The sequence below is a fragment of the Nothoprocta perdicaria genome, unplaced genomic scaffold (genome assembly GCF_003342845.1).
Source record: "Nothoprocta perdicaria isolate Ctin4 unplaced genomic scaffold, notPer1 scaffold_112, whole genome shotgun sequence".
In the NCBI taxonomy this organism is placed as follows: domain Eukaryota; kingdom Metazoa; phylum Chordata; class Aves; order Tinamiformes; family Tinamidae; genus Nothoprocta; species Nothoprocta perdicaria.
This window is the reverse complement of record NW_020454228.1, coordinates 718,622-842,137: the sequence shown is the minus strand read 5'-3', so window position 1 is coordinate 842,137 and position 123,516 is coordinate 718,622. Positions and strand designations below refer to the sequence as shown.

The window sequence follows — 123,516 nt, the reverse complement described above, 5'->3', positions numbered from 1 at the left end:
GGAACCCCATCCCGTTTCCCTGCCCTCTGCTCGTGCCGGCTCTAATCCCACCAGCAGCCACGGAGAGGGAGCTGAAAGAATCAAGGTATCTACACGTGGAATGCCTGAGCAGGGGGAGGAGAGATGAGACCTGCACCAAAAGGCCAGACGGGCCATCTGCCTCTTCCACCTTCTTCCTGTTTCTCTAGACAGAGTCAGATGCTCAGTGCAGGGTGGGAGGTGAGATGTGACCGAAAACATGAGAAGAAAACCAACATCCTTGGATGTGGGTGTAATTCATCACATTTTATTCATTCATGATGGCAGATGTTTGTCTTCTTTTGCTTCCTTAATTAATGTGGTTCATTTGAATAAGGAGATAAATAATAGCTGTCAGGAAAATGTGCTGTTCTGGCAAATCTGAAAACTTTTGCTCCACTATACCAAAGGCATCAAGTCTACAGAGATGTAGAAAACACTAATCCCCATCTGCTGAAATGATTCCTACCATGCTGCCTTCACTGTCTTGCTTCTCCCCTCCCAAACTGGTGTTGCCTATGCCCAAACGGGTAGGCAGACACATTTGCTACGAAACTGGTGAATCTGGCTGGCTGTCTTTGGAAGCAAACACCTTTCTCCAGGCAATCTCTCCTGAGAGAATCCACCAAACACAAGGTAAGTMCTCCCTGCAGCTGGCCTGTGAGGTCAACACAGGGCAACATCCTCCCCGTCTGCACTGCACAGAGGCCAGGCGGGACCCACGGGCTGTCACCCGCAGCGATAACTGCGCTGTGCTCAGAGCGACCCCACTGACTGCTCAAGCATCTCCAGGCTCTGCACTTAGASAGTTACTCCAGAATGTGAAAGAGCTCATAGGCTAATCCACAGCCTGAAYGGATGGATCACATCCCATCATATACCAAGGCATCATAATAAATGACATACCGTCACAGGGCTGACCCTACAGAGAGGACATAATGAGGCCTTGGAGGAGAAAGATTGCTCAGAAAACAAGGACCTGTGTTGTGGCTCTTCCAGCCTCCCAGTTTCAAGAAGTCACTAAACGTTGCTTCCAGACTGAAATGTATGGCAATACGTAAGATATATGGGTGTGTATATAAGGTATATGGGTGKGTGTGTRTRTATATATATATAAGGAATATGCAGAATTTCACAGCTCGTTCGCTCCTTGCCTCCTYCTGTCCTTTGCAGCTCTCCTCTTCAGCTTGGACACGCAGTGGAGGGACCTGCCCCTGGCTTTTATTTGCCATTTGGCAGCGCTTCTTGCTGGAGCTGCCRTTCTGCTGCGATCCTCGCTGTGCAGCTCGCTTGCTGCTCGACCTCTGGAAATTCACTTAGCTTTTGCCTCTTATCTGGAAGGAGGGGTGCTGAGAGGCTTCATTAATTATGTGCTCATAGGCCGCTTTTACAATTGCTCTAATTTTCCACCTCAACATAAATGCAGCCCACTGAAGTATCCGCGTGGCTGAGGGCATGATGAAAGCACCATAAAATGAGCCAAAATATAATTACAGAGATACAAGGCTTTTGCTCACTAAGTCTAACTTTTCCTTGCATGTCAGTGCTATTCTGATTTCCTGGCACAAATGCCTCCAAGCACAATTAACCAGAGCAGGGGCAGCAACTGAGCCTGCAAGAAAAGATGCAAAACAGCACTGCAAGTGCATCCATCTTCTAGGAGGGACAATTCAGCAGGCACTTCTCKGCAGAGGTAGGGAGACCAACACGGAGCTTTGACACATTGTAAATCACAACAGTTTTGCCATAGGAATCATGACCAAGAGCTGCTTTCAGATTCCTGACATTAATTCCTAGTCTGGAGCGCTCACAAAGTGAAGTGTGGAAAGTGTGCCGGGTAGTCAGGCTTGCCCAATCTAAATTTTGGGATGAGAGGCCGCCTCAAGCGCTCCGCTCCAGCCACAGCGCTAGTGGGGGCCTTTAAGCCCTTTCTCCCAACGGGCACGTACAGGGATTTTCCTCCTATGGTAGCTGGAGGGCAGCTCTGCAGAGCCCCRCTCGGCCTCCCGAGGTCAACAGCACTGCGGGTGACCCGGAGCGGCGCTCTGCGGGGGCCTCCCCAACAAGGGGGCAGCTCCGGCCCCTGCTGCTCCCCGAGGAGCGCAGGAGAGGGCAGTGACTTGGTAAGAGAGTGAGGGAGGTTGTAGGAGTAAAACCCAGGAGAATTAGGCATTTCCAGGAAACAGGCATTTCAAAGCACATTCCCGGCGAGGCGAAATCACCCGGGAGTCCTGAAGTGCTGGGCAGCCTCTCCTGGTGGGCGCTCAAGGGCCTGGCTTGGGCCAGACCCCACGAAGATGTGAGGGGACGTCAGCGAAGGCCCCGGACGTGCTGGGTGCCCGGGAGGAAGGCGAGTAGGGCAAGGCAAGGCGAGGCAAGGAAGGCAAGGCAAGGGAAGGAAGGCAAGGGAAGGGAAGGAAGGCAAGGGAAGGGAAGGAAGGCAAGGGAAGGGAAGGAAGGCAAGGGAAGGCAAGGGAAGGCAAGGCAAGGGAAGGAAGGCAAGGCAAGGCAGTCCCCACTCCTCAGCGTGTTTACCAGTCACCTTGGCGAATGAGACACTGTCATCAGGGACATCTTTTAAAGCTGCACGCACACAAAATGTCATCACTTTCTAGAGCACCCTCCCTCACAAAAGCACCAATGACACCTGAACCTGGAAGGGTCTCATCTTTCGTACAGGAAGGAGGAAATCCCAACATGCCAAAGTTCAATTTGTGGGTCCCTTTCTGCAGCAAAAACATAAGGGCTGGACACATTAACAGTTTCCTGGGTAGAGATAGAGAGTGGAGTGGTGGGCTGCGCGTGTTCAGAGGAGAGGACAGGGAATTTTTGCCCTGAAAGGCAGAAGTGAATAAAAGCAAAGAAACTCCGGCACTGGAGCACAGCAAGGGCAGGCAGCAGAATGCTGCAGAGCTTGCTTGTTCTTGTCTGTGCTGCTGCGGATGGAAACAACCCAGCTTCTCCAACAGGAGTCGGGCCGGCGCCAGCATTAACATGCAGCTCGGAGGCAGTCTGCTGCCGTCCTGAGCCGTCCTGCTCAGCTGATCCCAGCTAGTGCACCAGAAAGAGCTTTGCAGAAAATAACATTAGGAATGTATATTCTGAGGAATAACATTAGCCATGAAAAAAAAAAAAAAAAAAAAGAGACAGTTTTCTAGTGCAAAACCTGCATTTTATTAAAGACATATTTTGGAAGGCCCATTCAAAAATACATTGTGCTCAGTAAAAATGAACCATTTCCATGCTGATAGTTAAGGTTACCACAGGATTTTTTTTTTTCTCTTTTAGAATATTTACAGCAACAATAGAAATTGTACAGAAGTTAAGAATGGAATACATGCCCAAAAAAAAGTTTGGTAAGGTGTATACCAACAACATGATACAAAGGATTGTATACAATCACTTTACAAATGGTTTATTAACTTGCATGAAGTCATCTTTAAATATTCGACACAGTTTAAAATCAATTTGTATTCCAGAATTAAAAAGGTTAACATCACATCACATCCCTTCCACAACAGAAAGTATGGTAGATTCAAAAGTTTGTGCGCTTCAGACTCTCTAACAGCTGTTAACAAAATTGGGGAATCTTAACCATAAATTTAGAAGTTTTGAAAACTACCTCCACAGTCTGTTATTTTTGGAATAGTCTGTACTGACAGATGGTGAAAAAAGATCACATTTTTCTAAACCTAGTTTTTCCTTCCTCTCCCAAATGACATAATTCAGTATTCAATATTTCACAGTGGAGATCTAAGCAGTCCTGAAAGGTTTCTTCAGCAGATTTACCAGATTTTAAAGTGCCTGCATAGAATTTTCAGCAAAATTACGGTTTCATGGAAGATTTTAGCTTATTGTCCATATAAACCAAACATAGAGATGTTACTCCTTTTGTTTAGACTTATCTTTCAGTCATATGAGGCTAAGATGTGCACTAGTTAAAAAATAAAAGGAGCAAAGAAAGGGGGGGGAGGAAGTGTAGACAGTTACCTGAATGTGACCTACGCTTGAAGCTCTGCCTTGTTGCTGAACAGCTAGAAGCTCTGCTGTTGGATTTGCACGTCAAAGGTCTTCTCTCTTGTGCCATGGACATGCTTTCACTTTGCTAACGGAAAGCTCTCTAAAAGCAGTGAGTTGACATCATAGAGTTTCTATGCCCAAACGTTTTGGATGCCACCTCGCAGTTCTCAGAATGGATCCGGAGAATCCCTGCTCCATGAAAACAGAGACCTGGCCGAGCATTGCCCGGGGGGCAATGTGTTTCAGCAGAGGCACCACGAGGCAAGATACCTCCCCCGAAGGAAATGAAAAGAAGATGAAGAAAATCCTGAGCAAGTCTAAGGAGAGCTGTTTGAATAAAACAGCAATCAGGGTGGAGTGGTAGATAAGGCCTCTAACTCCCTGATAATCTGCTGCACTAGAGGAACAACAAAGAACAAGGCAACTGCAATATTTGAGAACCACRGGGGAAGTGCAAGGGAAGACTGCAAAGCAGTGCAAAGGATGGCATTAGGGTTCTAGAAGGACAGCTGAGATGGCTTGAAGGTTTTAGAAATATATCAGATGAAGGCCCATCAGAATTTTATTACTTGGTTGCTAACAGTACCTAAAGGAAGAATCGTCTTCTACGCCTCTTCAAAACCTGGAGTCAGTAATAAACTGTTGAGCACAAACCAACCAAAGCTCGACCACATTCTGTAAGAGAGAGGAGGTAGATCGACTTGCAGAGGTGACAAAAGAGGACTAGAGTCGCATCCCTGACCTCTTAGTCCAAGTCATAAATTCCACATTCAGACCCTTGGGCCGTGTTTCGAATCCCATTTGCCCAGCTGCATATTTGAGTTACATTCTGAAAGAGCTTGAGAGGCAATCTGATTCGGGGTAACAAAAGCATCAAAATATGGAGGGGTGACCCTCTAACACATCTTGCACTTAGTCCGCATGTCAAAAAAGACACCTTTCGTTCCCAGTCTGGCTATACGTAAGGATACCCCGGTAACAAAAGCAGAACTTGGAGCAGGTGAGCTCAAACTTCATCTCCCTGATTGGCATCTGCTGTCTCCCACAACAGCTATAAAAAGCTACCATTGAAGCAAACGATCCTTCACCAAAAGATTTTCCCTTCAGATTCAAAGATCTCCCATAAAATTTTATGTGCTGCTTTGCTCAATTTCCACGAAATTTCTTTCGCAACTGCAGAATGAAAGATCTTGCGGTTTCCTTAATAATGTCTGGGCCAAGTGATGTGATCTGTGCAAGCCTTCATTAGCCTGAAAGGCCTTCAGCAACGGTGCACTATGGCGTTTGATCCTTTGAAGAAGGAGCCAACGTCTGGAAGCTTCCACGCTGTGTTATATTAAAAGGGTTTACTCAAATTGCTCCCTATTTAACAAAGGCTAGAAGTGAAATGGCTTTTCTCCTCGTTCACTACAAACCCCAGTTAATGGATGGTTAATATCATGACACTATTAGGGAGAGCTGTGTGGGGAAAGGCACCTGTTCTTAAATAGTGTCCTGATCGAAGGCTATTTAAAAATGGTTATATAGGGTGCAGTACCTTTCCTAGCATCTGCTGTGGCATTCCTACCTATTTCACCTGGGGCTCTACTTACAGGGGCTAAAAGAGCCCAGCTGTGTGTTTTTTATCGGGCAATTCCATTAACAGATTCACTGTGCATGTCTGGGATGGAAGGAATTAAACATTGATGGCCACCCCACACTTAGTGGTGTRTTTATATGGCTATTCTTTTAATATACTCTGTGTGACTGATTGAGATTCAAATATTTTTTTCCTCTTCTACGCTAACAATATTCAACATATAGAGAATTAATCAGATGAAGGTATTTTTAAAGTACCTAACACTCCCAAATAGTTTCAAGACCACAAACAAATAAAATTTTCTATATAATAMAACTTTTGAGCTCATGGTTCCTCTTCAAAGTGCCTGGGCTTTGTCTTAGATTACAGCAGTGTTTTCAGAGTTATGTAATCGCTATCCCCCTTGTTCTTGGGAAGCTCTAGAGAGCTCAACTGTGCAGAATACACAGTTTTTTTTCTGGGTGAATACAATCTAATCAGCTAATAGCGACAGGGGCTTTTGAAGGACACAAAACGAAGYTGGTCCTGTAGCTGTGTGTGCCACTAGGACTGATCCTCCACCAGAGACCCAACTAGAACAGCAAGGAAAGGCCAAAAGCCAAGTGCCCACCGCATGACTTCACATCTGAGAGTCACCCTATCTTTGCTCTCGGGAGCAAGTCAGGCTGGGAGAGAGAAAGGTGACAAGCCAAAAGATGATCTGAGGGTGCAATATAAGACTCCAAGTTGGAGGCTTGCTTGAACATGATCCAAAAGAGCAAGTATCTGTGGGTATTTGAAATCAAAGTTTGGTAACAGTCCTGAGGCCCATGGGATGGGCAAGAATGGACTGAACTTGGCATTGCTGATTCCCTGCCAAGGGCTCTCTCCTGGTGGGCAGTGTGGTAGTGGAACAAGATTTCAAGTGGCTCTAAGAGACTGTGCTCTGCAGTTGGGGCTATTGAAAACGTTGTTTCAGGCTAACATATGTTCATGAGAGTTTGAAAGGACAAATTAAACACATATGTAATTTAAATTAAGAGGAACTTAAGGTGCGGTTTTTTCAGGTAACAAGAGTTCAATAATAGTAAAAMCATATAGACAAGTTCAGGCAGTTTGTGTTCTGCAAAATGACTATAATCCATTTCAGAAACTGAAGTCTTTTTTTTTCTACTCGCATCAATAGTGGTGCCATGATAAGGCAAGACAGATCACCAAAGAATAAAATACAGTCTAAGATGGTTTATCCTAAGTAACTCTACAGAACACATAGCACAAGACTCACAAACCAGTGAAGAAGAAAGCTCACACTTACAAACTCTTTGCTCTGTAATTTTCTTTTGAGTTAGCAAATCTCAGTCACTGTAACAAACTCCTTCAGAAGCCTCAGCAAAATTACATTAGCAATACTCTAAGTAGTTAGACCAGGTTAAAAACATTCAGTTTAGCTGAGCAGCTGGAAGTTCCAGCAAAAGGAAGCAAATATTACATATGTTCAATACAATCTAGTACTTGACTTTCATCTATTACGTTGATTTTGAGAAGAGAATGCATTACGAAGTAGGAAGAACTTCCTGTAAATATGGGCCACCAAATACTTGAATGCTCCTTGGGTGACCCTTGAAGCACAGCTATCTATTTTAAACAGTTATAAGTACAGTCAGAGATTACTCTAATTGAATGGGTTGGAAGAAAAATCCTTTGGAAGCATTTTTCCCGCCAGAAATCAGAACCACCGTAGACAGACAGTACTATTATCCTAAGCATGAAACTTTTACCAACAAGGTAAAAGTCTAGTAGAGGCTAAAGGAATTGTATCCACAAAATACAAAATAGTCTAGTCTGAATGCTCAGGGGGAGACATTCACATAGCACTGCTTAGAGCCCCACTCTTGAACTAAAGCCAATGTTTTTGCAAKGGATGTCAGCGGAGTCAGCTCAGTTCAGAACCAAGAACAGGACTGACCTAATTGTGATGATGAGCTGGTGAATCCACAAAAAGATTTCTAAAAGGTCAGAAGGAATATTCTGTGATAATAATAGTGAGTAGTAAACATCACAAAGTGTTTCTTGGATGCCCAATGACATTATTAAAAAGGTGGACATCCTGTCACGTCTATTGTATTTATACATGTGACACATGTGCACATTTATACATGTGCCACATGTATTTAYACATGTGGCAAAAGGTGGACATCCTGTCACGTCTATTGTATTTATACATGTGATATATATGATACATAAAATCAGAATATATCATATATATCTGTTAGAAAACCACATTCACATTTCTTGCAGGCAATTCACAAATAAAGAGTTCTTACCTTTTGCCCTGGACAAACCTGAAATGACATACTTTCATATTGTACTTTTTGACAACGTTTTTCTGTAGTAGTGATGCCAAATTGGTTGTGTAACGTTCTTAGAACTTTGGTATGATTCAAGAGGTACTGAACATCATTGTGCCCAGTTTGCATTGTTATCAAAGTAGAAACTTGAGCTCTTATTGTCTGGCTACTTCTCTTAACTCTACCTATGGCTAAATCATTACATTTACATTCAGGTTAATCTCCTCTCGGAAAAGACAACACATCTGCAAGTACATTTACTTTATGAGAACATTGTATATAAAATGAACTATGCTGCAGAGCAATGGGAGAGTTGAACTAATGCATTTAACAAAGGAAAGATTGTATTGTTCTGACACTACAGGCCTCCCTCTCCTCTTATTGCACTAGACTGGCGTAACTTCTTTGACTCCCACTAACTCGCCCGTGACAGATCTCTCTCATTTCTCAGCAAAAGAGAAACCAGGCTGTGTATTTGCTACACTTGGAAGTCACCAGTGCAATGGCAGTTTTAGCAATGTTTTACAGGAACTGGAACCCAAGATCTATCCTTTTGCTGAGACTGGAGACTGAACTGTGCATTGCAATATTCTGAGAGCAAAGTGTAAGGAGAAAGTAAGCTGCATGGCAACCTTTTCCCCTTAATATCCAAATATAAGATTGGTAGCTTTAAATACATCCTGAAATATAATAAAAAGTGCAAGAGTATTTTAAATTTAAATACAGTGTTCATCTTAATAGTTAATAGGCTGTTAAACAAGATGTAAAATACACATATACATAAAAGCTTATACCATGATGTGCAGCGGCATGCTATGCGTAAGTGTCCGAGTTCGGCATTTCACTTGCAGTTCATGCTATGTTTCTTTGGTCTTCACCCCTACTATTAAGTGGAAGAGCACCTGCTTTAGCTCGTAGGCATGGGGCACTTTTTATGTTCGGAGAAAAGAAAATTGGTGCTGGGGCTCTGTGCTCGTGATGCAGATGCAAAACTCCCATTCATTTTAATAGGAAAGCTAAGGATACAGGGGAGAACATAACCACGTTTAGATTACTGTACAGTTCTGCAGTCTCTTACACTTAGCCAACACGTCCAACAAAACAGCCCCTAATAAAGCTTGGAATTGAATGTTGTCTTTTGTTTGTTACCAATAATGCCTATAATACCAGGCTCTAATAGCTGAGCAAGATTCATACTGTTACAGTCACACTTATATCCACATTCAACTTCCTTTTATTAGAAGTATAATACTGCACTTTATATCACAAATGTATAAAAATATGGCAGATAGTGTCATAACAATACCTTTCTTTTAAATGAGTATATTTAAAAAACAGACAGTTATTTTCCATTTATATATATATTTATATATAGAATAAAATACTCCTGATGCAATATATAAATGTTACTGTTAGTTCTTTATAGAAACTACTGTAGCTGTTGCACTGCTTCACAATGTTTCAAACAGCTCAAAATAACTTTACATTATAACATAAAAGATATGATTATAACAGTACGATATTAGGTCATCATAAATAAATATTACAAATCCTATCAAATATGGTAGTTTAAAAAACAAATTTAAGACGTACAATTTAACTTTAAACCCTTAACAGGGATACACTTCTACCACATAAACCCCACTGTTTTAACTAGGCAGCAAAAAATGTAGTAAGGGCATAGGTCTAGACATGAACGTTTTCATCCTTTTAAGTGCCAATACATACCAGAAGTCTCCCAGCTTCCAGACAGAGATGTGCACTAAGCTGGAATGTTAAGTGAGAGAAAACAGGAACACCTTTTTCTCCCTGAAGGGCACACTCTGCCTCGTATCCAGTGACGTTTCTGATGACTGGTAATTCATAATTCAACTTGTTTCACTGCAGAATCCCTGACTCCCACCGCGGTGCCCAACAGMATAGCTCCGCCTGTACCTATTGCACACCTGTAGAAAGCTGAAAATACAGTCTTACCACCACCAGAGGCACCACCGCTCCGGCACGGCGGCCCCCGCGGGACCRGGCCTCCTTGCGGAGCGCCATTACAAGGCCGTCTCCTTCAAATCATTGAGATTCGGCATTCGGGCCCGGTTGGTTCGGTTGTACGCGGGCCCGTTCTGCCCGCTCTTGGCAGGCAGCTGATCGGAGTAGGGCGGCCCGTCGCTGGCGCCCCTGCTCACGGGCGCCACGTGCCAGGCGGGCTCCAGCTGGCCGGGCATCTGCAGYGTGGGCCGGGCCTTGGGCTGCGGCTCCTGCCGCGCGGCRCCGCCGCCGCCGCCGGAGCTTTGGGCCATGGGGTGGATGCGCACGTCGGAGAAGGAGGCTTTGGCCGGCTGGCCCGGCAGCGGCTGGAAGCGAGGCTCGGCCGGGACGGCGTGGTTTGAGGAGGAGAGATGCAACAGCTTCCGCAGAGATTTTAATGGCTGGTTCTGAAAGAGAGGGCGGAAAGCGCTTGACTGCTGCCCTCCTGTTGCTCTAGCGCCATGAGGCTTCCTGGAGCCAAACTGCCACATCTTAAATTGAACCTTCTGAACGCCACAGCATTTCATCACTTCTAATATGCTTTCATTTGGGAGTATTTCAGTTCAAGCTATTTGATTCAAATCTACTCGTACCTGGAAAGAGGATATCTGGCTGTATCAGAGAAACTTTTGTTCCCCCCAATTCATTTAGCCTGATTTCCTATGAGAAAGGAGGCCCTGGCACCTGCATTCGTAGGAGTAACGACAGATGGGCAGCTATTAACTTTAGAACCTCAGTTTTATTTTACAGCCTTATTTTACACATCTTGGAAACATGAAGTTCCTTGAAGTGTGCTGAACATCAGTGTGGCCTAGAAAGAGACCYGAGTAACTCTGGGCACTGAGGTAAAGGCTGGCAGAACTCAACGGCTGGATATTTTGCTGRGCAGCAGCTGGGTAATGAACTGTTCTTGTCCCTCACAGGAGGTCATAGAGAAACAGAAACATGGGGTAAGTGAAATGGGTAAGGAGCTGGGGAGCCCGAGAGCACAAACTGGTGGGTGCTGCTTTCATCCAATTTCGCAGCTCACAGTTTCTTCAAACGCTGCAGCTGTAACAAAACCCTGTTTGGTTTTCAGCACTGCAATGGCAACACTGCATGGCACAGAGGCTCTCTCCCAACCCCAGGGTCCCCAAAAGCTGGTCTTAGAAATGGAGGAAAGAAAGCTGTGTCAGTGCAGTGCTCTGCTCCGGGAATCTAACCTGCTCACACTGCAGTTTGTGCCAGCTRAGGCGGAGCTGCACCGTAATGTGGTTACGATGCCCTGAGGACCCCATCCAGTAATGAATTCCCTGTGGGGTAGCACAGCACCCTCAGGATGCACCATCCCCTGCGGCGCAAACTGGAGGGTCATTATACAGTGCCCCACAAAGAGGTGTGTTCAGATTTTGTGGGTCTCTAATCGAAAAATATAACCAATTTTTCAGAAGACTCAAAGAGTGACAAAGGGACTTACTGTCTCTCTTCTTTTTCCCTGTCATTCATTTCTAGATTATCAAGGAATTATGCAGGATGGAAGGCATATGCCTTTTTACATTCAATGAGCAAGGAATGGGGCGGCTGGGAAATAATGCCARATGCAATTTTCTGTTCACCAGAGAAAAAGCTGTCAAGACACATCGATGATCTCAGAATATAGGGAATTAATAATGGCACTTACATGAGGCTGGATTTCTGTCACCTTCTCGGGATGCCAATCCTTTTGCCTGCTGCTCTGGTGATTAGAAGTGTGAATGGCTTTCTGCAGTGCCAAAAGATCCTGACCATCACTACTAGGCATCTGCAACAAAGTATCAATTAGTGATTTCTTAATATATGCTTAAAAATAGCTGTAAGCTGTCTCCCCCAGTTAATTACATAAAGCAAGTGAATTCCATTATTGCAGCAGAATTGCAATGCGCTTTCAATAATTTTCCCCATAGTAAATAATGAGTGGCTGTGGATGTCATGCAGACTTGCTATACCCTTAGCCCTTCAAGCATTCACATGCTGTTAGTGTTATTTGCTGTAAGAGAGAGCAGTTAAACAAGGCTTCCAAAAAAAAAAAACCAATTAAAAAAAAAAAGAAAAAAGAAAATAGTTGCGCCTCATCTTCACTTAAAAAGCATTCCATATTGCAGTTAAGACCATGGATCAGTTCTATAAATTCGTTCCTGTGTGAAGCAGATCTCTGAATGGAGGCCTGGCTGATTTTGCCATCACAAGAAAAAGAGCCTTTCCTTTTCAAACTTTACTCTTCCCAAGTATTTCAAACTATAGTAAAAATAGAAAACTCCCTGAAAAATGAAAAACAAGCAGCAACTTCAACAAAACTTGTAGCAGAGGGATCGTATGCAAATGTGTATGTAAAGAGTTTTACATTAYTCCATGAATTGTATGCAAAAAAATGGACAACTAGAATTTTAAAGACAGCTTGCATTAAAAAAGATTATTGTGAATAATCAGGAGAAACAAAACTACAGCAGAAGCATGAAGTGAAAACTTTTTTTTTTCCAAGAGAATCTCTTGTTACAGTATTTTTTAAAATTCAATTCCAGTATAAAGAATCATCTTGCATCAAAAAYGCGAATCTCCAACACAGCTGTAAAATAATTTGGTTCGTTTTTACCTGATTGAAACAAAAAGAGATAGTCTAATTTTAAATTCGTGTGAATTTGCAACTATTTTTCTCCTTTTTTTCTCATTCTATCTGGCACTGTGTATTTCAGTATATTAGACTACGACAAACATGTTTTTGAAAAAGACAATCTATTCCAACAGAACTGCTAATCGTACTAGAATTTATCGAATTGGCCCAGGTCCTTAACTGGCATGAAGAGAAAGTGACCCCGTAAAAATAAAATACATGCTGCTGTAGTCAGTAAAACAAGTTTACTGGAGCATTTTACAGTGCTACTGTATTTAAAAATTAATACCATGGGTAGAGTGACTACAGGAAGCTTTTTCAAAGAGGAACTATGCTTTAAATTATTCTTTGAATTAAAAAGAGGAAAGAGGGATTTCTTGATGCTTGGATTCTCCCCGCTGGTTGAGTCTGTCTGTAATATAAGATACAAAAACTAAATGCATAGTATTTCAGTTCAAGAGATCTGTCCTTACTATATTCATAATGTATTTTTTAATACCAAAAATACATGGTATTCATCCTATAATTTGCTATTCCTCTTCTTTTCACGTACAAACAAGCACTAGTGCTGTGTCTAGCATTATTCTGCCTACCAAAAAAACCTTTATAATAACACTCTATATGAATAACCAGAATGGTGGAAGCCCTGTAACTGGAGGGTTTGCAGAGGGCCTTCTCAGCTTCTGGGTTCCACTTAGACTACCCAAACTGCGTAAGGACTGAGTCACTAATTAACACGGCCTCTTTAGCAACSTCATGATCAGAAGACTCTCCCATGTGAGGTTCATTACGCCAGAAAGGAAAGCAAAGCAYGGCTAGGAGGAGTGCTCACCTGTGGCGGGATTTTTCCAAAGGGATTGATTCTTCGGAGCCAGAGCTTGGAATACGTGCTAAAAAAATCTCTGGTGAACAGAAAGAACTTGTGCTCCCTTGTGCATATTGACCCTGCACATAACCTTCCTGCGTATCGAAATGTCTGGTGCCAGGTTACACAACCGTGGCTCTAACAGCCTTCAAAACCTTTTGCTACTTTACAGAAAGACAAAAAGGAAAAGGGGTAAGACTAGGTCTGCCCAAGAAGCATTGCAAGGAACTGCTCTAGCAGGCAGGGTTGTCCCCCAGTGCAGAACTACACCTGGAGAGCGCAGGGGAGAATGCCTAATGGAAACGACTGTGCCAGCTGCACCATCCAGAACTGAGGCCAGCTCCGGACTGCCAGAGACCGAGAGAATGTCACGATTAAGAAGGTACCTTCAATCCAAGGCTCCTTTGGTGAGCACTGGCTAAGGGAGAGTTGCCAAAGGATATTGAAAGTAAATGGGCAGCAGATGTGACACTGTCCCCCTCTTGTACTGTCTGCTGAAGAAAGTCTGTGCTGGAGCGAAGTCGCCATACCAGCATATACCTCTGGGAGGCTGGGAGAACTGGGAGCCTCAGAATAAAAGCTTGGATAGTCACAAGCTATACATGATAGCATTTTTAATGTGAATTCATTAAAAAAAAATCTTGTGGTTGAAAACCTATTGCTATAGGATTGTTTGAAGGTTTTACTATTGAAGGAAAACTTTGTGCTGAACTTCAGGCAAATGCCTTGTCTGTGCTGGAAGATCCTAATGAACACCCCAAAGCTTTCAGGTAGGCTAGCTCAACTAACAGACATTTGGTAAAGTACAAAGCTCAGTGTCTAAACTAGGCACCTGTATTTTACATTGGTGCGTGCAAACCATCCTCAAACACTCTCAAGAGCAGTCCTCAAACGTACATTTGTACATCCTCAAATGTACAAGATTTTATAGCTAATCTATTTGTTCTCAAAACAGAACTGACATACAAACTACCTAGAGAGGCAGAAGAAGGGGAAGACTAGCACTGCGGTGCAAACTCAGCTAAGAGCTGGACCTGAAGATAAGCATARCAGAAAAGGAACTGGGGGCAATTGGGATGAAGATCCCTTACAAGAACTTGCCCCGTGAGCCATGAAAATGTTTGCTGCACCCCGCTGCAGTCCCTTACGAGGTGTATGTCGATGGCAGAGCCAAATAATCTGCTGCACCAATGTTCAGCAGAAAATATTTTCCATGTAACACCATCTGATCCCACACAGTGGTAGAACTTCTTAAAAACCTCCCTCTTTCAGATGTAAAACTTTAAGCCTACAAGGCTTAAAATCTGATCTCCCTTCATTTTGCATCTATTTACATTAATGTGAAATAAGMATAAATTAGGAGAGGTACAGTTCAATGAAAAGGTGTGATTTAACAGGAATTTTGTGTGCTACTGCCCACAGATTCAAATATATATTTATACATCACACACAACCACACAATAGGATAGGGAGGGATTGCAAAAAAACAGTCTGACGTGATTCTGGGGGTAGCAGTCCTTCTGCTCTCAGTTAAAGAGCATATCTACGAAATAAGAAGTGGTACAAGCCTTAACACCTGGACAGGAGGAAGGCAAGGCACATTTGTGTGTGTGTGTGTAGTTAAAACACACATGTACACGTTCCATGCAGTTCAAAGAGAATTTTAAAAGAAAGAAAACTGCTCCTCTCTCTCAATTTTTAACAGGTCAGCACTCTACTGAAAGCCAGTCATGCCACCTCACCTTGTGACAGGATATATTTTAATTTAGTTACTCCCTTTTGCCCTGTGGTACCATTAACAACTGCTGATGCCAGGTCAACTGTAGCAGAGTGAGCAAGTGAGCACAATTTCCTCCATTCTGTACCCTCCATTGAAAACTGTAACTTGAATTTCACTTACAGAAGCATTGCAACATTTTTTTTAATAAAACATTCAGTACTTAAGTGAAACAAACATAGCCCAGAATAACCCACAACATGTGGAATTAAATAAGCTCCTCCTTATTAGTAAGGGGTGCACATGCTACTGTTGGGCATGGTGATTGCTCCATTATTATTCATACACAAAGAATGTCTGACCCCATACCAGTAACAAATAAGAATTATTAACAGGTTAATAACAAAGACACTTTTTAAAGTGAAAAACCTATCTTAAAAATGAAAATAAAATGTCTAGTATATGAAGCCCACTGAAAAGAACAGGTAACATAAAAAGACAAAGATTTCTGACACTATTTTGCACATGAGATTTAGTCACAATTTAGTATACTAGTAAATTTTTTTTTTAAAGTTCTAAAATTCAGCTCCTAATGGCCTGAGAATTGCAAGACCACACTTGTACTATGCATAACTTAAGATAAAATACCCACAGTTTTAAAATGCTGTAAAATATTTGTACAGGCAATGTAACTTTAAACATTTCCACAACTGCCATCCAAGAACAGGATGACAGGAAGCTGAGAGTTCTTCCCTTCTTAGGTGAATTTGCATTTAAAATCTTGTGAAGAGTTAATATACCATTATCCTCTAACAAAAGCAAGCTCCTTCTCCTTCCTGACAAATAGAAGAAAATGTAAAAAATGCACAAAAGAAAGAGGTTTATACTATGTAAGAAAAGCCACAGTTGATACCCTCAACGTGCAAAACATTAAGCATGGKCAGGGTACACGTTCCTTATTCCAGGCACAGTAAATGGCAAGAAGATGGAGCCCTCACCTCTAAGGCACTGCCATGAAAAAGACTGGAAAGAATTCTCACTTCTAACAGTTTTATCTCCTTCTAATTGGGGTCTGAGAAATTATTCAAGCTTTGAGGATGCACAATAATTTATTTGTTATTCTTAGAATGTCATCACCATATACTGTGGAAGAATTTGCTCGGTATGCTTAAAGCTCACATCAAAACTACTTCCCAAAGTGTCTAATTAAAACCAACAAACAAAAAAGAACACAAAACACACACAGAAATATATCTGGTACACAAATTAATATTTGAAAAGGAAGATAAATAAACACTGAATAGAGAAAGAAGTTGATTTTCATATACTGAAAAAATAAATGAAAAGATCAGATAGATATAAGCAGGTATGACCACAAATAATACAAAAGTAGTGTACTGAYCTAGCATATTTACATGATATGATTCAAATCTATTAATTATGTATTTTCTTTTAGAAATACTATATACTTACAGTTTGAGATTTCTTCTTTTTCTTTTTTATTGCCCTGAAAAACCCTTGCTTTTCTTTCTCCTTGAGCTGCTCAGAGTGACTGTTAAGATTTTCAGGACTTTTCCTAAACATGAAATAAGGTATTGTAAGAGAGATTTAATTTACATGTTTTGAAAATTTAAGATGCTATGCCAAAGAACACAAATTATTGATTGGATTAAAATGAAAAGATTCTAATGTTTTAGCATTCGTTGGTCCCAGGGTTACTGCACAAACAAAGGACAAACAGTCTTATTAAATGGGATAGGAAGAACACAGTGTTAGGGCAAAAGGATTAGCTCAAACCACAGTGGATAGTTAGGGAAAAGGTGAGCATGCATGTCTTCTTTTTTAAAACCAGAATTTAATATTAAAATCAAAATATCACACACAAGATACCTTAAGAAATTCAAAACATATCGAGAGAACATACAAACGATGCCGAGGTATAAAAGCACAGATCCAGTTCGTCCACTGCTTGCTGAAGAGCCAGGAGTTACAAAGAAGTCTGCCAGACAGAACTGATTTCAATCAAAACTGCTGACCTTTGCTGACACGGCTCCAAATTTATCACCTGTGAAGCCTGGGATCTACCGGTGTCCACTTGAACTTCACAGCTCGAGTGAGCGCTTGCCGTGCGTGCATGAGGCAGGGCGGTCAGGGACGGCGACCCCAGAGTGCAATAGTTGCAAAGACTAAATTTTGTATTTCCACATTTTAAGTCAGGTGAAACTGAATTATCTGCAGCTGGTAAGTAGAGTGCTACTTCAAAGTAGAAATAGCAAATGATGCAGGTAAAGTACTGACACACGGTAAAAAGCTTGTTGCAGCTCAGTGGTGAGGTCTTAACAGAATGCAGRGCTAGGACCCTCTAGTATATTTGGAGAATGGGCAATGGTGTGGGGAAGTTTCACAGAAATAAATTCAAAGATGCAAAGAATGGCTTGCAGTAACTGAGATTTCAATCTCTCTAGTACATTAAAAAACAAGCAAACAAGCTCCAATATTTAGAGTTTCCTTCACTGCTGTGCATGGATACTTTTCCAAGGAGAAAATACTGGGTATGAGAAGGACCTTTAAAGGGAAAAGACGTAAGAGGAACAAGTAGGTGGACGATGCAGTCAGAGAAATTTGTGTTAGAAATAGATCGCTGACTCAAACAGTGAGGCTGTTAATTGCCCAAACAAACTTCTTGGGGAAAGAGTGGACTTCCCAACTGTGACTTCCCAGAGCAAGCCCGGACACCCTTCTGGGGGATGCACATTAGTGAGATGTGCTACTGTGTTTGTCCCTCGGGGAATGGATGACATTTAATAGCAACTCATTTACAGAAGTCACACTGGGTGATTTGTCTGTTTTGCCTTAAGTTGTATGAAAATAAAAATGAAATTATCCCAGCGGCTGTCTGGAAAACCTAAGGGCCAGCCCCTGTTCTAAGTGCTCTGGATGACAAACAGAGGCAGCTTTCTTTGGAGCAGCAGCAACGCAGCAACTCGTCGCTGTCTCCGACGGCTGTCTTTGGGTCTAATTCTGGCTTCAAGTGCTGTGCTGTCGGCGGGTGAGTCGGCAGCTGCTGCATGCCCAGCTGGCATTTTTTTCCAAGCAAATGTGAAACACATAACTGGGGTAGGAATCGCTACAGTTACATTCCTTATAATCTCTGATATGTGCGTTGATCAGCTGCYGAATAAGAGAATGATTAGACTTGCAGGCCAAGGGGCTGGTGGATTTTTTTTCTGATTTAGATTTTTGGGACATAAAGCCAGATTCAGAAAGCTACGATACAGCTTTTACTATAAATATCACAAAGCTAGACGTAGCTATAGGAGTGGGAAGGATTCCCACTTCCTCCAGGTCCCTGTATTGGGCCCTGTTGTGTAACTGCAATCCGGCAGGCCGGCACGAGGCACTCACAGCCCCACAGTGCGAGCCCAGGAGGGAAGGCTCCCGGCAGCTTTGCCCTTTTCTGCCTCTTCCCAAGGCTGCCTTAAGACAGACAAAGCACCTCCTGAGTGAACGACTATGTGACTTTTGTTTTTAGGAGTCTCATGCTCCTTAGTAATGCAAGGGGGATGTGAAGAGACTCACCCAAGCCTTGCCCTGAGGGGTGGCCGGGTGTCCACAGCCGGCTCTGTGCCGGCCCCAGAATGCAGCCAAAAATCCAGCAGAAGAAACAGGCCCCAAACCCAAACCCAAACCCAAACCACCCTCCCAGGGCCGCTGCCACTCAGGGGGAACCAGTCCCTCAGACCAGACAGTCCCACCGTGCTTCCTCGGCACTGCTCTGGAGAACTCGCCCATCTCCTCCTGTGGCTTCTCTGCTCCAAAGAGCATTGCAAAATGGAGACGCCATCAAATGGGATGAATTTTATCCTCTGCATAAAACTCAGTGGTATTGCGGCCACGCTTTATCTAGATAGAGATTCACTCAAGTGTAATCCTTTCCTTTGGCCCAGTGAACCCAGACGAGGACACGGGAGAGAAGGGAAACATGCACCATAATTTCCTTAATTTCCTACAGTCACCAGAGGAGGAAAACGAGGGCCAGAGGACGCTGCTCATTTCCAGTTGCCACTTTCCCAGGARCCAGTGGTTTTACATGCACCCGTTGATGTCACTAGCTCCTATGACTCATATTGCAGTCGTGGTGTCTGAAAAAGCATTGACCTTGAAAAGCAACGGCTTCCAAACACATGCTCATTACGTGAAGAGAGTGAACATATATAGCATTACAGCAGGAAGCTCAACACAAGAATTTTGCACTGAGTAAAAATAGAGCAGAACATACTCATCACAGATACGAAACACTGGGATATTTTAGGCATTCCTAAAGATTTTCAGACAATGGACAGTATAGGAAAAATAGGATTATCAGAAGAAATGGGATTGTACAGTCCCCCAACACTGCCTATCCTTACAATAACTGCAAGTGTTGTTACTCTGCATAAAGCCTCGGCTCTTGGAGGCAGTTCCTGAGGAATCGCAGTGCCTTTTAGGAGCAGAGAAGCCTCCAMGGCTAAAGATGCAGAGAAGAGTCCCCACCCTGCATGCTCTCCCTCACACAGAAACCAAAGGCAAAACATCCCCTTTCTCATCATTTTATCACTGTCCCATGTGTTTATCACATGGTTAGGACTTACACCATGGCTCACTTGGGTTATTCTGGCCTGCGACCCCTGCGAAACGCCTGTATGCCAACAGCAAGTCTGCAGCTATCGCTGTCCTTGAGGAAGAAGGTGYTCATCCTCATGAAGGTACGAGGAGGAGGAGGAGGTGGCATGAGGGGAACAAATTAATGTGCCTTAATATTGAAAAGTTAAATGGGAAGCATGCTGCATTCGTRCTGCCATGCACAGGCTTCTACAGCACTCTGCTCCTTTCTGGAGGTCCTTCCTCACGCCTGTTGCTGTTACTCCCGCAGCTCCGCTCATCTCATCACGCAGCCCGCTTTATAAATCTTCGTTAACCACCAATTTGCTACTCTCTTTACAGAGCAGCTCACAATTACATGAGTAAGAGCTCGCTCTCAAGGAAGAGCTATTCAGATGCCTGAAATTTTCTTTGCAAGGTAAATGAAGAGTTATTAATTCTCAAGGCTAACTTCTGGCTTTGCTTAAAATAACCCCCTCAGTAGCTAGCATTACCATAAAGGGAGGAAGAAAAAGTCAGCAACTAGTGAAGCTCCTCAAATCTGCAGTTTACTTAACACAAGAATCTCAATCCCAAATGGTAAAGTTTGTAGTAAAATTTCTCAGCCTAAAATCTGGCCATGAAAGTTAGAAGTCTGAGGTCAAACCTGAATTTGCTAAAAACATATTTTGTTGCAGGTGAAAAAAGAAGGATTTATTAACTGCAATAAATCCTGCATATGCCATTCAACATGCTACCCAGCAGCTGCTGTAATCACTACACAACCTGCAAATATAACACCCAAGACTATATACATATACATATATATATATACACACACACATACATGCATTACACAATACTAGTAACCATAACAATTTGGAAGTGGTTGGTTCCCTAAACTTGTATAGAATATACTTCACCAGGTTCAGGTATTTCTCAGGCAGAATATTGATGACTAGAAATCTGGAAAATTTCCTTGCAAATAACGTCGGGTTACATGACCAAATTTTGACTAAAACCCACTGATGACTGGGGAAAGCGCAGGGCGAAAACCCTAGTTCCCAGAAAGGAGGTTGCATTCAGTGACAGGGAAGTTCAGATGCTGCCAAACAGCGAAAAAAGCAAAACGCAAGCACAATGGGTGTTACAGTATACTATTGTCACAGTAGGTGACAATACTATACTAGAGTCTTATGCAGGAAATGTCATCAAGAAAGCTCTACCTTAGGGAGTGACACRTTTCCCAGTGATGCAGAGCAGACTTCTAACACCTCATCCATACTTAACTTTCAAGTTTGCAAGTTACGAATTTTGCAATTCCTTGATTATTTTAGACCAATTTCAGAAATCAGTAAAGGAACTGAAGAGTATTCAAAATGCAGGAACAGGTCACATTGCAGGAACAGCTGAACAAGCTTTAAACTAGCTACTCCTCGGACAGACCCTTGCCATGACTACTCTAATACYGAAATACGTGAGATTAAGGACAGCTGGCTCATGTCCATAACATCCTGTGTTGTTCTGGGCTCTTGGAAACTAAYGGGAAATAGATATCAGCAAGCCTCTGCCATGCCAAAGAGTGTGGGATGGGGTTCTTTTTCATTTTTTCGAGTGACAAATAAAGAAAGTGTAAATGTTAATACAGGTGTGCATATCTGTGTGTGTGTATACATATATGTTTCTATAAAAGTAAAAAGAAACATCAAGATATGGGTTACACATATGAATATATATTCTTTTTGCAGGAAGGGACAGTAAATGCTGGAGAAGTTATGACCAGCTGTTTSTTACAGAATGAATATATCTAACTGGATACAGAAGCTCTAACCCTTAGACAGAAGTTTCCCAACCCCCCAAACATCTTTATGTGATCAATGCAACCACTTTCAATATGATTATGAGATAAAATACTGCAATTTAAGACTTCATTGCAAAGAGATACTTGGAGCTGTAACACTCGTAAGTGTAATTCCAGTTCACATGATGGCACGCCAGCAGAACGAGAAAAAGTATCTTGCCTATTAAAACAAAACTCATACAAGAGAAAGGGAATAAAATACTTATTCTTGCATGTACAGAAGAAAAAAAAWGAAAGAAAAGTTCAAGGTCATTTAGAGGAAATTAAACTGAGGTAAACGAAAGTTTTTCTGGAAATAAAACAATTTGYCTTGGTTCAAATCAAGTTGTCTAAAGCGCAGAGAAGTTCTAGGAATTCAGAAGTAAATCCTGATGACAAAAGTCAAGTTTAGCAGTGTAACATCTTTATTTTATAGAGGCAGGACAGCGGGGACAGAGTGAAGATATGCACACAAAGACAGAGGAGCATCTGTGACAATTCAGCCTAGCAAACATTCACAAAATCTCTGACAGAAGAWAGGCAACACAGAGCAGTAGTATGATAGAAGCAGTATTTTACAGTAGTGGCAGGTCAGGGTGGAATACGTCACTCATAGCTTTAGATGAACTGTCACATACCAGTCATGGATGCCAGCAGAACATTAAATATTCATCTTAAAATTGATGTAAGCAGAAACATATTCCATTAGAGCTTTCAACATTTTCATAGGCATTTACACAACTTCTGTACAGAAAATTAATTAGARAAACAGACTCTACATCACTGAAGAATCTGATTAAGCTGCATATAGAACAATTCTGCAACATTAGACCATTGCCAGGACAACTTGCACAGAGTAACATGTAGAGCTGGGCAGGAAACATTTCAGGATAATAGGGAGCAGGAAAAGCAAAGAGAAAGRAATGCATGCCAAAAAAGCAGGTAGCTTGATGCTAAGGGCACTGCCATTCATTCATTTCACATGAAAAGTGCTTATTCTTCTGTTTTGTTGTTGTTGTCATCGTTTTTTCTCTCAAGAAAGCTGTTCCACTTTGTGGAAATATTTAAGTATATCATCTGGAGCAAAGACTTAAGATAATTGTCTCAAAGTTCATTGAGGGCCCTAACTGCTAGATTAGACTCAGCATTTCTGAGGTCCTTCCATTATTTCAACAAGATGAAACAGCTTCAAGAGAAGATATTGCGGGAAACAGAGAATATGCTTCAGAAGAACCTGCAACTCTGGGTTCAGGACATTACCTGGTTAGGTCTAAGATCTTGGTTCATGTCTCTGGCTTCTATAATAAAGAAGAAAGGCCCTGAACTTGAGCTCTTCATGTTCCCAGAAATAACACTGAACCAGGATACTTGCTATTGCAAGGTGAATACCTCCCTCGTTTTGACCGACAATTCCATCCTGGAGCAGAAGAACCTTCCCAATAAAAGCTTAGTTCATTGTATGAGGCTGTTGCTTTGAAACACTTCAGTTTTGGCAATCTGGAATTCTAAGTGGGATTATACTTGGTCAAAAAATTCCCAACCAGCTCCAATGACAGACGTGCTAGTGCAGCTCTGGGTTAGAGTAACACAGCGTGACCCTGTGCAGCGCCTGCATGCCCGTAACAGAAGAAAGTACATTGCTGAGTTGCAGAGAAAGCAAAGCCACATTGCAGTTGATCCAGGTCCAGGTACGAAGGACAACAAAATACGTGGAAGGGTTCAAAAGTGGAAACAGCACCTTCTTTAGTTACACAAAAGTACGTCACATTCTTAAGCACCATCTTTTTTACATAAATGACCAGCTSCTCAAAGCAACTGCCATAAAAACAGGAGGAGGGACTACCGAAGCACAGAAAGTGAAGTCCTCTGAGCCAGGAGGCAACAGTGCTTTGGAATAAACATCTCTGTTACTCACACAGGTATACAAGGTGGGTACAAGCTGAATTACAGGTTGCTAGGTTTCCCTCCCCACTTCCCCCACGTGCTTTTKTGTTCGTTTGCTTTTTTAAGACAAGTACCTCACAGGTTGTTCATGTGAAAATACATTAACAAACCATTCTTTTGCTAGCATGGGCCTAGCATATTTTCAGGGAGCGGTGTTTCAGGATGCTATGAAGCAGAGTTGTCTCATGAGAACACACAGTCCCTTCCTCCCACCAGTCCTTTCAATTTCCATTTACTTATTTTTATTGAGTGTGCTTTATTGCAATTGAACAAGGCAGAAGGGAAAGGGTATTTTAGAGCTGAATAGTTCTCATAGCAACAAAACTAAGGTATTTCCCTTTAAGTCCTGCAAAGCTATATATATGCTGTCATTCTATTAGCATAATTATAGTTAATTGTTTTACATTATATAATGGAGCCATGTAGTGCTTTTAATCTTTTAAAATCAATATACACCATTAAGATATTTAGTCCATTATCCCACAGAACGCACTCATTTCCTTCTGGGGTGCACGAGCAAAATGAGCGTAGCAGTCCCCACTGTAGGGTGAATATTCTATTCTTCATTTACACAGTCCTATTTTATATATGGAAACATGCAGTTTGACAATTTTTTCCCCATTTTTCTGACACTTGAGGCTTCTGGAATCCACAGATGAAGGTTATGGCCTTGCTATCCACATTATATGCACACAATATTTTCTATTATCTTTAACCAAGGATACATAATGGAAAAAAAAATCAGGAAAGACCAGACCAAAGCATATCATTTTAATGCATTTGTTGTGTTAGTGCACTCAAGTATTTCTTGTCCCTGAAAAGGGGATAGAAATCATGCAATGCTATTTCAGCATAGTCACAGGGAGCAATTAGGCAGGTAAAGACAACCACAAATTTCAAAGGAAGAGTTACGAAATATTCCTTTCAAGACGAACAGCCTAGGGGGATAAACTTRGCTTTTCTTTGTAATTCCTTCCTCTCAACGCTCCCCGTTTTCCTGCTCCCTTCTACGCATCCGTGTAAACAACAACTCACCAGGTATCAAAGGTGGTTTGTCTCTTTGAGTGGTTTGCCACCGTGCTGCTGTCTGCTGGTAACACAGGGGCTCTGTTTGACACATTGTTTTCTAGGTATGTACTCTCTGGACGCGGAGATGGAACTGAACAGAGAAACAGCAATCAATGCATACTGAACCCCATCAAACGTCACGGCTTTCAGCTCCCTGCTCCCTCTTTATTTTTACAGAACAGGGAAGACATTGTTGAGCTTCCTGTACAACGAGAAGCAAGCAATGGACATTTTCATAGGTTGGACACCTAGTTGGCTGTGACRTTGTCAAGCTAAGGTTATTACAGTCCACTGTCTTCAGAACTTGRGTAACACATTCTTGGATTTTGAGACTCTATCTATCTATAGAGAACTGTTGTGCAAAATATATATAAAAATAGGAAGTGGAAAAAGAGGCTGCAATATTGTTATTAAAGACACTAATGACTACAGTTTGCAGTTTATCTTTACTCAGGCCTTTAAAAATACTTGACTTGAAAAAAAGGACTTTAGCGCAACTAGTAGGAGGAAGATATTGCTCAATACAAATAAGGATCAAAATTAGACACTAGATTTTATTTAATAACAGATCTATTATACTCAWCTCAAAATTCCTACTGTATATTTTTGAAAATTGGCTATACATACCTAAAATTAAATTTGTTATCAAAACTATGGGATCCACCCGAAACGTCTGTACTGAATTAAAAACAATTCAGATGCTAGTTGCACTGCTACTGCAGCATCGTGGGGTACTAGCGGTACATGCAGTAATCATCAAAATGGAATATGAAGACAGAAGAGGRGACTGTAACAAGTTTTTAAGTTGTAATACACAAATACATCCTAATATACATTTCTGTATACTTGGAAGTCAATATTTAAGAATTAAGCAAATACGAATTAACTTTTTTCATAGTAATGTTTTCTGCCAATTAGTTTCTTATCAATGTGTTACTTAAATACAGTACTGCGTTTCCACTATAATTAAATCCGCAAAGTAAAATATATTAGTTTCAAAGATAAAATTAAGGAGGAAGGACATTTGTAATAAGGTACTGAAATAAATCACAGACCTGCGGTCCCCTTAGCACATGACCTAGGGAAGTCCTCCTTCCTTGGAATCTCTTGTTTGATTACGTTTATACACATATACAAAAAGATAACCCATGTCCAAATTATAGGACTATTTCAAGGATTAATAAAAGCAATTCAGGGTTGAGGATCCTTGAGGATTCTCTGTTCCATATGCTCCAAACCCTTAGTTACTCCAAAGCACTGCCCACCACAGTACAAGCTTTAACGTATAACAAGTTTTAATATTGCCAGGGATGCTTGCGAGGAGGATTGGTGGATTTTAACATGACAACATCAGGTCATCAGCCAAGTGATGAACCCAAAGAGGATCAGTGGGAGACTGATGACTCTACTTAAGGTTGTTAGGTGACTCATAATCAAATTTTAGCTGATTGGGAGTTCTTAATGATCAGCAGAGTCTCACAAGCCTCCTAAGACTTGCAGAACAGTGATTAGCTTCTTATCATCCTCCTCCTTTTCAAAAGGATTACCCAGGTTTAACCATGAGGCAGCTGCTCCAAAATAACCCTCTTTCGTGTACAAACCACCATCTTTTATTTAACACAGGATAGTGTACGTGTTTGTGGCTGTCTCTCTCTCTCTCTATTTCTTAGAGAACCCATTCCTGTTCTATTATTTATTCTGAACTAGAATTACATAAATGTGTTTTACTCTAATAGAAAACTCTGATTTTTAATACATCTGAACAAAGATATAAATATAGGACTCTACTGATTAAAAGCAAGAACTGCATTTCCATAAACCTATCGTATTAACTCAAATAGATTGATAAGTATGGTAATTTATTATGGGTGCTAAGGTGTTTAGATACCATGATAATAAGAATTTAAGATAGGAATTGATGCTTAGAAACTGCTAAACTGTTTACTTTGGTGCTTTTCATTTATTTTCATTAACCCTCTGATAAAACTACCCTGTSTTTTACAAGGTACTGTACTGGATACACTTTTCAGAGTGAGTTATCATTTGAAAATAAATAATGACACTAATACAATTGCTATATATTATCTAGCAGGCCAACTCAGTCTCTTTTTTTTTTTCCCTATATTTTTTCTTATTTATTTATGTTACTTTGTAGTACTGATTTCTACTGTTTTAGTTATATGTTAAAACTTTTTTTTTTTAATAATTTTGAAAAATGCATCATAAAGTTACCTCTGTAAAAGCTGCCAACTCTTCTTGGAACAGGGTCATTATAGAGAATTCTATTTTCCTTAGTAGATGCTCCATCTTCTGTGTGTGGATCATGATATGTTCCACCCTAGACAGAAGAACAGTCAACTACTTAAAATTAAAGAACATCTGCATTGTTTTTAATGTACATAAACAAGAAATCCCAAACTTAACTRCACACAATTTTCCTACCATGTAATTAGCTGTCATTACCAAGCCATAGATTATGGAATCAATAATTATGTGGTTTTGCCTTTTTTTTTTTCAAAAGGACAAAAAAATGCCATTAACGAAATTTTGCCCCTTATTTGTAATTTTAAAGACTTTAGCATGATTCAGACCTCAGATTTTTGCTGTGACTGAAATACAGTTGTAACATCTCTGGAGGAATCTTTTCCTGGAGGTCTTGTTAAATTCATTTCTGATGGGATCTGGTCACTCTGCTAACAGCAAATTTTAAGAAGTAAAAAGGAAATGCATATAATCTGTGATAAATGCAACAATATAGCACTATCCCTTATCTGCTAGCACCTAGAGGTACCAACAATCAAAAAGTCTACCATACAAATAATGAGGTAGTTTCTGAACTTAAAAATTTGTAAGCTTAACAGTTAACTTGGATGGGATAGAAAAAAAGATACAATCACCTCTATATTACTGAATAAAATACTTTCTGGAAAGTGCTTTAAGCATGTCCTTAGGAACAGATATGAACAGAATTCGCTGCTAAATGTGACAACCCTAATCTTAAATGAACCAGAGGCTACAATTATTTTTGCAATAAGGACCAGATAAAATTAAATGATCTCTCCAAGACCACACAGGAAATTATACCTAAACCCAAGTATAAATCTAGAATGCCCAAATGGACAAAAAGTTAAAAACCAAAAGGACTTTGATTTCAATTCACTGTGCGAGGGATTTGCAAAAACGACATTGCCTTTTATTAATGACTTGGCCTCACTGGCACAGATAAAACAACTCTTGAAATTGTGCCACGATGAGAAATACAACTTAAAAAAAAACTTTAAATTGCAGTTTGGTTCTTCTAAAATTTACAGAAGGCTGAAGCATTTGATTCGTACTTGTAACATAGATCTTATTTATCAGCAGTTAAGTGACAAGTAAGAAACAGTAATAGCAACTTGTACTTGATTTTCTTCTGCTTGACCCCTCTTGTGTACATTAACCTAAAAATTGAAAAGCCCCTAAGTATTTTATGGAGACATAAAAACCTCAAACTAACACTGAACATCTCTCTCTTTTTCTTTCTTTTTCTTGTTTCTTTCTTTAAACTTCATAAAAAGTGGAGGGAGACAGAGCGAGAAGTAGGAGCAACAGGAAAAGCAGGAGAGGGAGAGAAAGYGGGAGAAGAGGGAGGGACGGAAGGAGGGATGGTGGGACAGAAATCAGTAGAACTGGCTAGGGAAAAAATAGGAATAAAGAAACATGGAGAACACTCATGATATTCTTGAAYATGTGAGTTCAGTAATGTTGAGGGAAGTGGAATTTTCTGATTTCTAATGTAGCGCATGTCAAAAAAAAATGACTGGAGAAAATACAAGAATTATTTCTTTGTGAAAATGCCTTTATGAGGCTTAATAAGACTGTTAATTTAATTCTAATTTATTTTTGAAACTTATTAAAACAAAAAATTGCTGAAGAGCACTGCAGAATTGTATATTTCCTTTCAGACTCCAATGAAAATGCACATTTAAAACTAAATTTAAAATAATTTAAAAATAAATAATTTAAATTAAGACTTTAAAAACATTGACCATAAAGATAAGGACACATAAAAATAATTAGAAGTAACTGATTCAAACACACATTCCAAAGCAGGCCAAAATGAATGAAATCATAAGCTGTGGGCAGTATATCATTTTTTTCTAATTAAAATACAAGTCTGTCAACCAGCTGTCAAACAGAAATAATGATTTTATAATAACACTCTGTCCTACATAATAGAAAATTTTAAATTGCTTATCAAATTAACATTCTCTACATATTGCAGAAAAAGATCCTAATAAATTGGAAAGTACAAGGCAGCGTGAGCTTTTGTTATCAAAACTCTGGTGTTACTGCCTTTGGTGACATCTTCAAGAATAAGTAACATCCAGCTAAAGTGAAATAAGAGAGAAAATGACTACACAGAAATAGAAATAAAACCTGGTTTTGAAATGGAGAGGCTATAATTACTTTTAAAAGGTTATTCTCATTTAAATGGACTGTATTTCTGCCTAGTTTTCCTCCTATAAYGAAGATAGATAGATAGATAAAGTGGAGGAGATACGGTAAATATAAAAGTGATTTTTTAATGTGCTTACTGAGAAAAAAAAAAGACATTTTTCCTACTGAAGAGTCACCAACTCATGGAAAACTTTTAATCATATTTCTAGACTGCTATCAAGTGCGCAACAAATATTTCCTAGCTTTCAAATATTTCTTATTTCTAAGTAGACAAAAGTCTTTTGGTCTCTCATTATAAAAACATGTAATTTAAATCTTAAGTAATTATTACAGATCTTTTCTGACTTCCTCCAGTTTGTCAACAAATCTGAACAAGGTGTTCTCTTCTTAAAAGCCATTCTACCACAAATATATGCACCAAAAAATGCTCATTTTCTGTACCTTTCTTTGCATCATTTTGCTGCATGAATACTACAGCAATTTAAAGATGTGGGGTCAAACACAATCCGCCTGAGGAAAACTTCAAATAATTCAGAGGTGCTCTGTGAGGAAGGTAAATCAATGGAAAACTGGCTCTGGCTATAGACTCATGAATAATGATGACATCAAAACGTAACAAGACATTGAGTGACAGTAGTCACTGAATGACTGTTACAGAGGCGGTTAAGCAGTGGCTTCCCCACTATAATATCTCTAGCCTGCTCTTCTATTACACTTTATTACACTCATCAAGAGAAATACTGCAGCACGTTTGATAATCCGCTAGTAAATTATGGCATTTCAGCCATAATCTTCTGCTATAAAYGAGTGAAAAGCTCACTTCCAAAATACTTAAAATTGGCTTTGATAGCAAAAAGACATATAAGAAAAATAAAGGGAGAAAAAAGAAGAAAAAAAAAGAAAGTTAATAAAAAATGGTAAAAAATGACATCAGAGATCATAACCAATGAATAGTAACTACTTACTACATTTTAATTTCACAGACACACTGCCTGCTCTCCCATCTTAGTGCTTTAAGAGCATGGCATTAACTGGTCAAGGATTTTTTAACGGAGCTCTTCCTCTTTTACGGAGCTCTGCATATGTAGCCTGTCCGAAAAAGCTAATAACCCCGGCCTGGAAGCAACGCAAATCACCAAACAACTACGCAAACAAATGACCGGGAAGCGGGACGCTTTCCCTCCACGGCACGGAGAGAGGAAGCAAAGCCTTCCGTAGTAAGAACTAACCCTATTAGCATCTTCCGTACAGTCTTCTCGTGAGGAGCCAACAGACCTTGTGAGTGACTTATGCTGCACCTGTGGAGATAACAGTTGCAGGCTGTTTGCTCTGGCTGCCATCCCTTGCCCTACGTTTAAGCCACCCTCTGAGCCCTTTGACCTCACTCTGTCCCGGCTCACATACATAGAGTGTCTATGAGGGCGCTGCTGTGAAGAAAAAGGGCTGGTATAACCTAGACCATAGGAAAAAGATTCGTGGGGAGCAGAGAGCGAGTGAGAATGGCTTCCGTCCGCGTGCTCGGGCAGTTTGAGCTCCTCCATCGTTTTGGAGTGTCTCGTGGAGGGTCTTCGGGTATCCAGGGTGCCCTCACTGCGGTTGTTCCTCCCAGAGGGACTCAGCAAAGTTCTGTTCTCGCTGTGGCGCGGAGGAGTGGGGCTGGTCGGAGAGTTCAAGTCCATGCAGCTGGATGGGAAATACCTGCTGTTGTTGGGTTCCGCGGCCTGAGCCCTGGCCTCGGAGAGGTTGCCCACGGACTTGGAGTCGGTGAGCACCCCGTGGCTCTTTGACTTGGTCCGATACGAAGGACTCTTCGAAGACTGTGGAATCGTGTCGATATAGCTATGGCGGCTATGCTTCTCAGCGGGCTGCAGCGTCCCGGTCTTGCTTTGAGAAGGCTCCATAAACGAGTGCCGGTTCTGCTGAGATCTGGTGTTTGGCTTCAGGTACTTTGTACCGGGGCCCTCCGAGCTTTTTGAATCCAYATTAAAATCAAATTCTGTTTTTGATTTTGCTTCCTTTGGACTGAGAAGATGGGGCATGTTATTATTGGCTAGATCCTTGTTGCCAGACCCGGGTGGGTTGCTTGATTTTTTTGCGTGCATTGGGCTAGGTGCAGCTCCAGGGAGGTTCCCATTTAAAAAGCTTTCAGTTGCTGGAAGACCTTCTTCTCTTGGCAGGCCAACCCCTAGAGTCTGTATATCCTTGCTGTTTGATCTGTGATGTGACTGCAAGGCAGAACTTTTGCTGGCTTGATTTCTACATCAGAACGCATAAAGAAGGATTAATATACCAGACAAAATAGTCATGTGTTAATAACCTCAACTTTAACAAAAGCACACTCATGTCAAGAAAGAGATGTCCTTAAAATACAAAATTTAACTGTACTGATATCAGATATTACCAGCTAGACAGCAGGAACTCCCCTAGAACAACAGATGTGCATGTGTTAGTACATTGCTGTTTCTTAATGGCTAAATCCTGGCAGACAAACTCAGCTTTGGTTAACATTTTAAAACAAATTCAAAAATTCCAGCTTCTATATTTACATGTTCACATTTACRTGTGAATGATATATCTAATGTAAGCACTGCATTATCTGTATATTAATTGAAAGAATTCTTAAATGCATCCGATRCGCCAAAGTTAAGGCAGAACAATCAAATATGCCAACACTGAGAGTAAAAACTGCACTGTCGATGCTCCATTAGTCAGGTAAGGTAGGTCTGTGCACGTGGGGAGGGGAAAGGTGTGAGTGTGTGCAAAAAAACCCGCCATCAAAAACATTTATAAGGGCAGCTAAATCTTTTTGGTGCCTACCTCACAGTCAGTAAAAACTGTTAAAGCCATAGCCCCAGATCTCAAAATGAGGAATATTTTTTTTTAGATTTCAAAGCAGAAGCTAAAGAAAAAAAAGTTAAAGGTTAGATCTTCTAAAACGTGCAGAACAATCCTAGCCATGTCAAGGATTAAATGCTCCTGTCCTGCACGCTTCGGAGGGTGACCTCCAGGAAGTCTTTTATTAGAGGAACAACATGAGGCTCTCTGCACTGGAGAATTTCTTTGARCAATACAGAACAATATGGTTCAACAAAATGGGAAGATATATATCTATATATATCTAAAAGTGCCTAATATGTTGAAGAACTACATTTTCTTGAGGATGATATTGGATTTAAACACGACAGGGACTTCCTCACTGCCATAACAAAAGACAGGTGCGATGGTCACACGGCTGCATTTACCTGTTAGACAACGTGTTGCTGTCTACATGGTAAGGTTTCCTCTTGGTTGACCGCGAAGGAGAACTTCCACAGCGATCCAAGAGTCTTTGAGTTTGAAATGAAGGGTGGTTCAAACATTGCTCTGTCAAATACCTATCTGCTGGATCTAGCTTTAGTAAGTTCTTTGGAAAACAAACCCCAGAAATTTAAGTGTTAGTATCTGTACTGGCAGCAGCAAAAAATAAAATGAAGCAAAGAACATTACTGGAATAGTCCTCTAATCTCCAGATTTTCTGTGATTTAGACAAAAATGTCAGAATAATTYGATGTTATATTATTAACTTACACATAACACAAGTAAAATAAACTTTCAAAACACTGTATCCTACTTACGACTGGCAGGTCTCAAGCTTATTTACTATGAATAGTACTACTTTTTTAAAAAAACATACTTTTCAGGATATACTTCATCAGAATATTGTTTGCAATTAAAAACATCAAATTTACCTGTAATAAAAATCAATAAAACAGGCTCAATAAACATAAACAGAACAAACACACAAACAGAACATTCTTAACAAAAAATATTCTTTTAAATAGCATATATTTAAAAACAAAGGATTCTGATTTTTACTTCAGTAGGGGTTCAAGTTCATTCATATTTTTAGGGACTCATCTAAACTGTTTAGAATGTGCTCAGATTAACATCTGCTTTACCATTTTGTTAGATCTGGTATGTTTCTGAACAAAGACACTTTCTGACATGCACAGAATGAATGTTAAATGATAGCAATAGCAGCCAAAGGGCTGTTTTTTTAAGAAAAGTTTCTTGTAGAAATTTAAAGAAGTCTTGGAATATTTCAACATGCATGACTGTGAGCAAGGATGAAAGTTTGAAGGATGATTAAATAAGAACAGCAGATATTTTTAAGGGTTATATAAACTGAATAAAAAACAGCTTGATGTCTATGTATGTGTGTGTGCACGTGTGCACGTGCCTCTGTGTGTATGTGTACAGTTACATACACACAGCTGCACAAATGTAGCTAYATATGTGGCAGTATTTAATCACTTAGCCATACACTAGCTTCCCTTCACAGCATTGATCCCTGCCCTTCAAAAATGGAAAATGGTCAAGAAATAAAGCAATTATGTCACAGACATGTAGTCTCTGCATTTTCCCACTGACAAATTGTGCATTGACTTAATTTTTTTCCTAACTTYCTTGTTCTGGTGCTCATTACCACAGTGTTTCAAATGTCCTAAACAMACACGGGAAGGTTACGAGTGTGACCCTCACACCCCTGCTTACATGACAGCATGGTCAGGGGCTAACCTCAAGTTCCTTCATACAACCTTGAAGTGCCTGGATCACAAGCAAGGAGAAATGCAAGTCCATGGCAGGTCACAGGGCTGTGAACATGACCGGGAGCACAAGCAGCTGCTGGGAGAGCACTAGACCATGGTTGCTGCGAGCTAGGGCTGGTTTCGGAAGGATGTGGGATGGGGAGAGGGTACAGAGTGGCACTCCATTGCAATGGGTTCCTGGACTGCATCAGGGATAAAACAGAAAGTGTGTCTGTAGACAGTCTCTGGAGTAGCATTAGATGAGAAAACTACATTTGAGTTGTTACAGAGGGAGGTTGCTACAGACCATGTGTCCAAAAGGATGAAGTGGATGACTTTCTGTAACAACAAGCAGGAACTTCTTAACCACTGGCCCCTGTCCTCACAGTGAATTTCAGTTATCCAGATATCCAGCCTGTGCAGACAAACCATGAGATTTCTAGACTATGTTGCTGAGAGTTTCCTAACGCAGCTCTWGGAGAGGCCAACCAAGCAAGGCGTGAACCACAGCCTACTTGACTCACTCCTCAACAGTAAAGAACTGATGACAAATCTCRTCACGGAAGACACTTGGATGGCAGCCACCCTTGAGGTGGTTAAGGACAGGATTCAAAGGACGGGTGGAAACACAAGAAGCAGGGATAGGACGCTGGATTTAGGGGAGAACACATCAACTTCTTTAGGGGATTGCTAGGCAGAATCCCTGGGAAAGCTGCCATCAGAAGAAAGGTGTCCAAGCAAGGCAGCTGATTTAGAAAGAAAAACTCGGAGAGTTCAGGCATAAACCATCTCATTACATAGAAGACCACAAAACTTGGTAGGTTTGCTTGGCTAAAGAAGGAACTTCTTAATGAACAGAAATGCAAAAAGGGACAATGTAAGAAGGAGAATCAAGGACAGGATACGGAGGAGGAAAACGAAAGCACCGCTTTGGAACAGAAAGGAAGCAATTAAGACCAAAGTCTGGAGTGAAAGCTGGAGCTAAAGGAATCAAGGAACATAACAAGAAGGGATTCTACCACTATTCTAGTAGCAAAAGGAAGTTACGTATTTAGAAAAAATACATATGTATTGCTGAACGGGGGAGATAGTATATTACAGGTGATGGGGAAGAGGTGGAAATATTCAATGTCTTGTTTGCCCAAGTTGTCACATGCAAAGCTTGCTCCTARACTCTCAAGTGCATGGTTGTGTAACAGCATGGTTTGGGAAGGAGAAGGGAGGAAGGGAGCACGGAAAACCATGGAACCAGATGTCCCTGGTCTAGAGGAGTAAAATTCAGGATTACCCAACATGGAGGCCGCTTCATTCCTCTAGACCACAAATGCCCTCCTTAGAGATAGATCAAGATCTCAGAGATTTAGCTGACATAAGTTGAAGCTCAGCTTACTCAGTAATCTAGTAATCAGAGGTTCCTGGGAATGCAGATAATGAGGAACACACCAAGTGTGGGCATATGCCAGACTGCCCGTTTCTGGAGATGAGACAGGCAGAGAGCAAAGTATGTGCAGCAATTTTAGCATGCAACTTAACCACACATCTCTTCTCTTCTTGTAGTGTTTGCTCAATTTTTAGCAACTTTACAACTTCTGAAATAAATAATATGTTAAATACACAAATGTCCCCCATACAGAAGCCCCAACCTTTTCCACAAAAATGCAAAAAAGAATTTCTTGAACAAAAGTGGAATGGAATTATTAGGAAACCGATGTTCCTTAACATTCAAGTTCTTAACTTTGCAATTTTGTAACTTGTAAAACACAGCAAAAGAACCCCAAAGCTCTGAGGTGTAACACAAATGATATATGATAAAACAAAGAAAAATAAGGTAACTCRAGCATGCATAAGAATGGTCTGAAGAATAATCTTCAAACTGTTCTGAATACATGCCCAACTGAAGCTTGAGCTACAGTTATCTGTAATGCCAAGAGAAAGCTCTTTTCTGTGAACTACAAAACTGAGCAGAATGCCCTAGCAAGCAGTTACATACCCGCAAGGAGCCTAACTTTGCAGATTTTGTGAAACCAAGGTATAAACCTGACTCTTTATACTGACGTTGACTCTATACTCTTTATAGTAGGGACATTAAAGGAAGTGACTTGAACTGATTGTTTTAAACGAAACCCAGGAACAACTTTGGTGGTTTTCTACCAATCACATCAATACCTTTAGAGGCAAGTAAAAAGCCAAGTGTATCCCCAAACAGATGCCTTCTGGTTTCCAAGACAACTGGCACAGCTTGGCATGGGATCACACAATTCATTCCAAGTTGATTAGCCCTATCCGCACCCGCTCGTGCTTGTCCCAGCTCGCCTCTAGCTCTTAGGTGGTACCACCGAGACTCTAAAAATGTAATTTCTGTTATTGTGATGTTTCTTCAGCTTAATGGGGCTGAAATAATAGGGGGGTTGTGCTGCAGCTCACCAGAGCAATGTTTTTACAGCACAGTGCTGAGAATGCATTGCACACCCAGGCACAGAGCACCGATGAGCAGCAGGATATTTCACTGCATGGGACCTTTTTGGAAAGAGACAACTCCAGATGACCTGCAAGAAACCATCTCAGAACCATATCCTAGTGTGGCCACAGGGAAGTARCTGCCTTGTTCCAAAACAGGACTGGAGAACATCCCCCAAATGGGCTGTGTAGGGGTAAGCAGCAGACAGCAGATTAAGAGCTCAGACATATAAACAAATTACAMATCAACTTCATCTCTGACAACAGTCCATGGCCTCCTGCTTATATAGCAACAAGTGCACAATTCCTCAGCGTAGCATAATCTTCTTTCGATGTGGATTTATCTAAATTTATCACAGGTTGAGCACTCACTCTGAAGCAATAGTGAAGTAACCTTTGCATGTGAATGGTCATCGGTGYCCACGCACGCCGGTGCAAATTCCGGTAACTCTTATATTTAGAATATACTTTGAACAAATTTGAACAGACTTCCCTTGGCTTTTGCAAAGGATATGTTTCTTCTTGGAAATATCAAGTCACAAACWGTGACGATATCAAAATATCCCAAAAGGAAATGCAAAAATACTTTTAAGATGTATTGTATTAGGAAACAAAGATAAAACACGTATTTCCCTTCACATTATAGGAAGAAAAGAAATACATTTTCCTACCTTCATAAGGTCAAGTAACACACCACTTAAAATTCCCAAGTATCTTCTCTCCAAAGATTGTGGATGATTAACTGCAGGGAACTGTAAAAGTTATTTAGCGTAAGTATGCTGAGAAGGTAAACAAGGTATATATCAATACAGCCTTTCAAAAAACAGAAACTACACAGTGAGTAAAGGCATATAACTTAATGGGAATCATGTAGAAGCTTAGGTGCTAAAAGCCACAGTGCTTTCTGAAACATTACAAAACATGATGGTGAAACATAAATAACTGATGTACCAGAATGCATCTACTCACAGCAAGGAAAGTATTCCTCATTAGTAGGCTAGTCAGCAGAATTTCTCACAAATGAAAAATKATAATCAAGTTAGATTTATAAATATGCTTGTGGCATTATGACTGACAAAGAGTGGGTGGTTTAAAATAGCTCAAGAATTCATGTAAGTAATATTCCTCCCCCAAAGCAGGATTAAAAATAGCCTTGAAATAACTTCATTGTTGTACACTGCACATGTACTTTGATATGTATTAACTACATATCAAAGATTAACCAACAACTCCAAAATGCTTTAGGGGAAAATTTCAGGAAAACCGCACGGCTGCTATGCAGAGATTTCATGCTCGGCGCCAGCTCTCTGGTCAAGCTGCAGTGAGAACTGGCAACACCGCAGGAATTACTATCCACTGCTGCAGGGCATCTCCGGCAGCTACAGTCCYGGCAAAGCCAGACGAAGGCAGTGTTCGAAAGGAGGCCTAACCGGGAAGGCAACAAGCAGGCATGATTTGAAGAAGGAAAAAAAAGGGTTTTTATTTTCTCATTATTGTTTTACGAGGTTATGAAGGCTGGCCGTATCTTTACCAATACATAAAAACATCTGAACATTTCAAGGAGGGATACAACAATAATGTTTTAAAATGATTCAGCAACGTGATTAGCTGAATAATCAGRACAAGCAGAGTTGCAGAAAGCCAAACGAATGCTGTAAAGGACAGTGGATATTCTTGCAGCTGCATCCTTTCCTAAATCTGAAKGACCGCATTCCTTATGTCAATATTAATCCAATCATTCCCAACATGCAGGACACTATAATGTAAACCACTTGGTGCTTTGATAGAGGAAACACAAATATTCAGTACATCTATTGTGCCAATTAGAGATGTTTTTTCTTTTCTTTTTTTTTCTCTTTAATTAGATAGGTAAATGAGGAGAAAATATTTTTTAAAAATTCCCCTGCTAAAGTTAGGTACTCATTCACTGGGTCACAAATCCGTGGTCAACAGCCTCAGATTAAAGACTCTTTAAGTAATAACAGTGGTGAAATAAGCAGTAGAGAGAGAAAGAGTAAAAATATTGGTATACTGAGATGAGAAGTCAGAAAAAAAAAAAACAAAACAAGCAGACTCAGATACACCACCAATTTAGAAGAACTCATCTGAAAAGTTCTCTAAGTCATGAAGAGAAGATAGCACCTCACCCAGCACAGGATGTCAGCATAGGCAGAACATCCCTTTCTATCCATCTGAGCCAGGTTACTACTGAGGTTTGCCACCAAGTGATCTTGCTTGGTGTGTAAACAAGCCCCACAGAGAAATGAAATGGAAAGGGAACCTTTTCTTTTAGTTGAATGAACGAAAATTTGCTCAACATTTCACTGCTATGCCATAACACCAAGTACAGCGAGTTGAAAAGGAACAGACAACAAAGATGGACTCCCAGGGAATGGCGTGTGTTGACCTGACAACAAACAAAAYACGTAAATGGGTTTCAGTGAGAGAATTTGAAGTGTAAAAGCTAAATATACAGATCAGTGTTCAGAATTAGAAACAAAGGGTCGGGATATCAAGAAGGGCATAAAATACCCAATCTTAACTGATGCTGATTGTAGAGAAAATTGAGCATTTCAATAACAGAGCAGCTTTTGAGATGAAAAAAAGAGGGCAAAAAAAAAGGAAAAAAATGGAAAATGAAGAGGAAAAGGAAAAGAAAAATGCAGAAAGAAAAGCAGGCAAAGTAAAGAAAAAAAAAAAGAAAAAAGAGCCTACTGACATTAATCAKTTTATCCAAATTTACACAAGTGAGATTAAGAAGTTTGTAATAACCTCTATAGTAGCACATGACAAATCCTGTTAGCTGTATTTTATCCCTCTAGATATCAGCAAATATTTGGAGATGAATCCACTACAATAAGCTTTTGAGTGTAGTGCACACTTCTTAAAATTATTTTTTGCAAAAGAAATACCCTTTCTTGGGRGGAGTCAAAGAGTAACGCAGCCAGGCACTTTGTTTACAGTTCCCAGAGTTGTGCAGATTTGCATAACAGGCACAAGTGCTTCACTGTGACCTACTTTGATCCCATCAATATTCTAAGTATGTATTTTCTAAAAAATCCTCTTGAGCTAATACATGAAAGCAAAAACACTGACAACAGGGAACATGCAGCATCCTTGTCTTCTGGCGTTCGTATTTACCCCAGTGCATAAAAGCCATCACAGTATGTTCAAATGGGCTTGAGTCATACATAAAATATACCCACATAAAATAGTGAGCTACAGTTAAGACAGCTGAAAATAGAAGAAAAAAAATCAAGTCTGTTATTGCGACAGCAGACAATAGAAAAACGAGGAGCATGAAAACAAGCATTGTAAGTGGAGGTTTGCTTGGACTGAAGAGTCAAGGAGCAGGAAGCAGTGAAGATCTTTACCACAGGACAAGGGGCAATGGATGTAAGTTGAAACMCWGGCAGTTCCATCTCCAKGTGAGGAGGAACTTCCTCACTGTGAGGGTGCCAGAGCCCTGGCACAGGCTGCCCAGGGAGGCTGTGGAGTCTCCGTCTCTGGAGRTCTTCCAAACCCGCCTGGATGCCGCCCTGTGCCCCGTGCTCTGGGTGTCCCTGCTGGAGCAGGGGGCTGGACTAGATGGTCCCTAGAGGTCCCTTCCGACCTCAACCATTCTGTGATTTTGTGATTCTGTTAGTGTTACCTGTTCTCACTCACATCTTCCCAACTTGCCCATCTAAGGAGCTGTTCCCACAGCTAGATGCTTACACGCATCCTTATATATCCATATCACACCCACACCTACCTCACAGCAAATACTCACTTCAGACCTATGTTTTAAAGAGTAACTCAGTACCAAGACCCATTTCCAGAAGACTTTTTTATTGAAGCTGAATGCTTTCCATGTGCACTATTAACACACAGAAAAGAGCTGGCTTCACTCTCATGAATCACTTGCCACTGTTTGCACTGCCATTACCGCTCATAAATTATATGCCGTGGCTTTGAGGGGAAATGCAAGCAGATTAGTTTGAATACGCTTGCTCCCCAACAGTCTCTGTGCTACTTTGCCTTTTCTTTACCTCGCATCCCTTTAAAGTGCTTTAGCAGTGAGTGAGCTGTCCTGCAGGGCCCGGACTGCTGTACTGATCCCCGGCAGCATCCGGAGCGAGACAGGCTTTCCATGCGCCTGCCACTGGTGGCGTGGGGCAAGCAGGTTCTCAGTAGCGGCTGTAGCAAGTGGAATATTCCAAACAAGTGCAAACCATTTAACCCCTTTTATCAAGCTCCTTTTATCCTCCTTGATTTATCCAAGAGGGTAACATTTTTGTCTTCATGCAGAACGACCATTATAAAGAAGATTGTACATTAGAAGTGATAAGGCAAATGGGAAAATGTGCTCAAGTGATAGAAAGCTGTTCTCTGAGACTGCTATCCACTGGGATGGTTTGGAATCAACAGTTTACTTATCCTGTATTTATGCAACAATGTTTACAATTCTACACTTTCAGGTAGACTTTTCATACTGGCATGAGTCTGTTAATACTTTGCAATCCTGTATTATTTTGTCCTTGGGTCTTCAAAATGCATGGATGCTCTCTGCCTCAAAAGGAYACAATGCAGGACCACCCCATACCCATTCATCCTCAGGAGGAGGGAAATACGTGCTTATATACGCATGGAAAAATGAGGAAGAAGGGAAAAGTATGCAAATATTATTCTGGATACACACATATATACCACATATATATATATACATATGTGGTGCCACAGTATTTGAATTAGAAATTTTAAAATCCTGTACCACAATATGCTTGTAATCACAGTAATGTTAAGGCAGGGATTCAAGTAGTCTAGAGGTAAACTTATGGATAAACAATTCAACATTGCAGGCTTGTTTCTACCTGGAGAAAAGTCAATGAGGGATCCAGTCTGTAAATAACATTTGCAGGACCACAGCATATATAGCATGTCTTCTATCTGCTATGCATCAGAACATCTTGCAACATTAAGTACTAAAGTATATTCCGAGTAACTTTTTTAATCCTGTCTTCCGGAAAAAATGATGCCATGAATTAACTAATGAACGCTATTTTGAGACAACATTTTGTAGTATTTTTCACATTTAAGCCATTATTCAGACTTCACTTAAGTATTCTGAATTTACTTTCTATTAGAAAACATGGTCCAACCCACTACTTTAAAACACTATCTAATCTAAACTATTTTTAAAAACCTCCACTGACAGAGGTTCTACAAACATGATCAAAAACTCTTATGGATTACCTAACCTTGTAGCTAAATTAATTATCCTAACACATTAAGCCAACTACTCTTCTTACCATCATCACCTAAACCCCGTTTATGGCAACCTCTAACACATTTTATGACAACTATGTCCCTTTGCTTTTGTCCTTGCTTGTCTTGGTTTTCTCTTTTACAGGGTAAAACCTGTGGAACTTCTTTGAAACCTCTATGTATTTTTTTCAGTATATTCTCTACATCGTGTTTAACACTGGACAACTTCTTCTAAAGCATTGTTATGCTGTACRCATTTAGACAATGATGCAATATAACCCATCTTTTTCAACAATATAGCACTCCTGCCTTATCTACCTGAACCTTTTTTTTTTGTCTATTTTCAGATGTAAACATTTAATTTTCAGATGTAATAGTTATGTATCTCTTTATTGACTTTTACAGTAGTAACTTCAGGCCGTTTATCAAGATCAAAAAGTCATCCTCCTACGCAACGTTAATTGAAAAAACGCCAAGCAAAACTGAATTACAAGAAAACAGAAGCAMAATCATTGACCAGGAGGTTATTAAAAGGCAGCAGAATCATTACTTATAGAGAGCGTTTAGGCTCTACATCTCAGCCTGACCAGCTTCAACACACTGGTGAGTCTCTGCCAATAAAGGATACTGGAAATGCCTGAAAAGGGAGCAAGAGCAGGAGATCTCTGTCCCTGTGGGCAGAGGTTCTTCTCTGCAGCACGCAGCTTACCCAGCTCATGCAGCAACAGAAGCCACGTGGCAGGAAGCTCTCCTGCCATCGGAGCAGCACCCTTGGCCAGACTGCTGGCACAGCAGCCTTAGGGAGCACGCAGGGAGTTTTCACTCTGAGCAGACACAGTCGTGCCACTGCACTTCAGCAGCAGAGCAATGCTAAGCCGGGTATAAATCCGAACCCGCGTGCCAAGAAGCTCACAAAATCAAAGTGAATTTATAATCCACTTTTAACAGTAAAATAAACATATTTACACAGCTAAATACCGGTGCAACCAGCATTGTACTTGAGGTTGTAAGGCATCTGTAATTCTTAACCGCCTGTTTACAAAGCAGCCTTCATGGCAGCAACGGCGAGAGCGCCCGGGCTGTGTCTCTTACCCGCAGGCCGTGGAAGCGAGGGTTGCTGTAGAAGAGCTTCATCTGCTCGGCTGGCAGGGGGCCCAGCACCTTCTGGATGGTGAAGAGCTGGTCAATCTCGCTCTCGCCGGGGAACAGGGGCTGCCCGTCGCTCAGCTCGCCCAGAATGCAGCCCACCGACCACATGTCCACGGCCTTTCCGTAGGGGGCTCTGCAAGGCAAACGCGCAGTGCTGCCCGCCCGCCCACGCCGCCGTTCCCTATTGAGCTGCCCCAGCTTACTGGCTGCGTTTGCTATGGCCTGCTTTCCTGCAGCACGGAAAAATACATCGGAGTATCAAAGSACAGACCTCAAATACGAAGTCCGCATTTTTTTGCTCTGGACTACCCAATGTATTTCTGTCTGGAAAGGCAGGGCTGGAATTCTCAATTACCCCCCAGGGATTTGTGTGCCTCCGGTGCAAAACTACCTGCAAGGATCCCTTTTCTGACTGAGAAGGAATTATCACTAGAGCTAACACAAACTTCTGTTCTCATCAGGGGTCGATGACGGTGTATTTCTGTATTGCCTTTGTCTTTCCATTGTGCTTAACAGGTGGACCAGCTTACTGAATTTGGTGGCGGAGAGAACAAAAATGATCAGCACTTKGTTTCAGCACTCAGCATTCATACAGGGGAATTTTAATTACAGAGACAAGAGAATGCCTCTGAAATCCGTCACGAGTTGAACAGCACAGGTCAAAACACAATTAAAGCATGAAAAATAGATAATTCTGGTGCTGGAGCAAAGCCACGAGGCGGGGCTTTGGGCAGAAGTGTTGATGGGTGCTCTCCGCATACGCAGGCACGGTAGTGGCACTTGGTATTTCAAACTACTGCTGACGAGAGGTGCCAGGGCAGCAGCGAGGAGGTGGAGGGAGCCTTGTTTGGAACGGYGAGAACTAAGCGGTGAGAATGTTAAGCCTGGAAAAGGCTATGCCAGCTTTTCTYGGGAGAGTAGTACGGAGGTACATGCCCTATGGATTGCTACAGTCTGGAGAGATTACAGGCTTGAGGATGGTTTGCAAGGCAGGTAGGGTAGAAACCTGGAATACGGCCAGGGGAAATCCCCATGAAAAGGAGGGGGTGACAGACTACGGCGACGTCCAACCCCGAGACACGACTGCTGAGGAAGCAGAGAACCTCGCTGGGACCATTCCTGATTTTCACTCCAAGGGTCTGTCCCTTGGTGTGTTTTTTTAACAGCACACCTCAGCCACCCAGCCAGCTCATTACATATTCTCAGCTTTTAAGGGCTCCTGCTGTAGATGAAAACAATTCATTGTCCTTATGCCCAAATTCTTGCTTGCTGGATTTTAATTGTTTTGTAAACATTCAACTTATTCCAAGAATCCTTTTAGAATCTTTTTTGCATGTTTAGTTTTTTAGCAGAATTATGGGAGAATTCTTCTAAGRTCAACAGAAAAGCATATAAAAAGAATGAAGCCTGGAATAGAGGGTGAATAGAAAGTATGTGAMATAGAAAGAACAGAAACTTTATTGCTTCTCTCTCTGAAACTTGCACTCGACCTCTATTTTGAGAGCTTTAAAGGTTACAGCTGGTCTGCTTATTTAAGGAATGTGGCAACACCTGGAGTTGCAGGTGACAAGTCTGATCCTAAATATACTCCCCTTGCTTCTTCTCTGTGCTGCTGGTTAAAATATGTGCAGTGGCAGAACACCCTTAGATAGAAAAATGAAGCTGCCTTTTCCTTCTTGGTTCCTTAGGATCAGTTACGGCTCTCCAAAGAGGAGGGCACATGCCCAAGGCACTCTGAAACCCTCGTGATTAGCTGGTTAAGGTGAGAAAGCCAGTGTCCAGCTGGAAAAAAGTCTGAGGAAAATTACAGGCACACTGAAGTGCCTGCTGACAGAGCCAAAGGCAGCTAGGAAAGCCAATGTAGGATGCCAAAATTTCTGCTTGCCTTTCAGCCTCTGCCATGAGACACTGCAATCCTTTCACAAACAGAACAACCACAAAAATCAAAAATTGCCCCACTGGAATAAAGTACTGACAACAAACCAAAACCAGCAAAGCACAGCCTGCCGAAACTCCCCAAGTATTGCAAGAACAATGGCTTTGCAGGCCATTAGTTCCTTTTAGCAATCTGGAACAATGGCTAACCAAGGATTTGCTGAAAGACTAAATGTTCTTGCTTTCTTGCTGTGATTTTGCTAGTTTAATCCATCCATTAGGTCAGGTCTGAGGCCAGAGCCAAGGAAGGCTGGCCCAGTTGCAAGGACTTGCAAGGACAAGCTGGACCAGTTGCAAGGACTTTACAAAACGCAACACTCACACTCCAAAGCCAAGGATCTGTTCCTAAAAAAAATCTATGCCTGAAAGCAAGACAATTTGTGAAAGCACAACTAAGAAACAGTTACTTTTTTAACAAGCCTGAGAAGAATAATCACAGCTTTATTAGCAACCCTTTGAATAGACTGGCTCCTCTACGGCGACATGGGAAGTGGGAAAGAGGCAGACTGCCTTTTTCCTGGGGCCTGGAGACCAAGCCAGGGTTAGAGCTGAAGAACAGGCTGAAAGCCAACCTAGGCGGAGACCTTCTTTGCCTTTYGGAATAAAAGAAGGTGAATGGTAGCTAAAAGAAGTTTCCACTGCATGCTCTGTAGTCAGAAAAGTAGCACTGTCCACTTCCTACAACAACTAAGTGGGAAATACTTTGTCAGGGAAGGCATGTTCCAATCTCCCGTCCGACTGACAGTAAAGATCAGTGTCCTCAGACCACAAAAGGAAAACAATGTAAGAATGTTGTGGTTGGATTAGTGAAATAATAAATTCCTGCATRCTACAAAGACCACAAATCTCAAGTACTATAATCTATGCTTGCCCAAATGTGACTAGTGAATTCGTATGCTTTAAAGTCTGCTGGTATTTAGAAATCCTTAATAAACACAGCAGACAAAAGTACTCCACTAGCTGTCACCTGAGGCTCTCCAATGGGAATTTCTGTGAATACGTGGGTAACTGTTTCTTTTCTCCTATGAAATGCAAGTTTTTGAATGTCTCTATCGCAACACAGAATCTTCTCTGGGACACAATTCAAAGTTCGAAAAAGTCAAGAAGTATTTCGTAAAATACAAATATTTAATAATYCTGGGAAGACTTCCAAATCATAGATGCTTATAAAGATTTGGTAAAATACAGGGAGGGAAAATGAGCAAGAGGAGTTTCTGGAAAATCAAACAGGATTGCCAAGAAACAGATGTTACTTGTGTCAGAAAAACTTGGCATTAAAAAGTACACCAACAACACTGAAGTCATTAAATACATCAACCTCCCCTTTCTCTACCAGCTAAAAGAGATAAATTTAGTCAATTATATGCGTCCATGATTCCTTATATATTTCCTTGTGCTAACAAAAGAGTTTTGAAAGTTTCAAGTGAGATTAATATGGCATATGACAAGTTTTTGTGTATGTCTTTCCTCTTAAAACCTGATCATTAATAAAGACAGATAATAAAATGCTGTATAAATAAAATGGCCACTACTGATGCTTTTTCCAAGTTGTTAAAATAAATATGCACTTTTTGGATATTCAATAATATCTGTTTTCTCCAAATTATGAAAAAGGGCTCTGAGATACTARTGGCAACTTTAATATGCCATTCTGCATGTAATAATGCAAATTCATACCAACTGGATTAACAGAGCTCCATAAGCACTGGGATGACTTTATGGAGAGAGTAATTGTTATCTTTTGCATTACCATTTCAAGAAATGTCTCCTGTTTCTTAGCAGCATGAAGCATTTGGCTTAAAGCTCCTCTTTGATTGAATCTGTGGCTACCAATCCTTTTTTTTTCTAGAATATATATGGGAAAGCTCTCTCTCTCTCTCTCTCTATATATATATATATATGTATGCATATATATATAGATTGATACAGGAATTTTATCAGAGTGCTTTTTTAACTTGAAAGAAAGACTTGAAAGAAGTGCCCAGTAAAGAGAGTGATGGAAAGACCACATGCAGTACAACTTTAGTTTGTTGTCCCTTCCTTTACTCTTATGAGTCCTAATTTACTCACATGATATTTGAAAACCTATTTAGCCTTGCAAGAAAGGAAATGCCACATTTTACAGATGATAAAAGAGCAAAACTAAATCATCTGGCTGAAGCTGCTCATACCACTACTGCTTGCAGAGGTAGCATGACAGCAGCTGTTGAGTGCTTTAATACAGTGATTCACAAAGACTCCTCCCATAAATTCCTTACCACAAAAGCTAGCACCATCTTTTTGTGCTGCTTCAGGAGTGATCGTGATCAACGATTCATATCCACTTACTGGAAATGAACCAAAATACTTCATAAAAATCTTAAAGTTTCTTTAAATCTACCCTTTAAGTTAAATAGAGCTCCGCATTGCTAAATCTCAYGAAAGATACAAAACGTAAAGAATCGTCCAAGATTTTTGTGTCGTGGCTGTTCTACAACCTGCACCTACCCAAGCAGGAGTTCAGGAGAGCGGTACCATCTCGTAGCCACATATTCTGTATAGTTAGCATTGCTGCCCTCGGAGAGATTACGAGCAAAGCCTGTGAAAGTAAACAATAAACATGAAAAATTRCACCTTTTTTCTTTTTCAATAAATATGCATTCCATTACTGATTTTGGCAACAAGCAGTCACACACCTACTTAAACAGAAGCAATTTATATCCCGTAACGCACAGTGATGTCTCCAGGGACTGCAAGTGTTTGCTGAACCAGAGGCTTTATTGATTAACACTGAACATCAGTGCGCTCGCTTTAATGACAAGCTTACTTGTGCACTGCCCTCAGACACTGGCATTCTGCCCTGACTTCTGCTGCTTTGCCCTAATAGAAGAGGACTGACACAAGTTACTTGTCAGTCAGTACGCCACAGAGGCTACTGAAACACAGTCACTAAGTTTCACTGTGAGGTGTTTGCTGCAAAAGACAATTCGTAACAATGAACATTTAACATACGCCTGGGGAGCAGACTCTTCAACCACTGATCCTGACTACTACAGTCACACTGTATTCATCTTTTTTATTTCCAATTGGTTGAGATACTGTGTTATTCTTGTCCAAGGACCTTCCTCTTCTGATTTGTACTTTCAGATGAAACCAGCAGTCCACCTGACTTGGCAATCAACATGATCTTTTCCTCACAACTCCAAAAGACAGGAATGTGAACAAAAAATGTTCTCTATAACTACCTATCATACTGCACTGGTGCAAGCTCCCCATCTGCTTTAGCATCACATTCCAAGCAAGTCTCTCAACAAATCTGCTCCTTCACATCATTTCGTTAAGAACCCACAATTATTTACTTATTTACAACTGTACCAGGACTTGAATTTTGTAACAGCTCAGAACACCGACGCAGAGAAGAGGGCACATACTGGAAAAGGCAGAAGTAGGAATCATTTAGATTATGTTTTCATTCCCTCTGTTATCAATGTACAAAGCTGAGCACCACAGGGATGAGGTTATTAGATTCTTCACTTAGAAGTACTAGAGGGCAGATGCTGTCATTATTTTTAGAAAAGTATCACAGATCTTGCTGTTTTCAAGTGACTAATAATAAGGTGAAACTGAGGTCAGACAGAGCTCAGCAACAAGACCCTGGATGTGTATGTTCCTTCCTGGAGCTCAAACTGAGACAAATTTGGGAGGCTGAACAGCAGAAGCAAAATTTTTAAAATGCGTTTTAGTGGGATGTGGCACTAAAACTTGACCCAAAATTCACTTCAATCAGATCACTGGGAGTCTTTCTATTATTTCTCAAGGAACAAAGAAAAAATAAAAATTCTACAGTCCTGCAGGCATAATTTCATTTTCAGAATCAGTAAATGCTACTTAAATATAACAGTCATTTTTCTTTATTTCTAAGTTCTTAYGCAGAAACTGCCAAGAACATTTTTCCTACACAGCTGGGACTGTAAGGTTACTTTGATTATTTTATTGTGAAAGTGGATCTCATTTTACAGCTTAGTATGAATAAGTCCAGTCACACTGACCCCTGTGGTACAGTAATTTCCTCGATGCTAAAGTTTAGGTTAAGAGATTGTTAATAGACTAGTGACTTGACTGTTAACAGACTAGTGATTTGAGAAAGCAGTTCCTCAAGAGTTCCCTTTCTTCAAGAGTTAGTAATCTACAAGGCATCTACATAAGAGAACATAAGAGATATTTCTTTAACCCTACACAGGAATAATTCTAACCTGTTCCCATAAAGWTCTACTGAATTTCACCAATGCTGATAGAGAAAAGCGTGAAAGGATTTTTTTTTTTTTTAATTACTGAAGACTAATATTAGGATTACAAACAGCACTATAGTTAGAAGTGCTTAGGTACTTCTGCTTCTGTTTCAAATCACATGACCCATCTGATTAATCTTGTCAGTGAAGCAAATCTTTCACTCTGCTCTTTAGAGGAGAGAAGGATGAAAATAACCAGGAGAAAGTGGATAGCCAAAGCAAAGAGTGGGAATCTCCAAACTGAACGAGGAAAGAGCAAAAGACAAGATGTAACAAGAGGGATGTGGAGCTGCTGGAGRGAGTCCAGCGCAGGCCTGCAAAGATGATCAGGGGCCTGGAACATCTGCCCTATGAGCAAAGGCTGAGAGAGCTGGGTCTGTTCAGCCTGGAGAAGAGGAGGCTGAGGGGGGACCTGATCAGTGTCTATAAATASCTCAAGGGAGGCAGTGAGGAGGAGGGGACCAGCCTCTTTTCAGTGGTGGCCGGAAATAGGACTAAAGGAAACGGCCAAAACCTGAAGCACCAGAAGTTCCACAGGAGCTTAAGGAAAAATTTCTTGACAGTGAGGGTGACAGAGCCCTGGCACAAGCTGCCCAGAGAGGTTGTGGAGTCTCCTCTGGAGATCTTCAAAACCCACTTGGACGTAGCCTGTGCTCTGTGCTCTAGGTGACCCTATGTGTGCAAGGGTTGGACTGGATTATCTCTCGAGCTCCTTTCCAACTTCAGGGATTCTATGACCCAAATGAGCACCCCATGGCAGCCCGGCTGCACTGCACCACGTCTGCGCCACGTCATCTGTCCCTGATGTATCAACAAGAGCCAGGATGCATCCTCCCTCCGGCCAGTCCACTGGAACTTGGCCGCAAGCAGGAGCTACGAATCATGCYGGCGATCAGCAGCAGCTACTGCAGCCCAACCAAGGATCAGCCCCCAGCCTTTATCGATCAAGTGCAGCATGGATTTGATACTGCAAGATAGAAAGAACAAAATATTATCATGGGCTTTACTGTGATTATRTACTTTACCGGGTAATATAGAAAATCATTTTCATAGAATCATAGAAGGCTTAAGGTTGGAAGGGACCTCAGAGGTCACCTAGTCCAACCCCCCTGCTCACGCTTTTTACTACTGCTTTGATTCTATGTTGCCACGCTGAAAGATGATGGACAGAATCCATACTTCAAGGAAGTGTGACACCTCTTCTAAGGACACTCTTACTTTTTTACTACAGTAGCAAAACTAGCTGAGAACACTGCTGCTCCTTCCTTCGAGTTGTGCTGAAATGGCAGGAACAATTTTTAGATATGAAAATAAAAGAAGGCAACTAGGGGGAAGACTAGACTGAACCTGAAGCAGCAGGAAGGCACTAGATCTGAAAATGATGAAAGGTGATTTAGCAGACAACAATTACAAAAATGAGTTTTCAGAGTGTATCAGGATGTATGGACAGAGGAACAGCTAAAATTAGGACAAGAGGAAATGGCCTCAAGTTGCACCAGGGGAGGTTCAGGTTAGACATTAGGAAGAATTTCTACACAAGAAGAGTGGTGGGGCACTGGAACAGGCTGCCCAGGSAAGTGGTGGAGTCACTGTCCCTGTTAGAGTTCAAGAAACGTGTGKATGAGGCTCTTAGGGACATGGTTCAGCAGGCAGGGTGGGGATGGCTTTATGGTTGGGCTTGATCTTGAACATCTTTTCCAACCATAACAATTCCATGGTACCATGAAAATAAAACAATAGATTTCAAAAAAAGCACCAGAGGAAATTCCTAACAGGGTAGGAGAGATGTCAAGGAAAAAGGTGGGAGGGGGAAAAAGGAATTGAAAAGATTATTGGTTCCTTATAGAAGGCAAATCCGAGTTAGACAAAGTAAACCACTCTCACATTAATGCCATTTAAGCACTTAACTAGGCACCTAGCAATGCCATGGAACCTCCACTGCTAGATTTTAAAGAATAAACTGAGGAAATATCAGTCAAGAATGACAGAGATGTGCCTAATGCTCCCTTTGAGTAGGTGGAAGAAGGGAAGAATTTTCTGAGGTCTTTTCCAGGCTTGCGTTTCATGATTTCTATGCTTACACATCATACAGAGATTAAGAGATGGTTAGGAGAACAAGTAATTCTGAAGAAGTGGTGTTGACACACGATACATACGACTCAAAATGCGTAACTATTTCCAGTAACAGTCAGATGCATCWGCTGTAGTCGGCATTTTGTACTGTTCTCTTTTTCCAATTCTATTGGCAGAAATTACACCCACGCAACATGTGCCAAAGCAAGCACCACATTCAAACTCATTTTTATCTAGTACAATATGTACAGAACACACCACAAAGGCCATAAAGAACTTGTCTGAGTTCTAACTTTTTCGAGTTTTGTCCACTGTGTTCATTCTGCAATATCTAGTTACCACAGTATTTGCATTTAGATGGACATAAAGACTTCTTTGCCTGTGTTGTCAGCACATGAGAATGTGGTATTGCATGTGACAAGTACCCATGTTCCAAAACATGAAGTAAGTTGGGTAGACAGGCAGCATGTGTTATATATCATTCTGAAAGTCAAATTTCACCACTCTCCACTGTGTATGTGCACGAAATTCTTGTGGTTAATTTCCTTCTGAGAGATACATCTGCAGTAGTAACTTAAGCTATTTACAATAATCTCAATTAGCAGTAAGACTAACAAATTATAATTGATCCCAAGTTACAGAAGAATGCTTGATATTTTAAAATAATTTAAATAATTTAAATAATTTTAAATTAACCAAATCTAAGTTCAAAGTAACCTAGATAAACAATGAGTGCAACACAAGTTCTCACAACTTCATGGACTTCCTTCTCCTGGGTGCTGGGAGGACAGCGGGAATGAATTTCTTCTCCAGAACCAGAAAGAAAACCTGGCTACAGTCTATGAGATGAGCAAGCTCTCAAACTAGACAGAACATCAACACTGTTGATGGAATTCATCATTGTCTAACATTGCTTGAGAAAATCGCTGTCCAAAACATGATCACATCATTTGTTTGGCACATTGCCCCATAAAGCTCCTTTGTGCAAAGGATGGCGTGACAAGTTTGCACACAGAGATTTGTTAGCTGATGGCAACCCCATCAAACAACAAATCAGCTCCAAGGGAGAAAGGCACTTTCGGAGGAGGGAAAAAAATCAAGACTGAAGAGGAAGCTGAGGAGTGAGAGGGGAAAGGGCAGGCTCTGTGCTGGGGCTGCGCGAGGGCCCTGGCTGGCAGGGGCAGCCCCCCTGGCGCCGCGCTGGGGCTGAGGGGAAACCACCGCCCCAGGGCTGCTGCGGAGGGACACGGCTGCYGGGGAAAGAGCTGCAGACACCAGCAAGGGCCCAGGCAACTACCCAAGACCTCTGCAGCCCCCCTGTTGAACTTTATTAGGGCTTTATTACAACTTTAAAGTGTAATTAAAACTTAACGTTTATTTAAACTTTCTTATGGCAGAGCTCAGAGGGTGGTGATCAGTGGTGCTGAGTCCAGTTGGAGGCCTGTAGTTGCAGTGTTCCCCAGAGGTCAGTCCTTGGTCCAGTCCTGTTCAATTTATTCATTAATGACCTGGAGGAAGGGACGCAGCCTCCYCTCAGCAGGTTTGCTGATGACACGAAACTGGGAAGAGGAGCTGGTAGCCCCGAGGGCTGTGCTGCCATCCAGAGGGACCTGGACAGACTGGACAACTTGGGGGTGAGAAACCTCATGAAATTCAACAAGGGCAAGTGCAGGGTCCTGCACTTGGGGAGGAATAACCCTGGACAACAGTACAGGCTGGGGACTGACCTGCTGGAGAGCAGAGAGGGACCTGGGTGTCATGGTGGACAAGTTGACCATGAGGCAGCAGTGTGCCCTGGTGGCCAAGAAGGCCAGTGGGATCCTGGGGTGCATTAAGAAGAGCGTCTCCAGCAGGTCAAGAGAGGTGATCGTTCCCCTATACACAGCCCTGGTGAGGCCACATCTGGAGACTGTGTCCAGTTCTGGGCTCCCCAGTACAAGAGGGATGTGGAGCTGCTGGAGAGAGTCCAGCGCAGGGCYACCAGGATGATCAGGGGCCTGGAACATCTGCCCTATGAGCAAAGGCTGAGAGAGCTGGGTCTGTTCAGCCTGGAGAAGAGGAGGCTGAGGGGGGACCTGATCAGCGTGTATAAATACCTCAAGGGAGGGGGGAGGAGGAGCGGGTGGCCTCTTTTCAGTGGTGGCCACTGATAAAACTAGAGGAAACGGCCACAAGCTGAGGCACCAAAAGTTCCACATGAACTTAAGGAAAGTCACCCTCAACAGTGAGGGTGCCTGGCCCTGGCACAGGCTGCCCAGGGAGGTTGTGGAGTCTCCTTCTCTGGAGATCTTCMAGACCCGCTTGGACGCAGCCCCATGTCACATGCTCTGGGTGACCCCACRTCTGCAGGGGGGTTGAGACTAGATAATCTCTAAAGGTCCCTTCCAACCTCAACCATTCRGTGATTCTGTGATTTGTGGTTCTTAACACCACACAGAAAACAGTTGCTTACTTCAAAGAACACATACGGATTGAAAATGTCAAGGTTTTTCCTAGAAATGTGATTGTTTCTTAATGCTTGGGCCAAAGTCTGTTTAGGATTAAAAGCAGTCCTGCAAACAAACATCGTTTTTTGTGTCACTAAAAGTTGTTGTATTTTTTCTTTTTTTTTTTTTTCAACACTGCCTTATTCCATTCAAAATTGATGAAGTCTGAAATAACAGCTTTCATGAAAACAGCTCTGAGCCAAGTGCCCTGGTGCAGGACTCTGGAAYTGGTTTTTATACAGCATTGCAAACTGTAGGTTTTTTCTGTATTTATGTGGCATTTAGAACAAAATACAGGTTTTTGGTGTATACTTTGCACAGCTGTCTTCTAAGGATTAATCACATGGGTATAGTTTGTCTTGTGATTAGGGGCCAATTCTTCCAAGTCTTAAAGGTGGCATTAAACAGGCATTAGTTAGTCAGGAAATAACGAAGTTCACATTGCATAGACAACTCTGACTTTATTCTCAGTCATTATTTATTCATTCAGTCATTAATCGTAGTATCACACATTATCCTTGATTAACACAATAATACAAGCTGATGTATACAAAGGAGGACAAATGTAAAAAATTGCTTTTATGGACTGTTAAGGATCACACAATAAGGATATTTTTATTACAGATAAACCTACAGTTCTGGTAGCCTTCTAATCAATTTAGYATCTAAGCTTTGTTTAACTAAGTGCCAATAACACTGTTAATAAAACCTTGTAAAATATAGGAAGAAGTAACATGTGAATAGAATGGCTGTATTAACACTGGCATTTCACAAGATATGCGCAGTAGAGCTCAGAGATGTTTCAAATTAGAGCAACAAATCTGAATGAGTAATCAATTCTGAGAACTAAAGTGAATTTAAGTGGTATCCACTGTGTAACATTTTTAAGAATAAAACAGCATCACACTGCAAAGACTGCACTAAGAATTTCTCTTAAAAAAAAAGAAAGAACAAACAAGAAACAAACAAAAACGCAGCTACTGAACTTACCAAAGTCGCACAACTTCAGAACATCATTGTGGCTTATTAAGAGATTCTCTGGTTTGATATCTGGCATATCAAAATAATAGGAAAAAAAAAAAGACAGCTGTTATCTACTCTTTRATTTTAATAGGTTATACTGTTCACCAAGTTTAATATGCTCAAACAATCAGAAACAAGGCATTAAACAGAAACTGCTGAAAGAAATACCATCAGGTTTCAAATGACGATGTTTCTGAACACGCAGAACACCCAGTTCCTACAATGTCTTTTAAGTGGTTTCCCAACAAAATAAAGGWAGATGAAAGAGGTGCTTACAGATGTTCCTGGACATCAAAGCAATACGCAGAATACAGCATTTGGCAATGTAATAAACAGAACCCTATTTAATTATCTGGGTAAGCAGCAAAGCACTAATGTATGCACTCATTASCTTTGGTGTTATGATGACCTTTTTGTTCACTTCTTGTTGTCCCTTTAAAAAGCATACTTCACGAGCCTGTTTATTTTTCTTAAATGGATGCTACAGTATTTTATAAGCTATATTTCTTCAAACTACATTTCACTAAATATTTACAGATTCTTGCCCATGTTTGATTCATTTCAAATACTAACAATACACTGAATGTTTCCAATAGATGAAAACTCATATACAATAGACATGTTACTTTTGCAAAGGCATAAAGCAAAATAAGATTACTACCTCAGGATAATATAAGTGAACATAAAAAATACAACATTAATATAATAAACATAAATAAAAGTAGTAAAACTCACATATCAAGGTACGTATTATAAGTGCTTGAAACTGAAGAGGAAAGAACTGAATCCATTAGAGATTGGAYGAACTGTCTTATACAGAAGGTAAAAGCAGATGACCAAGCTTCAAGTTCTGTGTTACTCTTCTAATATTTTATTACTAGGTTCAATGTGAAATGATTGAGCCATGAAATGTTTAAATAGTCTCTTTTCCTCATGGTGTAGCTTTGCTGCCCTGGACATATGATACAATCTCTGCTTACATGGCAAAGACACCAGTGGGTAACAACCTTTATATATAGATAAACTTCATTTAAAGCAACCTGAAGGTCGCCAGGCTTAACACCCAACCAAATTCAAATCTTTTCTTTTTCCTAACAATAAGTACTTATATTTACATCAGTGCAAATTAATTCAGGCTATAACATATTTCCCTACAGTAAATTCCTACCAGTAAATTCTATATGTAAAACTACAAACTTACCTCTATGAACAATATCATTCTTATGACACCAGTGAATTGCTTTAATTAGCTGGTAGATGTAGCTTTTCACTTTTTCTGGTGGAACTCCATTTGGCATTTCTTCTAGCAATTCAAGCATATTCTAAGTGTTTAAAAGACATATTATTTAAAAAACATATACAGCAGTAGCCAGATTAACATGTCTTTGACATACTAAAGCAACCTACATATGCCAGTGAGCCTTACTATAAAAAACCACAACACTCAAGGAGTATATTTTAATTATACACATGCTACTAGCTGTTTTTGTTCTAAAAAAGCACTTGTGAAGACAATGTTCCTTAAAGGTGAACACAAGCATACTCTAAGACCTTAAAAATCTGTCATCAAACCACTTAGACTAGAACTTCTAAGAATCATTTACTTACTAGAGACTGCTTAAAGAGAAACTCCACTTCAGTGTTGCTGTACAGAAAATATTGCAAAGAACAGCATTTTGTAATTATCCTACTATGCTTTAACATACAATTTTCTTAATTTTTAAGTTAGTTCTGCTGCTTTCATCTAGCAGGGCAAAAGCCCGTCAGTGTGAATGAAATAATAAATATATAAAAATACCTCAAATGGGCATAAATAATATCCTAGGGAGTAACCTGAATCTTTTTATATCAGTTATATTTATCTTCCATATCTTTGTGCTACCTTAATTGCGTCCAAGCTAACTATGATATGGAGAGACATAGGGGAAAGAAATTAACTGTTTACACTGTTAAATCTCCTCTTCAAAGGACMTTTAGATTTCTGTTATGCTAGCAAACATCTCCAATTTTGCATGTTGAGAAGGCGAACGGAGTTTAGCCTACTCTAAATCCTAATCAAATGCATACAGGGTGGCAACAGCCCACCTGAAGACAAAAAAGAGCCTTATATGCTGAATTCAGAGGTAAAAATAAGTATTTGGGTTATATTGTTTTACACAATGCAATTTAGAACTAGAGCATTAAACAGATTTTTTAATCTATTATATGTTTACCTCACCTTTGACAAACATTTAATTCTATATTTCTGATTTTTTCTTCTAAAATATTTTAATGAATGCAATTACGATACAAAACGAACAGATCCTTTGGTAATTTTTCAAAATATAAAAAGCCATGTTTTGCAGTCTGAGAATCTATATTGAAATTTATGTATTTGAGTGCAAGTTTCCTTCTAAATACACTTTCTCTTCACAAATCACATATGACATTGGTTTAAGTTAGAATCTCTACAGTATTGAGGTCTATTGCTTTCAGTAAGTTAGCCAAGAAATTAGCATTATAAATATGAACCGGAATAGCAGAAACAACATAGCAGGGCATAATCCTATGTGAAGACATTAACTAAGGGGATGATGGACAAAGGAGATTAGACTAAATGTAAATTTAAGTAATCTGGATTTGGGTATTGTAGAGCTAAGATTCCTTGAAGGACAAAAGGCACTCATAATCAGTTAAAAAAAAATTAACCTCCTATACCATATTTTATTTAATTCATTTTACTATTCCTTATTCATCAACACAGAAATTATCCAGGTCTTAAAAGGCATCTATAAAGGGCTGTGGAAGCTACTTTACACATCTGAAAATGAGAAATATTCACAGACTGCAAAGTGTAACTGAAACTATTAGTTACCACTGAAACAGAAAAGATWCTGTGCACAGGCTATATGTGATATCTATCGTTAGCATTATATTCTTATATTTTGATGCAAATAATGTTAGGTAAAACAGCCTGCTCTATTTATCCAAAAATATTAACCATTTTTTGAAATACAGCCTTTTCAATCAGTTATTTTTTCTTATTCTGATCTTCCAAAACCACTGCTAGAGTAAGCTCAGGCAAGCCAGTGATAAGACAAGATTAAATCTATCTTCCAGCTTGTATGTGATCAAAGACATTTAACGAGTCTGGATGAACCACAGGAAACACAGGTAGAGTAAGACAAGGTTTGGATATTAGAGCAAAGCAAGATCTACCACACTGGAAGTTCCTGATCTGCTGGTACCTAATTTCCACCAGGCCATGTCATAGCACAGGTAACCTCACATTACGCAATGAAAACACACAATTGATTATAAACTGAGGAGAGGAGACATCCTATTTAAGGTGAGATATCTTTACACATAAGGGAAAACTGACTGAAGAGAAGCAGCACRCTGCAGCCTTTGAGAATCACTTTGAGAACTTCAACCAAGGGAACAATATCTGAGGAAAGCTACATAGACACAAAGTATTTTTTATGCTTGCATATAGTTCTACCTTATGTAACTGAATATCATCAGTTATTTTCATGAGAAAGTGCTAAATGGTTAGAATATAAAAGTAAAGTTTACTGTGGCCAGGAAGGTTGCAAAAATAAYGGAAGACCAATGTGTTCTATGTTGTTTCTCCTTGGAAGCAGACCAGGACACTTGGCAGCAATGGGCCAATCTAAGAAAATTTTGGAATRGATTCAAGTGAGGTCAGGATTGAAAATAATGACAGTGACTTCTGCCAAATCTAAGCAGCTATTGATACTGAACTTGTTACACAGAAATAGCAACAGAAATCTTATTTTTAACAGGGGAGGACAGATAAAGTTGCAACAGATTCCGTGGTCAGAAACGCACGATCTTGTTCTGAAAGACTCTGTCAAGATTAACTGCACGACACAACACAGGTTACTTAACCAACTTCACATTTAAACTGGACTAGAGAGTTCATACAGAATTACTTTTTTCAGATGACACCTGTTCCAGTTTATATAATTTGAATGTGTTTGTGTTCATAAATGACAATTTTTTAAAGCTATTTAGAGATAATAATGATGTCTCGTGATGTAAAGACAATAACAAAGTCGTAGGTGTTTTCTCACAATATAGGTCCAACTTACAATTTGGATTCAGAACACCTTCTGCTAATTCCTCTTTTTATGTTACAGTAGTGCCAGTTTTAGAGCTATTTTAAAAGACTTTTTCAGTAATCTGATGATTTAATTGCGGGAAGGATAGTACAAACTCAACTCACTTTTTCCACATATTCAAAAACTAAATATAATTTTCCTCTTCTTCTGAAGGCTTCTTTCAGCTCCACTATGTTCTCCTGTTTCAAAGTGCGAAGCATTTTAAGCTCTCGTAAAGTGGTTTCTTTGACTTCTTCATTTTCTAGTGTGCAAAGTAAAAATGACAGATTAAAACTTAATAAAAAATAAAAACACAGAGTAATGAATGTTATGAATATTTTATTTGAACTCCTGATTAAAATCTCTATCACCGGATATTACGGGCTCATTTTCCATCATGGTCTCCTCCTGCTGCTTGGATCTTGTCTGCACTGGAAGAGAGGTGCATGATTGTGCTGTCGCTATATAACCTTGACACACTTCCCTTCCCTACCACCCAGGTTTCCAGCAGCAGAAAAGGTGGCAAGAAATAACCCTTTGCATTTCTATTTTTTTTTTTCATTCTGAAGAGTTGTAAGATATGTACAAAGAGTTGTAATATACACGCATAGTTTTTGAGAGCCTGAGTGCAGAGACCCCTCCGCTGCAAGAGGCACACGTAGCACATGGCTGAAGCACTGGGGAGACCAATAGACAGAGCACAGACACTGGAACTGAGAGCTCAGGTTAGTCAGTGCGAAAGTCTACTCGATTGTGTTCTAAAAATAACTTTTACTAAAATTGGATTTTTTATATTTTATAAAATTGGAGAATTAAAATAATCCTCCAATTGCCATCACAGATTTTAAGTCATAAACACAGATTTTGATGCCTTTTAAGTTTTTCACAAAAGRTTCTTAGTATAGATTCAGCAAGCAGACCACTGCAACAGCCATAGTAGGCTGATCCAATTACAGAATCACAGAATATTCAAGGTTGGAAGAGACCTCTRGAGATCATCYAGTCCAACCTTCCTGCTCCAGCAGGGACACCCAGAGCACGGGGCACAGGGCGGCATCCAGGTGGGTTTGAAGATCTCCAGAGAAGGAGACTCCACAGCTTCCCTGGGCAGCCTGTGCCASGGCTCTGGCACCCTCACAGGAAAGAAGTTCCTCCTCACTTGGAGATGGAACTGCCCGTGTTTCAGCTTATRCCCATTTCCCCTTGTCCTGTCACTGGCCACCAMTGAGAAGAGCTTGGCCCCTTCTTCCCTGCATTCTCCCTTCATGAACTTATACATGTTAATCATAAGTTCATGATCCAAAGAATAAGTTCATGATCCAATTGATCCAAAGAAGCCTACAACCCGTGATTCTGAGGAACCACAAGAAATTCGACTAATCTTTTGGCAATTTAGTGGTCTGAAAGCTGTTCAAGCAAAGGAGAGTGCTTTAYTAAAGCCTTGTGAACTTCTTACAACCAAGTGGCCCTGAACCGGGTGAGTTCTAGATGATGCTACCTAAGAAAAGTTAAGTCAACCAGATTAAATTAGCATGCAACGCATTCAGTAAAATGAAATCCATTAACTCAGTGAATTTGCCCATGCAGTCAGTGAGAGAAAATAAAAATAGTGGTTTTTTTTCCAAGCAAGCAAAAGGACAAAACAGATTGGCAGGGGGGAGAGGGAACAAACACATACAACCATAATCAGAAGAACGAGGAAAAAAAAAAAAAAAAGGAAGGAAGGAGGAAAGGAAAAGAAACCTCTAGTACCGACACAAATGTTTTGATTTAAAATATCTATATATATAATTTAGAGCAATCTAAATCATCTGATTTTGAAGCAGAGTGTTTGATGTTGGCTTGAATCAACCTGATTACATATTTTCTTCCACAACTAGACACTTTCTTCCCCAGTGCAGTATCAAACAGCAACAAAGAATCAGTGAAATAGAAGCAGCATTAGAAACAATTATAATATATTCATTTTTTTAATGAACTACCCTGCTAACAAGACAGATGTTAAATGGACTGAATCAAATCTATGAAAAGAACTTCTGTCATATTTTCTGAATCTTGTAAACAACCAGCTACTGCTCCAAAAAGTCATCCATCATGTAAACCAATATGGCTTAATACTGTTAGCAAGCCATATCTAATGGCAATTTTGTTTTTTTTTTTCTTTTTTTGATAGAACAGCTAAAATACTGATTCTGTTAGGGCCCTGATAYTGAGATTCATTGGTTAGAACCTGTCCTCAGCAGCAGATGAAGTCCTGGAAAGCAATTGTGAACTACTCTCATAATCTGTTTGAGAGGGCTGCCACTATTTGGTACTCCCCTAGCTAGGGAGCTAGGGTTTAAGACAGATTTCTAAAGAGCAAAGTGGGAAGATTTAGCAAATACATCCTCCAAGTGCCTGGCAACATCAGCGGCAAAAYGGGGTTTGCACAGCAGAAATAACAGAGGCAAATTTGACCTTCCTGTTCCAGAGAACTCTGAACACGGTGCCTCTGCAGGCCTTGTGGCCAACCATATGACCACGGCCACCAGCAATCCCGTAACAAGACCGGAAGAGAAAAGTTGGCTAAAATAAAATGGGYGCCTTTTCTTTAAACATATCGTTAGAACATTCCTGAGCCTTCAGGAAAGCCCCAGCCCGTGGAAACCACGGCTGCGCTGCCTCGGGCCGGGATTACTCTCTCTGCTCCTTCTCCCTGGGCTGCTCCTTGGGCCTGCGTTAGTCCCTGAGGGASGGGCTGAGCTCTGACAGGCGCAAGGCAGGCGCCAGGCCGCAGGTGCCGGGGCCAGGCCTTGGCTTTGAGCGATGCTGAGCGGGCAGCGCCTGGGTCCTGCCTTCTACCCCCCTCTCCGCCAGCAACAGTCACCTGCTCTGCAACCTCGGTCACACCGGCAGGATACAGAGGCTGCTCCCTGAGGAGCATCCCGTGGGAGAATGAGGCCAGCTGAGGGGAGAGCAGAACTGCTCCTGCTTTACGCTGCTCCCTCGTAGTCCCCCGCACWTCCCTGCAAACTCCTGCAGCAGGATTGCTGCAGAGAGACTCCCAGCGATCTCTCTCAGTCTTCTCCATTTATCCCTTCAAGGGTCTCTCTCCAGCAAATTCATTTCAGTGCTGAACATCTATTCAAAATCACCTCCCACACATAAAAATGTTGATGAAGCTCATTTTTGTTTAAATTAGTAGGATGCCTCAAGTACAAGAGGGTTTTTTGCCACTCTGTGATCACATCTAGCCTCCAAATGACAGCTCCTACTACCATGCACTGGACCAAAATCTCAGCCATGCTAACATGGATGCACCAAGAAAAAAAGCACAGCAATTTTGTTCACTTTGAGTACCTAATGCAAGGGCTAGGTAGGTGTGAAGTATCAGGAGCCCTAAATACTCACAGAATTAATATTATCATTTTAAAATCATAACTTGATACGAGAGGCTTCTTATTCAGCTGGAGAGATACCAGCAGCATAGTTGTTGACACAAAAGAACACGTAGGGGAAAAAAAAGTTACCTTCACTGTCCTTGAATTTCTTGATAGCCACAATTTCATGTGTCTCCTGTAAAACACAAACCAAAGTGAAACAAGCATTTTTTTCTTTCTTTTCTTTCTTTTTTCTTCTTTGTTCTATCTGAGCATCACAGAAAATAAAACATCCAGACAAACTCCACAAAATAAATGTAAATCAACAGAGAATTTGCTAAGTATCTCAGTGCTTAGGCCAAACACAGCACAAAAGCATGTGTGCGTGCACCTGCCCACACACATTATCAGTTGTGGCCAAGGCTTGCAATGAGACTTGTAATTTTGGATTGCAAAAGCTTTTGGGTTCCAAAATTCAATCACCCAAAAGGARTATCATTTTTACGAAGCACAGTTCTTTGTAACTCCTAGAAARAGAGAAGAAAACAAAGGAAAGGAGCAGATCTCTTACGAGTAGCATATCCAGAACAAACAGCCAGGATCACCTACCACATTTGAAGCTGTTAATCTACGCTTACTACGTGGTAACAGGTGGTAGCTTTCTAGCACCTTCTCAGCTTTGTGTTCCTCTAGCATTCTCACCAGTCATCTTTTTCGTTACGTTCAACCAAGACACTTCTCTTGTGCGAGCCAGAACGCATCTACCATATGACCAAAATGTAGCTCACATGGCAAGACTGCTGCTACTAAGATACCTCACTATTAACAGGCACAGAATAACRGCAGCAATAGGAAGGTGAAGCCTCCACAGCATGTCTGAAGACATGTGCCTAATCGATTATTAAACAAACCATAAATGTACTCCATCTTTCTTTTCTAATGGTCAAAACWTTCAAATCTGAAAAGGCATGTGATCATCTTCAAAATAAAAGCACGTAGAAGGTTTACTGTAGATTGTATATAATGCATTTAAAGAGTTTTATATGAAAATCAATGCTGCTACTACTAAAATCAATAAAAAATGGCTTTGTATATTTATCTTAGATTTAATGGYGGGGAAGTATTAAGAGGAAACTTATCCACCATGAAAGACATTCTTGCTATTAGTTCTCAGCACTTAAATTGTTTGTCTGCTACCAAACCCTMTCTCTCATATACATTAGCTTTATTTGGAGGCTGACACATTGCATAAATTTCTGCTAAGATACTACAGCTGTCCAAGATCTACCCTTTGCACAACCGAACCACGGGCAGGAAAGACAAGGATGTCAAAACTGAAAATATTATATTCATTTCAGGTTAGGAGTGATTCTGAAAAGCTTGTTCATTGCTTTCATGTCAAATACAGTATCTGGGTTTTTTTTTTTTTTTTTTGATTTATAAAGCTTTCAAACTGAATTGTCTAAACAGAACTGAAGCCTGGTTTACCAATTACGTTGTTATTTGTGGATTATAACATTAAGCTATTGTTTTTAACCACATGGTAACTACAGTTGCCATGCTAACATTTAATGGCACACTGTTAAGAAGCCAAGTGCATTTAGCTTCTTTGACTTCTACTTTATTTTAGGTGCTTTGCTAATTAAGTCTCTGAAGGGCTATTCAGAAACAGTGCCCTGAAATTGTCCCCTGTAGGCTCTGCTGCCTGTAACACACCTGGATTTAGACAAGAACACACACCCCTCTTCAAATACGAGCCAGATACATGTATTAGCATCCTGTTTCATACAACAGAAAGCAGGAATTTGTAGACGTTTCAGCAAYCACTAAGCAGTCATATTTTTATTCTCCAAGTAATGCCTGAGTACGCTAAAAGAAACGTAGTAGGTGTTGGAATCTGTTGCCTCACACAGAGAGCAGTTCTGCACCATTCAAAAAAATTCAGTGTATGTGTCATCTCTGGCTTCTGTGCCATATGCTGCTGACCCCCTGCTGTACACAGTGACTATTCTGGGAATTAAGTTTAAGAAGTACTTGGGTCACAATCTTGCAAAGACTTATGTAAGACATGCTATGCAAAAGTCCCATAGCATCCTGACTATTCATAATATTTAAAGCACATGCGTGGGTCTATGAAGAACAAGAACATAAAGAGTTTAGCAATACACATATGGAAAAAAAAGTTATCTAAACAGTTCAGAAAACTATGACATTTAAGAAATCTTCATTTGAAAAGCCTTATCACTTACATTATTTTATAAAACTAATTAAAATCATCACAATGAAGTAATCAAGAATTACTTTGGTTACACATAATACACTTATTTGGTTTGGATTGTATGCAAAATGAATATCCTATCTTTTAAAAAACAAACAAGMGTATATTCAACTATCTTGAAAAAATAAGACAGCAACAAAATGAAACTAGACAGCAGATGCTTTGAGGAACTGCATTAGCAACACTCATTTCTCCTTACGAAGAGACTTGCTCGACTCGCAAAGAGCRAGGGCAGTGGCATCAGGAAGGCAGGCTGGCAAACAGGGACCAATCTGAATACAGAGTCACCAAATAGCTGGTGTTGGAAGATGCTTCTGGAGGTCATATTGGTCCAACCACCCTCCTCAAACAGGGTCACCATGTTGCCCAGAACCATCTCCAGAAGGTTTTTGAATATCTCCACAGTTGGGGACTCCACTATCTCTCTGGGCAAATTGTTGTAATCTCAGTCACTCTCCCAGGAATAGGTTTTTTTCCTAAGATCTAGATAGCATGCCCTGTTTTAATTTGTGTGCACCACCTCTTGCCCTGTCACTGGGCACACTGAGACTGGTGTCTTCTTTACAACCTCCCTTTAGATATTTAATCCAACTAATCAGATCCCCGCAAGCCTTTCCTTCTGCAGGCTGAATACCTTGAGCTCCCTCAGTTTCTCCTATGACAGAAGCTCCAGGCCCTTCATCATCTTTGTGGGACTTTGTTCTCTTCGCTCTAGTAGCTCCATATCCCTACCAACAGATTTCCATCTCCACATGAGTTCCATATGAGGAAGAACTTCTTCACTGTGAGGGTGMCAGAGCCCTGGCACAGGCTGCCCAGGGAGGCTGTGGAGTCTCCTTCTCTGGAGATCTTCCAAACCCACCTGGATGTCGCCCTGTGCCCCGTGCTCTGGGTGTCCCTGCTGGAGCAGGGGGTTGGACTGGATGATCTCTAGAGGTCCCTTCCAACCTCAGCCATTCTGTGATTCAGCAGATGTGGACCCAGACCTGGATCCACATCCCAGATGCAGGGCTGAGCAGAGGGAAGGATGCCCTCCCTCAACCTACTGATACATGCAGCACCTGGATTAGGAGATAGATGATACAGCTGTCAGTAATACAGGCAAGTGAATGTCCTGCTTGAGGTTTTCCAAGAGGCACTAGCATGCATTAGGCACAGTGGGAACAGATACCAAACTCCTAAGCCTTCACAAAGCTAATTTGACATTGCAGTTCAGGTTGCTATGGCCTTAGATGCCCTAAAGGCACTTAAAGGTCAAATTTAGACTCAGGCACCTAAATTTCTTAACATCCTCTTGGAGACCTCAGCCTTTCTGTTCTGATTGCAGTTCCGCAGAAAAAGACCAAATTACAATTTTCTAAAGTAAGAATATAATTCTCTAAACCTTTTTTYCCCTTTCAAAAGCTTTTATTCAAGACTGTATACTGAAATGTGAGCAGAAAGTGCAACTAAAAATGTTCAGTCTGGCTGCAGATGCCTTATTTAGGTAATAGCTCAATATCCGAATCCAATCATGAAAATTGCTCGTATTCAGTCAACACACAGGCCAGGTAGATACATGCTCTACTGGTTGAATCAATGTTTCAGACTTAAATCAAGGAAATAAAAAAGTCAACAAATAATCTTAAATATTCTGTGCTCTTTATGGAACAGGCAGTATCCTTTTTGGTCTCTACCACTAGCTTATACAATAAAGTGTGAAACTGGAGTTCAGTTAGCCATAGCTTTGCCTCACTCTGCTACATTTACTATTAAGTACCAAATTACTCCACTCTATTAAAAAATTCTGACAGCCATACTTCACTTTAGATTCAGAGCTAATGAAAAAATAATTGCAAATTTGCAAATGCAGTGCTCAAATATCCCTTAGCATCAGTGATCCCTTTGCTCATTAAGCACATACATGTGTATTACAAATACTCAACATAATAAAACATCTCTACGTATCTAGAATAACTCTAACACAAAGCCCCAGTACACAAAAAGATCCTTAAACACTCAACCCACAGCCATRATTATGCCCTTCAGAAAATTATGTCATTTGGCTACAATTCTATTGCCTCATAAGACAGGCTTTAATATGGCCTGACTTCCTATCAGCTATTTTAATTTATACTATTACAAGTCAAAAGGAAATGGTACCAAAATATGCAACAGGAAAATCTGAAGGAGCTCAGAGTAAAGGATCCTTAGTAGAAGCATTCACAAAGTAAGTTTAAAAGATAAAAATGGTAATAATCTCCTGGAAGTTCTGATCTTCTGCAGGCATGCCTACGGATTCGGCACGCAACTACCTCCACGCAACTACCTTGTCGGCTTAACGGCGCGTATTTGACCCAGGTGGTGCAAAAGCAAGGACCACCCTTGACCATGCACGTGTGAAGAGACAAATCAGTTACTAAAAGAAGGTCATCCATGTCTCTGCTCTGGGTTTTTCCAGCAACATTCACAAAACCAAAGAGTGAAGTAGCAATCCATTTTGTTTTTATCTGAGTTATAAAATAACTCCAGAACAGAGCACATATTAGGAGAGCAAGTAATAAAAATTGACAGATCTTAGTGATCAGTCCTAACTTACTCAAATGTGGATTTCTAAAGCAACTGAAAGCAGGGGGTTTGATTTATAAAATCAAACATGAGTAAAGATAGCAATGGCCAACACTGCACAAGCAGCAGAGCATACTGCTCTGCTAACAAYGATCAGTCTGTTTCTTCTAGGTTTTATACTGATACATCAAGTTACATATAAACCTATGATATCGTGTGGTCTGTGCTTGATTTATGTTTTCCAGTTTGTACAATTATGAGGCTATAAGCTCAAAAAATAAACAAGCACTTCTGCTAGAAACAATCACATTCTCTGCTCATAGGCATATATTTCATAAAAATAACCAATAAATCAGAAAAAAATACGAACTGATCCTTACCCAGTAAGAATTATATATGTAAAATTTCATTTGCCAYATTACAGACAAAAATATCAATAGAATTCAGCCAAGTATATTCTACAGCTAATCCTTCCTGAACTAAGTACAGTTTTCTTTTGAACTGCATAAGCGTGATTATGCTCTTTAAGTGCTTATGATAGATCTTGCAATAATCTTAATTCCAGTAAAACTGATAAAATATTGTAAGTCAGTTAAGAGGCAGTAGAACCCCATGAAACCATTTCAAGATGGTAACACTGATTTATTTCTAAAGATTTGCTTTTAAGGAAACTTAAAAGAAAAASAAAAAAGTTTACAAAATTATTCTCCAAACTAGCAGTAACCTATATTTTAGCATTTTAATAGGTCTTGATCGATGTATCATAAATGAAACATTTTGCATTATGACAAGCTTTAAATTCAAGTCAAGTTTCCTTGTACACTCAAGTTATGAGAGGTAACTGGTGTCATTAACTAGACATAAACTAGGCCTTTAATACATCTGCCAGACTATCTGCATTCTTTTTTAAGGTGAGATTTGGAACGAGAAGTCAGAGAGGTGTATTCTGTACGTCTACAACACCTTGGGAATTTCCCTCAAGAGGCATTTSGCTGCTTGCATTGCACATTTCTCCCTTGAGAAAGTTGTGGTCCTCCCCTTCTTCTCTTCTTCACCCCCTCCTCAAAACAAACCAACCAAACAAAACCCACCTTGGTTTATCTATGATATATGACCTTTAGTGATAGGAGAACCTTTAGGAAATTACCTCCTCCTTATCTAAGGAGTCCCTATTTATTCATTTCAGCAAGAAATATCTCCTCTGGTAAACAATGACAGAGCAATATTTCTGAGTTTCTATAATGCTTTTATTTGCTGCAAAATTGATTATCATTTCTCCAATATATACGTGTTACAGCTTACGTAAAAGCAAGCAATGGATGAATCACCACAATCCATTTTCTATCTCACTGAAGCAAAATATTATTCACTAACCAGCTCAGTGCAGGACGACTCTTCATAGAACAAAGATTTATGCATTTACGTGCCTACTTTAAAGCAGATGGCTGTAATGTCTCCTAAATAGGGAGGAAGGAAACATGGTGTAGAGAAAACTTAAACCAAGAGCCACCTGAAAACTTTGGAGTGGCAGCTGTAAGAGCTGAGCTATCCCACTGAGAGAGGAAGCATGAGCAAAGACTCAGGCCTCTAGCTGCCAGCTTGCCAGGAAAGGACCAGTAAGGAAGCACAATGAAGGACAGAGACTTCCTTTTTTAATGCAAACAGATTAAACATAGTTTGTTTTTTATTTCTTTACCTTTTTGAGAAACACTTGTTGCCTTTTTGGAAGTTACAAAAAAAGAGTTTTCTTAATTTTCCGATTTTATGTGGTTTAAGTCAAGTGCAGCTTAAGGGACTCATGAACACCACGGCATTTCCCACCCAAGGGACGGATGAGCRTGGATGCTGGGAGACCTGATCAAGCGGTGCCGCTGGGGACCAGCGCCCCAAGGCTCACAGGGGGAGCTCCCTCAGGAGGAGGGCGAGCTCCTTCCAGCTCCCCCAAGGCCCAGCAGCGCTGGCAGGGCCAGGGGGACAGAGACAGGCGCTCTCCAGACCACGGCAACTTCACGCGCTCTCAGCGCGTGTTGGGAAGGGCTCTCTGCAGACCTGCCTAGCCCAAGCAGGGCCAGCCAGAGCAGGCTGCGCAAGACTGTGTCCAGGCTTGAACATCTCCATCCTTAGAGATATTTTGAATATCCTTGGGGATGTTCAAAGGCAAAGGGACAAGATGGTGACAGGCCTGAACTAGCTGGACACCGTAGGAGGCATGCCTGAACACTGAGAAGAGCGACCTAATAGAGGAATTATATTCTTCTGCATTGGGGAATCTCCTGGTTTAATCCTTTTTCCTCTACTTTCTTCTCACTTTCTATGAAACTTAATATTGAGTTGAAGTAYCTCAAAGTGACAAAGCTTTTGTTTCGGATTAGGGGAGCTGCAGAGTGTGATTCAGGGTARGGCTCAAGTCAAGGTGCTCTTACTAAGCCACTGCAGGAAGCTGCTTCCCTCTGGACCCCAGAGAAAGCCTAAAGGAGAGGGTTCTCTTCAAAAACAAGCAAGTGAACAAAAAAATCAGCCTTGTGCACATTCCCTTCTATCCTGCTTTACATTATGCCAGAATACTCTAAAGGCCGGGTTTTCATTAACGTGGAGAATGAGTAATTTCTTCAACCCCAGGTTATAATGTTAGGATTTCATTTTAAATAGGCCAAATCCACTGAAGTATTACTCTGGAAACACACTGGCACAAAATGTGCTCATTCAGTATTTTCTGTTAATTACTGCGCTGGTGATAGGGGTTAGCAGAGAAACCAGTGCTCCTCCAAATGTTTTTTCATATTTCCATCTTTCTCCAAGTAGGAAAGTAAATATGCATTCCCCAAAATGTTGTACAATAGCATAATCAAAGGGATCTGGAAGAAAACGCAATTTCTGAATACTATAAATGCAACCATTCTGACTCTTCATGGTAAACTAGTATTACCAAGGCAAATATTTATAATTTGGCCTTCATTTTACTCTATTGTAGCAATACTGTACCACTAATCTCTATCATTTTACAAATTGAGAGTTTTATTTAATCTAAACTACAGAGATGTAAAATGCAACACAAATTCAGTAAATAGCTATTTTTCCTTGATACTGAGAAGTCAGTAGCACTCATTTCAATTTTAGATCCTGATCATCTTCCAGCTCTATTAGGTTTTTTACCTGTTATGTTTGGAAATTGTGAAATAAATCAGGCAATGAAAGTAAAGCTATTTGCATATAGAAAAATATTACTTTGGGAAGGAATCAATATTTATTAATTCCTATAGCATGTTCTGGAAACTTCAAATACAGTGATTGTGAAGTAGAAAAAGGAGGAAGCCAGAACAARCCTCTCAGTGCCTCACTGGATTTGTACATTTGTAACAGCAATTAGCCAGCCTTACTGCTTTGCAAAAATACTGATTTTATTAGTGTGAGGAGGCTTTATTCAATTCTCCAATGGTCTGAAACTTCTAACAGTAATCTCATTTCCATTAACAAAGTATCTATGACATGCAGCACTAGTAAGTACAAGGCAGARTTCAAATTTCAATAATATTTTTTGCCATTCTCCTCAAACCATACTCAAAGGAAGATATATTTGAAGAGAAACTCCAACCTCTGTTTTCTAGCCTCACTTCTTTAGCTGCTTTTCCCAGACAACTGTATTACAGCAAAAAATGARTATCAAAAAAAGAAGCAAACAAAGATTTTGTAGCATTCACCGAAAGACATATTTTGCTGTCCCCTTCCTTGCTTTCCTTATCAGGAGATATTTTTTGTGAGAAAAAAAGAAAAGAAAAATAAAAACACGTTCTTACCACAGCAAAACCCTAGGGCAATGATATAACGGGGGAAGCTCCATAGGTGCAAGCTGGTACTACCTTCTTGTCCCCAATTTTTTAATTGCTTTAGCATTTTAATGCAGCAGGATTACCTTTCTCTGATATTCCAGTGGTAACTCTCTCTCACTTCTGATGCTCTCTGCCAGCCTAGTGGGTGCTCTACATATTCCATCCTAAAATCAATGCTCTTTTCTACTTTCCTTTCAATTCAGCTATTTTTTATGCTTTCTTTCAGTCAATATATTGAAATGTGTTTCAGTGAACATCATCTTTTTAAAACTCCAGCATTCAAGTTTATACAGAAAAAAAGTCTTCTTCTCTAGGCTTAGACGGTCAGCACATTTCTTGGCCAATATGGGAAAAATTCTTCTCTCAAGAAAACTGCCATTTTGCTCTGCCAAACATTTCAAAATACATTCCTTTCAGAGGCTGTCTCTTCTTTACAGAATCGTACTAACATTAAAATCCTACATAAATCTATCACAAAAGAGAACAGTAGGCGAGAGCCATATCTTGAACAAAAAAGCGGTTTTATTGATCACTGTTGCAGCGTTGTTGGAGGCAGGGCTGCCTAAGTAAGGTGTATGCTAACTTAYTAGCTTGAGAGACAGAGATTATATGAAGAAACACACAATAAAAATCTGCACCCAAGGAAGACTAAACTTGTCACAGTGAAGAAGAAACTGCAAGTATCCAGAAGTATTCACAGATCAGCCCTTCTACCTCTGTGCCTCTACCTCCACCTCTGTGAAAATTCAGCTTTTGAACTAAATGAAGAGAGTTTATGGAGATGATGTAGGCAGTTTCTACAACGCTCAAAGACCCAATACTACGTAAGTATTTTTTCTACATGTACCTCACAAAGAAGAGAAGAAAAAAAAAACAAAACATCACACTGGTTCCAGGAAATAATAAACATAATAATAATAAAGGTTATTTAATAAAACTTACCTCTGGAGATAAGACTGCCTAATACATCTCATTTTCACATCACACACGCACTTGAGATAGGAAAAGAGGTAACATGCAGCATTTATGTTCACAGTGAGAGTTTGCCCAAACTTGATAAAAGAATAATTCTTGGAAACGGAGGGAGGAAWGCAGGGCCTTGGTCTCAGCAAGCTCATTGTTTCAAAGACTAGGTGATCCGAATGAAGAGCTGAGGGCCAAGGGAGTTCAGTGACTAAAGGAACTATAAAAAGAAAGCTGAATAATGCAGGCTGAAAACAGACCAGAAGATCAAACCAGGAAAATGAACTAGGTTTTAGAAGCTAGTATCAAAAACAGCAGAACAAGCAAGCAAAAATCTGTGCTTGCTGCTTTCCAAAATCCTACTGGAACCCCATTTTACTGAAAGCAGAGGAATGGTGAGAATTCAGAAATAGCTGCAAGCCTCTCAAAACACATGGGAGTCTCATTCCACGCAGTTCTGGCATGCACAGAAAATGAAGGCAGCAGGTTACGAGATTCACCATCTCAAATACTAGAAGCTGACAGCTGTGTGACAACTGCGTGGGCACCCATATGGTGGTATATGGATGAATTTTATTTTTTGAGAAAGCTATCAGCAAGAAAACGGTAAGTTTATCACAGTGTATAAGAAGGGGAAAAGGTAGCATTCTTTTATTAGAACAATTGATATAGGCTAAAGAAATAGCTCTTCAGGTCTAGAATAGAACCAGCAATCTCCAAAGCTAAATATAAACTGAAAATAAGTACTGTGTGTCTAAAGAGACTACTAACACTTCCAGGACACCTGAAACATTTCCTAACATAAGACAGGGTCCATTTTATCTACCTTCAGCCAACTAGGTGTTAAATACCCACGTCTCTTGTTCACAACTTAAGGTACCTTTTAGGGCTTAAGGTACCTTTTAGGGAATAAAATGATCACCACTTCCAATGCTGGATATACTACCTTCTCTGTATCAGTTTGCCTGAGTAGCACTGTCAAATCCACTAAGGCCACCACAGTCCGTGGGACTGTACCTGCAACACACAAGTCAGGAACAGCGAGGCCGTCTCCCCAGGAGCGCTGGAGAGGCGAGGGCGCGCACGCTCGCGCAGGCCCCAGGGCGCCCGGCCGCGCTGGCGCGAGCGGGCCCCGGGCAGGCCCCCGGGCAGGCCGCACGGGCACCGGCAGCTCCAAGCAGCGGCCCTGCTCACACCTGGCATTGTACGCCTAGCACAGGACAAGAAACTAAAACAACAACACTTCAGCAGTGCTTTTTACAGCTAAGAAAATACACATTCATTTATTGTGCAACAGAGGAAGGTAGTAAATAGTATAGAGAATGTATGTAATTTTATATAGGGGAGTTTCTCTGAGAGAGCCTGTTAAAACTGGCTTGATTCAGTTACGAGGAGTTTACRTGGCTGAAGTAACTGGGACTTGGGCTGCCTTCTCAGACTCTTCACATGAGAGTGTCTAGCACTTGTACTCTCATCCAGCATTACTTTGATTTTTGGGATGCTCTGCATTCCTATTTATGAACTAAATTCTTTTTTGAGGGGAAAAGGGCAGTGCAGAGAAAGTCAGGTAAAGCAAGTCTATTATTGATCTGGCTGSACTTTTATCTTCTGCTCCACTGCTAATGTCATCTTTTGCTCCCTGTGTAGCAGCTTTCCTGCATGCCTCTCTCTGTACATTAACTTACTGATAAGATACCCTTCCAAATCCCTACAAACACTGAAAGTGGAATGTGATTTTTTTATGACCGTGAACCCTGGTTTTGATTGTATCTCATTTATTTTGTACATGTTGCCCTAGGGCCTACACAGACAAAGGAGATACTTCAGTGGCCCCTTTTATATTCTATAGCCAACAAACAAACCAACCATTTAATTTCTTTCCTTAAAGCTGGTTTATCTTCAAGAATTAAGTGCTAATATCTGATCAGGTTCACCAACAAGTGAAACAATCTGCCTTTTGTTTTTCTAGAAGACTAACAAGCTTGCAACAAGGTAAACTAATTGGTCTCCCATGAATTCTCACTGTGGACATCCAGCACCTTGGTATCTGCTGGAAAGACCATGCACCCAGACACAAACAGTCCTGGAGGTTCCTGGAGGGCACTGACGACAGCTTTGTGACACAGTGGCAGAAGAGGCAACAAGGAGTGTGCTGCTGGACCTCCTCGTACTAATGAATAAAGGAGGGCAGGTTGGAGATTGGGRGTTGCCTTGGCTGCAGTGACCCTGAGTTGAAGTTCAGGATCCAGCAAGAGGAAGCAGCACCCTGGACTCCAGGAGGACAAGCTTTGGCTTCTTCAGAAGGAGAGCCATTTGGAGGAATCCCATGTGCCCTAGAAGGGAGGCGCTCCCAAGGGGATGCGTTAGTATTCACGCAGCACTTACTCCAAGCTCAAGATCAGTGCATCCCTATGAGTAACGTCAGGCAGCGGGGACAGGAGAGTTGTGTGGATGAGCAAGGAGCTCCTGCAAAAACCCAGGCAGAAGGATGTGTACAGAATGTAGAAAACAGGYAGGCCCTTGGGAGGAATATAAGAATGTAGCCAGGATATACAAGGATGCAAAGAGGAAGGTTAAGGCACATTTGAAACTTGGCAAGAGATATCAAGAACAAGAAGCACTTCAAATACATCCGTAGCAAAAGAAAGACTAGGGGAAAATGTGAGTTTCCCTGAATGGGGTGCGTGCCCTGATTACAAAAGACACAGAAAAGACAGAGTTACAGAGTACCTTGTTTGCTTCAGTCCTTACTAAAATCAGTCCTCTGGAATCCTAGGCCCTAAAGGCAAGAGAGGATGTCCAGAGAAATGAAGGCTTGTCCTCGGTTGAGGATGATTAGGTTACAGATTAGGTAGGCAAACTTGACACCCAAAAATCCACAGACCCTGATGGGATGCACTTAAGAGTGCTGTGAGAGCTGATGGTTATTACTAGTAAGTCGCTCTCCATCATCTTTGAAAGCTCATGGAGAACAGGGGAGGTGCCTGAGGACTGGGAAAAAAAGGTCCTCTTCAGAATGGGCAAGGAGGAGGACGCGCAGGCAACAACAGGCCAGGCAGTCTCACCTCCATTGCTGTGCAGATCATGGAACAGCTCATCCTAGATGTTGTCTCCAAGCATGTGGAGGACAAGAAGGTGGTCAGTAGTAGTTCAGCATGGATACACGAAGAGGAAATCACGATTAATGATGGCATGACTGGCTGGGTAGATGAGGAGAGAGTGGTGAATGCTGTTCTACCTTGACATCAGCAAGGCTTTTGACTCCGTCTCCCATGGCATCCTCATAGGCAAATTCAAGAAGCATGGATTAGATGAGCTGGGCCAAGAATTGGCTGAATGGCAGAGCTGAAGGGGCTGTGATCACGGGTTGTGATCAGCGGCACAGAGTCTAGCTGGAGGCCTGTAGCTAGCGGTCTCCTGYAGGGAGACCCCAGTATTGGGTCCAGTCCTGTTCAATCTATTCATCAGTGTCTTGGATGAGGGACAGAGTGCACCCTCAGCAAGTTTGATGATGATACCRAACTGGGAGCAGAGGACTGTGCTGCCATTCAGAGGGATCTGAACTTGCTGGAGAGTCAGGTGCAGAGGAACCTCATGAATTTGGGCAAATGCAAGTGAAGGGTCCARCATCTAGGAAGGAATAACCCCAGGCAACAGTACATGCTGGGGACTGACCTGCTGGAGAGCAGCTCTGCAGAGAGAAMCGGGGAATCTTGGTGGATGACARGYTGACCATGAGCCAGCAATGTGATCCTGTGGTCAAGACGACGAATGACAACCTGGGATACATTAACAAGAGTGTCTCCAGCAGGTCAAGGAAGGTGATCCTGCCCCTCTACTCAGCCCTGGTGAGGCCACATCTGGAGTGCTGTGTGCAGTTCTAGGTTCCCCAGGACAAGAGGGACATGGAGTTACTGGAAAACGTCCACTGCAGAGCTACAGAGATGATTAGAAGACTGAAGCATCTCTCCTTCGAAGAGAAGCTTAAAGAGCTGGAAGTGTTCTGTCTAAAGAAGAGAAGACTGAGATCTTATCAATGTGTATAAATACCTCATCAAGAGGATAGGGCCAGACTCTATCCAGTTGCTTCCAGTGATAGGACAAGAGGCAGCTGCCATAACCTGAAGCATAGGAAGTTCTGTCTGAATTTGAGGAAAAACTTCTTGACTGTGAGGATGACAGAGCACTGGACCAGGTTGCCCAGAGAGGTTGTGGGCTCCACTGGAGATCTTCAAAACCCACCTGGATGCCACCCTGTGCAACATGTTCGAGGTATCCCCGCTTGTGCAGAGGGGTTGGCTAGTTCATCTCCAAGGTCTCTTCCAACCTTAATCGTTTTATGATTCTGTCTATGAATTGGTCAGATAATCTCAAAGTCATAATAGACTAGTTTCCAGTATAAGTATTGCTCTTTAACGTGTCAATTATGAAGAYCCTTTTCTTGCTGGCAATGAGCAACAAAACAAAACAAAACAGGGTTACATAATGTCTGCATAACTAACTATAGAAGCTGGCATATTTTTCATTATGCTCCAAGGTGTTATCTCGTAGGAGCGAATGGAGTCTTCAAGTACGTCAAAAAGACTGAAAAAAGACACAGTTTTAGCCAAGGGATTGCGCTTAACTTCTGCAAAGAGACACAGACTAAGAGCCAAGTAGCTAAACACACTCAGGGAATGGGACCACGATTCTCTATCTCAGATAACTCACCTTTTTTGATACCAGTGAGTGACTTAGGTACTGCTCACTAGTCTCTTCTATTCAGTAACTTAGCACAGTTGACTTGGATCTGTTGAAGTCAACCCTARTAACTGCCATGCAGCATTGATTCACTCGGCCAATAAAGGACAAACAGMCCCCAAACTGCTTTTCAGAAGAGCACCCTGATGCTTTCCAAGCATGAGGCTCTGCCTGTTGGGYCCGAATTAGGTAAACAGTTCCACCTAGATTAAATTAAAATGGCACTGTTCTTGAAGCAATAATCTGTAGATAATAAAGTATAACTTCTATCAATAAGTTCTATAAGTCAATAAACAAGTCCTAAAGAATATAGACAGTAGCTGCTGCTGCTTGACAATTTTGCTTCCTTTCACTTGCTGAGATTCAGTCAGTGAATCTCAGCATCTYCATCTACTTTTCTTATACTGTAAAGAAAACGGATAAGCCTGTTTAGCTACACCAGAATGTTAGTTGAATGAATTACATCTTCTCTGGTACTCAGAAAACTATGAATATGAACTCAGAGCTTTCTATTTTCATTTCCTTATACAACTGAAGGTACTAAGATCAATAAAGCTTTTAATAACATACACAAAGAGCTCCCTTAGAAGTAGATAGTTGTCTTATGTTAGGCTTCTAGAAACATATTTGAAGTAAGGGCTTTGCCTAAGAACTCAAAGATTTAATTGAGAGGTTGTCAGAAAATAAGTTTTATGGATTTAAAAAGTAAAAGCATGTTATGCTGATCTCCTAGAGTTATATAATTCTCTGAATTTCAAGGTAGTATAATATTCATCTAAATGCATGTATAAAGAAAAGGCAATGTCTGGGAAAACTTGTGGATTCTTTCTGGAGTAAATCTACTGAGGCTTTGAATCTTTTATTCCATACTAAGCCAATCAATTACTTCTCAGTATTTAAAAACAGCACTGCTAAGCCACATTTGTAGTAAAACAAACATCTAAGAATTCTGAAAAAGCTAAAGCTCGTAATGAGAGCTTGGAGCTTCACTGCATTAACTTGTCTAAACTAAATGTTGATATTAAAGAAAAAGCTCCTTTGGATAAATTTTGCTTTCTGTCCTTGGTAAACTAGTACCTAGTGTTCTGCTGGCAGAAAACAAGTAATTCTAGGAGTAGTTTGTTGATGGGGACTCAAGCATACTCCATCTGAGYAAGTTCACTATACCGCATTCCAGATGCTAAGGACTGAGCTGCTCCGGGGTTTCGTTGTTACCGCCTGTTTGTTTACGACAATATAAACTCTGAGCGTAAGTAATCCAAGAATGTTTACCCAGGAATCCATTGATGACTCGACATCTGACTAAAGCACTGCGCCCCGCTCTGCCAGGTTTGACTGGGGCAGTACATACACGTGCACAGCTCGCAGTGCCGTGTGCTCACGGAGRAAGGGACACGTTAATCGTTAACCCACCCTAGGCCTGGAGCCAGGGTCACCGCAGTCCTTCCACAGGCTGTTTTATATAAGGATAAGCTACATTCACATAACTTGATTTCTAACTAGCAAACACAATTTTAAAGATGAAAAGACTGGTGGCACCTGGGAAAATACAGTTACAAGATTTCACTCACTGCATTCCTGTTTTGGTTAAACATTAGCACATCCTTGCTGAATACTTTGAAAAAACAACAAAAATCACTGTAGTTTGTGCTTCACATCGAGACACAATGTTCACTTTTGCTCATATTCATGAAGGCAGAAAGGATCAGCATAACAGGGTGTGCTCAAAATAACACATTTAAAAGATGTCTCCCTTGATTTTATGCTCTGGTAATGACTTCATCTGGAATGCTTGGTTTGTATTCTCCATTTTATGTGATCCAGAGAAGTGGGATGAAGGTAGAGGGGCTGATGCATCCCACAATTTCTAAATAGAAATGCTTGCAACTCTTTTTTTTTCCTTCTAGCCTATGGGGCAGATTTTGCTTGGCTTCTTTTAAGCCTTGTTAAAAGGCTCACTAGAGGATTTTGCAGAGATTCTCCTAACCAGCACGTGTGAATTCTTTTCTCTCTATGTGGAGAGAAAGCAAGAGGTACTCCCAGCTAGCAATGTACTTCTTAGACATTCGCTATCAAATTTAGACTCCTTTTCACTATGGCAACATTTATAGCAATGGAAGCATGAAAGACTTTCACAATTAGAGCAGATTCAGAACCTAGGCAGCAGCCCCACCACCTATACTATCATGTATACATTTCTYGATGTCATTTTTTGCCAGGATGCCCCAGGACGGGGAAGGAGGGGAGGGCGGCAACACTTGCCTGATTTTTTTCCACACAAACAGTCACAGGGAATTTGATCCTGCAGAAAAAGCAGCTAGTTTCACCCTGCAGATGGCATTGCCTGTAACATATTCCTGCGCATAAACACAGCATTCCTGCAGCTCGGTTTGAAATGTTAATTGATTGCGGGAAGATAGCTCGCCGCCTGGTCACCATGCGTACTGGCAAGCAGAGGCAGGTGTACCCCAGCCAAATGCTCTTCTGATCCTATAGAATTTAAATCTTTCCAAAACTCAGTGTATCGTGTGTCATTACACATATGAGTGACACCGATAACTGCTATATTTTAGCACTTAACATTTTTTTTTTTTTTTAAGGACACAGCCAAAAGGAAAATTGRTTAGGATGGGAAACTTGCCTTACCAAGATCCAATCTAAGGAAAAAAAAAAACACTTTACGCTTCAGTCTATTTTTAGCACACTGGAATGCATGGCAATCTTCTGTTGCTAGAAATATATGTAACAATATTCTGCATAACCACACACAGGAGAAATTTCCTTCACAGCAATTAGACCTAAATGGATATAAATCTGAACACTGAGTAAAATAAATAAAATAAGTACCTTGGTGGGACAGCAGAACTCCTGATGCTGAGGCCAGCGGGCCCCTGCACAGTCCTGTCACAAGGGGACCCTGTGGCCTAAGGACAGGAGGGTGGCAACAAGGCTGCAGTTTACAGCTTCCCAGTGAAAACAGTGGGAGGGTTTCTGTATCCTTAGGAAAATAATGCAGCTATTAATAGCCATACAAAATGGACCGATCAGGAAAAATGACTTTTACCAGGACATTCTCAAGTACTATTTACTATTTAAAAACACACTGATGTTTATCCATGAAAAGGAAGCGTACCAAAAAGAGAGCAGGTACATTATCTGGTTTCTAGGTAACGTTTGTACTGTTTTCACCATGGTACAATTAATAATCTAGTGTAACAATTTTCTGAGAGCCTAGATTTTCCTATGCTATACAGAGCGTCTAGAGATCAAGCATTAACCTAGCACTCTTACAGTTCTCTCATGTCCCGCAGAAGGTTTTTTTAAAAGTCCATGAGAATTCCTCACAGGAAAGTAATCTGCCTGTAATAAAAATAAAATTAAAAAAAAAAAAAAAAAAGAAAAATATATTCTTTGCAGCAATTATGCTATATAGGACTTGGCAATTTGACAAGACTATAGAGTGTAATCCAGTACTCAAGTAATTTCCTATTACTACAGATGTAGTTCTATAATTAGCCATATGTTGTTCCCTTTCCAATATATTAATCTGCATTGCCTACAGCACTACTATCCTARTGATCCAAGGCACTACATGGGGTTTCAAATCTTTTTAGGATTTCAATTGTTTCTAGAACTGCCGCTAAAGAAATAACAACACAGTCTGGGTCTTAACTTTAATTTTCAGGGTATGATTGGAACATTTTTGCAAAAAAAAATACTAGTTTGTACAGACAGTTTCGCTTTGTGTGTTCAACACTCCAATATCTGTCTTAAAAGGGGAGGATGGAAAAAAAGCAAAAGAGACAGAAGACAGACTTAAGCTGCAAGTGCATTACAATGAGCTGCAGCACTACAGACTGYTGGCCATTAAAAACCATCAAGGGCAGTCACTTAACACACTGCTGCAAGTCTGAATATGATTCCACTATTAATAAAGTTATTAAGAAAATGGMTACCTGAAATGCACTTTCTTTAAAAAACAAAGTGTCATCGATGTCTAGGGCCACAAATGTGACGAACTGAAAGTTRCAAGTGAATAAATTAATATATATCAATTTAATATATATGAATAAATCACTATATATTGATTTAAGAGATACCCTTCTCTTTCACTGTAATAAAATAYTCATCTTTGATTTAAGTCAAAAATGTGCATCAATAACACATTTCACACACCCTTGCCCAGATGAGATGACCTGCTCCAGCTATGTTGAATTCAGCCTTGTCTGCCCCTCCCGTCAAGTCAGCAGCTTKGTTAGGGTGACCGCACGTTTTCTGCCCTCCCCTGTTCTTGCTTGCAACCTTTTCTCCCTCTGCGGTGTCACCAGGTCATTCATCCCAGCTTTGCACTATACTCCATTGTCCAGCATCCAAGGCAACTTAAGCCATCCCAATTCACGGCACTAAAAGTAGAACCCTCAACATTGTCTCGATTTGAATTCAACACACCCAATAAAAATCTTAGTGCTTTCTTCTACATCAGTTATTTTCCCTTCTCTGAAGGACAGCTTTCTTTTTTTTCTCCCTCTCRTTTTTAATTTGGTCTTTGGGAAAAAGACAGGAAGGGTTTGCCAGCTTTGAATACCACCCAGCACCTGAGCGGAGTTTCTAACACGACAAGCGCCAAGGAAGGAGGTGAGAGAATGGCAACGCCACACGAAAGGTCCCTGCATTCAGCACACTGGGCTGTCAAAATAGCCGCAACAAAAGGCAACAAAACAACTTCAGATTCACCACAACRCTGATGCAATTAAGATGTCTAGGCATAGTCTGACCTTCCACGTACAGCAAAGCTCAAAAACATTAGTTTAAATGCATTTGCTTTCACAATCACCTTGTACAACCTGGCCAGGTCCCATTAAAGAAAACATGGCATGTGATGGAAAAGACAGCAAGAGCTCATATAGGAAAAAAAAATTCCTCAAACAGAGTTGACTCTGCTCCAGCAATTTATACCAAAAATGATGAGTGAAGACATGTTCTGACATAATGCAAACCAAAGTAAAGTTGGGGCTACTTCACTTTGACTTCTCATCCTTCAGGTAAAACCATGAAAAGAAATGGTTTGCTTGAGATAATCCCAGAACTCAAAGTTGTTAGAAACTAGGACAACCCTAAATGCAGAGAGTTCGTGTTTCCTACCGGAGCAGGCAAGCCATTTTACAGTCAAATGGCTTCCTCACATTCATGCTCCGACAGTTTTTATTAAGAGGTATCTTATGAAACCTGCATTTAAAGATGCAGAAAGAGAGATTTGAGAATATGACATCAAGTAAAAGAAATAACAGAAGACAATCTTGTGATACAGCGAGTACTTTATACCCCACCCCGGGGGTGTGAGAGGGARAGACTGAATAGTCAGCTGTCTTTCCAAAGCTCTTCCTGTCTCAACGACGTCGTTTGAAAGCCTTTCTACCCATTCTCCACATCTGCTGTTTGATTCCACTAAGTTAAATATAAATCAGGATTTCATTAACATTAYCAACATTTTTAATATATTAGTGTAATGACTGTCTGTCTGTCCTCACCCTATCCCTCCAGAAGTGAGAGAATTATGGAAAAAATTCAGGCTCAGTATAGAAAAGGCCATAAAGCATTAATGAAAAACCAACAAACACAAGCACAGCTTCAGAGACTTTCAGGACTCCATATCATCTACCTAGATGTGTAATATAGTGATAACAGAGGTGAAATAACAATAATTAAGCTCACCTCTCCCTGCTTTACTCAAGTGAAGGCCATGGGAGTGGAGTGGGAAAGTCCACGGAAGAAATGCTGCTTAAAACTTTTAATCCAAGGTCAGTAAAGGAACCCTTTAGCCTGAGGAAGAGCAGCATTAGGTGCAATAATCCTTCCTAAGGACACTGCGATCACTGAAAGAAAATCACGTTATAAAGAAATTTGCCCTAATTTTTGATTAAAACTAACCAAATAATAAAAAAAAATACTAAAGAGCTAAGGCACATATGATTAGTAGGAAAAAAAAAGTTTCCATTAATTATATTAAAAAAATCTTCATGAAAAAAAGGTTGGAAAAGGTTGAGGAGGTAACCAAATAGAGGTAACACGATAGTACTTAGTCAGTCGGTTTTATCTATATTCACTAATATTTGGCTCTGTACTTTTTACCTGTGATAGTCATATGCAAACTGACAACACATTAAAAAATGCATAAGGACAACTTTACACAGTCTACAGATYGTACTACAAATCATATCAGTTAATACTTTAAAGTATTAACTATACACTGGTAAGCAGAAATCTCTAAGGACAAATAGGTCCAAGCACAAGATAAGGGAGTAAAACATTACACTGCCGGCATAATCTGTGCTAGAATATTCTGCTGATAGCGATTTTCCAGTAGCAATGTGGCAATTAATGGCTGTGAGCACCTACCACAACAAGCCTGTTCTGTTCTTAGGCACAGATTCTTTGGTATCTTATCAGCTTCTGACAAAGTCACTTCCAAGACCGTGAGTTAGATGAACTCGTCTGATTCGATATGACCTTCTTTGGTCTCTCAGGGTAAAGGTAGCAGCAAGATCTGTGCACTACTCAACTTCCAGCTTTAAACTGGAACAGTAACACARAACAGTCAAGATGGTCCTGTCATAGCCTGTCCTGATGGAAGGTTCTAGGTATGTAGGTCATGAGTACACAATGAAATATTARTATACAAAACATGCTTTGTCTAAACAGAACCACTTGCCACAGGATAATCATGTAGGACATTTACTATTTTGGGTTACCACTTCACTTGGTTTTCCATAACTTTTAAGTATTTGCATATCTACCTTGAGATCATTCATTAAAATGCAGAATAGYAATATCACACTAGTATCTAGATACTATGGCAAAATTAGCTTACTTTTCTACTTACCAGTATCTTACTCTGAGAAAAGCAGCTATGAAATACCTGTCCCTAAGCCCCTACTGACAGTTGCTGTGAGGTCTATTATAATCAGCCACTTCTCAAATCAAGTCCACTTTAAAAACTAAAATTATACAGAAGCATTAATTAGAATCTTGTGCAGTTTTAAGTCTCATAAGTAGACTCCTTAATGTATGTAGCTTCATCAGCTACACACAATTCAAAGGATGATATCTGGTTTATTTGACAAGAGCTACTTCCAGTAAAAACCCATTGACTGCAGTTAATTATATCTCCACTTTTTTTTTTCTTTATTAGCAATCAACTTTTCCACTAAGACAGATCTAAAGCAAGGACATCAAAAGCCTCGGCACACTGAAGATCCGCAGTGTTCATAGACACTACATGGAAAGTCACCAACACAGAGAGAAAGATTAACCGATTGCCAAGGAGCAGACTGAGAGASTGTTACCAACATGGGGTTATATACGGGTTAAGGAAAAGATTCTAACAGCTATCAGACCAATTTAGACCCCATCAAACAGCCCCCAACACGGGTGTGAAGCAGGGATGCTCTGCGTGCGGGCGCACACGTGCTGAGCAGCGTAACGGGGTGCAAATCTGCAGGGGCCTCACACAAACGCAAGGAGCTAGAGGAGGCCAGTGCACAGCTACAGGCCTGCAGTGCCACGAGGGTTCCAGCTAACGTGCTGTTACCCGGCTCGCACGCCGGGCTGCTGCCGTGAGCACGCGCAGCCTCTCGGCTAGGGCTGGCAAGGAGATGGTGGCATCTCCTGGATGAGGAGATGGCTCTCCTGGAGAGCCTGGAATGCACAACTAGGTATCAAGTTTTTGCAGGAGGATTAGCAGACAGAACAACATGGGGACGTCAAGGTGGGCATCTGCTTCAGCTTGCTTTGAGCAAGAAGGCAAAATAGATGAAGTTCTCAAGGGAACGGGGGGAAGCCTCACAAGGAGCTCTGGGGGACTCAGAGCACTCCACAGCTTCTCGAAAGGCAACACAGCACGGTACAGGTAAGCAGCAGACTTTAAGAAGACACAGAATACAATTTCTCAGCATAAAAGTGATAATCAAGCCAGAAGAAATGTGACGGTTGATGGCAGCCTGGGAAGCAGTGACCATGATACAGCAAAATCCTGAGAAAACTAAGCAAGACAAATTGTAAAATTACAACTCTTGAATTTTACAAGAGCAGATCTCAGCTTGCTCAAGGATCTGCACAGAGGCAGCCCTGAAAAACACAGGAATGAGAGAACTGGTTAATCTCAAAGGAAAACTTTCTCAAAGCAGTCCATGTAATCCATTCCAACATGCAACTTTAACACTTGCCAGCAAAGACAAACACAGTGTAGCACTGTGGGCTATCTAAGAGGAACACAGAAATACTGCCTCAGCATGCACAGGTTGTATTAGAAAGGCCAAAGCTCAGGTGCAGGTGAAAAATCCATAAAACCAGAGGGCCAAAGGAAGAGCAAAGAGCAAACTGAGGAAACTGGCCTCCTAAATCCCTGAGCCTACTGTCAGAGTCTGAAAAAGTATTAAGGAGCATTTCAGCAAATTGGGCAAACAAATTCGTAGAAGCAGATGGGATGCCTCCAAGAGCTGAAGCGGCTGACTGCTGTCCCTGCAAGGCCTCTCTCTCGAGAGCTTTGGAGAGGTCCTGGTCATTAGGGAGGTTTCCCCATGAATGCATGAAGTAAAGCAGGGCAAGAAGGTGACTACCTGGGTAGCTGCAGGCTGCTGTGCCTAACCTCAGTCTGCTGGAAAACTGTGAGGCAAATCCTTCTGGAAGTCACTGCTAGGGAAACAGAGGACAAGCCTGTGCTTCGGAACAGCCCAGATGGGTTTGCCAAGCTAAGCCAGGCCTGCCTGACCCGACTGCCTTCCCTGGGAGGACAATCGATGCTGCGGCCACAGAGCGAGCGGTGGGTGGTGTGGATCCTGCTTAAGCAAGGCCTTGGGCATGGACTTGCCCAGGGCTTTTGCAGCCAGACTGGTGAGATGTGGCCTGGACAGGGCTGGTTTGGAGCTCGAGTGCCGAGCTCCAAGATTTTTGAGCGCAGCCGAGAGTCCAGCTGGCAGCTGTAACTCGTGGCATTTCTTGGCCTTTCTCGGAGGTTGATGCTAGGGCTGATTCTCTTCTATGTCTTCTTGGCAGACTGGTATGAGAGGAAAGAGCACCCACCAGCTCGTCTGTGCATGATGCCAGCGCCAGCCTGGGATGAACGGCTGATGTGCTGGAAGAGAAAAGGAGACTGAACCAAGTGACCACTAGTGATTCTGTTGGTAACCAAATGACAAGCAGTGATTGTTAGGAAACACAATGGGTACGCTTGTCTAGCGAGGACACTGCACCATTCCTAAAAGAATTTCCTTCACAGTTCTGTATGTTCCCTTTTCACACTGAAATCTTCAACTTAAGCTTCTTCCCAAGTTACCAGCGTGCATTTCCCACAGCATCATTTTGCTGATTTTTAAGTCAGTATCCCTTATTGGATCCTTCTCTGATCCCAGCATTCTCCTAAAATTTGTGCCTAAGTCCCTATTAGCAAAGGACAACCCAATTGAAACTGCCAGCCCATGTTGCAAAGTAAAGAGAATAAAGGTTTGTTTCAAAAGAAGTGCAAATAATTGACAAATCTTAAACATGAGCAAAGATTCATCTTCCTGAGCCACAATGCCTGGAACTAAACTATTCAAGTTGTTTTTCTTTCCTGAAAAGACAGCCAAGATGGAATATTTCAAGCCTTTTTCTTTTCTTTTCACAAAAGTTATATAAAAAAAAAAAAAGTTATTAAAACCTATTTCTAGCATTTTCAAATGCAATATATTCCAGTATGTTTCCTTATTGAAAGTCCTCTCCCTTTTTTAAAGCTTTCAGAATACTAGACTCATAAGAGAAATCAGGGCGTTTTATCCCAACTGTATTTGCACTAGCTTCACACCAGGAAAACCAGATAAACAAATAGCCCTTATTGCTAATACTGATTTGTGCATAAGGGATTCATTACAGAAAGCAGCTATGCAATAATGCAACCAACCATTGCAGAGGAGTTACTTTAGCCTTCCTGGTAATGTTCCCTTAGCAAAGCACAAGTGGAACAAATATCTTCTCATTCTTGTATGCTTGGGCCATTATTTACAATTTAAATCTGTACATATAGGCCAATGAAAGGCACTGGGGCAGAAGGCTGCATGTTTTTCRAAACACTAGAGGACTACATCTTGTAAAACCACTGCAATTAGGGGCCATCCCCTTATTTAATGCACATTTCACTCTCTCACAAAAGCAATGGAGCTACCTCGAGAACCTGGTAATTAACACGTTATCACCATTTATAATGATGAACATAAATATTTCTGCATTCAAATGCTTTGGCGTTAATTGCCAGCCTCCTACAAGGACAGCAGTACATGCCAAGGAAACATCACCAAGGGTGGCTTGATATAATACCACATGTACATTAAAAACACGGCAACATGCTCGAGCTTTTCATGCTCTTGAGGGCCTAACTTGCAGGGATGAATAAGGTCAGTGTGCAGCACGCTCGGAGCTACCGGCACTCAGCTCACTGGAAGAACACGGGCTGGCCGAGCGCTTCTTTCACACAAACCCCAGGATTTGGGCTAAATCCTCTCTGCAGCCCAACAGTAAGGGCCATAGCCTGCACCTGCACATAGTTCCGTGAAGAATTATAAGGAAATGCTCAAGCCTTTGCTTTCCTAGAAAAGTACCTGTGTTGAATTAAAAGGATGGTTCATAAGCTGAACAAGTACATATGCCATCCTATCATCCTTTTCCTCTTTCTTTATCTAGAAGCAACCTTGCCTAATGCAGAATCTTTTAACTATGGTTTGGTAACCTAAAATCAAAGCAAAAAAAATGGAGCAAACAAACAGCACCTTCTTACATCTACATACTTTAATTCATATTGCCCCTCTAGCTTTCTTCCTCATAACCACTTTTTCTCCACATTTAAAAGGAAAAAGCTAATTCAAAAATAAACTAAGGAAAAAAGGCAAAAGGAAAAAATTATAAAGTGACAGCCAAGGAAAGSATAGGCTTTGTAAGGCATCTTTATCCCCTAACTTGTACAAAAAGGAAAACGTTATGCTTTTTTAAGAAAACAAATAACCSCTGAAGTCTGAAAGAACTGGATTTTTTATTTGCTTTGCTTTTAGGGTGCATCCTAGARTGTTCTCTAATCACACTGACGAAAACTCCCATACGTGCTGCCTTTATAAACCATTCAGTCACCACCCAGAAGTTCTCAAGTTTCACATCCTGAATTACTATTCTGTAGCTGCCCCAAAAATAAAGTTTACCAAAGTCATTCTTAAGAGGTCATAGCATCCCCCAAACCTGACCAGGCTTCAGTCTTAGATGGGTTCGTCACAGGTTCTGATTTTTTTTCATTTTGAACTGTAGCTAAATCTCTATACCTCAGGCTGAGCACCTCATATATTGCAAAAAACGTGGACAATGACTAATCTGAAATCCAGAGAATTACCAAATGACTTCATTATACAGGCATACAATGTTTCCAAGAGGATGCTGTTCTGTGCAGTGTTATTCAGCTCTTAGAACATCTCTAAAACAAAGATGCCCCAGGCTAACACTTTGTCATATAAAGCTTGCAAAAAGAGAAGATAAACAATTTGATCTTTTAAACCAGTCTTTCCACCCTCCTTCCTCTTCCACATATCTCTCTAGCTCCAATCTTAATTCTGTCTTGCACTTGTTAGAAGAAACTATATATAGCTGCACAAATTATATGACAAACTAGAACTGCCACAAGAATTTATACTAGATCTTACTAGATTATACTAGAATTTATTTTTTGCTTAGACAATGTGAAGTGTAATACAGCTTTAAAAAAAATTTCAAATCACATACACCACACTTAAGAGAGAGAACACCATTTAATGTGCAGTTTGACTTTTGATAATGTATGCTGGTATGAATGTCATCACAACAAAACTCCAACCAGGTTTTAGTGGACCATCTTCCTATGTRGTATTCTAGAAGTCCCAGATGTCTACGTTGAGAAACACTATCACTACCTCCTATAAGTTGTTCTACTGCCACAAGTGTAGGTAACTCCTGCCTTCCAGCAAAGGTCCAGCTCCARATTCTCCATGCAGTCATGTAAACCACTCCAACATTCACTATCGGTACCCTATGCAAAATTTATTATGTGTACGTGCTTAAAGCCACTGTGCACCACATAAGCATTTTCTAGAACAATGTATGAACTATACACAAAAGCCCTTTACAAAGTCTCAAGTCAATACAAAACTTATTTTATTATTCTCAAATACTTTGCTTCAGAGACATAAAAGTTATTTTATAATGATTAACACTGCAATTCTGAAGAGAACAAAGTAGCTCATATTGGAGTTCTGTTTCGATGAGTAGCTAGTTTCACACTCTCAGTARTCTGAGTTTCACATGACGTACAATAGTGTATAATTCAAACAGGCCAGGCTTCACTTCTGCCTGAAAGAGGTTGTTTTGCTCTTTCTGTTATTCTTCTTCCAGATTAAAAATCAACATGGATAAAAGTCAGTGCCTTCTTACTAAATTTTGATTGCCCATCAATAGCTGTAGAAATTCCACATCCCAGAAAGCGCTTACACGTTAATACTTGACAGTTAACTGGACAGACGTTGTAACTTAAACTGTCAGACAGGACATTACATTCAATACCGTCTTTGTTTCTTTTAAATTCTCAGTTCAGATTAATGAAACACCAATAATACAGCATGTACTTCAGTCAAATATTAAACACTATATATATAAATATATATATAAATATAAAGATATATATAGATAAATATAAAGATATATATATATAAGTATATATATGTGAAATATATATGTGTGTGTGTGTATATATATATATATGGGGGGAGTAGAGGCAGGTGGCTTCTTCTGACAGTGTTAAATTAAAAACCTTACTAACTGATAGGGGAAAGGTCCTCCCCTATTCCTCAATTACATATATAATATATATAATATACATATACAATATACAGCAACAACATCTCAGTTCTCCCCAGAAGATACTGTTTCACCCAAACACATTCATCTCTGATGTAAAGCAATTTACTTACCTTGTGTCTGCATTTAAGTACAACACCATAGGCTCCTGAAAAAAAAAAAAAAAGAAAAAAAAACTAACCCATCTCAAAACAGGAGATAAAATTGCTTCTGGGAAGTAAAACAGTTTTCAGTCACCTCCTGGCTACAGGAATAATATTGTTCCCATTACTATCCTAAACTTGCACATAAAAGATACCCTACTAAATATCTGTACACTAAAGCACTTTTCATTGCTTAAAGGTTTTTGAAGGTTTTTCAAAAAAGGATTTTGAAGTGCTGTTACTTTTTGAAATCATTATTGCAGAGATAAGTTTCATAACCTGCATCTATCCAGTAAATGACACTGAAAGTTATTATAGTAAATTTTAAAAAGTTTACCATCTTTCCCATTTATTTCATCTTCCAATTTCTTTAAGATGAGATTAAATAAAAAATTAAATAAAAAATAATAATTTGATATAAAAATAAATAATAATTTTATATTTCTTAAGATCTGTACAGAAATTATATTTGACAATGATATTTTGTTACTGAAAACTTCTTAACAAAGAGCACCAAGTCAAGTTTATATATAAGCAGGATTCATTTTTGAAGAAAATATTACTTACCTTCACCTACAACCCCAAGGATCTCAAATTTATTCATCACATTACCAATGTTAGGAATCTTCATCAAGACAAATTCCTCTTATAGTGAGAGCCACAAAACATGGCACAGAAGGAGGGTCCAAAGCTTTTGCAGAAGGCAACTGTGAAAAGTCTCTTGAAATGCGGGGGGAAAAATAATCCACCTTGATCTATAGGATGTCTTGGACACTTTTCCAATTTCTAGGCAGTTGGTAGCTTCCTGCGGAAAGAAGAGAAAATAACATAATGAGTATCTTGCTCTATTTCAACAAAAGAAAGCAGCGGTGTATATACACTCTCAATGCTGTCTAACAGGATGGCTAAAATTCATTTAATTCTGTTTCATGAGCAAGAGAATTTAGCAGCATGATTGAACCCATTAAGAATAAATATATGATAGCACAGCTGGTTTAGCAATTCCATACTGTTTGTTAAAATAATAAAATAACTTGCATTAGAAATACTTCCTATGAGGGATAAAAGGACAAAAAGACTGCTGGGAACTACCACAGTGGGTATAAATCCACCTATATATACTCATGTTCTCTCTTCAATTTTTTTTTGGCAGGTAGGTACACAAATAGAGTGTGTTTGGTCATTTTATTTTTTCTTCACTCTAGTGATAGAAAGGATAAAGTACAATGGATACTGGTCAATAGAAAATGTTCTGCTGCTATTATTCTCTATGATTATTTTAAAAGAAGAAAAAGAAACTATCTGACATAGTGACTGGCTACTGTTTTTAAAAGATTAYCCCATTATCAGTTTAAGAGAAATGCACTAAAAATACATACACTGTTACAAGAGTATTTTTTCCTCTGTGTTTTCTAGACCTTGAAGAAGCTAAATGATAAATGAAGCAGCAGAGAGAACACGTTTTTGTGCCGTGCAGATTTTCGACTCCAGCCACCTCTCTGCTGCAGTTTTAGAAAGCTGATAAACTAAACACACCAAGGCACGCGCCACGTGCTCAAAAAAAAAAACAGGGGCACAAAAGTCTGTAATAATTTCCCCAGCCAAGGGAGCTACGGAAGGTCCCGGTTCAGCGCGCTGAGGCCGGGGCTGCTCGTGAGGAGGGGCAGGGCAGGCCGCGAGCGAACTCCTACGACCACCTTGGGCGGCGCGGCGGGGACCTGCCCTTGCCGACCTCAGCCCAAACCCCCGGGGCGTTTCAGCGGGAGCCCCGGGGCGCCGGCAGGAGCGGGGCCGCGCGGGGCCAACCTGACCTGGGGCCGCCTCAGGATGGGGGCCGCGGCGGCGCCAGCCTCAGCGGGGCGCCGCGCGGGGAGCTGGCGAGGCCGCCCTCTGGAAAAGCGATTCAAGCTTTGATGAAGTGGGGAATTTTGGAAATGAAGATGTTCCCTTTTCCTTAGCAGAGTTAATTCAGCTAGTGTTTTTAATTAATGCCTTTTTATTTATCTGCACACTTCATGAATCCTCCTCTCCTTTCCCTTCTGCACGTGCTCTTCCCTTTTCCCATTTTGCATGTCCTGCTCTSGGGAGCCAGGCTGGCCAGGCTCTCCGCACACAGCAAGGAACCGCAGCCCAGGCTCAGGCGCAGAGGAGAGGCCCATCTGAGCAGCTCCCTCCACCAGCACCAGCACAGAGCCCTCGGGAGCTGCTTTGGACACCCCATTAAACAGGCTTGTGCTCAGCAAGCAGGCACAGGCTGTAGATGAGCAATGCGCATCCTGACAGAAAGACACTGGAAGGGCCATTAATGCTCCGGCATAAGCAAGAAAACCAAAGCAGGCAAGTGCAGAAGTGCTTGTCAGAAAGCAAGGAACATTCAGAAAAGATATACTCCGTTTTCTATTAACGCTATTCAACCATGTTACCAAATCTGCTACTTCAGTTTCCACGATRTATTGGGAGTTTCTTCATTGTTTCTTTCTAGAAACTACCTCATGATTGAATTCATTACTTTTCTGCTTCTGTCATTACCACATACTGCCATTCTGCCTGCACGGCMCACAATAGCTTTTTGATCTAGCACTAAACAGTGAAGAAGTTAATGAGATAATGTATCAAAAATTTCACAAGAAGTTCAGATGTAGGTTCCTCTTTCTCTTCATTTATAATTTCTGAAATGCTAATCAACCACTTACATTTGGGGAACATAATTTAGTTTTTCRATCAAACTTCGCTGCCTACAGCTTATGATTGACATTTTTTAAAATAAAGTTTTGCAAGTATAATCAGCATTCATCCTGKTTTTTTATTGGGAATAAAGGTTAGATTTACTGCTGCTATTTACAAAGCCRACTTCCCTTTCCAAAATTTGATATTAACCATCTCCCCGCACAGACGCATTTGCCTTCCAATTGAGCAGGTTTTTCTCTGGTTGATTTCATAGTCAGAGCCATAGAAAGCCAGGTTGCTCATTACATTAGTGCTCCTGGATGCACGTCATCCGCAAGAGCATCCACACGCTTTCGCCTATGGAAACTGCATCAGCTCAACTCACATACCGGGGAGCATAAGCCAACAACAGTCAGCTTTGACTACACCCAACATCCAAACCCGTTCTTAACATCTCATCTGAGCTGCAGCCCATGAGAGAGAGCAGAATCGCAGGTATAGTGGAATTCCTCCAAGGAAACGGCTCCTGAGGGAGCTGCTGCTTCCGTGCCAGCTCCATGGAAACCTTTGTGTCGGCTCTGTAGTGAGGGCATCCTGATAATGGAGCCTGGGAAAGAGCAGGATGGCTGCAGAAAGAGGCAGCAGCAGGAGAAGTGGCGCCTGCAGCAGCAGTGGCTCACGTGGACAGCAGCCCTGCTCGCCCTAGCTGGGTTGTCACATCTCCTCCAGCAGGACTCGAATTCAAGTGCCCTCCTTTAACGCATGAAGCGACAGGTAACGATGCCCATCTAATCCCTGCCTACTCCACTGTTTTAACGAGTGTAATGAGAAGCAGAAAAAAAAAGGTCATTGTCTAATTGTGGAGATGAAGCCCAGATTTGTTCTCTGGCTCTGCAAGAGAAGAGCTGGTTAAAAGCCCCCACCCAAAACATTTTCCATTCCAGCTCCTTCGAGGCAAATTGTGCATAACTTCTTGAGATCTTGGCCAGTAAAAAATGCTGAAAGTCTGAAAAGAATCACTATGAACAGTTCGGTCTTTCCTTGCTGCTTAAAATACTTCATCAAGGACAGCACCCGGTAAACTTTTCTGGGGAGAGGGTCTTGTTTTTTTAAAAGATACTGGGTTTGTTTAAGGCAATAAACCCTGATTAAGGCAATAAACCCTTAAAACCCTGATTCTTGAAGGGAATCAGGTAGATTGATATCTCCATGAACTACGTTGAGTCTTGAGAATGATATACTGAGTAACAGTAATACAACCTTGAAGTTATGACCAAAAGATAACTAAATATATGTAGATATAGACATCTCCATAGCAAAAAAAAAAACCAAAAAAACAAAAAAAACACCCCTTTACTCGGCAAATTACTAAGGACAGTTTGGATTCTTTCAAGAGCCTCAGCACTGGAAACAGCCCTGCAAAAAAACCTTACAAATAGCAATCACTAAATTCTTTCTGGACACCGAGTAGCACGCAGGTCTGCTGTAATAGCATTGGCTATTTTATTACTCTTAATTAACTTGCCCGCTGGCTAGAACTAGAAGCCTTGCAGAAGGGTAAATTAGGCTGTTGTTTACCTGACAGAGCTTCCAAACGAGAACTAGCACTCCTTCTCCTAAGCTGCCTTCCAGAAGCAACAAGATTTACAGCACATCAAAAGTTTACAAACAAAAACAAGAGACACCCGAGATGGTCTTGGTGTTATTCTGACCGTCTGCACAATCCTTAGCCAAGCGAGACGCCTCGAAACGAGCCGGCACAAATTAGTCTCCCTTAACGCAGAACTGCAATAGTAGGAGACTTTAATAAAATTTTATAATAGCATGTGAGGTTTATACATCAAATACAAAAATCTGCATAAATATTCTGGGAATGAACATATAGACTCTATTACAGCGATGCGGTACCCGATCATTTGCATTTAAATTAAAAGAAGGGGGAGAAGAAAACCTCACCCTTTCCTCAACTCCATTTCTCTTTATGACCACTAAGAGCTCTGCAGCATCACCCCAAAGCATCCCACTTCCATGTTCTCACCGAGGTCTTGGAAGTATCTTGCATTTCCTACACTGCAACAGAGCAGGGCAATCTTGACCCTGCTGAAGTCAGTTACAAGCAGCTATTTGACTTCAGGTTCATCCATTAAGTTTCTAAAAAGCTTTTTGTCAATAACTAAACATCCCTTGCTCTCTTAAATCACAAAAYCAATTGCATCATTTTAAAAAAATTAATTATTTTTACTCAGAAAACACCACTAACAATTTTTAGAGGCCAAGTACACTTTCATAGGTTTATTTAAAAAAATACTGGGTCAAACAATCAAAGCACAATTCACAGCACCTAAGTGTCTGTCTATGACAGTTTTAGGTTAATTCAAACGCTGCTGTGTCTTCTGTCGCACAAGGCACGCATGCAGAAGGCAGCATTMACTGCCTTTATTAGTCATCAGGTGCCACTAATGCCTCTTCCTCCTCCTCCTCCTCATTGTTTTGTGTTGTTCTATTTCTTGGTGTTTTCCAGGAAAAAGCTCATACCTTTAGGAGTGCCTGATTAAGTGGGTGACCAAGCACAATGTGCAAGGCACTAGGGCAAGAAGATAGATGGGAGATACTCTTCTGGATTTTTTTGATGCTGAAGAACATGCCAGGAGCATTATGATTTCTCTTGCTGATTAGGAAGAGCAAACTGAGCATGTAAACAGTTATAAATAGGAAACTGGTCATATTATTTCTTTTGGGAGACCGGCTATACCATTAGCGTTGGAGTTTGGAGAGCTCCTGCCAGTTCAGTTGCTCTGTGTGGAACACGGCAGCCACTTGCTTTGCCCCTTTTATAAGGGCAGAGTAGATGCTCTACTGGGACAAGGAACAGGACAAGGACACATAGACCTCATAGTACATAATTCCCCACACCTGTACAGGTGTTTTTTTTTTTTAAAGGCAACATGAAACTGTGGCTGAGTAGGCAGGCCTTTATTCACGGGCTAACCTTCATCCTTTTCTGCTCATCAGTAACACAAGAATGAAAAAGGACAGTGGGCAAAAATTTACACAAAAATGAAAAAAATGCCAAACTTGAACATGCGCAAATCTAATTCTGGAAGAACGAAACATTGAGGTTGCTTGTACCAGCTCGAGTTTAAGCTTGTAAAAACTTCCATGTGAAGTTTATTTASCATATTAGTATCATCACTGAAGTTTTTTTAAAAATATATTTATTTGGATACTGTTGATACATTCTGGAAGGCCATCTTCACACAAATGGCAGAAAGGGTAAATGCTTCCCCTCTCCATGCAAAAGACTAGGGAAAAAAGGAATCTGAACAAAGCTATCATTCCATAGCAAACAGAAGACTAGCAGAGSATTTTGAAGCAGCTCCAATCTATTAAACATACCCATTTGGCTGAATTCCCAAAGAGAAACTGAACTTGAAGACCCAAGACTCCAGTTAGGATTCAGTTTGTTTCATCTTGTTCTACCAGAGCTCTCCCTTCTGCATGCAAGCACAGATTCAAAAATAAATCCTGCTTGTCCTGAATGCATAAACTAAATTCACTTCTCAGAGTTAAAAYACAGGATTCCTGAGCCTCTCTGCAGCTGCAGCCAACTCGGAAAGAGCTGGTGCCTAGCGGGACGCTGCAGTGACAGGGCAGCACGTTGGTTATCGGGCCCTTTCGCTGTCCGGAGGATGAGAGGCAGCTCCTGCGACAACCGAGCACCCAAGCTAGTGCTTTCCAACCTACTCTGGTATTTAAAGTGTTCCCATCAAAAGAGGCTTCTTTCATTTTCAGTTTTTCCTTCTCTCAGAAGACTACTCTCCAATAATATCCTACGCTTATTTGTCATAGTGATTGCTATTTAGTCCCGTATTTTCCTTGACGGCCTGCCACGGACTTTAAAACTCCAGGCTATAAAGCAACATAACTAGCGCAGCTTTTTCATCTTTAATAATTACCAAAAAAAGCTATAATTTTCAAAGAGTTCCATGTTAAGCATGACTCTGTGACCCAATCCCACACTTGTGTCTGAAGTCTCATGATTAAAAGAACAACAAAAAAAAGGTTGTGCATAAAAGTCATCCCTCTTTACCACAAAAAAAAAAAAAAAAAAAGAAGAAACGAGCACATTCAGGCAAAGTCTCGAGCAAAGGGAATTCTTGTCCAAGAAAAGCATAATATATTATCTCTAAGGAAACATAATAGAGTATCTAAACAGCTGAGGACCTGCAGAAGTGCTCTAGGGTGTGAGCTAAGCACACGTGGGGCAAGACAGGGGCTCTCCAGGGCCGCTCTGCTGCCTGCTCCTCAGCCTCTGGCTCTCCAGTTCCATGAACTCCCTCACTTCCTAAAAGTCCTATGACCCCTTCTGTCCAAAGGAAGAGAAAAGCAACAAAGGTGGATATGTAGGGCTTTATAAATATCAGATGAAGGCTGAAACAACRTGCTGTGGTTCTCTAACAGAGATCAGAAATAACCCCAGGGACTACTCTCCCTTGCAATTCTCAAGTGTATCATTATAGACAGATTGCTGGTTCACGATCTGGAGCGAAGGGCAGGGGGCAACTTCCCCCCCAAAGACATACCACAGATCTGGAAGAAATAGAAAAATGTGAGAGGGGAACCCCACCACTTTTTAAGGGTAAAATAGTGTTTCCTCTTATCAAACACCCAAGGAAACAACAACTAAAARCACTCTAATTAAGCCACTAAAATATTTAACAGATTTCTACCATTTGATCTTGTTGCATTTTCCAGGCAGGAAGAGGCATTTTCTTGCACTACTGCCAATCCATCCTTTACAAAACGGATCTTACAGCAAATGCCTTCCAAAGTTTCCAAGGAGAAGTCACTCAATTACTGCTGCAACTACAAGTATTTTACTCGTCTGCTTTTCAGCAAAATGATGAATGATTCCTGAATCAGGACAAATAAACTAATGGGATATTTCTTATACCATAAATCTGAATGTTCCAAGTTCTTCTGAGAATTAGTTTACTTCCCAAATAGCACATGGAATAATCAGGAAGCCTGTATTTGGGTTTTCTCTTGGACTACACAAACAAAGGAACCGTCAGCAATATATTAAATCTTTGCCTCTGCAGAAAGTCTCCTCTAGGCCACATGATGGTTTATTCTACATCACATCATCTGTGGGTTTGGTTTATTTTAATAAACAGTAGTTTATTTTTAAATCAGATTCAACATCAATTAATATAATCAGGAGCTACTCCTTCCTGAGAAACATTGCCTTTGATGTTACAATAACCTTTCAAACCAACGTAATCCCTGGCCGCATAAACACAGGCCWCTTCATACATAAATTCACATTAGTGTGCAAGCACATGCACAGGAAACACACTGAAAGAGTACAGTGATTTTTGATTTTAATTMGATGGGGGTCTCACAATCAGTCTCAAACCACCTTCCCCCTCTGCCCTCGCAAAAATCCATATCCAGAATCCCAAACTTAATCCTGCAGAAGTATCTCACTGCAAGAAATTCAAGAGGGATTCTTCTTGCTCCGAATTTGAAGACATTATGATTAATCCAATACGCATTAAAAGCTATTCCAAGGACGTTACTATAGACTTACAGCTTAGCTTTCAGAGATAACACTGACACATACAATAAATACATTCAAGTATTTTCAATATTAACACTTTATAGACAACATTAACACCAAAACCTATAGATTATGCTATCTGCTACATGAGGAGCATGTTAAAACACACACACGCACAAACTCCCTCCCTCCCACTACGCAAGACTAGAAAGGGTCTGATAAGCATAGAAAATGGAACAAATCCATTAAGTGAAATCCAAGTCAGGAAAATCTTCTCCAAGAGGTACAGACTATGGCTATTTAAACTAGCCGCAGTTAAAATAAAATAATAATAAAAACACATTCCAAARAAAACAAGCAAACAAAAAAATCCTCAAATTTGAGTTTCAATCGGCATGAGCTGCCTTTACCAGAGCATAAGACCTTTGGCCCTTCAGGAACAGAGCACCCGCAGGACGTTCTGGAAGCRGCAGCAACGCATCCACTGGGAAGGGATCCCAGGGAAATGCCAGGAAGGAAGCCTGTGTTCCGTGCAAACCTACTGCAGACAAACTACGGCAGCAGAGGCAGCAGGCTGCAGGGGCACCCATTTTGAGGGGCCTGGAACACGCTCGAACCTCATTCGGATCCGTACACGAAGGCAAACGTCTTTGGAAGACATTAAGGCGACCAGGTCTGTTCCTGGAACGCGTGGGCACAGTGCGTCATCGGAGGGAAAACACAAAAGCAGAGAGACAGGAGACTGCTTTGGCACGAGCCTCGTTTCAACCAAAATTAGCTTGACAAAGAGGCAGGGAAAGCACTGAGGACCAGACCATGACTGAGGGTGAGATCATATTTAATCTCCACTGCACCTCGCTGCACCTGTGCGTGGAGACGAACTGAAAAGTTCATCCATGCCAAAGAAAAGCACACTGCAAGCAACACTTGCTCATCCTTCGACTATTTGTTGTATCTAAACACAAAATGTAAATTCTATTGAAGTTGGAACAAAAGTATGCAGAGAATCTACCCCTGAGTCTTTTTACTTTAAAAACTGAGATTTTTAAAAAATGCGCATCCCAGCGCGCGGCTCTGCTAGGAGGCCGCGAGGCGCCCGCTGCCTCCGTCGCACGGGAAGGAAACTGGCACCAGTAACATAATGCTACAGGTGAACAGGCTGCCACGCTGYCTATCTACCCAGTGAGAGAAACACATCATGGCATGGCTGAGTTCCCCCGCCCRTCACACACACTGTCAATTTTTGATATGGTGGCAGGGGGAGAGGTCATTTTTAAGCCTGGCAACTCTGTTTTTATACTAAGGCAGAAGGCAGTTTTGATTACTGGAGGAATTTTTAAGAAATTGAGGAGCCTAGTTTAGACATAATCTATATTWAATTTCTAAAACTTAATGGACTAAAAACATTTATTATGAAAGCTCATGGCAAAAAACTTTTAATCACTTGTGATGTTCATTTTTCCTCCCCTATTTCTTTTAACTGCTAGATTGAACTCTGGGGGCTTGTCTATATTCAGATTTTAAGTGTTTTTGCAAAACTAAAATAATAAACTTTTTCTTTTACTCTCTAGGTGTTGCAATAAAATAGTTATCAGAACACCATATTTGAAACCATCCCATGGCACCGGTTCTTTGCCTAAGCAGAATTGCCATGGGAAAAATGTGAGTCTGAAGCAAGTGAAAGTCTCGCCATCTGACTCAGGAAAAACCCGAGTTCAAAAGCCTTAGGAGGCATTTGGCTCCATCTCTGCAAACAGGATGCAGCAATAATTTTTGCCTATTTAACCGGAGCAGTTTTGATGCCAGTCAGTAAGAATACACACGTGCATATATGTCAGAGTAACAGCCTCGTGTCTCARTGCTCCAACTTTGCTAACACAAAAGTTACCAGTACCTTTTCTCTGTCCACCTGCCCACCAACAGTGCCCTTGCAAAAAGTACATATCTCACCAGCCACCTTTAGCCAGTGTTGTAGTCGAGTTGTTGTTCAGAAAAGCTCAGCAACCAAATGTTACCGCACTGGCTGACATTGTTATTCTGGCAAAAGAAAAGACAGCTCAACTAAATACAGAAATTCCCTATGGAAAGGCAGGAGGTAGTGAAAGACACGAGTATTTCCAAGTTAGTCGCTGTATTTAATGTAAAAGGAGGAATCACRGGAACTTTTGTCATCCAAATTCAAGGACCAAGTACCCATGGAAAAAAATATTTAAATGTAGTTTGGAGCGGGCAGGGTTGGCTCCCAAGCAGGCTGCTTCAGGGGGGTCTGAATAAAAGCTCCCTGACATGCTCATGGCTTCTTGCACCCAAAAAGCCAGTGGCAGCAGAAGCGTGTCTGGATATGTAAGTGACCCAAGAGAGGGACTTGAAAAACAGGTCTTGAAGAAAGGCAGCTGCATCTRAACAGTAAACAGTGTTGGCAGCCCCACCAAAGGACTGGCAAAAGCAGCTTCTGATCCAGATTTTCATCCTACAAGCCTTTCTCAAGCCTTCCTTCCATCCAGGTTGAATGGCAGGGAGATGAAAAGGGTGCCTGCGACCTTGGGGAAAGAAGCATGGGGGAAGGCAGGAGGAAGGAGGAAGCCATTGCACAGAAGGGCGCAGGGAAAGGCTGGCTCACGGGGCAAGCTCTTGCATAAAAGCAAAGCTGGGCAAATATAAGGTGCTGCTTTCAACGCCAGCACTGGGTGCATCTTGAAGTTACMAGACCCAAGATTTACATGATGAGCTCACAAGAAATATGGACTTAGATGGCACACAAGCCACAATTTGCATAGCTGACTTCTCAGTTCCTGGTACATTCAGTTGCTCGGTGTATGAATACTGARAAAATTAAGGGAAATATGCAAGCAGTACTTTTATTAACTGCAAAAGGGACTGGAAACAAAAGTCTACTCCACCAAGACTGCCGTCAGGTGGCATGAAAAGAAAGGCAGGGCACAAAACCAAGGAAATGAGGGTCGGCAAAAGCACTGGGCACAGCAGGCAGAGAAACAGTTGGTTGAGAGGGCTGAAGCGAACTGGCCTGAGCCAATGTATGGCTGGTGAGGGCGGCTGCTCTGAGCTTCCCTGGCAAAGGGCTCTGGCTGCGGAAACCAGAGACACGGAAGGGCTGGCTCGTGTTTACCCTAAGCAAGAAGCTGCACAGGATCATAAATACAGAGGTTATAAGCCAACCCTRAATACTGAAAACTAAAATTAAGAAGTTAAACTTGAATAGTAGCATACAGCTATAATCAATCCATAAACTATTACAGACAGCAGTTAYTCATAAAACATTACAATATTGATCCCATACCTAACACACACAACAACAAAGACACTACTTTTAACCACGCTATATTATTTCCTTCCATCCCCCTTCTCCGTTTCTAACGTTGGTAGCGCAGTCTCAAGCTTTCTTGTCACCCAGGCACAGACATATGATATTGGTATCTACTCAAAGCAAATAATAAATAAATAAAAAGTCTGAAATAATCCCCACAGGTGACTCCGAAGAATTTGCTCTTCTCTAACAGCACCACTTTCTCCATTGCTAGGACTGCACACTAAACTCCTTTAAAGGTAAGTTTCACTAATGTGCTTTAAGCCTCTTTTGGTAACAGTTACTCATTTGCTACTCCCTCCTACTCATATCTTAAAGAGAAAAATGTCTAATATCCCGCTGAAGCTGCTGTTGTAAGTAGTTTCTTCCTCCTAGAACTAAATAAGAAATAATGTGGTTTTTTCTTCAGCTCAAAATACAGAGCTATATTGATATGTACAGAGCTATACTGCTAGATAGAACATATTTTCTTAGTATATAGGTGACATTTCCCACCCCAAACAAACAGGATCAAAAAGCAACTAAATTAGGTCTCTTTTCTGAGGTGGAACTCCAAACAAATGATATTAAATGAATTTCGTTCTCTATTTGCATTCCTTTTAACAACTGATGAAAATGCTTAGTAATTTAGAAGAACCCCATTTTTAACGTGCTCATGCTTAAAAAAAGGCAAAACACACTCCAAAATTTACACAACAGCATTTTGCAACACACTGGAGCTAAAAAAATTTGTTCTCAGGAAGATGTTTATTGGGCTACAGTAATTCTCTTCGTCCTTTCAAAGCTTGAAACACACCTTCTGTTGAATGCTATGAGTCAGTTTTAATGACACTGTTATGTTCTATARCTCTGTAGCTTATGCAAGAGAATAAATTTGCATTAAGCGTCCAACTTTAGAAGCCACCTTCTCTTCTCCATTGTTAGCGCTGAATAATAGTAAAAAATAGGCCATATCCCCTGCGTGCTCTCTTATTGTTTTATAAGAATAAGTCTAATTAGCTGGCTGATACAGAACGCATATAAAATTTTTGGTATTGTCATCTTATGGACATGTACTAGTCTCTTACATTTTTATATAATTCTTGCAGAATATTTAATACTCTTACAGAAAGCCAGAAAAATATGAAATGCAAGGATTGCTTTCCGTATTTAGACAAGTGTTATCTGATCAGTGCTACTGCTCTTCCATCCTCTGCTCATAAAAGAGAACACAATACCTTAGAAGGAGTTGAGTTAGAAGAAGGAATTAGGAGGAAAAAAATATATATACCTAGCATACTGCTCTTCCACTTCTTATGTCCTCTCATTTAACTCAAAACCTATTAGACCCACTCGTCACAGTATGTTATATTTATGGGGCTTTTTTCATTGTTGTTGTTCTGTTGAAAACTTGATTTTGTTTAGCTCAGCTTGACCAAGGAAAGGTTTGGCCAATTTGCCCCTGGAATTACAATGAGCGACCGGTGTCATAGCTGGCTCTCATACAAACCAATGGCCAAACCCCCTCACATATACATTAGTGCAGACATATACATTCACACAGACATACAAAGTTAATGTACTATTTTTCATCTGTTTATACGCACATCAACATCCTTGTGAGCGCACATATGTGAAATGAAACGGGACCTATTCCTCCTCCAGCAAATTAGTCCTCCTAGAAAYTGTATTTGATCACCACTTCTTTTCTTTTTTACTTACAGGAACTTACTGCAAATTCATTACCTCTGTCCTTTCCTATTCTCATCACCTTCTGGAAATAAAGCATAAATATAGCACATCTCCTCAAAAGCTAAGACCCATTCCCTTCTTAGCACTCTCTAACCAGATCCAGAATTAGTCAAGCCAGAAAAAAAGGCCGTTTCTTTTATATTTTCAGTGTAAACTCTGAAGTTGAACCAACAAGGATGACAGGGAAGGATCTGATGGACATCTTCCTCCATGGTTTGTCCATCTGCTATAATAGGTGATATATGATACAGTGCCRCTGGAGAAACAGACACACTCGAAATACACAAAAGCAAGAAATCACCACTGAGCATCTGGAGACCYGCTACAAACAACTGCTTTCTGAGAACTGTAGGTGCCAACACTTGTAAAATGTAACAACACTCTGCACAAAAGCACTATATGTTTAGAAACCTGTAAAGACTGCAGGTCATGAACTAGCAAAGAAACTGCATCTGTATGAGGGCAAAAGAGAGAAGTGTGACCACCTATATCTTCTACAACCTGAGTAGCAGGTAAGGGATATTGCCAAACATTTTGGAGAAAAACTTTCATTTTCATGAAAACAATGCAAGAAAGAGTCAATTGTCTCTGCAAACACTAAAAGATACCACTTCTCAAAAGGAGAAATGTGTTGTTGCAACCTGCTTTCAAATCTTGGGGCAAAATCTGCATTTCAAWTACCACGCAATTAAGAACTGGACTGGAGTAACAGTGCCTTTTCAGACACATAAATTCTCATAGTATCCTCATTCTTTTTTGGTGTGGAAGGGAGAGGCCTCAGCTTGGTACTTGTGTAAAAGTTTACTCTTCCCTTCTAAGAACTTGTCTTCATGGTACTTGAATCTRCTCCCACAAAACTAGCTCCCAAATCACTTCAGAAACCTATTACAGCTCTTAAAGTCCAATTAATTGGGGAAAGGATCCAAGAGCTCCCTTTCCAACTATCACAAACTTGTGTCTTGGCCAGCTGAGAGCTTAAACAAAACAATTTCCTGCCCATAGCTCCAACGGGGATGGCACGTGACAATTTTGCTTGTAAATCAACCTATAAGSCAGCAGCAGCTAAGTAAGCCTCAAAATAGAGCATAAAATGTGTTTGGGTTTAGGATTGGGTCTGCAAGGGAGCCTTGCAGAAAAGACACACGCTTATCACCCCAAGAAGAAGACGGCTAACTAAAAAGGACAGGGAAATATTTAATTCAACGTTCAGATACTCAGGATACAAACAAAAGCGACGGTCATAAATCTAGTGAAAGAAATGCTGCTGGACTTTTTCCAAATTAGCATGTTTGAGCTTATTTATATTCAGTAAATAATTAAACATAGAAGAAAAGTTAAGTGTCATTATTAGGAACACAAATGGATTTGCACCTTAACCTGGAACCAACTAGACCTTCCAATACTTCATTCCAGAGGCAGATGCAAAAGATGTCTTCTAGATTCTGGAAGAGCCAAGTTTCTAATATAACTGAGAAAGATAGCCTAAAAACAATACCAAAAACCTCTGAGAAGCAAAAACGTAAGGAAAAAGAAGTTTGAACTGAGCCTAACTTTCACAATTGCTGAAGTCAGGCATAGTGCTATCCAAAATATTTGGCCTCCTATCTTTAAAATAAACAAGCAAATCCCACCACCACCTCCCCAGGCACACAGACACACAGGCCAGCTCTCCTCAAATCTGTTTGTAAACTATCTTTTACTACTTTAGCAAACACTTCACTGAACATTAAAATCCATCTCTCTACCTATATAAAATCCTGTCTCAGGTATCCAATTAAATCAGTAAACTACTAAAGCCACCATTTTGTAATGTTTAAGAATTCAGGAGACAAACCACTTTAAATAGTAATAACAGAGCTGTTGTTACAGGCACATTAGACAAATATTCAYACACAAATCAGAGCTAATTTAATTGAAAGCCTTTGAGCAGGTTCCTTGCCCAGTTTAGATTTATCCTGATTAGTTTATGTGGAGTATTACATAAACTGTTCAGAGATACAATGTGTCAGTTCGAATCTAGAAAGAAAAATATGCTTTTAATAGTGAAGTTTAACTAGTTAAAATAAGCTTTGCATTGGGAGAAGAACTAACCTGAAACTAATCTACCTTTTTCCTCGGTAACATTTTTGTAATATTTAAAGTTCTCAAGAAGATATCTGGGGTTTTTTTTGAATAAATAAAAGTCCTAGCACTTACTGGCCTCACTGGCAACCTGCTCCTAGGAGGCTCACCACACACAGATAGGGCAGCACCAATCTCTAAACATTTTCTCTGTGTTCACAGAGCTTCAAAATAGAAATAATAGAAATATATCTTACGAATATAGAAATATTAATCTTAATATAGAAAAATATCTTTTTCCATAGAAAGAAATAGAAATAGATATTAATCCTAAGAGACTAGCTTATATTTCAAATAAGCTACTGGGTGATGCATATTTCTCATCTTCATATAAACAAAAAACGTTTTCTTGAAGAGTCTTAAACAAACCACCTCTCTTCACACAATCAACACCTCTCTTCACACATCAACAAGAAGCCACTGCTAACTAAAGAGCCAAGCACAGCCACAGCACTAGAGGTCCTAATGACCAACAGGACAAAGTAAAATAGGATTGAGACTTGCTAGAAAAATAATCTTCCATCAGCTATTAAACTGAAGTATTGCCCAACCCTTTTGGTTTACACCCTAACAGGTAAGTACTATTCTTGTCCTACACACAAGCTGAGAAGGTCAGTTCTCCCCCGTGTCAAGGAGGAGAGCAGACAAAACAGCAGCAGCAAGCCCTTGTAGCATCCTAAGAGACGCTGTACAACCCGCTCCCATCGCCAGGACACAACCAAGAGCAGACACTGCAGTGAGCTGAGCTGCTTTAAGGCAGGAACGCACRTTTCCCCCATAGCCAACTAGGTGTTTTTAGGCATGCGCTCACGGCCATAGCAGAGAGGGGCCCAGAGCGGCGAYGTGTCTGTGTGTGAGCGGCCCCCTCGCTGTCCTTAGGGCTCAAGCGGGGCTTTGCCCGCGCACGCGAGGCAACCCAGAGCGCCAGGAGGCAGCCGGGGCCGCCGCGAGCGCCGGCAGCAGCTCCGCGCGCACAGGGAGGGCCCCGGCGCTGCGGGCCCTTGCCTGGCGCTGCACGCACCCCCACACTCAGCTTCCCTCTCAACAGCTGCCTCGGCRGATTACGCTTCTGAACTCTTCCAGGTTAGCTGGCATCAGCGTGCAAGCCAGCTACACCCAGATGCAGCACCTTAATTCAAAATTATCRCCTTTCTACCATGCAATTTAGTTTCCAGTAGAAGCTCTCAGCAGTTTACTGGCCAGCTTCAAGCGCTGTAATTGAAGCGCTAAGCCCCAGCTTTCATTCAAAAAAGCTCTGATACCACGAAAGTTGTCAAGCAACAGATGCAAAGACACAAGAAGCTCTGGGTATAACGTTAGCATCTAGAAATACACTGCTTGCCTTATATATATAACATACGGAGTTGTAAGGAATTAAAGCAATATGACAGAAGATGTTACAAGAAGCCGTTGCCTTCACGACTGCCTGGATGACGTACCAGCGACCAGCACCAGCTGTGGAAAGCAGATTTCCACAGAAGAGCCATGGAGCGTTGCACACCAAGGCGCTCCGGATGGGAATCACAGAGTAACTCTGGCTGGCTGAGATCTGCTGATCTTCTCAGATCCACTCTTGCTTCAAACAGGACTAAGATGTTCAATGAGGCTGCTCTGGACACTGTTCAAAACCCTTGTTCAATTGCAATGAGTGTTTCTAATTGGACAAGCTGAAGTAAGACCACACAAGAAAGGCTTTGGCCATCCTCAAAGCAAAAGAAGAATCCTATAGCAAGTTTAATGTGGTAAGTCACTAACAGGGTGGAGGGAGCAAAACACACTGACATACTTAAGAGTATGAGCACCGAAATTACTCAGTAGTTCCAAGTGAGTTTCTGTACTGAGCACTCCAGTATCTACACATTTACATTAACAGAAAAAAAAAAGATTCATTAACCTGCTCAAAGTTTGGAGTGGGGGATTGTGGTTGTTTTGCGTTTTTCTTTTTAAACCACTGAAGCCATCCCCCTATATCACAAATTATTTTAATGCCTATACTAATGAAAGTAAACCTTAAGAAAATACGAGGTTTGCTCTATCTYTTCCTTTCTTCTTTTAAATTATAGAATCCTTAAGGTTGGAAGGGACAGTTAGAGGTCATCTAGCCCAAGCTCCTGCACAYGTAGGGTTACCTAGAGCACATGGGATTGCACAGGGCGGCATCCAGGCCGATTTGGACGATCTCCAGAGAAGGAGACTCCACAACCTCCCTGGGCAGCCTGTGCCAGGGCTCTGKCACCCTCACTGTCAAGAATTTTTTCCTTAAGTTCCTGCGGAACTTTTGGTGCYTCAGTTTGWGGYYGTTTCCTCTAGYCCTGTYGCTGKCCACCACTGMAAAGAGGCCGCCCCCTCCTCCTCCCTGCCTCCCTTGAGGTATTTATASACRCTGATCAGGTCCCCCCTCAGCCTCCTCTTCTCCAGGCTGAACAGACCCAGCTCYCTCAGYCTTTCCTCACAGGGTAGATGTTCAGGTCCCTGATCATCCTCACAAAGGCTTCTGCAAAGACTCCCAACTGCTCTTGAGAAAAATTTCCAAAGAAAAACAAGTTTTCTTTCTCTGTAGTAAGGCAAAAGGGAACTCTGTCTGTGCTCCTCAACATCATTCTGATTATCTGCCTTCCTTTTTGCGCTCGGGTGAGGCTTCGCTGCTGCCTTTAAAGAAGCAGGAAGAAGGTGCTTGTCAATCCCAAACGTTACCATTGTAAAACACCACGCACTTCCTCATTTTGTGTTTAAATGAATCCAGTACATAACAAGTGCTACAGAAGGAGAAACTAGGGCCCAGACAARATATATAATCCCATATGCTGAAGTGACATTAATGGTACATCTAAGAAAATAACTCCACCTTGTTGGGAAGTTTGCTGCAGCATTCTCAGCTCAATCCATCTGAAGGAGCAACAAAAGGGCTTCTGGAAAATCTGCTTTAAAAACTTTAAAAGATAAGCATCTCCAGCACAAGAAAAATGTGTTTTATGTTTATACTTTCAGGTTGTTCTCTCCAAAAAAAATAAGCAAATTAAGGAAATAATATATTTGCTTGCTTGAAAGAACTGCCATGGGTAGTGCTCCAAAAGGACTTCACCAGTAGCCAGAATAAATTAATAAATAAATGAGTGAATAGAGTCAACTAAACTAAATTGGTACAATAAGCAAAACAAGATGATAAAGTTCTTCTGCAAGAACACAGATGATATTTTGCAAGACATATGGTATTTATTTTTAGTCAGTAGTAATACAATAATACTACTGATTTTATTTTTTTCTGGAAAACAGTACAATATTTCATACTGAGCTGCTGGGCAGGTATCCCTTTTGTACAACTTTGTACTGCTTAACATTGTATTTGCTCTTACAAAAAGTATATGATGGTACTTCAAATCACTAACAAACTGTGAGTAGAAAGTATACAGCATCCTCGCACAGACCTCTCCAAGGAAAGGGAGAAGTCTTAGGCAAAAAAAGCAATACTGAATTCAAATAAAGCAGGAGGAAAATGCCTTATGCAAACGCATGCTCTGCTTTATGTGTTATCTTTTCAATCAAATTCCCGTCATACATGTAATGACAGCAAAAACAACCAAAAAATTCCCCAAGGCTTTGGATTGCTGTAATGACCRTCGGGCCAGTACAGCTCAGGCACAGAGAGGCCTAGAGTGAGATCTGCATCCTCGTGTTTTCACTTCAATATTTCCTTCCCCCTTCCCCTAATGCGTTTTCCAGTAAAATAACATTAGGGCTCTACTATATGAAAAATTCTACACATAATCAAAAAATAACCTGTAGGGCTACAAAAATCTGTTCCTCTTAGAAACAGTCTAGAGGGCCTCAGCTCACATAACTTACAAAATATTTGAAGCTGTGACACAGAAAATTGCCTTTGCACAAGTTGTCTTCACCCTCATTGTGAAAAACTATCCTTACCATGCAAGGCCATCGTAGCAATTTTTTGCAGTGTTTGAGTAGAGATAGGTTTTTCCTTGGGTAAGCGTTATAGAAGCATGCATGGTACATTAGTTTTTGGATTAATAAAGTTGACTACAGAAGGTCACAGAACTGAAAACCAGAATCAGTAAAAACACAAAACTATCCATGAATTTTAAGACCACAGTGGATTCCTTAAGGCATAAACAGATATTTAGACCAAGCTCCTACTAATCCATACCTAATTGCCAGGAGAGCCAAGCACCTAGAGCTGTCTGTCACTCTCTGCTTCCATCACCACTACTATACCTTGGAGCTTGAGTCTCTGTTCTGCTAGCTTAAGTTTTCACATTTATTTACTACTATAAATATTTTTTTTTAAGAGGAAAGAAATCCCAGAACATCAATTAGGCTTTCTTCTTTGAAACTTTGATAAAAATGGAATCAAATTCACCAGTACTGTTAGAAACCTAGGAACTAAACTTCCTTTTTTTTTTTTTTTTTCTTTTCTTCTGCAATTCCACATAGCTTTGTATGAGGAAGCTAGATGTCAATATATTTATTGATTGACTGAAGCTCTGCTCTCCCTGCAGTCCTCTGGACCACCAGCACAGCAGTCTCAAGGGCATGGTCAGAACTGGTTTTGCCATCTGTATCCCACGGTGCTGAATTAACAGAGCTCTTTCCCACCGTGGCACTCCCACAAGCAGCCCAAAGCTTCTACAGGATTTGGTCACGATTTTCTCCTGACAGATTTGCCATCCCACCCTCGTGTCACTTYGGGCAATTCAAGGACCAAGATACTGAGACATTACAGATGCTCACAAGCCTACTGGGTTAAGAGTTAACATTTCAACACCACAGATTCATTTGCCAAGAGGTCTCATAACTCTAACGAAAGTGACAATATTTCTTCTTGCTACTGATCCGATCACATTACAGCAAATTACAATGGTAAAAAGAACACATTTCTTGGCTGAAAAAAAAAAATGTTGAAGATTTTTGTTCCAAAACAACATTGATTAGAGTTAGCAAAGTTTTGACGAATCCTTAAGTACTTTTTGAAAGCAATAARCACTTAGCTTTAACACCTAGAATCTTTTTGCCGTGTTCTGCCGTGTTACAAGGCAACCTGGATATATGGGAAATATGGGAGATTCAGCTCAGCAAATAAAAATGCTGTGAACGCTAACAGAACACATACACTTTCTTATAGCAAGGTAAAAAACCCTACTCCATTCAAAAAACCTAAAGCCAAAGCCTACCTTTTTGGCTTTGGCTACCTTTTGGCTCATCCACAAGGAGTTTATTTAAACTTAGGGAAAAAGTAAACTAATAAAAAACCCACCTTATCTTGGAATCCCCATGCAGATTTAAAAAATATATCATAAACAAGTTATTAAAGAAGAACACRTCTCCTGTAGAGGTAATCTGCAAAACTGTCTAAGGAAACTAGATTATCTTTCTCCCTTTCAGTAATCTCTTCTAAGAAGCAAAGAYGGAACAAATTAACCATTCACACAGCAAATACATTTCCAGAATTAAATTCAAGAAGCTCTAGCAAATCCCCCCAAAATTAATAAGCTTCACTGTTTCAAATGGAATATATTGAAACTCCATAAAACAAACATTATATTAAATATATTTATCTTTGTGTCATCCTTCCCTGGCTTCCTGTCTCAATAGCTTCAAGTGTTTCTTTTTCCAAGGCTGTTGAAGGTTTAAGGCTGCAAGATTCCAGCAAGAGCTGTGCTGTGAGAAACTAGGAGACCTGGACTGAGGCACACAACAGCAGCAGACACCTTCACCCGAGCAGCTTTTGTGCCCCTACTCTTGCCTGGGACAGGAAAGCGCCAGCTCCTTCCAAGAACCCTGCAAAGTCAGGGAACTTGCCAAGTGCTCCGACCATCTATTGACTAAAATACTCAAGGCTCATGAAAATGTGAACACTTCACCTCCCTRTCACTGTTGGAACACCAGCAACACCCAGAGTGAAGTGAAGATTTTTAATTTATTTAACCTAGCCATTGTGGAGAGTGAACTAAGAAGAAAAAAAAGGCAGGAAAATGTGATCACACCATTGCCAAGAAACAAGCCTRAAAAACAACACATTAAGAAATCATAGGTGCCTTAATTTTGTAATTTCTTAACCAAGTGCATCATTTGCCCCTCTAATAATGTGTGTGACATCGTGTGTGTGTGCATATACATGTGCGTCTCTCTCCGGCGGYTCTCCAGACTGTGTGCCCTGAAGAAGCAGTCTGAAGAGCAAGTGGTAGCACTTTGTGTAGTGTCTACGGGAGGTTCAGCAGCCAGTCAAAACCTCTGATTGTGCCAGACATACCCTCGCCGCTCGAGCGACGACGTTTTCGCCAGACAAGCCGCTTACACAAGCGGCTGCTCCAGAAGGGCACGAGAAGGACACGAGTCGCGGGGCTCCACTGCACACAGAGAGCCTCCGMACACACCCGTCCCAAGGCTGCCACTTCAGCCAGTTTGGCTTCCTGCCTTTTGCTACCAGCTTTGTGCTCTGCTGCCTTCACTAACTCGTCTCCACTTTGTCCTCCGATATCCTCTTCTTCCTTTCCTCGCGCAGCCATCCCACACCTTGAGCCCAGTCTCCACATCAAGTTGGATCCATTCTCCACTCCCCTCAGGCTTTTCATCTTGGCAWTTTGGATTCTACAACTGCTAAGTTTCAAGCAGGAACAAGCGTGTTCAMATTTTTTTGAACCTTTTTGCAAGGTGCATGAATCTTGGCCAAATCTTGCCACGTTAGTGAGAACTTACCCAAATGTGTAACCATGAGAAGGGGAAAAGGTGACCTTTCTGTTCTTTACTAGACATCATAAAAGCATCCAAGTTCCTTAAGAGAAATCTTTTAATTTTTTTTTTTTTAATGAAGTAGCCTGCCTCTCTCTCTCTCTCTCTGTCTCTCTCTCTCTGATTAATTTTTCAGCTTGACTTAAAAAAATAAAAGCCAGGGCCAAACTTGATGCAAACCCACAACATAATCAGGCTGAGGCAGCAGTTATCCAGTACAGGCAGGGTAGAAAAACATTTGGCAAACAATTTAAAAGCTGGTTCTTCAAAGGGAAGTGTAAGGGAACCTTAACTATAGACAGCTGATCCAGACCTGCCTGCAAAGAAACACCGCACAACACAGAACTCTAACCACTCTAACCACCAAGGAAAATTAGAAGTTTCGGTTTCCTCCTTTTGCATATTTGGCAAAGAAATATCCTTTGGATTTCTTTTTTTTTCTCCTCCTAATAAGCTTGGAAATCCCATCCATATCAATATCCATTCTCAACAGAATCCTCTCTTTCTTCACCTCCAAATCTATATACACACTCTACTGGAAAGGAAAGGTGTTCTAGTATCCAAATCAAATTTACAAACATTACACAACCATGATATYGATGGAGGCTTTTTTTTTTCCCTCCACTTAGAGCAGAGATCTGGGACAAAGCAAAATGCAGTGTGAAGAAGTGGATTCACTATCATGTATAATTTGGCATTGTGTTTTCCTCCAGATAAAAAGGACACTAAAGGATAAATGGGAGTCTCTTAAATGTCTATGCTTTGCTCATTAAAACAATGGGGTCCTCAAAATAAGCCTATGGTTTACAAGGCATAAGGGAGCTCCCCGGCTGCTGTTCTTAACAATCCACCTGCCAAAACACCSCCAAGCCCGTGTCAGATAGAGACTGCGTTTCTGCTCCCACCAAATCCCGTTTCTCCAGACGTATCAGTTGGCCAAAGGACACAACACGGGGCTCAGATCAAGAGATCAGTTCATGCAGCAGCAGGGGCTGCRGGAACCATTCCCTTCTCAACTCGTGCACTTCATTAGATATTACCAGGGGATAATTTCTTTACCAGAAAACTTAAATCAGAAGACTGATACAGACTTAAAACAGATGTGAATGTAATTAGAATTGAGCACTACCATTTGCTCGCTCAGTAGGCCATTTTCAGGATTATCTGAGGGACACAGAACTTTTACTAGTGAGAATTTGCATTTTCAAATGATAATGGTAACTGGTGATAACTGGTACACAACAAACCCCTCACACCCTAACTTTTTTTTTTTTTTTTAAACAGTTTTAACACAGTTTCTTGTCACTGGGGCTTTCTAAAAGGTTCAACACAAATGGTTTTTTCCATCACTGTAAGAGTAATAAAACTCTGTAACAACAGAAAAAAAATATATAAGTATACACACATATATATATTTCAAGTATCTTTTCTTGCTTTTTTTTTTTTTTTGAGATTCAGCAGACTGCAACCAGAGTGCTTGAAACTTATTTCTGAGTGATACTATGTTGCCAGTTTGTTGCCATCGAAAGCATTAACAAATTTAACTTCCTGGATTAATATCATATATAAAACCAATTAATGATATTAATCTGCCTGCCAAAACACAGTTCAGTGTTCATTTACTCAGCTTATTCTTTTCTACTTCTATTAAGGCTCAACATCAATCACGGTATTTAACTTGGTCAGCAGGAACCACCCAGCAATATTGTTAGAATAAACTAACAAGTTACAAGGAAAGGCTTCATCGGGACAACAGGTTTTGCTAGCAAAATTTTTAATTTCCCYTTATAACTACAAAACCTAAGGTTACCTACCTTGGCATTCTCAGGAAGGAGGGAAACATTACACGAGCAACAAAAGAACAGCCTCTGGAGCCARCGTTCCTAGCAGCTAAACACCCTTTTCTTCTTTTTTGCTCTGGCTGASACTGGCTTCACCACCGAGTTCAAGTGAAATCAGAAGCAGAAGTCTTGGAGAAAAGGACCTCACTCATTTCAGTATGGCACCCATCTATTTCACAGGACAAATACACACTCAGGTACAGCTTATCCACAGCACTGAATATCTCCCAAGAATTTCTAACACAGCWTCACTTAAGTCTAAGCCAGTGCTTCTATATTGCAGGGGCTTTCCTTGTATGAAACACCCTTCCTTACGATCCAGTTTCATACAGCTTTGACCTTTGCTTTACAGGTTACACAGGAGACCCTAGTAAGAATAGATAGATATTTAAAGGGATTATAAAGCAAAATTGTGACTGGAGTACAAGGAATTACCTATTTCTGGATCTACAGGAATAATTGATAAATGGAATATTGATCTATCCACACCATAACATGAGTGGCCATTGCAAGGACACGGCCGTTCACGAAGATAYACACAAGGCTTTCAAGTCAGCCTCAGCAGAGGTAAGCAAATCCCAAGAGAAAACCGAGCCTTGTAGGGCTGCTGGGGATAATTCAAAAAGAAAGGAAGTTCAACTACAAGGAAAGCCTTACTGCTTGGTTTCTGTGTGGGACAGCGGAGCTCAGAGAGGCAGCCAGCTGRTAACAAAGGATCTTGCTACAAAGCTCACAATTTCAGCAGTGCCTGGGAAGTCTTGCACTAAATGGGACGATACTCACAGAGGCTTCCAGGATTACTCAGACCAGCACGGCCACTGCCTGCACACTGAGGAGACTCCACTCCATAACCTCAACTGCCTCCAAACATCACTTGGCCAACTCTGTGCTGTTGAGTGACACTCTTGACTGCTGCATTCTGCTACTTGCAGTTTAATCACCAGTAAAATGTTATTGGTAAGAACTGAAAAATTCTGACAACTTCAGCTTAACGGGGGTTCCCAAATTACCCTTTTCTCCCAAGTCCCTCAATTGAAAAAGAGGTATTTCTTCACTGTGCTCCACAAGCTGCTTCATCACCATGGCAATCTCGCCCAAAATAACACTGCTTGYTCAAGACTATAATCTTGAGCAACTCACACCTCCGATCTTAATGTAGAAAATCTTGCTGCCACTAAATAACCAATTTGCTCGCCTCGGCATGGTCACAGCAGCAAGCCTGTGATGCTCTTGTCATTTCCCCGCCCCTTCTTTTTCATTCAAAAGCTTAATCTACGGAAATGGATAAAGAGAGCTTGCCAATGAGTTAGAGAAGAACTGCTGAGGCACAGGAAAGCAGCTGCAGGTTGAGCACACATTACGGGGACTGCAAAGAACATGGTAGTGCCYCGTGCCCAAGCTGCTGCTGAGCAACACTTTTGTAGCTGCAGAAGCAACATCTGTGAACAACATCCGTGGATGGCCAAGAGGAAAGAAAAAAATGCTGGCAGACATCGGCCTCAGCCGGTCGCTGCACTGGGAGCGCAGCAAAGCCGACAACGGGGCACGTTAACCCGCTTGGCCGCAGCGCTGAGCCCCGTGCTCCGGGTGCCCCTGTGTGAGCAGGGAGGTTGCACTAGATCATCTCCAGGGGTCTCTTCCAACCTTACGGATTCTRTGATTACAAGGTGGAGATCAGAAAGGTTTTTTTCTTTAAATTTGAAAAAGAACAAGCAGTTCACTGACACAGATGCAGGTATCTTTTCAAGGTCTTTTGAAGAGAGTTACAAGATTATATTAAGCGCTCATATATATTATCTCATAATTTTGCCTAAACAAATCTGGTACTCTCATCTTTGAAAATATCTCTTCTTTGTAAAGATCCATAAGTACAATGAGAAAATATTTTTCTTTTATGAAGTTGGTCTAAAATGATTTGCAGAAATGAAGCTTTTAAATCTCAAGAGGCAGCTACTTAATAAAAACAAAACAACAAAAACACCCAACATACACAGCAACTGTCCACATCCTCCGTTTGAGAGCTTGAAGCAGTTGAGGTCATACAAGGAGTTTTCTGCCTTGCCCTGCCCTGGGTTAGTGGTGCAACACCAGCCTTCAGTTCCGCTCTAGCGGGCAGCAGGTGCCCCTGCTCTCCATGCCCTCCATYGGGTGCCAAGGCGCTCAGCCAGGTGACATTTCTGCCCTCATGTATGGAGTTCTACTCAGACTGCAGGGTATAAAGTGTCTGAGGGCATCATATGAAAAGAAAAAGCATTTATCACATTTGGCAGGAGGAGCAAGTCCTGTACAAGGCTTGTGCGTTCATGTCCTTCCTTTTTTTCTGTAGTGTCTTAGTCCACAGTTAATACCTGCTTTAATTTCCCTACTTCCCAGGCATACAAAATAGCTCTGCTGCTGCAAGGAAGTCCACACTTCCTTGAGGCAGCCAGTAGCTCTTGAAAAATCTCTCTCTGTTAACCCTTACCATTTCAGGAATGCCTACAACAGTTCTTAAACAGAGTACTGCTAATCTTGGCTCAGATGTCTATTCTGCAACATGAATTGTTTTCTCTCCTTTGCTTTCAATGCAAAATACTTCTTTCTTTTTCTTCTCCAAACAGTACTTGAAGATGCTCAAGTGAGTGGTCAGGACATTTTAGGTCATATCAGCCATTAATAATCCGTTTATGTCCCCGCATCCAAAAACCTCAGTGAACTCCAAGTGCAAAACTCCAGGGAGTAGCGTAAGTGTGATGCAAACTGTGCTGGGACACACGGAACAGAGTTGCAGTGGGTGGCAGTGCTCAGGGGAGGACTAAAGACGAGATAACAAGAACACAGAGGTACTTCCCAGCACCTTGTCCCCATGCTTACCCCAGCTGCACAGCAGAAGGGGATCTGTGGACCACTGGCTCCACTTCCTCCCTTCTCCCTGCAAGAAAAGGGAAATAAAACTAGAAAGCCACCCCCACACACACATTTGGTGTATATATGGAAAGCTGCACAAACTGGCTCAACTGAACATCTAGCCAACTAGACTATGAGGACCCAACAAACTTTAGTTATAGCCTCAGCTTGTAATCCAGCCTGCAGTAGAATCCAACATGGTTGTTCTTGCYTCCTGAGGCACTGAATGATATTATTCAATACTTAAGGATTCAGTAGACAAGGATAAGCTTACGAACATACAATCAATACAAAATACCATATTAAGAGGTTTCATGAGAGTACAGCAACTTCCTGGAAGACTGATATGCTCCTTCACTTACATAACCTGATAGTCGGGTGACTCTGCCATTACTTTTGCAATCAGACAGGTTAAATGGATCACAAAGTAGATTTCTCCATTGCACGCTAGTGCAGAATGATGTTCTGAGGAAAAAAAACCTCCTTTCTCCCAAATCCAATAGATTTCAGTATTACAGAACTCTTATTTAAGTTTAGTACCAGAAACAGAATAYCCCTCCTTTGTTTAAGCCACTAAAGAATTATATTGCCCCTTTGTTTTTTCGGTATTTTTGCAAATCTGTAATGGTCAAACACTGAAAGACACTGTTGTTATCCTGACACTGAACTGACAGCTATTCAGCATAATACTCCTTTTATGGACAAAAAGCACAACCATTATCATCTAGTCAGTACTCCGCAGCAGTCCTGTTTGCCCTCCCTGCCTCTCCTTGTATCAGTTTAAATGGAATTAGAATGGAAAACAAACAGGGTGGATTTTAGTATTCTGGTTGTGAAGCTTATATTGCTTGATTTGTTCATCTCAACACTCATAACAGCTGTAATTATATTGCTCAATTAGTATATTAATTCCAATCCTTAGAAGTACCATGTGTTATATTTAGAAATGGGAAGCAATACTTGGAAGTTTGTTTTAATTTCTTATAYAGAAGTGTACAGCTGACTTGCACAGCTAATGATATAAGTTTAAGTAGCTGTGATTTAATTACTATCAGGCTTTTGCCTTCAGGGGTAACTCAAAAATATTATCGATTTCATAGGGAGGCTTTTGTGTTCTAATTATAAGAACAAAACTGTTAAGTATGTGGAAAAACAAATGTATTACACAGAACAACTCACACTAATCGACTGCTTCATTTTCCACTCCAATAAATTCTTATGTAAAAGGATAGCTCCATTTCTGAAGTGCTCGCAACATTCCACAACCATCAGCACGCTCCTTTCTGGGAACCATGTTAAACAACTCATTTGCTAACGAGGACAGAGACAGAGACAAATGTTTCAGCTACAGAAGATGCGAGAATATTGCGACAGAGCCCTCCAGAAGATATAACGCACACTTGGTTCAGGCTTAAGACTCCAACTTCATTTCAGTATGGTGCTGTGGTTATTATTCTCTTTTGCAAATCCAGAGAAATTTGGCAATAAAATCAGTTCATCTCCCTCTATGCATAGAGAAGTTGAGTGTGGAAACAGTCATAAGATCAAATTCCTAGTGTTTATTAGCCTTGCTTATTAAGGACCCACTAAAAATAGAGCTGTTGGAAAAGAACTCAACGTTCTCTGGTTAATATTCAATTAATTTTGCACTACATATTATTAATGACAAAGCCTTATCAAGAAAAAAAAATGAACTTACAGTGACAGAATAAAATAAATTTTAAACAGGCTAAAACACAGAAGGCAAGAGACCCATACGGCAATCTTTATGACAGATACTTCCTTGAAACATTCATCTACAAAAAATCCAACTCTATTAAGGTTAAAAAAAAGTACAGGAAAAAAAAATCTATTAATAAAATGCCAGATGAGTAAGCATCACATTTAAATAATAGTGGAACTATTTAAATATCTCTTAAAGACTAACAAACTTTGTTTTAGCAACTGCACTGGCATACTRCGTGACCTAAAACATACAGAAAGGAAAAATGTATTTTGCTAATATTGATTTAACAGTGAAAGGAGCACATACACGTGCAAGGAGCACATACATGCACACATACAGTAAAAAGAAAACTTGGTAGTGATTTTTAATATTTACCACTCTTTAGCGAGGTAAGACAAAGTTTGAAAATTGAACGCTATAATAGATCAAAATCAAAACTGCTCCAGTTAGTAAATCTCACCATAACTCCCACTATTTGTATACAACAAATGCTCTGTGCATTTTATTTTCCCCATCACCAGCTATCCACAGCTTTGGTACTAGCAGCCTCCTTCTCTCAAAAAGAATAACGGTAAATGGAGAGCAAATAGTCCTCTCCATTCGTACCAACAGCTTAATACCAAACAGCTTAGCCAGATTCCACAATATTGGTCTATTTTCTATCAAGAGGACTTCTGTCCAAAAACTCCCTTAAGCAGTAGGCACCACAACCTTAATTTCTACAAGTCAATGCTTGAAAGCATTGGAGGTGCCTTCAGAAGCCACAATAAGCAAAAACAAATAAATAAATAAATAAATAAAAATGCAGCAAAGTAATCTATCTTCATTCTCACTTGGAAATAATTGTTGCTTATAGATTAAACTATGCCAAACCACTTCCTAGATTTGCACTATTCAACAGCTTTTATCCTAAAAATATAGAACCATGACACCAGAAAGGGCTATTTGTACCACTGATTGTCAGCAGGCATTCTAGAGGTTTACAGACCTACTTCCAGGTCTACAAGACATACTAAGGTCCTAAAAACAATTACACTTGTTCAAATCCAAAGCAAACTACAGCACAGAACAGCTATCTTCATTAAGGTGCTTCATTAAGCAATCACTCACGCATAATTGCAGTAATGTTTTCCAATAAGAAAGGAGTCCTTGCAAGATACAATGAAAACCCAGCAGTGAACAAGCAATACAAAGTAGCGTGTCCTCAACACATACAAAAAAAGCCATGAAGCACCATCTTCATCCCTTCTCTCTTAAACAGAAAAGGACAAAATACAGTGAACTTTATCACCTACCCTCTTGAAGAGGGCTGAAGGTAACTTTCCTTCCCGCTGCAGTTCAATTAGGCTGTGCCTTAGCTGTGCAGAGCGCAAGGCAAGAAGAGCTTACACTCTTATAGCACTGCTATACCATTAGACGCAGGAATCACCCATCTTATTTGACAAAGGAGCGACAAGTACGATTATGTTAGGTACGAGAAACATCACAAARAAAGTGTTAACTGTGTTTTCTACATTCAAATTGAATAAAATAACTGCAGTATAGGAAAGCACAAAGGCACCATTCTGACAAAGCCATGCAAGAAGGTGTAAACCATGCAGCAAGTTCAAATACAGCCCAGGAAATCTGCAGATGCCAACAGAAAGAGGAAGCATGCAATGTATTTGTGTCTTCTCTAATTCTTTAAAGCATGCATTGCAGGAAATTCTCCAACCGACAAACACYAATTTATCCACTTTCATTTGCTGTTCTACCAGCAGCCCCGTAGATTCCACACAAGCCAAACATGCTGAACTACACTACAATATCAAATATACACTTCTGCTTTAGCTTGCAAAAATGTAATGTATTTTCACTCAAGTGATATTATACATTACAAACAAAACTCCATCTTGACATTTTGTCTCCAGATTTAAACTCCAAGTTAAAACATACCATGCCACATCTAGAGTAGCATCAGATGAAAGTCTGTGCAACAGTTTGTCATTAGCAGACATAAAGTAATTCATGGCATGTTCAAATTTAAACTCAGATTTGAAGAGCCTGAACACTGACTCTTCCCTCTCATGAATGCAGCTGACTTTAGAGGCCTATTTTCCTCCTCATTGATCACTGCACCTCCAATCTGGACTTTCATCCCTAGAGACAGAAACAAGCCATGAAAGGCTAAAAAAGCCCACGGATTAACACCACCCAAACCCCTATGTGCTACATACACAGCTGCCAAATCTCACACTCTGAACGTTGAGTCGCAGTTCCCCAGTTCAGACCACTCCCACGGTGCATCCCCTCACCCACGGAGGGCACAGACCAGCACTTGCACCTACTGAAGCCCYGCAGCATGTCCAGCATGCCTGTGGCAGCAAGGCTCGCGTCCAGCGGGAGCCCTATCCATAGGCAAATCCCATCCCTGCGGGCTTGTGATTGTCCTTTCTTCACCACATGGCCCAGCAGAAGCCACACACCCCACCATAAAACTCAGCATGCAGGTCTCCCACGTCAGGACTCCACAGTAGGTAAGAAATCCATGCAGATGCTSACTGAAACAGACCCCTTAATCTTGGCTTCCATTCTACTGTTGCAACCCAGCTTCCACTATCTAGTTCTCAGGATTGTACTGAAACACATCTAAGGACAGGAAAGGTATCATATCTTACTTTCTACCTATTAGTTATATTCAGAACAGGTATGAAAAACAAAACAAAAAAACAGAAGTCCTAATTTATCTTTACAGTATTTATTGCATATTTATTTATGCAGTAACTTCCATAGCTGCACTGAGGCTGTGTGATGGTACCCAGATCCTCTACTCAGAAGATGTGACAACACAAGATTGCGTTTTTAAAACAGTATTTTTTGTGCATTACATGACCTATGTGATGGTCTTCATATGTTTCATACTACGAGTCATGCAATAAATTTGGTGGGATAGGTGCTTGGCATTGGTGCCCAGCCAAGGAAGCCTGCACACTTTGCACAGGGACTGTTCTAATTACCACAAAAGTTGATGGRAAAAATAAATAAATAAATAAAAATCAAAAAAGGAAACTCATGATGAAAATCAGTAAGTGAGCAGAAGCCTACATTAAATTCTATACACCATAGGAAAAATCCACAGTGTAGAGCTGACTATTCACAGTGTGAGAATTAGAAGTATTGTTCTCCTAATTGTTTAAAAATCTGACAACAAAAGAAAATATCCATAAGACTTAACATTAATAAATACACTACCCAGATAGATTGATTTTTAGGGTAAGAAAAGTTCCAAAGAATAGTGTATTAATACTTTCTATAACAGAACAATCTTTTCAATTACACTAAAATGTTATATAATCTAATTATTCAGAAGGACAATGCATTTCTTCCTCCAAGAAATGAACAAGAAGAGCAAGCTAACAAGCATGAACTGTCACTTCACCTTCAGTGAAATAACCAACAATAGCTCGAGTGTTATTTTAAGTGAATATAACTAGAACAGTCAAAGGTAAGGTCACCCATTTTACTGATGTGGAAAAATACAAGACAGTCACCCTGGCCTCCTAGGGTTGTTCAGTACTTTCTGTGATCAACTAGGGTAGATTTAAGGCTTCATACGGATACTTTCCCGAGCTCCCACCGCACACGTACTTGTAACACATATTTAAAGTACTGGTGGCTTCTATAAATATATTTGACTTAGGCCACAAGGGAAAACACCAAACATCTCCCAGACTCCAGATGCCGTTAAAACAATTACGTATTTCAAACAAATTAATTGCAAGGATATATAATTTCGTRTGTGTGACACACATTACATAATTTGAGCCAGCAGAAGCAACCAGAAAACAATTAGGCTAACAGAAGTAAGGACATGTTTTTCAAACATACTGTTCATTCACAGACCTTTAGGCAACAAAAATGTCAATACGTACAGAAATTACTGAAATTGATTTAATGACCTCCAAACTATGACAGGAAGAGCTATTTGGTCAGAAAAAACAGAATAAGGGTCACCACCTGAAAACACTGCTTTGTTATTATTATTGCTGGCATCCCACAGGGCTACCTTCACATTGAAATCTGGTTTTACTTACCAAAGCAGCATTACTTTTAAGGAAGCCAACCAACRCAATTGTTCTGTTGAAGTTACACAATTCTGGAAAACCTAAAAATTAAGCATGGCACTTCAGCATTCTAAGGTTTTCAATAAATTTTTAGTATTTTCAATTGTTTTGCAGTACTAGAGCATTTTTTTCCTCTAATTCCTCTCTCATATATCCAACTCTGTCTAAAGTTTGTGCTTACTGACTGCCACTCTTTGTGCAGCAAGTTTATATTTCTGTCTGTGATTTTTTAGGATAGGTTCAACCTTTTACCCACCTACATGAGATGACACTTTCTATTCCATCTACAACTCTCTCYTCTTAGTTTCACTTTATATTAGGTTTTAAGTGAGTAGCCGTCCCCACAATTCCTTCAAAGGAGAAAACCTGTGCCAAAGTTTCCCTTCAGCCATTGTCAAACAGGTCTACCCCAGTAACTCAAAGATTCCCTTCATGTCCACAACAATGTTCTTATTTCCCTGCCAAAATTATACCCCCAAATTATTACACCATGATATCCTCTCCCTTATGCTTCAGGCATCAGCTGATCACACCACCTTCATCTCTCCCTCACGTTCCCGGCTACCTTCGCTTTACCGCTAGCCAGCCAAACTGGGGCACGTGCCACAACTACACGTTCCTATAGAGGCTGGCCAGAGATCCCCCTGCTCCGGGCCAGCCTCTCCTCTCTGACCTGCTGGATGCAGCAGCGGTGAAGGACACAGCCCCTCTGCCAAAAGAGAACACGGAGCAAGCGGGGCAGGAGTTACAGGCAGGGTGGGAGGAAGGGCTACAGGACAGATGGATGGACAGATGGAGCCATTGCATAAGCACCATTCCTTTAGGCTAAAATAAAACCGTCAAGTCCCACCTGTTTGGCAGAGCAGTCCATCAGCACTAGCCACTCCCAACTTGAAGCTTTCTGATTTCATAATACATTATATTGCATCAAATTGCAGCTTTGGTCTATAAGCTTACGGGATCAACACATTACTTGGTATTGCTAAAATGCTCCATGAATAACTATCCTTAAATGCATGTGATGTGCAAACAAGTTTTCCCAGGTAATGCAGAAAAACAATAGTTGCACGGAAACATTATTATAGCATTTTTTTTTTATTACAATAGCATCAACAAAGGAGGAGTTAAATAACTTTTTTTTTAGACTTATGAAAAGACCTAGAAAAGTAAAGAAGGAATACTACCAATTAAAGGATCTGCAAAGGCGGTTTGCCTTTCAACAGCCTGAGATTGTGTGAAGGGATAGAGAAGAAGCTGTGCTAGATAAACAGATGGATCAGGAAAGTGTGAAGAGGTCCATAAGGTAGGCTCAAGTTTTTGAAACACAAAACTTCTGAAATGAACATGGACTTTGCGTAGGTTTTTTCCTACAGGGATCAGCTAAGTTAAAAAAAAAAAAAAAAAAAAAAAAGACTCTGCTGTAGGAAGCTATAGGTAGATAGCACTGTGCTACATACGTTCATCTGGAGCGGTGGCTTGGGGGATACTGCAATTCTGCCTTTGACTGACAAGCAAGGCAAAGACAACTCAAACACACAAGCGGATGGCAACCTTGTGCATGTGGTAGATAAACATCAGAATCAACAAATCAACAACAACACAGGGGAGGGAGAAAAAAAAAAAAGTAAAACACGAAAAAACAGGAAAACCAGGGCAGGAG

At 40.8% G+C, this 123,516-nt stretch overlaps 1 protein-coding gene across 1 annotated transcript; it reads right to left on the bottom strand.

The window, feature by feature from the left end:
• Positions 1 to 9,986: 9,986 nt before the first annotated feature.
• On the bottom strand, positions 9,987 to 99,398 carry CDKL5 (cyclin dependent kinase like 5). The gene is made up of 17 exons (XM_026052008.1): positions 99,337 to 99,398; positions 89,717 to 89,954; positions 89,120 to 89,154; positions 61,905 to 61,950; positions 58,521 to 58,657; positions 55,494 to 55,614; positions 54,260 to 54,319; positions 46,930 to 47,020; positions 42,451 to 42,640; positions 36,783 to 36,863; positions 32,329 to 32,489; positions 30,316 to 31,342; positions 26,879 to 26,984; positions 24,614 to 24,737; positions 16,648 to 16,750; positions 11,627 to 11,746; positions 9,987 to 10,373 (listed from the first exon to the last, which is right to left on the bottom strand). The coding sequence occupies exons 2-17, from the start codon at positions 89,778 to 89,780 to the stop codon at positions 9,987 to 9,989; spliced, it is 2,853 nt and encodes a 950-aa protein (XP_025907793.1). The 5' UTR covers positions 89,781 to 89,954; positions 99,337 to 99,398.
• Positions 99,399 to 123,516: the final 24,118 nt, after the last annotated feature.